Raw genomic sequence first — 128,483 nt, forward strand, 5'->3', positions numbered from 1 at the left:
TTTGATTAGTACATATAGTTGTGTGGAGGGATTTCTTAAATTTATTCCAGACCATTGGTTTCAAACCCAAGTAGGGTTGCCAGGTTCAATCCCTGAGACTGATCCTGTATCTTTAGGAGAAGAGAAAGTCAGCCAAGTGCAGGTGTTCTTGCAACACTGTAATGGGAAAAACCACAAGGTGGAATTCTCCCTTCCCCCTGCACAACTTTTAAAGATACAGAAGACCTCTTGGTTGCCAGGCCTGGCCTCCAAGAGGTCTTTTGTATCTTTAAAAGTTGTGGAGGTGGGAGGGAGAATTCCACCTTGTGGTTTTTCCCATTATAGGGTTGCAAGAAGACCTGCACTTGGCTGACTTTCTTTTCTCCTAAAGATACAGGATCAGTCTCAGGGTTTGAACCAGGCAACCCTAAACCCAAGGCACTGTTTAAAGGCCATGCATCCATTTTTGAGAACTGTAGATAATACAGTATATGAAAGCGGTTTCTTGCCCATTCAAATTTTATGTGCCTTTCTGGTGGTGTTAGGTTGCATTAACACTTTCCAAAAATCTAGGGTTGAATTCTGTCCACCGTAATAGTGGAGCCCCATGTCAGGGATTCCTGGGGTGGGGGTGGGGATATTGCCAATCAACATTTTGTCCTCAGATCTCTTCCTCATTCCCACTGGCCTGCGCTGCCGCTGACTCACTAGGTAAGCTGGAGCTTCAGCACAACAATTCAGTCTACAGTACCCTCTACTGCACTTGTACAATTCACCTCTTTTCCTAGATGTGGCTGGTGCCCATTGGGACTGTAAAGCAGAAGGCAGGGAGACCAACAGTAGGTGGAGTCAGAGCCAATGCCAGGAAGTGCCACTCCTTGACTGGTTGTAAGTAAGAAGGCAGGCAGGCTGAGGTTGGTGGGGTAGGGCCCCGTTTACCCTAATGAACCAACCCCCACTGCTTCCCAGATCAGTCCCTTCCTCAGGCCTAGCTGCTTTGGTAAACTTCTCTCAGCCTTTTTGTATCCTAATCTTCAAACACTTTTTGCTGTTACTTTTTACAAGCAGCCTGTGGAACCTGCCCCCCCACAAAGGTCCTGATGCTCATCAGATTCCGCCCTGCGTTCCCTCAACTCCATATCACATTCTAGGTCTTGTGCTTTTTTAAATGCGTAAATATACAGGACGCTATGAAAGGTATATATGACCAACAATTGCACCAAAGCGTATAGCCCTTGGATCATATCTGAATTGCCGATGTGTCTCTAGACATTGGGAGAGCTATTCTACTATTAAGAGTTGTGTAGAAGGGGAAATTGCACCAGGTGTGGGATTTCCTAGTCCTCTTTTGCACAACCTTCCTGCGGATCTGAATGTGGATGCTCAGCTGCCAGACAGAGGGAGGCCTGGTAGTTGGCATTTAAGTTCTGCCTCTGTCATAGGTTTTCTGGGTGATCTTGTGTAAAGCAGATTAGTTTATTCACACCTGAGCTTCCTGTCTGTAACTTGGGACCAGCAACCCATGTCATTTCAGTTGGCTACAATGGTCCAAACTTTCATTGTTCAGTATTAAAAGTGGATGCTGCCAGCGTTAACCTTAGCAATTCTCATCCAAGCAAAATGACTCCCAGCTATTGTCCATGTTCCAGCTGCCATGTGAAGTTCTGTATTTATCTGCTCTGTCAGTAGAACTTGAAGGCCACATGCAAATGTCTTTCCTACGTTTGTATTCCAAGATTTTTCTGATTGTGGAGAATTCAGGGACTAAATCTCAAACCCCAAGCATGTAAAACATATGCTGTACTACTGAGCTATGATGCCTCACCATTAGTGACCCTCCCAGGAATTGGGTGTATAATCTTCACAGTAAAACATAATAATTACAGAGCCTTCATTAAATGAATCTCAGTTGTACATAGTATGTACAAATACCTGGACCAAATTCTTGCCGATGTATCTAACACTAGCTTATTAGAGTGTTTGGTTAGCTAAATATTTCAGATGACCCATTCATTAAAAAGAGGCTGCATTCTAAATGCAGTGAATGCAGGAGCATTAGTTATTTATTACACTTTACTCTTCTTAGAAGGAACCCAGAGCAGCTTAGCTCTGGTTCCCCAGACAGTTTGATTTCTTATTCAGGCAGTTTACATGCTAGACTTGTCTAGCCTTGGCAGCAGAACTGCTTCATGTGCCTTCATACCATCACTGGGGCCCTTTACAGTTCTCTCAGTGCTTAGGAATAAGGCAACTGGAAACAGCTAGGCCACATCTGTCCCTCAGAAGGACCATCTGTACCCTGTAGTTACCAACCCAGAAACAAAAGAGAGGATGGAGGAATAGCATATGTAGAGACAGACTATGCTGCAGGCCATAGGAGGTATCATCATCAACATCATCATCCGTTACCTGCCCTTCACCCAAAGGTCCCAGGGCAGGTTACAACAATTTTAAAATATGACATAAAAAAACTATTTAAAAACAACCTAAAATCCCAAAATAGGGTGAGTCCTAAAAATACATGTCTCGGGTGTCAGATAGCCTGAGGCCTTGGTCTAACTTCCTTCTCTGCAGCGTTTTCTTGGCAAATAGTTGCTGACCAGAGAAGGTTAAATAATCCTTCTTGTTAGATACCCGCTCTCAGTCTTGTCAGCAAGGTGACAGGGCAGGATCTTGCTTCTTAATTTACACAGACATAATGAGATCCATTGTTGTTGCTTTAATCGTACACAAAATTACATTCTGAAAGATTTCTAAAACAACTTGCTTAAAAAGTACAAATTTCCCCAATACATCTCCATAAAACAACCAGAAGCAGTTAAAAAAGAAAAACATATAAAATCTAAAAAAGAGAATAATTTCAGCAGCCATTTTTTTGGTATAAGAATATATTATTTAGAAGATGACTTTAAAAAAAAATGTACAACAGTGGAGGCTCCTTATTGTTTGCATCCATAAGGATAAATACTAGTTTTTTGAAAAGTGCTTATATTAATATCAGCTGTTCAGTCTCATCCTCTGTCGATGCTGTGCAATCCAATGATGCTTAGCTAGACTTGGCAAACCTCTAAAGGATCTTTGTGTCCATTATTATGCTGAAATTAAAATACAAACATTGTTAGCCCCAGTGAATATGATGTCATCCATCCAACATTTTTGGCAGAACTCAGATGTGCTCATCCAGCACACCTGTAAGTCATACACATAGCAACTGTGCTAATCCCTATTAGTCTACCCAGCAGACCAGGGAAATGGTCAGACTGTAGCAGGTAGAAGCCCTGCAACCTTTTATTATTTATTTAAAATATTTCTATCCTGCCCTTCTACCCTATAATAGGGCACTCAGGGCGCCTTACAAAAATAAAATCACACACGTACATAATAAAATTGTTAACAGTAAAATCACAAAAACATTAACATAAATAAAAATACATAAAATACAATACACACACACACACACACACACACATATACACATATATATAGGGGGTGGTACTAAAAGGACTACAAAGGTAAAATTTAACATAGAAGGCATAAAATCAGTGTCAGGCTCTACCTCCCAAAGGCTGTCCGGAACGATATCGTTTTCAGATGTCTCCGGGAAACCAACAGGGAGGGAGCAGAGCAGACTTCTTGGGGTAGGGAATTTCACAGCTTGGGGGCCACAGCTGAAAAAGCTCTCTCCTGCGTGCCTGTCAGTCTAACATCTTTTATTCCAGGCACATAGAGGAGACCAGAGGCAGATGATCTTAAATCCCAGGCAGGTACATATGGGCATAAGCAGTCCCTCAGGTATACTGGTCCAAGGCCATTTAGGGCTTTAAAGGTCAGAACCAGCACTTTGAATTGGGCCCGGAAACAAATTGGGAGCCAGTGGAGTCGATAAAGCACAGGAGTGATATGCTCCCTGTGCCATGCTCCAGTTAACATTCTGGCTGCTGCATTTTGAACCAACTGCAATTTCCAAACCGTTTTCAAAGGCAACCCCACATAGAGTGCATTACAGTAATCAAGCCTCAATGTCACCAATGCATGTATCACTGTGGCCAAGTCAACTGCCTCCAGGAATGGACGCAGCTGGTAGACCAGTTTGAGTTGGCCAAAACACTCCTGGCTATCGCAGCCACCTGATATTCAAGCAGCAGGGCAGGATCCAGGAGGACTTCCAAACTGCGGACCTGCTCCTTCAAGTGGAGTACAACCCATCCCTGGTGCAGTTTTTCCCTTGACCAGTAGTACTTCCATCTTGTCTGGATTAAGTTTCAGTTTGTTAGCCCACATCCAGCCCTTCACAGCCTCCAGGCACCGGTTTAGGATAAGCACTCTCTCCCTGCAATCAGGTGGTAGGGAGAGATAGAGCTGAGTGTCATCAGCATATTGATGACATTCTACTCCAAATCTCCTGATGACCTCTCCCAGCAGTTTCATATAAATGTTAAAGGGCATGGGAGACAGAATGGAACCCTGCAGTACCCCATAGACCAACGGCCAGGGGGTTGAGCAGTAGTCTCCCAGCACCACTTTCTGGGTCCTGTCTGTCAGGTAGGACCGGAGCCACCGTAAAACAGTGCCTCCCAATCCCATCCCAGCTAGACAGCCCAGAAGGATACCATGGGCGATCGTATCGAAGGCTGCCAAGAGGTCCAGCAGCACCAAGAGGGATGCACTTCCCCGTGTCTGATGCCTGGTGTAGGTCATCAAGCAGGGCGACCAAGGCAGTCTCTGTCCCATGACCAGGCCTGAAGCCTGACTGAAAAGGATCTAGATAGTCTGATTCATCCAGGAAAACCTGGAGCTGAACAGCCACTACCCTCTCAATCACCTTGCCAGAAAGGGGAGATTGGAGACTGGGAGGAAGTTGTTAAGATCCGCAGGGTCTAACGAAGGCTTTTTTAAACAAAGGTCTTGTCACAGCCTCCTTCAACAATGTTGGCATAGAACCTTCCCTTAGGGAGGTGTTAATTAAATATGCCAACCAGTCAGCCACTCTCCCTCTGGCAGATTTGATTAACCAGGATGGGCAAGGGTCAAGGGAGCAAGTAGTGGCCCTCGATTCTCCTAGAATCCTGTCCACATCCTCAGGCTTTACAAGCTGAAAAGTATCCATAGAAAAATGACCAGAGGAAGCTTCGGTGACATATGGCACAACTGTAGTTAATGAGGAGTCCAAGTCAGTCCGAATGCAAGCAATTTTATCTGCAAAGTGCCTCGCAAACATGTCACAGCAAGCGACAGGGCCAGATGTAGGGCCAGAGCCCAAAAGGCCCCGGACCACCTGGAAAAGCATCGCTGGATGACACTGAGCAGACGCAGTGGTGGCAGAGAAGTGCACTTTCTTCACTGCCATCACCACCACATGATAGGCTCGAAAATGAGCTCTAGCCTGTGTTCGATCGGAAGCAGACTGAGTTTTTCTCCATCGTTGTTCTAGCCATCGTCCCTGCCGTTTCATCAGGCCCAAAAGGCAAAAGGATGCCTCTTTTCTCTGTACACATTTTATTTGTTTGGAATATTTATACACTGCTAAACATTACAAAATACTGTACTGATGAACAGTAACAATAAAAAGACAACAAATAAGTCATTCCAAGAAAAATCTGATTCTGTTTATGAGTTAATATTGTTGTGAGGACTTCTGCTTTAGCACTCTCCCACTCCACTGGTGTGGGAACTTCCTCCTGTGTGCACATGCTATGGAGGAAAGGTGATTCCTTTCATTAGAACAAATTAGGCTTGTTTTCTGCTTGGCAAAAAGGCTCTATTGAGCTTAGAACCCTGCACATGCTCGCCAGCACAACATGGCCTAACAAAAGGCATAAGTTAACAGGAAACGACACTTCTAGAAGTGGCCTCATTGAGATTTAGAACCTTATTATAGAGACTTTTTGTGACCCCTGAAGAAAAGTATTGTCTAGTCCTACTTAAACCTCACTGAAATCAATACAACTAAAGTGCATGACTAAATACTTACATCTCAGCAACTTCCATGGGACTTGGGGGTGCCTAACTTTAACTGAATTATGCTTTTATCACAAGAGAATGCCAGGCTTCTCCCATTCCTAAATAGTGTATGTTTCCACTTAATTTGTTGCTACTTTGCCCTTCCTTTCACATATTTACAAGCCAATGAAAAACCTTCTCTACTATTCATTATTGTTTTTGTACTCTATAAATAGGTGGTCACAATGCATTACAACTCTGTTTCAAATGAATTTATCATTTTTTGTTGCAGTCATCACATTCAATATACCATGAGGCTATTTTCTATCTAGTATTTTAAGTATGTGACTATCAAATATTTGTTGTTCACAGTGTTTCTTAATGTGAAAGTATCCTTTAAAAAGGAATAATTACCTTGATGTGCCTTATTTTTATTTGCTTTTCACTTCTCCTTGCTTCCAATTGCTAAACTTTCATTCTTCTTCTTCTGTAACTAGTTAAGAATAGAATGGAATAAATGACACTGGCAGATATGTGGCATCTGCTTTTTTTAATGTTGCAATCACTACAGATGGAAGGATCAGTCAATTTCGGTTCTCTCGGTTTCTCTTTTTTTCAATCTTCAATTCAGTTCGCCGCATTTCTGCAGCAATTTGCAAATTATTATTTTTTAAATCCTCATGAAAATTCTTCAGCATTTTAGTGCAAATTTCTCCTAATAACCACATTTTTATATGCAGTTTTGACTATTGTATACATTTCTGAAAGCAATTTCTAATATTATGCATTTTTGTACATTATTTTCACTAATATATTCATTTTTATGCACACTTTTCCCTAATATATGCATTTGTGTAATGGTCAATATAGGAATCAAATTGATTTTATAATTGGTAGCAGAAGATGGAGAAGTTCCATACTTTCTGTGAAAACAAGACCAGGAGCAGACTGCGGTACAGATCATGAACTGGTCATATCAAAAATCAGAATAAAGCTAAAGAAGAACAACAAAGCAATCTTTATTTATTTATTTATTTATTTATTATTTCATTTATATCCCACCAATCTTCCCAGCAGGAGCCCAGGGCGGCAAACAAAAGCACTAAAAACACTTTAAAACATCATAAAAATACATTAAAACAAAACTTTAAAAACATTTCTTAAAAAAGCTTTGAAAACATTTTAAAAAGGTTAAAAACATATTGTTTTTTTTTTTAAAAAAAAAAGGTTTAAAAGCATCTTAAAAAGCAACTCCAACACAGAAGCAGACTGGGATAGGTCTAAACTTAAAAGGCTTATTGAAAGAGGAAGGTCTTCAACAGGCGCTGAAAAGATAATAGAGATGGCGCCTTGCTAATATTTAAGTGTAGGGAGTTCCACAGAGCAGGTGGAGCCACACTAAAGATCCGTTTCGTATGTTGTGCAGAATGGACCTTCTGATAAGATGGTATCTGCAGGAGGCCCTCACCTGCAGAGCACAGTGATCGACTGGGTATATAAGGGATAAGACGATCTTTCAGGTATCCTGCTCCCAAGCTAGGGCTTTGTACACTAAAACGAATGCCAAAATACAATTTAAATAACATCCCAGAAGAATATAAAGATCAAATAAGGAACAGATTTGAGGCTTTAAACTTAGTTGACAGAGAATCAGAAGAACTATGGAATGAAGTCAGAAACATTATCAGGGAAGAATACGGAAAGACAATACCTCGTTAAAAAGAAAGAAAGACCTCAATGGATGACTAAAGAAACTCTTCAAATGGTTAAAGAGAGAAGGAAAGCGGACTTCCGGGAAGTGGTGCTGGCTGGTGGTTGTCTCTGAGGGAGCTCTGCCCCAGAGGAAGCTTTTTTCAGGTTAAAAGTCAGCCAAGAGGAATCTTGGACTGGCTTAAATGTTCTCCAAGGTACAGGAGAACCGATCAGATCTTCCACAAGACTTCGTTGAGCTGTCGGCGGCTGGAATTGATCAGGAAATTCCTGAGATAAGAAGGCAAGCCGATCGGCTGAAGACGGAGTCAGGATTTTCACGCAAGCTGGACTGGAATGAAGCGAAGCGTTTTTTCTTTTCTTAAAAAAAAAACGTTCTTAACCAGCGAGCCCACTTCTGCCTAAACCTTATCATTTGGCTTAAATTACTGCAATAAAAGGGATTTGTTTATGAATCAGCAATTGAGAAACCTGGGTGAGTCATACTTTTTCTCTTTTAAATATAATTAAGGAAGAAAGAAAATATAAACAACTTATTTACTTTTCTACGACAAAAAGCTGGCTTGAATTTGGACTTTTAAAGTTTAAAAACGGATGAGAGGTAATTATTATATTTTGGACTATTTTTCTCTTTGGACTATTTCTTGTTGGATGAATCCGCTGCTCGTATATGCTACTAATTGTTTAGTCTTGGCAACCAGAATTGTTTTGCATTCTTGGATGCAGATAAGGACTGTGTTGTGCTGGCTGGATTCCAATTACAGGCCTGGAATATTAACTCTTCTTTTTGGTGGAGGGAAAAAAAAGAAGAAATAGACTGCCCTTAGGTTCTGAAACAGTGATTAATTTTAGAAATTAAAGGCCTCTTTTTGAAAATGACAACTAAAAAAACAACTAAGGCCCAGGGGCGAAGAGGTTCTATTGATACACAGGAAGAGGATATACCCCCAGAAATGTTTCAAAAAATAATGGAAGGGATTAATGCTATAAAACAGGAAATTAAACAGGAAATGAAAATTGAATTGACAGATATAAAAGACTATATTAAAACACAAGTGGATGAGATTAAAGGGACAATTGGGCAAATAAAGGAGGATGCAAAAAATACTAAAGAAAAGGTACAAACCTTGGAGAATAGAACAGATATACTAAATCTGGAACTAGAAAAAAATTTGGACTATTTAGCTATGACTGAAATGAGAAATAAAGAGCATTGTTTGAGATTCCGTGCAATCCCTGAGGAAACAGGTGAAGGCATTAGAGACAAAATTGTTAATGCTTTAGTAAAATTTCTGGACTTGAATGAAGATAGGATGGAATTTGAAATAGACAAAGTTTATAGAATTAACTCCAGATATGCAACAATGAAAAAAATTCCAAGAGATGTGCTTGTTCACTTCGTAAAGAAAACGACCAGAGATATGGTTTTACAGCAACACTTTAAATATACCTTTAAAATTGATGGTAAGGAAATACTGGTGATGAAGGAAATTCCTATTAGACTTTTACGTAAGAGAAAAGAATATGCTTTCCTTACAGAAAAACTTAAGCAATGCAAAATTCAATTTAGGTGGGACGTTCCAGAAGGAGTGATTTTTACATTCAGACAACAGAAATATAGATTGAATACTGTTCAAAAAGCAAGGGACTTCTTGAGAAAAGCTTCAAAAGATATGGAAGAAGATAAACTCAAAGATATGGATACAGTTCCTGGGAAACAAAGTCAACAAGGATACGCAGAGGAGGGGAAGGAAGATGATGGATCAAAAGGAGCATCAGGCAAATTTTAAAATACACGCTTAACGATGGATTACAAATACCTAACTTGGAATATAAATGGAGCCAACACGGCGCAGAAGAGAAAGAAAGTGTTTCATTATTTGAAAAAATTAAAATTGGATATAATTTGTCTACAAGAAACTCATATTCAGAAGAAAGATTCTAAATATTTGATTTGTAAAAATTTGGGTGAAGAATTTATTTCAGCTGGACCAAAAAAAAAAAATGGAGTTGTTCTCTATATTAACCCACAATTGCTTCCTAAATTGGTATTATTGGACGATAGTGGTAGATTTGTGGGGGTTGAAATTACTTTACAAGGTACAAACATTTTGATAGTGGGTATTTATGCCCCCAATGAAGATAAAACAAGGTTTTATACAGGACTTATGGAAAAATTGTCAGAGTTTTCATATGAGCATTGGTGTGTCATGGGTGACTGGAATGGGGTAATCTCACCAAAAATTGATAGGCTTTCTGAAAAAAATATCAAAGAGACACAAGGTAAATTACCGAAGATTTGTTTTGAACTCATGGAACATCTAGAATTGGTGGATACCTGGAGATATATAAATGATAATGCAAAGGAATTTACTTATTTTTCAGAAAGACATAAAACATTTTCGAGGATTGATATGATTTGGATGTCAAAAATTTTAGCGAAGGATATTTTTAAAATGGATATATTACCAAAAACTTTTTCGGACCATAATCCTGTGATATTAACTTTAAAAAAAAAAAATCTTGGATTTAGATGGAGACTAAATGAATCTTTATTACAGAATGATAAAGTAGTACAAGAATGTAAGAAGAAATTAAAGGAGTTCTTTGAATATAATTTACATAAAGGAACAAGTGAAAATATTGTTTGGGATACAAGTAAGGCATTTATGAGGGGATACTTTATTAAATGTAATTCTGAATTAAAAAAAAAGAAACAACAGAAAATGCAATTAATTTTGGAAGAAATAAAACAAAAAGAGGAAGAATTGAAAAAGAATCCAGCTAAAGTTTCTATTGTAAATCAAATTAAAATGTTACAGAAGCAAGTATCAATGTTGACAGTTAGAGAAATTGAAAGGAAATTAAATTTTGCTAAACAAAGGACTTTTGAATTTGCAAATAAACCTGGGAAATGGTTAGCATATAAATTAAGAAAAGAACGTCAAAAAAATATTATTTTAAAGATACAAGAAGGAGATGAGACGCTGACAAACAATGTAAAAATTAAAAAGATTTTTCATCAATATTACTCAACATTGTATAAGTGTCAAGAAATTCCATCTGAAAAAATAGAAGAGTATTTGTTTAAACAGAATTTGCCTAAAATTACAGATTTTCAGAGACAAGTTATTAATGGCCCTATTACGTCAAGAGAGATATCTGAAGCCATAAATAAAATTAAATTAGGAAAGGCACCAGGACCAGATGGGCTATCTGCAATGTATTATAAATGTTTGGAGGAAGAACTCCTGCTACCTTTACAGTCTACAATGAATTCTATTTTGCAAGAGGGAAAGATACCGGATAGTTGGAAAAATGCTAATATAACATTAATACCTAAAGAGGACCAAGATTTAACTAAAACAAAAAATTATCGGCCAATATCTCTACTGAACAATGACTATAAAATTTTTACAATGATTTTGGCTGAAAGATTGAAAATAATATTGCAACAATTTATTCAGGAAGATCAATCAGGGTTTTTACCTAAAAGACAATTACGTGACAACGTCAGGAATGTTTTGAATATGTTGGAATATTTAGAACAACGAAATGATAAACAAGCAGCTCTGATTTTTTTAGATGCTGAAAAAGCATTTGATAATTTGAATTGGAAATTTATGTTCCAGGTTTTGGAGCAAATGGACTTTGGAGACAACTTTATAAAATGGATTAGATCGATTTATACATCACAGAAGGCCCAGATAATTGTTAATGGAGAATTAACGGACTCATGTGAAATACAAAAGGGTACAAGACAGGGATGTCCATTATCTCCCCTTTTATTTATTTTGGTTTTAGAAGTATTGCTTAGAGATATAAGGCAAGATAAAAGGATTTCGGGATTAAAAATAAAAAAAGAAGAATATAAATTGAGAGCATTTGCTGATGATTTGATAATTGTACTAGAAAACCCTTTGGAAGGAATTCATATACTGATGGACAAATTAAAAGAATTTGGACCTTTAGCAGGATTTAAGATCAACAATCAAAAAACAAAGATGTTGGTGAAAAATTTAACTTTAAGGGAACAGAAAGAGTTAATGGACAAGACAGATTTTACAATAGAAAAAAAGTTGAAATATCTAGGCATCATCATGACAAATAAAAACTCAAAGTTATTTCACAATAATTACGAAAAATTATGGACAGAGATTAAGAAAGACTTGCTAAGATGGGATAAACTACAACTGTCATTAATGGGTAGAATATCTGTGATAAAAATGAATGTATTACCGAGAATGATGTTTTTGTTTCAAACAATACCTGTAATATCCTCTGATTTACCTTTTAAACAATGGCAAAAAGATATTTCTAAATTTGTATGGCAAGGAAAAAAACCAAGAGTTAAATTTAAATTACTTCAAGACGCTAAAGAAAGAGGAGGACTGGGATTACCAAATTTGAGACTTTATTTTGCTGCCTGCTGTTTAGTCTGGATAAAGGAATGGATCTTATTGAGGAATAAAAGACTATTGGATTTGGAGGGCCACAATCTGAAGTGGGGATGGCATGGATATCTATGGTATGACAAAGTAAAAGTAAATGTAGACTTTAATAATCATTTTATAAGACGTCCTCTGTTGAAAATATGGAATAGATACAAACCAAGGTTTTATTCGAAAATACCATTATGTGTCTCAAGTCAAGAAGCTTTTTATAGAAGAGAAATGTCTGGAAAAGAGAAATGGTTAACTTATCAAGAACTATTAGAAAATGTACATGGAGAATACATATTGAAAGAGAGAGAACAATTGATAAAGGAAGGATATAGTTTTCATTGGTTTGCCTATTTACAATTGTTAGAAAGATATAAAATGGACAAGAAAATGTATGGGTTTGAAATAAATAAATCTGATTTTGAAATAGGTTTGTGTACAAATGATGAAAACATAATTGCAAAAATGTATAAACTTTTATTGAAAATGGATATGGAGGAAGAACAAGTAAAAGAGTGCATGGTAAAGTGGGCAAAAAATTTTGGTCATAACATACAAATGGATCAATGGGAAAATATGTGGAAAAAAGGCTTGAAATTTACATTATGCTATAATCTTAAAGAAAATTTTTATAAAATGATGTACCGTTGGTACATGACTCCAGAAAAGCTGTCAAAAATGTATAGTAATGTCTCTAATGTTTGTTGGAAATGTAAACAACAAGAAGGATCTTTTTATCATATGTGGTGGTCATGTAAAAAGGCGAAATTATTTTGGGCACAGATAGGTAGGAAGATGCAAAAAATTCTAAAGATAAATATTCGGTCAAAACCAGAATTTTTCTTATTGGGTTTTATGGATAAACAAATAGAAAAGAAATATGGAAGAATAATATTATATATGATTACGGCAGCAAGATTATTATATGCACAAAAGTGGAAAATGGAATCAACACCAACAATGGAAGAATGGTTATTGAAATTAATGGACTTAGTAGAAATGGATAAATTGACATGTTTACTTAGAGAAAAATCGACAGATACATTTCTTAAGGAATGGAAACCTCTCTTAGACTTTTTGTTGAAAGATCAAAATAAAATGATGATACTGGGATTTGACGATTAATTAAGACAGCCTATGGAGAAAAGGGACTCTGTATGTATACATTAAGGGACAGGTTTGATGTATATTATATACTTATAGCTGATCTGCGACAAATCGGAAGTCAACTATTTTATTTTCATTTTTTTGTTGATGTATTGCTATGTCTTTTTGACTTTGTTTTGTTTGTTTTTGGAAAAATTTGAATAAAAATTATTAAAAAAAAAAAAAAAGAGAGAAGGAAAGCAAAAGCAAAAGGAGATAGAAACAAGGCTAGTACCCTAAATGCAACAATACAGCCACTAGTACGTAGGGACAAAGAAAACTATTACAATATTACAATAGAAATGGAAGAGAACAACAAAAAGGGTAGAACAAGAGCCCTATTCCAAAAGATTAGAGAATTAAAGGGAAATTTAAACCAAGAGTAGGGATATTGAATAATCAACAGGGGAACACACTGACTGACGAAGATGAAATAAAAGGAAGATGGAAGCAATACAATGAAGAACTCTGTAAAAGAGATGCAAGGATGACAGATTCATTCACGGAGGAACTATATGATGAAGAACTAGAAATTTTAGAATGTGAGTTGAAAGCTGCTCTTAAAATACTTGGAAGAAACAAATCACCAGGAACAGATGGCATGCTACCTTGTAGAGTTACTACAAATTTCGACAAAAATTGGTCAACAAATATGGAAAACTAAACAATGGCCCACAGACTGGAAGCATTCCCAAAGAAAGGAGATCCCAGGGAATGCAGTAATTATCAAACTATTGCCTTAATATCCCAGGCAAGTAAAGTAATGCTCAAGATTCTACAACAAAGGCTCTTACCATATACGGAGCGAGAAATGCCAGATGTCCAAGCTGGATTCAGAAAGGGAAGAGGCACCAGAGACCATATTGCAAACATAGGTTGGATAATGGAACGGACCAAGGAATTTCAGAAGAAAATCACCCTGTGCTTTATAGATTACAGCAAAGCCTTTGTGTAGATCATGAGAAACTATGGAATGCTTTAAAAGAGAAGGGGGTGCCACAGCATCTGATTGTCCGGATGCACAACCTATACTCTGGACAAGAGGCTACTGTAAGGACAGAATATGGAGAAACTGATTGGTTCCCAATTGGAAAGGGGGTGAGACGGGTGTATTTTATCACCCTACTTGTTTAATCTATATGCAGAATATATCATACGGAAAGCGAGAAGGGACCAAGATGAAGAAGGTGTGAGAATTGGAGGGAGAAATATCAATAATTTAAGATATGCAGATGATACCATGCTACTAGCAGAAACCAGTAATGATTTGAAATGAATGCTGATGAAAGTTGAAGAGGAAAGCACAAAAGCAAGACTACAGCTGAACGTCAAGAAGACTAAAGTAATGACAACAGAAGATTTATGTAACTTTAAAGTTGACAATGAGGACATTGAACTTGTCAAGGATTATCAATACCTTGGCGCAGTCATTAATCAAAATGGAGACAATAGTCAAGAAATCAGAAGAAGGCTAGGACTGGGGAGGGCAGCTATGAGAGAAGTAGAAAAGGTCCTCAAATGCAAAGATGTATCACTGAACACTAAAGTCAGGATCATTCAGACCATGGCATTCCCAATCTCTATGTATCAACTCATTTGAAATGTGGTGTTGGAGGAGAGCTTTGTGGATATCATGGACTGCAAAAAAAGACAAGAAATTAAGCTCGAACTATCACTAGAACAGAAACTGAGGTTATCAAACTCTGGACACATCATGAGAAGACATGATTCACTAGAAAAGACAATAATGGTGGGAAAAACAGAAGGGAGTAGAAGTAGAGGAAGGCCAAAGAAGAGATGGATTGATTCCATAAAGGAAGCACAGACCTGAACTTACAAAATCTGAACAGGGTGGTTTATAACAGATGCTATTGGAAGTCGCTGATTCATAGGGTTGATATAAGTCGTGATTGACTTGAAGGCACATAACAGCAGCAACTCTGATTGTTGGGTTCTTCTAGGTACCAAATACATGAAGGCACCAATGAGAATGCATGTAAGTATTAACTATCTTGGGAGTAAGACAACTAGACATTATTTTAATTGATTAGATTAATCATAATAACTGTTAAACTGGGCAACATGGGAAATGTCAAGGATTCAAATAGGAAGACAAGAATTGAAAAAAATCTTGCGTAACTTTCCCCCCTAAATTTTGTAAATCTTGTCATGAGGAGAGGTTTCCAGTGATCCTTGGACACCCACAAATGGAAACAAAGGGAGGATTTGTGTTGGAAAAATACAGCTTGAAATGAAGTCAGATCCAAAAAGCTGAGAAGGTGAAAAGCCTAGAGTGAAAAGACCACCACAAGGTGCAACCTTGGGCATCTTTTTGGGCCAATGCTGAAAAATTAAAAGCAGGCATGACTGTCAATGTCTAGCATATCCTCTGTCATTGGTTCATCTTCATTTTTTGCTATTGGGATGAGAATATTGGACATTTGACCGTCTCAGAAGCCACACATGCTTTACACAGGAGAGGTATAATTTGCTGCTTGTGTGTTCTGCTTTGAATGTATTGTTTTCCTATTTGCTTGATTACCAAAAGTGCTGTGCTACTATTCTTAAATAAACCAATTGATTCATGGAACTTTAAACCATTGTTGTTCCTTGTTTCACTGGAATCTAAGAGAACCTGTGGTAGATGCCTTTCAGAGGGCATTACAGTTTTACACATAACAACCTCAACACAGAAATCACAAAACCTGTTTTATCAATCACAGTTCTAAGCATAGTTAACAAGCCTGCTCATGTAGTCTGTGGTGAATTCACAGCCAAAATCAGCTATAACCTTTGGTTCAAAAAATCCCCATTACAGTAGAGTTATTCCTGATTCCTTATTAAGGCTGTAATCCAACACATATTTACTTGGAAGTAAACCTCACTGAACACAGTAAGGCTTACTTCTGAATAAACACCAGGCTGTGCAGCTTCATTTGTCATCTCAGAAAATCTGGCTTTGGTCAGCTTTCCCATTGTTATGTTATTTCCATTTGAAACTTGACAAAGCTTAAACAGACGCTTACAATGATCTTTAACCTATTGGAAGGGAGGTTGGAGTATTCCCATAAGCTCTTCTTTCCATTTCCCAACATCAAACTCAGTTCTCAGGGATGCTAACTTTTCATTTAAAACATCCCCAAGGGCAGAAGGGCCACAGACCTTATTGATATTAATCACTGTCGCCCACGCATGTAAGTACACTGCAACAAACAGAATTCTTTCAGTGTGAGTAAATTGTATCTTACATGTGTATGGTTGGAAATATCAGATACCACACATTTTCTCTGCAGCAACCAGCTGATTGGAAAACAGTTCTATCAGTTTTTAAAAAATAAATATTTTAAAAAAAATATTAGAAGTTGTTGAAACATTGTAATTATTAAATGGAGCAGATTTATTTGGATTAAAGTGAATGGACCTGGACTGATAAAAAGTAACACCCTCCCTTTATTTCTCGATGCATTCTTTCAATTACCCTTAGAAATTACTTAGCCTTGTAATGTTGTGATCTGCAAACTATCTGCAGCTACAATGCATGATACTCTATACATCCGTGTTGTGTTTTCTTAGTGTTTGGGCTATTGCCTCATGTTAATTCCAGAAGCATCTCTGACTAACCCTGAAGCTATTTTATTGATCAGCTTTCATGGAGGCCTTGACAGTTGTTGGACAGGTCAGCAGCAGAAAGAATAAAGCAGAGATGGAGAACCTGTGGCCCTCCAGGTGTTGTTGGACTCCAGCTCCTATCAGCCCTTGTTAGCATGGATAAAGGTCAGGAAAGATGGGAGTTGTAGTCCAACAACACCTAAACAGCCAGTGTGGTGTAGTGGTTCAGGTGTTGGATAACGACCTGGGAGACCAGGGTTCGAATCCCCACATAGCCATGAAGCTCACTGGGTGACCTTGGGCCAGTCACTGCCTCTCAGCCTCATGAAAACCTATTCATAGGGTCACCATAAGTTGGAATCGACTTGAAGGCAGTACATTTACATTTTTTAACACCTAGGGGGCCACAGGTTCCCCATCCCTGATATAAAAGATTAAGAGTTTGAAAGCCAAACACATGTGACAGGACAGTCAACCTGATTATTAAAAACCTAAGCAACATTCAAAAGCCAATTCATGAAACAGGGATAACAGAAGGGTAGTAAGAGCTGAAGTAGGTTTTGAAAGTGCAGACAGGCTTGAGAAATCTAGTAGAAGACTAAGGAGGATATAATGAAGACAAGAGCCCTGTTCAGGTGTTTGGTACCCCTCGGTACCAAACACATAAAGGCATAAATAGGAATGCATGAGAACAGCCCCACTGTCTTGACACTGCCATACATAGCTGGCCATATATACTAGGTAATGCATGATCAATGACAGTCTAAAGGGGGTTGCTTCTATACATGTAAGGTTTCCTTCATGGTGACAGGAATCATGCACACATGTCAACTGGGGAACCTGGCTGGTGGGCTCAATGTAACATATCAAAATTTGGTATATCAAATTTTGTCCCAAGTATCAACATTTTGTCCCTATAGGTATGCCTAAGCCCACATGTCCTTCCTGGATTGGAGGAAGCTCCTCCCTCATCAAGTCCTCCCTTGATTCTATACACCAGAGGTGACTAGCCTATGCCCCTTTTGATGTTGCAGGACTACAACTTCCATCATCGCTGACCATTGGCCATGGTGGCTGGGGCTGACAAAAGCATAACTCCAACAACATCTGGAGAGCCACATAGTAACCAACACTGCTATGCAGAGTTAAACATGAATTTATTCCTGATGAAAATTTGTCACCTTCTGAACATCATGGGCAAACCTTGCTCCGTATAAATAAGTCTGAGATTGCCTCTTTAAGATTGCCTAGCATAGCTTAGAGAGTAAACAGTTTTGTTTCCTATTTATGCCATTTATCTGTTTTCCTCCTCACCCCTTACATTTCCATCCCCAATTTTGATAAAGCTTTACATTTACAATCTGGCATTTGTATCCTTTCACTAAACCAAGGACCTTTCCTTTGCATGCCGGATTGTGCTTTCATGCTGCATGCTTTGACCAAGGGAAGGTAAGGGGGGGAAAGGCTGAACTCATTCAGAGCAGTGACTGGGAAGTTAGCTGGTAGTTGTCACTTCCCAGGTTGAAATATAATCTGCAACCCTTGGAATGCCTCTCGTCTAGGGGCTAGCCTGAACTGAGAGGTGGTAGCTGATACAACTGGAGTGTTACAGGCAGCTGGGCATCTCCAGAGATGTCTCTCCAGGTAAGCCCTGTGGATCCCCAACAGACCATTGTTTGCAATCCAAGGCCTCCAAGATTACACATTTGTATGCAGAATATTTAAGAGAGAGAGAGAGAGAGAGAGAGAGAGAGAGAGAGAGAAGAAATCCTTTCCATACCTAAACGTCATTCTTGTTTTTCTTGCTCTTTTTAAAGTCTTTTAAAGAAACTTGAGCATAAAATTCCTGATTCATACATGGGAGTGGCCCTTTCAGTCCCTCCTATTGTCCTTTTTAATCCCATTAAGCAGCAGCTCATCTTACCTCTTTCATAGCATCATCTATTTGCTTCAGCTCCTCGTAGCGATCCCTGGATTCCCAAAGAGGTTGGAGCAGTACTTCTTCAACCTCTGGAAAAAGCTAAAATAAAGCAAGAAAAGTCAACTAAAATTCCTTTTCAATAGCTATTTGTCTCAAAATGATAAACATTAATCATGTTAGCACTGCATAAAACAGGTAGCTAAAATCTTGAAATGTTAATAAACGCACATGCACAAACTCCTCTTTTCTTGCCAGTGGGAAGATTTTCCTAATGCTAATTGCCAAAGGATTGTGGATTTTTACCAAGATTGCAGTGGGAAGGGAAGGCATAACCTTCCCTCCCAAAGTGCTGAGAAAATGCACTATAAAGTATGGGATTACAATTGTTTAATATGGCATTGTATAGCCTCCCCACAAACAAATCCAAATAACTGCTTAATAAACAGTCCACATCATATAACCTCCCTGCAAGCATTGTGAAAACAAATCAAGATGAATGCTCAATAAACAGGTTATCTAGAAGTGACCATTGTTAAAGTAATGTGCAGTTAGGCCCTAAGACAGTGATTGTACCATGTATTTTAAAAGTAATTAGATCAAAAATAACTTTTCAAAGTTTCTTGCTCAGTTAATTGTGGGCACCATGTTAGTTGATCAAAAGGTTTTTGATCAAATAACCTGTCTGACCTTACCTTAGTTACAGTTTCAAACATTGGAATAAGAACAAATTTCAGGAAGCCTATCTGTGCTGTAGGTTTGGTCACTTTGTCTCGGTCCATAAAAGGTGCCACTGGAAGGCCTTCAGATTTTTCCCGGTCACTCTAGGACAGAGTGAAGCAATAAATTAGATAAATTGAAATGATAATATTTATCTACTGCCTTTCAGTCCTCAAAAGGGCCCCCAACATTAAAAACAACCATACAACAAAACTATGATACCAGCAAGCAATTAAAATGACTAGCAAAGACAATGAACTTCCTAACAGTTGCTATTACATCTTGAGCATTCCAAACATTTCTCTCTCCCTCATGCATAGAGCAACAATAAGTGAAGGTCCTAGTGTGCCCCAAATGGAGGTTGGAAAGGCTGTGTCTAAGTTGGTCTTGGAGTGGGGGATGAGGAGAGAACAATTCTGCTCCAGTAAGTAATACAAATTCAGCAACAAGAAAAGCCTCATTTTGCAGCCTGTATACATTGCTTAAATTTGCCTTTTGCATAGTCTACTTCAGTTCATCCCAGGGCACTGCTGTCCAGCCCATTATTATTAGTTTTTATTTTAAAAATGTGCTCATGTTGGCCCTTGGGCCTGTTCGTGGAGCTTCATCTATGCTAGGAGGAGGTCAGGTGAGCACCACCGCCCCATCATGCTATCTGCTACTGCTACTGCTTCCCTCTTGCAATGTCTTCACCTCCTATTTCTATCACTTTCCAAACATCAGAAACACAACCTCTAGTAGTGTTGCCAACTGAAAATATTTCTCACATTAGGTGATCTCTAGCATTAGCCAACTAAGTCATACTTCGAGCAGATCCATGGAAAGTTGGACAAATCCATTTATTTTAGTGGTTCCCTACTCTATGACTTAGTTGGCTGTCACCCACAAGCTGTTTTCTTTAGAGGCTGACGTGATGGTGGGAACAGCAGTGTCATAACTGATTTTTGCCTAAGTTCACTCCTCTGAATTCTAATATAAGCAAACCCTGTCAACATACGCAGCCTGATTCTAACCATGCTCACTCGGAAGCATATCTGATGGACTTCAGTGGGACTTAGAGCCACACAACATGGCACACAATGCACACTTTAAAAAAAGGCACTGTTTCCTTTGTTCAAAGCAGTCGAGTAGGTTCTGATTATGACTTAGTTGGCTAATGCTTGTTGTTGTTGTTATGTGCCTTCAAGTTGATTACGACTTATGGCGACCCTATGAATCAGCGACCTCCAAGAGCATCTGTCATGAACCACCCTGTTCAGATCTTGTAAGTTCAGGTCTGTGGCTTCCTTTATGGAATCAATCCATCTCTTGTTTGGCCTTCCTCTTTTTCTACTCCCTGTTGTTTTTCCCAGCATTATTGTCTTTTCTAGTGAATCATATCTTCTCATGATGTGTCCAAAGTATGATAACCTCAGTTTCATCATTTTAGCTTCTAGTGACAGTTCTGGTTTAATTTGTTCTAACACCAAATTATTTGTCTTTTTCACAGTCCATGGTATGCGCAAAGCTCTCCTCCAACACCACATTTCAAAGGAGTTGATTTTTCTCTTATCCGCCTTTTTCACTGTCCAACTTTCACATCCATACATAATATACATAATAGCTAATGCTAGGGATCATCTAATATTTTCAGATTGGAACTATGGCACACAGGAAGGAGAGGTTTAACTCTTTACTTCTCATCGCATCTTCCCACTGGAAATTGCCTGCAGCCTGCTGTTTGCCCCCGAAGGGGCTGTTTACTGCAAATAGGGTTACCAACCGTACTTTTTTAAGAGTACGTGTACTCTTTTTGAGATGGTGCAACAGCATACTCTTACTTTTCACTTATCGAAGCCAAATGTACTCTTTTTGAAATGACAAAATGATGGTAACCTTAACTGCAAAGAGCACCTTTGGGAGGAAATGGCACCTGGAAGAATGATTTCCATTAGTTTTGCCTTGAGAAACACCACTATGCCATTTAAGGCAGCAATCCTACACACACTTATCTGGGAGCAAGACCCATCAAACACAGTGTAGGATTGCTCAGTAAATGAATGAAAGGCAAACTCAGCATTCTTTTATGTGCCGCTCTTTTGGCCTGCTTTTGTGCAATGGATCTATCTGATGTATTTTACACTTTATCTTATTGTTAGAGTGATTTTTCCAGCACTGGGAACACTGTTAAATCAAGAAATAATAGAACTGCTTTTTAATGTCTCCTATCACAATCAAGCCTTACTTGGTGAGGTGCCGACTTCCACAGCTTGTATACACATTTTGAAGGCAGATTTGGGAGGGTAAGTTGGCTTTTCCTTTTCCTTTTTTTTTTTTTTTTGCTTCCTTCTGGCATCTCCAATTTAAATTCAGTAAGAAATTATAACTATGGCACCACAAGGTAGGTTTTTCATTACTAATGAGATTGTCCTTTTGAAACGATCAAGCACTTTCTTTCCTTCCTTCTTTCTCTTTTTAAACACTATTTCAGTCCTTCTAATAGTCTTAGTCATGAATGTTTTGAAGTCAACTACACAGATACAGTATAAATAATTCAAACCTGACCCACTTAGCGCTGCTTGTTTAACTGACTTTTTCGACAAGGTTCTTGCCCCTCTTGGTTTCAAAACTGCTATATGCTGAGTTAACTTCCAAAACCAGTCCTATTAGGGAGAACAAGTGGCATTCTGATAACATTTGCATTTCTAGGCTGTGATTGTCTTTTTTAGGTTACAAATTACAGTCAATTACAGTCATTTTTATTCTGAACACGTCATCAGAATGGCACACTTTTCTGACCCTGCTGAGAAAGGGTTCTTTCATTTTGGTGGACATAGCATGTCAGACATTGTTACCATATACCTTTCAGCTCTGTGATATTGAAACATAAACTGTTATAGCAGTACCTCTGGATGTATTCTTACCTGCGTAAAATACTCCTCTAATAAGCAGTCTACCCATGGCTCTGCCACTTCCATTGGGCGAACTTCATTGGAGATATCACAACATTTGATCAGGACCATTTTCAACTGAAACCAGGAAAGGATTTTATACTGTGGTAAGAAATCTGCAGTTTGTCTGCACTTTTTACCAGGCCATTTTGCAGTGGGTTTTCAGCACTGGAAGCAAGGGTGTGTCCAGACTAGTGCTATGTTGTGGGTGTATGCAGCAACATGCCTTCAACCTAAAAATTGCATTTGTAATTGATTTGTACTGCACCGCCTGCTCCTCCTCTGACTATATAAAATAGTGTGATGCTTCCACATTATTGTCTCTGCCCTTGCATTGTTTGACTATGTCCAGGCCATTGTTCCTGTCCCCACTTCCTCCCTTTTTAACAGCAGTAGTTAGTTGCACTATGGCACCATGTTACCATGCCACCCTATGCCACCCATGCACTTGCACCTTCTCAAGAACAATGGAGCCCAGCACCATTATCAGTCTCATCAATCTCATAAGCTTCTACGTGCAGGTTTTTATTCTTGTTCTGGAATTGTCTATGCAGCAAATGAATGAGTATGTACAGAATCTTGTATACCACCTGTGGACGATAGAGGAGGATGGACCACTTTGATAGGTCTGTCCAAGATCACTACTCAAGCCTAAGGAGAATATGCAATTTCTACCACAGGAAGAGAGCCTGTCGTTTTGCAACTGTCCTTTCCCTATTAGCCATAGCTCCCAAGGGACAGGTGTGCATGGTATACCTTTAAAGCCAGCACATGTGTAAGGACTTTAAAGCCAGCTCATGTGGAAGGATGATGATAAACAGATAAAGCACTTCTGCATGTCCCGGGCCATCCTATTTGAAATTGCTGACATACCTCTACCAGTGATTGAAAGAGAGTACAGTGAAGTAGTAGCCAATCTCTGGGGGGGAAAGGGGCTTGCTGTCCCAGTATTCTTGCTCTCAAACCTCCAAAATTATAGGAAGGTTGGGCTACAGTTTGGAGCTGGGTGTTCATCCATGGAGAAATTGTGGTGGAAACATACCTGGCCATGTCCTCCTGTGGAAGACTGTGTACCTTGGTGACTACAGGGAGGTGAGTTCTAGCATGTTTAATATTCCCTCATGCACCAGGCACTTCAGTGCTTGCTCTGCCTAACAGGTGTGTGTGTACTTAAGGTGTCATTGTGCTAGGGCACCATGCCATACTGATTGCTACCAACATTTATGTACTTTGTCATGTGCTTTGGGCAGCCAGTGCACTGGGGCAGCATGCTATACTTCTCTTCTGCTATGTTGTGTAATGAAACATTGTAGCAAGCTTTCATGAGATCCTATTAGGTTTTTTGTGTAGTTCAAGGTTGCCATGCTGCCACATTGGCTGTTCATTTAAAAAATTATCATAAGGGCATTCCCATCTCTCCTCTATACAGATTATGTCTGGGTTTGGGGGGGAAAAGTGTTCCCTGCTGCATGACATGCATTGATGGGATGCACTTTCCAATTTTGGCCACCTGGCCAAATGGGGGAATTTGTGAACAAGAAGAGCTTCTTTTCAATCCTTTTGCAAAGAACTACAGACCACACTGTATGGTTGATAGATGCTTAGATGGGCTTGGAGTGATTGGAATCATGATGCATTTGTGTTCTGAAACCCAGCCCTTTACCAGGCAATGGACAATGGTGTTTTTGTGCTTGGAACCCAACAGTGACAACTGGTGATGTGCAGATACCACCACTAGTTCTAGCTGATGGAGCATACACCATGAGCTGCTGGCTTACGAAACCTTAAGGGGGTTACTTCAATCGGGAAAAGTCAATGTGCAATTGGGTGTTCAACAAATGCTATCAAATGAGCATTTGGCCAGTTGAAAATAAGTGGAGGTGCTTGACTGCAAGACTCCCAGCTGGGCTCATTTAAACAAAAACAGTATGAGTTTATTTTCTACATGCCCACTGAACAGACATGGCTTTTCCAGATCTAGATCACAACCTCCCTACTGGTTTTCAAATGCCACCTGTGCATGGAGAAATCTGTGTAGACTTAGTATTCTACCAAACAACTGTTTATTGTCTACCATTTTGAACATGTACAGGTAGGACCTCTCTGAAATTGCTACACCTCTGAGCTTCCACTGGCTACTTGCAGAAGGCAGGGTCAGAAGTTAAATGTAAATCAGAATTCCACTGCCAACTAAAGAGAAAAAAGACAGGGTGAGAGTTCAAGGGGGGACCATTCCTATAACTTCTTCCCACAGAATTTCTACTGATGATATTCTGAAAACAGGATAAAATTGTCTTACCCGGATTAAATGCTCCTCATTTGAATAGTCAAAGTTATCCAGTATTTCTTTGAAGGAATCCAGTATTTCAGCATGCCTTGCCATGTCTGTTGCTAGGATTAATGTAATTATCCCCTATGCAAAACAAACATCAAAAGACATTTATATTTCTTAAAGTAGAAATGGCATCACTCCCCCCAACAATGTACCCTTTTAACAGTTTTGCACCATATGCTCACACTTCTTTTTGCACTATGGGGAGATACTGGGAGGGTGAGAAAACTGAGATAAAGGCAAAACTACACATTTTATGTTAGAGCTTCATGGGGTTTTTTTTAGGGGAGAGACATGCTGGGAAGTTCAGATGCCCTGTGGAACTGCTATTAGCCACATAGTGGAAAACATATGGGCATCAATTTTTATGCATTTAAGTTTTCTCCCTCATAGCTAATAACAGCTCTGTGTGTGATCTGGATTTTCCAGGGGAAAGGGTTAGACACCCCCCCCCCCATGCCATGCCCCTAATTCAGAACTGGGAGTCCCAAGGTTGTTTTTTTTACAAAAAAGAAAACTATCTTTGGATCTTCAAACCTTGAGGTACAACATGGAATATAATTGAAAAAGGCACCAGTGATCTCAGCCAATCGGTTCAAGGCATATGTGTCTTCAGATTGGTCGGAAAAGAGATTTCTTTTATTTGATTTATACCCTGCCCTTCAACAGGTTCTCAGAAGTTTTACAAAAAGTTACAGTTACAACAAATCAAATCAAAACAAGAACATAGGAACACCCATAATATAAAAGAGTAGTGTTCTTGCATAATTTTGACCATAGTCTGTGAGATGCTTATTTCACCAGGTTTCTGATTTTATTCAACCACAACCAGTGCTTAATTTCTATAAAGCTGAAGTTTAAGTCTGCTTAACAAATCCCTTAGACCAGAAAGTTCTTCCTCATAATCACAAATTTTGAGGGCTGATTGTAGTTCTTCAATAGTGACAGACAACCACTCTGGATTACCTCATAGGTACTCTTTATTTTAACTATTGCTTCACATGTTCCAGGGCTGAGCCCTGATAAAGTCCAGTGCAAAGTAAGCCCTTGCAATAATGTACAGGGTCAGGAACTTTGCCACAGACTTGTAATCCATACCTGCCTAATCCGTTTGAACTGTTCCTTATCAACATTTGAGAAGATGTTGCATTCTGGCTGTGCAAGGATCTGGAAAGCCACTGCACAGTGATGGTTTTCTAGTGGGGAAATGTCATTGTAGCGCACAGCAAGCTCTGTCCGTGCATTAATCTGGTACCTAATGTGAAGGAAAGACATAAAAACAAATGTATATTAATTAAAAATGTATTTTTAATTTATAACTATAAATGTATAATCAAAATGAATATCTCTTTCTTCAGATTTGTTGATATATTAATCCCAAATATATCCCGTTTTCTAAACAGTCAGTGATCTGTAGTTCAGTATTGGTGCTGGTGCTGTCAAAGACTGTATTGGCTTCATCAAGTCGGAACATCATCATTCACATTTATTTTTTTTCTATTTTACATTAACTTTCACACCCATTATGAAAATATAATTGCCATCCTCTCTTATTTTTAAAGCCAATGTCTTTAAAGAATTCCTCTTGCATACTCTTTGTTAATCTAAACTCAGATGACATAGTTCCATTAATTAGGCATTTTTGCTCTAGAATCTGAATGTATGGCATGGAGCCATTTTCTGTTATCTCCTTCCAAAATTAAACGATTTAAGAGCATCAAATAGAAAAGGCCACTCCAAATTATCAAAAGCCTTCTCAGCATCTGAAAAAAGCAGTATTGGCTCATCTCTTATATTGGATGAATAATCTATGATACTTAACATTTTTCTGTATCATTTTTCATTTGTCAGTTCTAGAAAAATCCTGTCTGATCTTGTTGTATATATTTATGTAGTCCTTTTGCTAGTATGCTGATAAATATCTTATAGTAGGTGTTGCCAGTCTGGTGCCAATGAGGGCCTTGTTGCCAGAGACAGGGGCCCCTCACTCTGAGGTTTCATTTACAAAAAAAAAGTAAGTCTCTAGTCCTCTTAGAAATAAAGTTATGAAGCAAAATCTGCTGGTACCCTTCTAAGTGATTTCTGTGAAACTAGTCAGCCTGGCTGCTTTTGCCTCTCAGTGTTTTAGTCAATGAGCAAAGTCTGTGCTGTGATTGATAAGTGAGTTGTTTGGACACTAGCAATATGGATTCCTGGTGTTCTAAAGAGCTTCTGTTTCCCCTTCCACTTTAGTGCACTTTTCCTTCTTTGGTCTTAATTTCTAGTAGTCCTTAGAATCTCCGTAGTTTCCCTTCCCTTTTTCCTAGCCACCAGGCTGCATCTTTCCTTCAGTCGGTTCATCTGAGATCAGATACTCCCTAGAAGTTATTTTCTGCAGATACTACTAAGAGCAAGTGGATGTTAAAGAATTCTGTCCCCAAATGAAAAATGGGAAAACTTTGCAAAGAGGTTTAGGCATGTCTTCTGCAGGACCTAAAGCCAGGCACTCATTAAGTATTCACTGTATAGTTAACTTACAATACAATAGTATACATGTCTATTTCAGAAATATGTTTCTTTGTGTTTAATGAAGCTTACTCCCAGGTAAGTACAGTATAGGCTGCTCGGCTTTGGTTTAGGCTTTGCATTGGGGAAAAACAGGGTCATTGTGTCTTTAACAGCTGCAACTCAACAATAAGAAAAGCAGAATGTTGCTGACATCCCACAGTAAATATGAGGTTGGACCGGGGAGTGGGTGGGTGAGAAGCAGCAATGACTACTCTCTCTAATTTTGTGTTATTCTATGCCTCCCATGGTAGCCATTTTGTGTTATGCCATGCCCTCCATGGCAGCCATTTTGTGACTGGGGCCCTCACCAATCTGTCAAAATTTGAAATGTGCCCCCTGATCCAAAAAAGTTGGCAACCCCGTCTTATAGTCTACATTCACTAACAATATTGATCTATATGACAGTATCAAAGCAGGATCTCACCCTTCCGTGGGAATTACTACTATATTCGTCTGTTGCCATGATTCAGGTAAAATGTTGTTAATAAATAATAATTTTGGCCATTAGATCAAACAAAATGCCAAGTGGTGTGTCCCAGCAGCCTAAGACTCTGAGAAGAATTGAAGATTCACAGCAGACAGAAATTGGGATCTCCGCTTCCTAATCCTCACTGTCTGATGCACTTCCAGCAGCCTAAGATTCTGAGAGGATTTATAGATCCCACAGCAGATGTAAATTGGGCTCTCTGCTTCCTAATGCTCACTATCTGATGCACTTCATCTTTGTCCCTAGAGGGGTTGCTTGTCCTTTAAGCAAATGCCACTTTGCCCCCACCTTCTCATTGGTAGCCCTACTTCTACACCAACTGTGAGAGAAATAGAAATGTTTACAGCAGATTTTCAATCTTTCTCAATCTGTAGCAGAAAATAAACTGAAATGTGGATGCGTTCTATTTCAGCACTTTTTTACATCTCCATACTTCCATACACTGTTAGTAATACTACTATTCGTACAATTTTTTTACTGATATTAGTGACGTTTTCCTTGATTCTGTCAAGAATGTACTGCTAAATCTTTGTTTCCCCATGACGACAGGAGGAATTTTATTCTGAGTAAACATGCATAGGATTGCACAGTTTGATGTGCTGGATTGTAGACCGTTTTATTTATTCATTAAAACATTTCTGTCCCACCCCCCCTGTACAAAAGCACTACTCAGGACAACTTCCAACATTTAAAGTTCTAATTTCATAAAAACAAAAGCGTAAAACAAGAAGACAGGGACAGCAATGTTTATGTTTTGGTTTGCATTTGTCCAAATGTATGTTAATTTCCTTATCTTTTCCAAAGAGGATACGTACGTGTTGTTATATCCTGGGTGATCCAAATCATGGCACACTGATGCAGTCATTAGCATTAAGATATCCATTTGAGAAATTTTTACCTAAGCAGGAAGGAAAACAATGCAGCCTCATAATTTCATATAGCTTTTGTGATAAAGTAATACTATTTAAAGTTTCAAAATGTGTGGTTCAAATCAGCGTTCAGTGAACAGCTGTTAAATAACTGTGCATATGGAAGGCAAGTCTAAAGATGCCTTTTTTAAAAGAATAGCAGTAGCAAATTATTCAAATATGCCTATGATGTATAGTTAACAACAAGATGGAAAAGAGAAGTTGGAGTTCGCACAATAGTGGAGAATAGTGAATCAAACTGCCTTTAATTTAAAGGCAAAGATTTTTCAGCTTGTACGAAATTATGCCTAGATTTGCATTAATTAAGAAATGTTTATTTGGGTTTTTCATGCACTACTTGAGCTTGGAAGAAAAATGTGAAAAACAGTGCCTTGGAGTCTGCTGTTAGCTTGAGATAACAAACTAGGCCTACTCAAACAAAGAATGCCCGTGGTGTTTAGCCATTCACTAGGGATGGGATCCATTGGCCAGTGCCGGTTTGAAAGCATTCTGTCGACCTAAGAGGCTGGTGTCGGAGTTTGTTCTCTGTCCACAAGCTGCTGCTTTTACCAATCCGTATTCCCCCCCTGGAAAAATATTGATATTAATATTGATATTTTGAAAGTAAATACAAATATTTTGAAAGGAAATTGAAGGAAATTGAAGGAAATAGCAGTTAAAATATTGATATTAATATCAATATTATAGACACAGGTTTTGTTTTAAAATCCATTTCTGAATATAGCCTCAGAAAATCACTACATAAAAATCTGATCTGCAACGATAGCGAATAAGTAAATTAATGGAAAATCAGGCACCAAATCCAAATTGGGCAGAATTCTAGCACATTCCTACAATGCACCATCACTGAGTTTCTTGTCTTGGTTATAGGCCACTTAACCTGCCTATGAAATTTTGAGTTCCACCCATTAGAGATAACAACCCTGACACTGTTTAAATTAGCAATGGTCAACTTCCTAATATTGAGTATAATGGAGCAGGGCAGGGAACGACCACCCACAGCCAAGCTGTTCAGGATTGGATCATCACTGGTTAGACACACTATTGCCAGGCTCGCTCTCTCTGTGTGTATTTAATGTGTCAACTAGTTTGGCTCTGTATTTCATTCCTGGTGGGGGCATCAGTAAGGTGTGAGGTCCAAACAAAACAATGTTGTGGGCTTGCTACTTCTCATGGAGCATTCCTGGTTTACATCTTCAGGAGCTCTTGAATCTGCCAAGTTTGTTACCATGTTTCAGTTCATTCACGCTTTGGTTTTCTTCTCAAATCTAAGGAGATTGAAATGATTTCTGGGGCCGTGTTCTTGGCATAACTACATGGATAAAGGAAGACATGCTATACATTATTAACAAACACCACTGCTGGAAAAAAAATAATTGTAGACAGGAGACTATGCATTTCACGGTGCTAGGGAAAGTGGAGGGAGCCAAAGTGATCAGAAAAAGACACACACCTGGAGATTGCAGAGTGAGATCATGCTGTACATCATCTGAGTAACACAGAAGCAATGTCGAAAATTATGGAATGGATTGTTTCTGTAATTGTCATGAATACACAGCTATAAAAACAAAAAAAAGGAAAAATTGATCAGGAAAACAGGCCTTTAGCACTAAATCCCAAGCAACATTAATGCTATACTTCCTGCCGCTTGGAATCTGAGGTTTACAAGCTTATCAATGTTAATGAGATATCTGTGGATTGTAGAAAGAAGATGAAAGTTAAATCTTCCCGTTTTTTTCCTGTGCTGCTGCTGTTTGTTTTTCTCTGTGTTTTGGACACTTCCTACTCCCAATGGCAGTGTGATCTCAGGCACGTGCAAGACAGTTGCTTTACAAGCTTGAAAATAATGAATTGTGCATTCACTTCAGTGATGTTGGAAGAGGGAATATAAACATCTTGCTTCAGGGAGAGAGATGTGCAAATTCCCCCATATTTCATTTTGTTTCTACTGAGGTATATATGTAGAGAGATGTGCAAGTTTATGGTATCTGTTCTTATCTTTATAAAGCTGTTCATTAGGCTAGTACAACTGTCGCATGATTTTTCAGCTTCTTTGGATTGTGTTGTAGGCACAAGCTAAATTTAATTAATGGAGCCACCTCAAAGTAAAAATGATGCAACTTGATGTCAGACATGGAATGGCACATGAGGCAACTCAGGTAAATGAGCCTTAATTTTGATTATGATGATAGGTGCCGCTTGAACACCAGGTCTTGGAATTTGAATACACTAGCTTATTTGGTGGCTCATTTAAGTTATTTATTTATTTAAAAAAGGGACTTATAATCTGAGGTCAGTATTGGATAGCACCAACTTGGCAATTATTTTGTTCTAAGAATAATACATACAGTATACTTTGGGCATAGTGTTTTCACTATATTCTGCTAACATTTACCTTTAACTTTGAGTACTTACATTTACATTTTTGCCGGATTATGCATTTTTAAAAGCACAAATATCTTAAAACCTCATACAAAGTCCACTGTAAAACTTACCAGCCACCGTTTCAATGTGATAGGGTTGATGTTAAAGTCTTTCACTAATCCTAAATCATGATACATATGTTCTAAACAACTCAGCATCTAGGAAAAAGAAAAAAAATCAGATTATTACATTATTCTCACTACATTAAAAATACACCATACACTCTAACAGCACAATCCAACTTGCATTTACACTAGGCTGAGGGGAGTTGGATATGGCAGATCTCCAGAAGAGCCAGCTGGTTCCCGGCTCAGCCAGGCTACACCAGTGAAAGTCCCTCAGCCTGGCTCAGCTAGGGGCCAGCCCGGCTCAGCCAAGATCGGCACAAGTGGAGCCGGCGTAAGGCCTGAAAAGGGGGGTGTCGGGGGGCATCAGGGGAGGGGCCAAGATGAGAGGACTTAGGCTACATCCAAATCATGTTCGGAGAACTCCTGCAGGTCCCAATTCAGGCAAAAGTTATGCCAGGAAAAAGGTTGATCTAAGAAAATAATTGCAATAGAAGTGAATAGAGAGGGGTTCCTCCCCAGTAGGGGTATTTGGGAGAGCAGGCTTTTACTTTCTGGTCCCTGTGCACAGGTCTTGGCTGAGCCAGCATTTAGCCAATCCAGAGAATCCTGAATGGCAATTGGATGCAGCAGAACTTTACACTGGCTTCTCTTGCTCCATCACAACTTAAGGTGCTTCCCTCTAGTTGGATTGCTCTGTTAGTCTGTGGCACTATTGAATGCATCTAGAATGCTGAATTTGGGAGTGGGATACCTAAGGTTAAATATCTGCTAATACTAGAAATTCATTGGGTAGCCTAGAGCAAGTCATATCTCTGAGCCCAAAAACTGAGGTTTAAATGAGATAATGATACATTGTTCATCCTAAACCTTTAGGAATGGAATCTAATGATTACAAAGGATATAATCCAACACATATCGAAATCAGTGGCAAGCCTCTTATTGATTTTTAATGGAGCAGAACAGACATCAGAATCTCTCTTCTGTGGCCGGAGGACCAAGACTCACAAAAGTTTAGATTCCCAGCTCAATCACTGCACGCACAAAATAAAACCCTATAATTCATTTTACTAGTCTTATTAAAACTTTAAATCATGCTCTAAGTGTGCAGAAAAACAGCAGCAGAGGATAAAAGCAGCTTGCAACAAGTGCATTCTAAACCAAATCTTGCCTAACACTTGGATGTCTTCCTGTAATTATTTTGATTTTGCATTCTCCATGCAGCAAACAGAACTGTGTATCTGCATAGACCAGCAGTTAAAGCATACAGGGAAAGCATTATTTTAAGACCATAGCTCATGTATTTTTATTTTTCAGTGCTGAATGCTGAACAGTCAGCATTTGAGCTGAGAAAATAGCTTTCCCTCCAGTGCATCACAGGTAACACTCATATTTTTGTCCTTTAAAATGCCACATTATCAGGGTTAGAGGGAGAAAGAGTGAGATATGCTAATTCTTGAGACACTGAAGAAGGTAGTTGCATTATTGCTTTGCATTGTAATGATGCAACAGGGCTGTCATTTATAATCCTATTAAAAATACACCACACAAATCTAGGAAAGTGCTAACATAACTGAAACACTTCATATAAGCAATCAACAGGCTGAACCTATCCAGATGAGGCTGTGACACTGTGTTCACACTGGCTTATGTAATTGATTCTGAGTATAAAGACTACATATGTCATGTTACTAATCACTTGTATCTAATTATGTGATTGCTATCTGTACCATAAAAAGTTACTCTGTTGAAATATATTTTCCTATTTTTCTGCTTTCTATGTTTGAATTTAAAAATCCTATGTAATAGCCATCCACCAACTATTTTGGAAAACATGCCATTCTTTTTTTAAAAAGAGGCAGGCTGTAAACTAAGATTAGTTTAACTGTAATGTCACAGATGGACAAGTCTTTCATAGACTTTCATAACAAGCTTCAATAGTGAGAAGAGAGAGCCACTTTGGCATGAGCAAAACACAACCCTGTTCCTCAAATGTGGAGCCTCTGGTTTTTGCCAAAGCTGCAGCCACCCCATGCCGCGTGTTGGGTGACTCAGAGGGGTTCCTGCCCCTCAGGAACAGCTGTTGCAAGGGGCAGATGACTGCAGCAGGAAAGAAGATGCAAGAAAACTCTGTTGCACAAGTAAAACTCTGCTCATAGCTCTCTGGATCCCACCCAAAATATCCCACAAATTTGTTTTCTTCTGGGCTGGTCCTTAGAGATACATATACAGCCAATTTGCTCCTCTTGCAAATTCAGGACATGGACAAACAATATGAACTAACCACATCAGTCTTGCAGATCTTAATAATAAAATATTTTGTATAATTCTGTTTTCCATGAGTTGTTTGTATTATGAAGATCAGCCAGTATAACTCCTTTTGTAAATTCATCATAGCATCATTCTGGTTAGAAACACAACAAATGAACTGCATTAATCTAGCAGCCCTTAAAAATAAAATATAGTGAAAATAATAGGCAGACTTTTGTATAGTTATTGCACCCATACAATATGATTGCCTGAAATCAACATTTATGCAAATTAGTACAAATCATTTGAATATTGGGATTAATAGCAGGTAGAGTACAATAACGTGACTCAGCTGGAGAAGGGATATTTTGGATAAAAATCAAGTATACTTCAAAGTTGAAGTGAGAATTCACAAGTGGCAAAGGTTTCTGTTATAGAATTGTTAGATGAAGGCTTGAAGCACATTAAAGTATGAAACTGATTAGATTAGTAAACAGGTTTTTTGCTGATCTGTTGCCTAAGGAAACTCCTGCATTTCCTATTGTTTAGTTTGAGCATGGAACTGTTTTTGAGATACCATAGGTACCTTTCCACAGTATGGTTTGGCACTTTCAACATTTTCTGTTCTGATTGCTTCCAGTACATAGCATTTTTTGGGCTGCATTTATTTATAGAACAAGTCTTTCAGAGTTTTCCTTTATTTGAGATCATCTGTACATTTTCAGACCAGTTACTGTGACATCCATGTCTAGATTCCAGTTCTTTAATGCGCATAACAGACCCACAGAACAGCATATACAGAACAGGAGGCCAGGAATTTGTTTCATTATGAGAGCATTACCTCATTGGGCTCCCATAGCCAGACGTCAAAGGTTGGTTTCCTAAGAGCTTCTATTGTCTCCTGAGAAAGCATGTACTGCAGAAAAAATGAGCCATTGTTATGAAATACTGTTGTCAACAATTTCAGCTTCATCTTTTGTGTTTTAGACCCTATGTCTAATGACAGCTCACGTTCTCTGTCCAGGATATCATTTGAACCAGATCTAATTGAGAATCTATAAATTATAACAGTGTTTTCAAACTTCTGCAGAGTTTTCTTCCCCTCACCATTAAGAAATCATAAGGAGCACCAAAAATATATCATTAGGGCTAGCCAAACTATAAGTGATGCCACACCAGGGTTTTCCCCCTATATATGTATGTTTTCTATATGCATGTATGTATTTGTGTCACACTGCGATTCATAGCACCACCACAAATGGCACTTTGAATTGCAGCATGACTGAGTTGGGGAGTGGAAAACAGGAAGCTTTGGCAACCTGTGGGGAGGAGGGGGTGCTTTGGTGACCCGTGGGAAGGTGGGGGGAGATTTGGTGACCTGTGGGGGGAAGGGAGAGCTTTAAGGGGTAAAAGGGAGGGGGCTTAGTGAGATCTAAAGGGGGGAAAGGGAGGGGGCTTAAGCAAAGCTTACAAGAGGAAAAAGGAGGGGGCTTAACAACGTCTAAAGGGGGAAAGGGAAGGGGTTTAGTTGCAGGAAGTAAAAGGGGAGGATCTAAGGGGTTGCCATGGGGGAAATTGGGACTGGTGAGGGGTGAGTGGATGTTTGACCTTTTCCATTCCCACTGTAATCCTAGTGAAAATCCATCCTCCAGTGGCTATTATCACCTGAAGAGAAACTCCCATTGAGGCCAATGGGATCATTTAGCAGAGGTTGTCAAGATGATTAAGACAGTTTATTGACAGTTTAAATTTTCAGTATAGTATCAGCGTGTCCCATCTTGAGGAAAACCCTCTTTGATGTCAAATTAGGTGTCACAAAAGTGTGTTCATAATAATGGAATCATAGGACTCAAAGGGAACTGGATTATGCAATATAATGCAGGGACATCCATGTACATTCACATCAGACATCTCCCTAGTTAATCAGAGCAGCTCATCTACAATATGTTTACCTCAAATGCAGATTAGACTTTCACAAGGTGCCCCTGCCCTGTAAAAGGTGTGCTTCAGGATCTTTAGCCAAACTAACCAGGAGGAAAACAATCCTCAATAAATAACAAACTATAAGCATGAAGTAATTAATCTCTCATTTTCTTGGTCCTTAGACAAAACTTCAGTCCAACCACTATCCCATTCTTGATAATGTAATGTCTAATGCAGGAATAGCCAATGTGGACTACAACTTTCATCAACCCCAGCCAGCATGGTTAATGGTCAGGGATGATGGAAATTGTAATCCAACAACATCTTGAGGCTACCCCTGCTCTAGTGTCTGAGAAGAAAGGAAAGACAGACATTTACCTTGCAGAGGGAAATAAACCTTGTCCTAATGGGCTTATGCTATTAGACCTGAATAAAATTACAAAATATATTTACAAATTTACCTAGCTCAGTTTTGAAATTGGTGGCATAGAACTGTTTTTATGTTAAAACTGGTTGAAATTTTGTTGCAAAAGAAAACACTGAAGCAAACAGAATTTTTATAAAGGCTAATGTTGTATTGTGAGATTCTGTGATTTAGATTGCGTTATCTATTTTATTATAACAATGAATAACTGTATGAAGAACTGTCACTTCCTAGCATGATTAAATTTCTCATGTTGAGCATCTAACTCTATGATCCTAATAATATTACTTTGAACAGGAGTGCAATTAATTTTTTTAAAATCAGTGAAACTTATTTCACATAAATTTATTTATTTATTAAATTTATATCCTGCTCTTCCTTCCAGAAGGAGCCCAGGGCAGCAAACAAAACACTAAAAACATTTTAAAGCATCTTAACAACAGACTTTAGAATATATTAAAACAAAACATCTTTAAAAACATATTAAAACAACATCTTTAAAAACATTGTTTAAAATTTTTGACTTAGAACTGATCCCTCCTTTAGGATGCACACCTTAACGTGGTGAGGGGGTTTGAGAGTGTTGAAGAAACTGAGAGCAAAGCCGTCAGGAGTCTAGACCAAGAGGCTAGACTCCTAGTAGGGGCACCCAAGGTGGAATGGTCAAAGCTGAGACACCAGACTAAGATGCATCCAAACTCAGAGAAAGACAATGGTAAACCACCTCTGAATACCTCTTACCACAAAAAACCTAGAGAGTATCCAAAATGCAACACGAGATAGTGCTGGAAGATGAGACCCCCAGGTCAGAAGGCACTCATCGACCTACTGGGGAAGAACAAAGGACAAGTACGAGTAGCACTGTGACTAATGACGCAGCTGGGTCAAAGCCGAAAGGAAGCCCAGAGGCTGATGTGCACAGATGCGAAAGGAGAGTCCGGAGTTGTATGATGCACACAATACGAACATGGAACGTGAGAACCAGGGAAGGTTAGAAATGGTCAAGCAAGAAATGGAACTTATCAACATTATAATACTTGGTGTGAGTGAATTAAAATGGATGGGAATGGGACATTTTCAATTGGGCAACTACAAAATATTTTATGCAGGAAATGAAAAATCAAGAAGAAATGGGGTTGCTTTAATAGTGAGGTAGCAAAAGCAATTAGGAGCTACAACACAAGGTCTGAGCGAGTGATATCAATGAGAGTAAACGGGAAACCTATTAACATAACCATCATCCAAGTCTACGCTCCAACGGCAAATGCAGAAGAAGAATTGGAGAGATTTTACGCAGAAGTACAGGAGGAAGTTGATCACACACCAAAACAACATGTTCTGATAATCATGGGGGACTGGAATGCATAAGTAGGGAACAGAGCAGAACTAGGAATTGTGGGGAAATGGGGCTTAGGAGACAGAAATGAAGCAGGAGAAAGACTTATTGAATTCTGTGAAGCCAATAATTTGTTTCTTGCAAACACATTTTTTTGAGCAACCGAAAAGACGACTGTACACATGGACATCACCAGATGGTCAATATAGGAATCAAATTGATTATATAATTGGTAGCAGAAGATGGAGAAGTTCCATACTTTTGGCAAAAACAAGACCAGGAGCAGATTGCGGTACAGATCATGAACTGGTCGTATCGAGAATTAGAGTAAAGCTGTAGAACAGCCTTTCCCAACCAGTATGCCTCCAGATGTTGTTGGACCACAACTCCCATCAGCCTCAGCCAGCATTGCCAATGGTCAGGAAAGATGGGAATTGTGGTCCAACAACATCTGGAGGCACACTGGTTGGGAAATGCTGCTACAGAAGAACAAAGCAATCATAATCATAGAATCATAGAGTTGGAAGAGGCCTTGTAGGCCATCGAGTCCAACCCCCTGCTCACAGCAGGAAATCCACAGCTAGAGCATCTCCCGCAGATAGCTGTCCAGCCTCTGCTTGAGGACATCCAGCGAAGGGGATCCCACCACCTCCCTAGGCAGTTGGTTCCATTGCCGAACTGCCCTTACTGTCAAGAAGTTCCTTCTAATGTCCAATCTGAATCTATGCTCCTGCAACTTAAAACCATTAGACCTAGTCCTGCCCTCTGGGGCAGCAGAGAACAAATCTGTACCCTCCTCTATGTGACAGCCCTTCAGGTACTTAAAGAGTGCAATCATGCCAAAATACAATTTAAATAATCCCAGAATAATATGAAGATCAAATAAGGAACAGATTTGAGGCTTTAAACTTAGTTGACAGAGAACCAGAAGAACTATGGAGTGAAGCAAAAGACAAAAAGGGAAGAACAAGACCCCTATTCCAAAAGATTCGAGAAATGAAAGGGTAATTTAAACCACGAGTAGGGATGTTGAATAACGAACAGGGGAACACACTGACTGACTGAGATGAAATAAAAGGAAGATGTAAGCAATACACAGAAGAACTCTATACAACAGATGACAGGATGACAGATTCATTCAAGGAGGAATCATATGATGAAGAACCAGAAATTTTAGAATGTGAGGTAAAAGCTGCTCTTAAAATACTTGGAAGAAACAAATCACCAGGAACAGATGCCATACCAATAGAGTTGCTACAAGCTACTGAGACTGAATCTGTCCAAATTTTGACAAAAATGTGTCAACAAATATGGAAAACGAGACATTGGCCCACAGACTGGAAGCGTTCAATATATATCCCAATTCCAAAGAAAGGGGATCTCAGAGAATGCAGTAATTACCGAACTATTGCCTTAATATCCCAGGCAAGTAAAGTAATGCTCAAGATTCTACAACAAAGGCTCTTACCATATATGGAGTGAGAAATGCCAGACGTCCAAGCTGGATTTAGAAAGGGAAGAGGCACCAGAGATCATATCTTAAACATATGTTGGATAATGGAACGGACCAATGACTTTCAGAAGGGAATCACCTTGTGCTTTATAGATTACAGCAAAGCCTCTGACTGTGTAGATCATGAGAAACTATGGAATGCTTTAAAAGAAATGGGGGTGCCACAGCGTCTGATTGTCCTGATGTGCAACCTATACTCTGCACAAGAGGCTACTGTAAGGACAGAATATGGAGAAACTGATTGGTTCCCCATCGGAAAGGGTGTGAGACAGGGGTGTATTTTATCACCCTATTTGTTTAATCTGTACGCAGAACATATCATACGGAAAGCGGGATTGGACCAAGATGAAGTAGGTGTGAAAATTGGAGGGAGAAATATCAATAATTTAAGATATGAAGATGATACCATACTCTTAGCAGAAACCAGTAATGATTTGAAATGAATGCTGATGAAAGTTAAAGAGGAAAGCACAAAAGCAAGACTACAGCTGAACGTCAAGAAGACTAAAGCAATGAGAACAGAAGATTTATGTAACTTTACAGTTGACAATGACATTGAATTTGTCAAGGATTATCAATACCTTGGCACAATCATTAACCAAAATGGAGACAATAGTCAAGAAATCAGAAGAAGGCTAGGACTGGGGAGGGCAGCTATGAGAGAACTAGAAAACATCCTCAAATGCAAAGGTGTACCACTGAACACTAAAGTCAGGATCATTCAGACCATGGTATTCCCGATCTCTATGTATGGATGTGACAGTTGGACAGTGAAAAAAGCAGATAAGAGAAAAATCAACTCATTTGAAATGTGGTGTTTGAGGAGAGCTTTGCGCATACCATGCACTGTGAAAAAGACAAATAATTGGATGTTAGAACAAATTAAACCAGAACTATCACTAGAAGCTTAAATGATGAAACTTAGGTTATCATACTTTGGACACATCATGAGAAGACATGATTCACTAGAAAAGACAGTAATGCTGGGAAAAACAGAAGGGAGTAGAAAAAGAGGAAGACCAAACAAGAGATGGATTGATTCCATAAAGGAAGCCACAGACCTGAACTTACAAGATCTGAACAGGGTGGCTTATGACAGATGCTATTGGAGGTCACTGATTCATAGGGTCGCCATAAGTCGTAATCGATTTGAAGGCACATAACAACAACAACAGAACTGATTTGTCATTGTGAATATTTTATATAAGCAAAGTAATAAGTTTTATGTAGAAAATCTAGGTAGTGTTTAAGCAGAAAACATTTTGACAATAAATAAGGGATGGAAATGATATTTTTATGTGATGATCAGGAGACTAGAAACAAAGCCCTATGAGGATAGACTGAAAGAACTGGGCATGTTTAGCCTTAAGAAGAGAAGACTGAGGAGAGATACAATAGCACTCTTCAAGTACATGAAAGTTTGTCACACAGAGGAGGGCAGGGATCTTTTACTGATTATCCCGGAGCGTAGGACATGAAAGAATGGGCTCAACTTACAGGTAGCCAGATTTTGGCTGAACACCAGGAAAACCTAACTGTTAGAGAAGTACAACAATGGAACCAATTACTTAGGGAGGTGGTGGGCTCTCCAACACTGGAGACAGCTGTCAAGAGACAGCTGGACAGCCACCTGTCGGGGATGCGTTCAGCAGAATTACTGCATTGAGCAGGAGACTCGATGGGGAAGTCCCTCTACTATTCCATGTTTATATTATCTGCTTTGCAAAATTATAATTTGAATTATTATGTATCACATTGTACCTTGGGATAGGATGGTACATCTCTTCGAGGCATCAACTTCTTGTTTTCATCCAGAAAGCTATATTTACAGGGACAGCTGGTCCTGTGGGGGGGAAAAACTCCAAATTTCAGCCTTCTTTATTTATATAAAAATGATTTTTTTCAATTACATATGAATATATTAGTTCACTTGATATCTACAATGAAGTTAGACTGATTTTCAAGACCAACCAACAGAACCATTTTCACCACTGAAACCACAAAGCAAAACAAAAAATGCTTGCAGCTGTTCAAAATGTTATCACATTTGAAGCCACAGGACACAATCTAGAGAAAGTTGGCCATTTCCGAATATAACTTCAAACATTAAAGTAAACTCCCCCTCCCCTTAAACTCTGGATCAACCATGTTTTTTCGGTAATACAGTATTTGAAGGCACATCCATTAACAAGGGACTGAAGTTCTTGGAAATGTGTCTGCTAGGTATTTTCAGACATGAAAATACCCATTAAACATTACAGAAAAGACATGGTTAACCGATGCCAAAGAGGCAAAAACCCATTTTTAAAATGTGAAATGTGAAAAAACCCTAAATCAAGAGGCATATACTTTAACTTAAGCACAGGCAGCACAAACCTATTCACTTTTACTTGAAAGTAAGCTCCATCAAGTTCATGTTGGAATATGTGGTTCAACTCCAACTTGTGGGTTGAGGCTGCATGGGGTTAAAAAGGGTAGCTAGAGAGGAGACCTCCTGATTGCTAGGCTATACCTATCCTTTGATCTCCTGCTGTCTCTCCCTCCCTGCTAGACTGATATGCACAGGATGTTGACCACATCTCCTTCCTCCTTCTTTCTTCTTTCTCTTGAAAGGGAGAGCAGACATATTCTCTTTGGGCTGGTTCACATAATAGCAATCAATGTTTATTACAGCCAATGGCCAATGCAAAATCATACACTTAAAACCGTTTCTTTATACAAGTTAAAATCATTGTCAAAGTTCTTTTATGTGGACTTTTGACTTAACAATGTTCTACGGGTTATAATGGCCGTGGCACAAAATTTAGCAACTATGTATGTGATTTGTGGATGGAGATCCTGCAATAAATATCTTGTATAAAATAAAGAGTTACGACCAGGGATCGATTGGATAATAGGGATAATACTAAAAGTACGGATCTCTTGATAAAAGGTGGAATATAAAAGTACATGAGTTATTATCTCAATTTCTCCAATCCCACACGGACACAGCCTTTCTACGCGTGGAACTCCATGAAACCTACCCTCAAGGAGGGCTGACAGTATCACGTTGAATATCACCATGGTAAACACTTTTCTATATCTGGGACTAGAAAGGTTGCTGAGATATTGAGCAGGGGCAAAGCCCCTGGTGATAATGTCAAACTTGGTAGGTGGCACAGTTAAATGAGTTTGCAATTCTATGTCCATTATGCATTGGGAGAGGGCTGTTCATGCTTTAGAGTATCCTAACTTGGAGATAATAGGAGATGAAAAGCCGAGGGATGCCACTTTCTTCATCAAAGATTTGTGCCAAGATGATTGAAAGTTATCAGAAAGTACTAGTGGGGCCAGGCCTACAGGAAGAAATTGAAGTTTTAGCCATAACTTTATTTTAAGTTTCCAAATTCGTGCTTCAATAGAGGGAAGACCAGCTTCCAATCTTACAATGTTGTTTGAGACACATGATGGAATCCCGAAAACGGCCCTCAGAAATTTTGTCTGTATGGGTTCAAATGGAACTGTTTTCGGGAAAGTTAGCATCTGCGAGCCATATAGCATTTGTGATATGACTTTTGCCACAAACACTTGGATGGAAGAGGAGGTGTGTTGTCCACCCTTGTTGTAAAAGAATGATAGCAGTGCTTTACAGGTCCTCCGAGCAACCGAGATAGTATTCTTTACATGGAAACGCCATGAACCTGAGGCGTGAAAAGTCACCACCAGGTATCGAAAGGATGAGACCTGTTCAATTTTCAGACCATTTAGCTGCCAGCTGTGTCTCACCTTATTTTTAGTAAACACTAGTACTTTTGTTTTAGCATGATTGATAATTAGGTGGTCTTTGGCACAATGTTCCGCCAGTGCCCGCAGCAGGCGACGTAGTCTGCTGCAGGTCAGCGATAACAGAACTGCATCATCTCCGTAAAGTAATACCGATATCATTCTGTTGGTGAGAGTCGGTGGTTGTGATGCAGTCCGCGCCAGGGAGCCAACCAAGGTGTTTACGTAAAAATTGAATAAGGAGGGGCTAAAATCGCTTCTTGGCCTTTTGGCTAAGATCAAGTGTAGTTCACATAATAGCCAAGATCCACATTAAAAATGCTGCTTTTTCCATCGCGATTGATTTTGACACTTCACATACTTCTGCCGTCACTACAAATAAAGTGGCTGTTTTTCTTTTTAGCATTCACACGCGTGTGCGTTTATTGCTATTGGCGTTTCCTTGTTGCCGCGCCAACATATTAGCATGGTAACTGCAGAGGCTGGGAAGGGACAGTGTTTCCCTAAATGAAGGGAGGAATAGGAGCTTGAAAGAAAGGGAATCCACAGCTGCCCCCCTCCCCTGCGGTGCAGGCTTTCTCGCATCTCCCTTGCTCCCATCCGTGGCTGTTAGGCTGTCTCTGTGCGAGACTGGTGTTCCTTTGGCACCCTGGGACAAGCGTCAGCATGTGTTCTGGGACACATAAAAAAACCCCAAACAATTATCTTTAGAGAGACATTAAAAGCAGCTACTAAAGGAAGCATTGACTGTTCAATATTATCGCTCTCATGAGTGGAGCAGATGCTGGGATGAGACACCAAGGCAGCTCCCCTTTCCCCTGCGCTTTTGGGCGCTTATAAATTACCCCAGCGGCACCTTCGCCAGCCTCCTCTCGCTGTGGCTGCAAGCTCTCCAAGCCTGGGTGTAGCTCCAGCGAGAGTCGGCCAAGGTTCCCCAGGAAGGAATTTCCTGAGCTCCAGCTCTTCCCTGCTACCCTCGGGGAGTCGTTGGTGTCGCTGCAGAAGAGAGAGGGATGAATGTGATTTTGTTTAAAGGAGCGGGGGAGGAAATGTATTGGGGGGGGGAAGCGGGAGAAAGGAAGGCAAGAGCGACCAGAAGTTCCTTCGTCAACAGCAGGAAACAAAATGATGCCCAGAGACAGTTAAAGGGGTGGAGAAAAGGGAGGATCTAATGGCAAAGAAACTGTGCAGCCAAAAAAGGCGCTTAAAAGGTAATACACGGTAGAAGCGCACCCAAGCAGGTGCGGATTTTAATAGCAATTTCAGGTTTTTGTCACATCGATTTAATCCGGAGTTAAAGGCAAAAGCAGCTGAATGTAATCGTGTTGGCAAAAACTTCATGCAAATAGTCCAAATTCCTGGGCAAGGTCCTGGAACGAGTGGTTGTGGGCCAGCTCCAGACACTCTTGGATGAGACCGATTATCTGGATCCATTTCAGTCAGGTTTCAGGCCTGGTTTTGGCATGGAAACAGCCTTGGTCGCCCTGTATGATGACCTTTGTTGGGAGAGAGACAGGGGGAGTGTGATTGTTGATTCTCCTTGATCTCTCAGCGGCTTTCAATACCATCGACCCTGGTATCCTTCTGGGGAGATTGGCTGAGTTGGGAGTGGGAGGGACTGCATTGCAGTGGTTCTGCTCCTACTTGGCAGGTCGCCTCCAGAAGGTGGTGCTTGGGGAACATTGCTCGGCACCCTGGACTCTCCAGTATGGGGTTCTGCAGGGGTCAGTTCTGTCCCCCATGCTGTTCAGCATCTACATGAAACTGTTTGGTGCGGTCATCCGGAGCTTTGGAGTGCGTTGCCATCAGTATGCTGATGACACGCAGCTCTATTTCTCTTTTTCATCTTCTTCAGGTGAGGCTGTCAATGTGCTGAACCGGTGCCTGGCTGCGACAATGGACTGGATGAGGGCTAATAAACTGAGGCTCAATCCAGACAAGACTGAGATGCTGCTAGTGGGTGGTTCTTCTGACCAGATGGTGGATGTCCAACCTGTTCTGGATGGGGTTGCACTCCCCCTGAAGGAGCAGGTTTGTAGCCTGGGGGTTCCCCTAGAACCATCTCTGTCACTTGAGGCTCAGGTAGCCTCGGTGGCACGGAGTGCCTTCTACCAACTTCGGTTGGTGGCCCAACTACGTCCCTATCTGGACAGGGATAACCTGGCTTCAGTTGTCCATGCTCTGGTAACCTCCAAATTAGATTACTGCAATGTACTCTACGTGGGACTGCCTTTGAAGACGGTATGGAAACTGTAGCTTGTTCAAAATGCAGCGGCCAGATTGGTAACAGGGACTAGACGGTCCGAACATATAAAACCGATTCTGGCCCGCTTGCATTGTCTGCCTGTATGTTTCCGAGCTCGATTCAAGGTGCTGGTTTTGATCTATAAAGCCTTACACGGCTTAGGACCACAATACCTGATGGAACGTCTCTCCCGATACGAACCCACCCGTACACTACATTCAAGATCTAAGGCCCTCCTCTGGGTGCCTACTCCAAGGGAAGTTCGGAGGGTGGCAACAAGGGAGAGGGCCTTCTCAGTGGTGGCCCCCAAATTATGGAATGACCTCTTCGACGAGGTGCACCTGGCGCCAACACTGTTATCTTTTCGGCGCCAGGTCAAGACTTTCCTCTTCTCCCAGGCATTTTAGCATGTATTTTAAATTGTTTTTATATTGTTTTACATTTTAAAATTGTGTTTTAAATTGTTTTTAAAATATGTGTTTTAAATTGTCTATTTGTTTTAATGTTTTTGATTGCTGTAAACCGCCCAGAGAGCTTCGGCTATGGGGCGGTATACAAGTGCAATAAATAAATAAATAAATTAAAAGCATCTGCAAAAAGCCTCAGATCCAGATTATACTGGCATCTGAACAGGCCCTTTGTCTCTCCCTCTCCTCCAAGCATGAGGGCAAACACTAGGCTGAGTGTTTGTATCTTCAACTTAGCTAGTTAGCTAGATGTAGAACTCTTTCCTATCAAGTATGTACTTCCAGGATAAAGTAGTTATTTCTTATTTTAAAGTTTAAAGTCTCTGTCTGATTAATTTACAGGGAAGGTGTAATCTTTAGCAAAGATTCAAACACATAAAGTCTCACTCAGTCTCTCCATTCCCAATTGCGCCACTCTGCGACAGTTCAATGGGACTTACTCCCTAATACAACACTCAGGAACCTTGGGCCTAGGGGCCAGATGTGGCCCTCCAGGTCTCTGGCCCTTGAAACCTTCCCCAGGCACACTCCCTCACCCTAGGCCACCCACACCGCTCACAAGTCCTGCTCTGTGTCCCCCTTGTGCTTTTGCCTGGCTGGAATGTGTTCCTGAACTGTGATAACGCCTCTTGCATGTCTGAATAGAGGGTGGAGAGATGTGCATGGTGTGTGTGTAGTAACCTCTAACTTTTATGTAGCTGGAACATGGCATACTAGAGAAAAGTAAGAGTAGTATAATTTGTTCTGCCCACTTTTGTCTCTGGTATGTGGCTCCCAGAAGGTTTCCTACAAGTCAACACAACCCTTGGGCTGAAAAAAACTTACTTTCCTTAGTAAGTATGTTTACGATTGCAGCATTTTAACAACATTTGCTTCCTATTGCACCCATTGTGTACTATACAGCAACGTTAGATAACACATATGTCAACTCAGGACCAGTTCATGCATTCCAATCTGCAGAAAAATCTGCTCACCAAGTGGTCCTACTCATGTTAACAGAGTAACTTTGGAGGGAGGGACCTTGTGCATTGCCCTTTCATCTCCATTATTAGAAAATTTGTGTGCTATTTTTCTAATCACAGCAGAGGAGTTGCAATCTTGCAGAAGCCTCTCCTCCAATGTCACAATGTCACACAAGTAGACTACTGATGTGAGCAAGTTTTGCCCCCTATAAAATGTACCAATAGGTTCCCTTCTGTTTGTTTTTTTGCTATCATATATTTCAGATGTGAAAATGAAATGGTGTGGGGGTTCTGTTACAATTTTCAGAAGTCCTACAGTTTGCCTTCACATGAGAAAACAATTTCTAATCCACATTTGGCTGCGTAACCACACCCTTAATAGCCATTCTTGCCTGGATTTCCCTCTTCCCCTCTGAATTTCAGTGTGATTTCACACACAATTACCAGGTTTTGACTATGTGCGTGTCCTACATTGCTCTTTCTCAATGCACCTCAGCTTGCCACACCTTGTTAAGTCATGTGCTCACTAGGTACATTTTAAAAAATACTTCAGCTCCACTCTTCAGTTCAAATGAATACGCAAAGCAATTTACCAAAGAAACAGAAATACAATATACAATATTAAAATCACAAATTAATACAATAATAATTAAAAGTAATATAATACACTGATAGGGAGAATCAATCCATGATAGAGGATTGATAACAGGAATTAACAGGATTAACAATTGTTTATATCCATGCATAACTATAAGATCCATCATACTAACTGATCGCAAGTACCCATAATCAGTTGTAGCAGTTTCTCTTTTCCCTGGAAAAATAAAATAAAAAATCCTAATTCCTATTTATTTCCTTGTAATGTGAACATTTCCTCTTCTCCTTTTTTGTAGTTGTATGCATGCTTTGCAAAACCGCTTCCTTTCTGAGGGCACAAAAGTGGACAAAAAGCAACATGCCATAATTCAGGGATAGCCAATTTTTTGGACTACAGCTGCCATCCTCCCTGATCATTGACAATGCTGGCTAGGGCTGATGAGATCTGCAGTCAAAACATCTTTTGGTTTTCTACGAAACCATCAATTAACAACCAGTTAAGTGCAAGGTGCACTTAATCACTGTGATTTAAAGTTATCATCTTCAAGTCTTGATAACATGATATTTCCCCTTCCCTCTGTTGTCTACCACCAGCCACAAAGGTGTAACAGGATCTAAGTAAGTAGTTGGCTAGGGCACTGTTCTTCAACCTTGGGTCCCCAGATTATTGTCGGACTACAACTCCTATCAACCCCAGCCAGTTTAGTCAATGGCCAAAGATGATGGGAGTTGTAGTCCAACAACATCTGGGGATGCAAGGTTGAAGAACAATGGGCTGGGTATTCAGTTTCTTCCTAGGCAGAGTACCTGTCTACTGTGGGAAAGGGTGGCCCAGAATATATAGTGAAACATTCCCTTTCACATTTTGCCTGATCAACACCTTTCTCCTTCAATTAGTTCTTCCCCTTCTTCCCCTCCTCTTCCTCCGTTTCCCACCTCTTCTGGCAGGGTTCCTAACTTAATGCTGTATTAACAGACACTAGAAGGCACAGCTTTCCCAATCACTGCATCTCAAGACTGGGAAAAAAATCTACAGTTCAAATTTCTGCTTCTCATGCACCCACCCCTTAAAGCAACAGGAGCCCTGTTGGTCAGATCATAACACAGTAGATAGGAGACAACCCTGCCATCTTCTCTTGATTAGATCTAGGGATGGACAACTCTGTTGATTTCTGTTTCTCTCAGTTTCTCATTTCTCCATATTTCCACATCAGTTTGCAAATTTTTAAAAAACTCGTCATGAAAGCCGCAGCCTTTTAACGTGAATTTCTCCTATTATGTAATTTTTGCACAACAATGTCCCCTAATATACTGCATTTTGTATGCTATTTACACGAATATATGCATTTTTATGCCAACGTTACCCTAATATATGCATTTTTGTGCATATCTTTGGCTGGATAACTGCCTTGCAATCTTTGAAACAGAGCAAAGTTTGAAGGATGGCTGTGTTTTGGTTCACGTATTGTTTCAGAAAGTACGAATTAGGTTTGCCTTTAACTGTAAATTGAACAGAATGTCTCCTCCATCCCAGATGCGTTAAAGTATCCTGAGCTTTTTTCAGAGAGCTTTGAAACAAGAGAATGCAAAATAGCAAATTAATCCTCAGCATTGTGTCTGGAAGTCTTTCAGTCTACTTCTTGGTATGTGTATTTGCTTAGCAGCTCAAGGATCAAGACACTTTTTGCATTAAGTCAATACTGGTTTATGCCATCACTTGAAACTGCTAGTCTATGTTGCCTAGGAAACTCAAAGCTACTTGTAATTTTACTCACTAAATTCTATGGAGGTCTTTCTTCAGGACAAAGGCCACACACAGCACATTTTTTTCTTTTCATGTAAGGGAATAAATGACTCACAGCAATTTGGAGTATACTGACAAGGTTTGCTGTGAAGTCTCAGGCCCAGATGCTAATGCAAGAGCCATCTGTTTAGCTGGAGATGGCAGTGGGTGGGATATCATGAAAGTTTTAGAAGCTGTATTGTTTTAAGAATGTGGTTTTAGGATGAACTAACCAAGGAAGTGGAGAGGCGAGATTAGAATGCAGTTGATGCTTTACACTGGTCTTTGTGAAATGGAAAGAAAAGATGGAATGTGAATATGGGTCTAGAGATTGCAGTGAACGCCCTTCAAGGGACGTAGGTTTTGGCAGTCTCCCAGGAAACAAAATGAAAGCAAAATTGTAATCACAAAATAGGCAAATCATAACTGCTGTCAAATACAGCATTATTTGTGTGTGTTTTTAAAAAAACTATAGGCTCTGTGGATTATGTGTTCATAGGCATACTCGGGAGCCTTTACTTTTGGGGAGGTATTGTATGCTATATATCATCAGACCAGAAACCCAGGAAGTTTTCATTTAAACACCATGGAACCAGGCTCAAAATCTGGATTGTGGAAGCGGAAACAAGTTTTGTTGCTGTGACTGGAATCTACTGGTCAATCCAAAATTTACATTGGCCCATGCCATGCAATATATAGATTTCTATACTATTTTAATTGAGGAAGTGAAAATGCTGTAAGATGTATCTTTGCACTGGCTTATTCATCCTCTCAAAGATGTGAGATGGTTGGTGGAGTACACATGAAATAAGCAGACTTTGAATTGAAATGAAACTCCACTTAGAATCTTGACAGGTAATAATTAGGGAAGCATGCATGTCTTTGGAAAGAAAGGCTTCTAGCTACTTAGAATAACTAGCTAGATTTAACTTCTGGATGAAATGTCAAGTCTATGGCTTCTGAGTCAGTGTTTCATATAGAAAGGGAAAGGATGATCCTCACTTTTAGGCTAGCAAAAGATTCTTCTTCTGAACCACTCTAGCCTCCCCTGACTTGCTCCTGCAATAGAAGCTGTCTTGTTTTCTTGGCCACTTCTTAGTGTCACATTCTGACCTCTTTTGCCACCCATCTTATACCTCTAATACAAGTTGAAAGCCCTAGTCCATACCAGCACTCTTGCTCAGTGTGGGCTGCAGCCATCCAGAGGGAGAAGGCAAGACCAGAGGAGGCTCCTGTACTACTTCTGGTACAGTTCTGCTCACTGATCACTTGCTCAGAGAAGGCAGGTGAAAAGGCAAGGGCAGCAAGGAGGAGGAGGAGGGCAAGGGGCCCTGGGGTGAAGGCCTCAACAAATGCTCAATGATACTAACTCCTGAGATGGCCCAGTTCTTTTTTCATTTCACCTCACCTTTTTGCTGTCCAGCATCCTGGTACTAACCGTCAAGAGGCACACTGCCCGCACTCTTGTGCCTCTCAAACTTGCATGCTTGATTTTTAAATAAATGCTAACTATTCATGACTGAACTGTGTACTCCCTGGAAATTTTGATGCAATTAAAAGAAGTGGTGGGGGAAGAGAATGTAGGGTAGCCTTGAGATAGATTCATGAAGTAGCCAGGTTTTAGATTGGTGGAGCAGTTGATTTTAACATCTGCTAAAATGAATTAGTAGACAAAATTAACAATAGATACAACATCATCAACAGCAACAACTAAGGGTTTTGCCCATGTATGTTTTGCACACCAATCCCCCGTACACACCCAGGGACTCCCAAACACACACACACAGACTCCCACCCCCCCTAAGGATTCCCAAACACACACACACACACACACACACACACAGAATCTCAAACAGGTTGCCCCCCCAGTGAGTTGCCAAGCATCCTCTTTTACTTGCCCCCACAAGTCACCAAGCTTCCTCCTCTCCTCCCTTTTAGATCTTGTCCTGCAAGATGCAGGGATGTGGCCATCTGAGGTGAGTGACACAAGAACAGTGGGGAGTGGCTGGAGCACCACCTCAGCAACTGTTTTATTCACCCGCCACTTCCTTTCTCCATGCCTTCCACTGCTGAGGCTGTCAGTGAGGTGGGGAGGGCAGCAACAGCAGAACAGAATGGTCGATGAAGATCTACCTCAGGCAGTCCTGACTGTTCCTCTGTGGTTCACTTGGGCTGCCTCACTCTCCTACCTTGTTTGCTTGCCTGCCCGCCATGCTCACTTGCTCACCTGCCTGCCCGCCATCCTCGCTTTCCTCATGCCCTTGCCATGCCTCATGCCTGATGCCTCCCCCTCACCCCCATTGAATGCTGCCATCACCCTGCATGATGGTGTGATGCCTTACAAATATATATATATGCATAGAAAAAATACACAAAAAAAGGAAGAAAAAAATCCCAAAATGCTGAGAAGAAATTTATTTCTTAGGAAAGTCCAACATGTTTCAGCTTCTAGTATATTGGGCCTTTTTCAGGGGCTATAAAAAAGAAAATACACTACATTAATACATAAAAATGGACAGGAAAAAATGATATATCAAGTACCTGTATTTTAATCCTGCATCGTCTGTTGTGATTTATACTTGTCTATTTTTATGTAATAATGTATTGTCTTCTTTATAGCCCCTGATGAAGGCCCAAATTACTAGAAGCCGAAACATGTTGGGCTTTCCTAAGAAATGAATCTCTTCTCAGTATTTGGGGATTTCCCCCCCCCCTCTTTCTTTGTGGTTCTTTGGATGCTGCTCATTTTTTGTTTCTAGAAAAAACAACAGCAACAAATGACAATAAGGGAGAAGCAGGTGGGAAGAAACAGGCAGCATCCGAGAGGAGGAACAGCTGAAGAATTCTTCTGCAGATCAAATGCACAAATGTTGTAGGGATGGGAGAGAAATTAAATTTTGTTTGCATTTTAATGAGAAACTAACTAATTTGTACTTTTTGAATGAACACACAAACCAAAACACAATTGTCCTTCAGAATTTGCAAAATGCATGCATAAAAATGTGCATAAAAATGCATACTTCGGTGAGAATAACATACAAAAATGTATTATATTAGGGAACACTGCTTGCAAAAGATGTTTACACTGTATTAGTAAAAAAACCCTACATACAGAAATGTATATATTAGGAGAAATTTGCTCCAAAATGGTGACGGATTTTCGAGAGTAGTAAAAAAAAAAAGCCATTTGCTGCAGAAACGTGGAGAGCTGAATTTAAGACTGGAAAAATGAGAAACTGAGTGAAACTGAAATTGACAGTTTTATCCATCCCAATTCTTTAGTGAGATGCAAACTTTTGGCAAGAAACCTCAAATACTGAAGCACAAGCAATCAAATGCAGTGCAGACTATATCACATTATTTTCTGAAACCGATGACATGAAAAGCTCCTGATATGAAGTCATGACAGTGAAGTCAGTTAAGTTTGCGGTGTAGTCATACCTTCACCCAGCAATTCTGTATCAGGGTTCTGAACTGTTTTCTACTATCTTTTGTTATTAACAACTTTAATCATGTTTTAGCTGCTGACATACTTGTTCTAATGAGGAACATTATTGACAGGGAAGGTCTGATGTTCCACTTGATGCAGCCTACCATAGCAAGCTATGATTGCTTCTACTGCTGTTTTAATTACAACTCCAAACTTGGTAATATATCAGATTAGTAAATTAGCTGCTTCTGCAGAAAAGGAAATACCTTGTTTTTTGGTTAAAATATAACATGCACATTCTTGCATAGTACAAGACCATAATAAGAGGAGTTCCTGTGTGTATACTGTGATGTTTTCTCAGATTACTTGTCATATCTGAGTAGGTCCATTTAAACAAGAGTCTCTTACCAAACAAATGTTTTTCTTGGCAGAAGAATTTTTTGTTGTATGCATAAAACTAAGGCCAGAATTCATTATTACTGGATGGGTAAACATAGGGAAACCAAGATGTTAATCTTTCCCTATGAGAGTTATTTTTCCAGTCATCTGGACTGAGCTTCATTAACTATTAAGTTGCCATGTATTTTTAAATAAAACAAGCATGTCTTTTTTGATATTAATTCCAGCAGACAATACAGTCTTAAGAAAGAAAGAAAAACACAGGACACCATGTATTACCATGTATCAATTATTAGGCTGCAATTCTATGAATATTTACCTGGGAGAGTAAACCCCACTGAACTCTGTGGGATTTTCTTTCAAGTATGAAACACATACTTATAGCACTGTATAGCACAATGGGGAGGAGAGCCTGACTGGGAGTCCAGAGTCTGTGAGTTCAAATCCCCGCTCGTGTCTCCTAGGTGTCAAGGGCCAGCTAAAGATCAGCCCCACAGTGAGTGGCTCAGAGGTTACGTGCCCTACCACCTGTGCAGCCGTGGGCAAGCTGCATAGTCCCCAAGGAGCCCAGTTGCCCCCCAGCTGGCAGTTGCGGACAAGGAAGGAGGCTGGCTTGTGCAGCCGTGGCAAGCTGAGCCGGCCCTAGCCAGCTGGGGAGGACTAGCCGCAGAGGCAGGCAATGGTAAACCCCCTCTGAATACTGCTTACCGTGAAAACCCTATTCGTAGGGTCGCCATAAGTCGGGATCGACTTGAAGGCAGTCCATTTCATGAAACCTTAGGATTGCACTGAAAGTCTTAATGCAGAAATCTCTCTTGGAAGGCAACAAAAGCAGAACTTACCTGGTGCTTCTTGCTGCCATTTCATCCCTCATCTTTTTAATGTCACTCTTACACTTTTCAATCTCCACTACTTTCAGTCCTTCCACTGTCAACAAAGTGAAACAATAGGGGGGTTACCATGGAGAAGCCTGAAGGATCTTATTTCAGCAATTGTGCAGAATTTCAAAAGGCACTCAAGTTTGCCAGTGACTTAATGGTCCTTCTAATCTGAAACCTGTTCCTTTGCAGGCAGGTGCCACAAACATCAACAATAACTAAAAGCAACACTATTTTAGAAGATCACAAAAAACAGTTATGGTCCCTTTTTTTTTTTAGCAGCACACAGCAATATTTAGCCTTTCTGGTGTTTTTCAGAGCCTCCCTTAGAATATGAATAGATGGAATCACCAGACAAAACTATTGCAATAATATGTGAAGAATAAAAAGTGCTATAAGTGTATTGTGAATGACCAACCTGTTTTGCGGGGCTTAAAACACCTTTTTAAATGAAAAGGTGACATGAAAGAAGAAGCTGTGAAAAGCTTACCCTAGAAAATGAAAGAAAAAAAAATCCCAAACTGGGAACTGGAAAGTAATTTCAGTTCTCGTTAATCACTTCAAAATATGATATGGTTCTTTAAATGTCAAGCAATCAGGCTGGTTTTGAAAACAGCGCAGGAAATCCTGCTCTTGTATATGTATGGCACAAGGCAAAAAGTTTGATATGTTATGTGTCCAGGTGGCAAAAAATTACATTTCATGTTGCCTTGAAAGCTTAGTGCAGTTTGAATGCATGGGTGCCTTTTTTCAGCTATCTGCATGCTACAAGACTTAAGACAGTGCTGTTTTTTATGTGTACACCATTCCCAGTAGGATAATTTCACAGCCTACTTGTTTGCTGCACTCACTGCTTGTGCACACAAGCCGATGCTTAGGAAACGTAAAGGAACTTATTATTGTTTTATTGGTATTCATTTGCTCATAATATAATGGCCAATATCCTTCTCCTCCCATGTGGTGTGGAATGCAAGTCAAGCAGAACTGCTCCAGAGGCAGCATTAACCATATATATAAAAAGAAGCTACTGTAATATGTGTAGCTGCAATTCCTGCATTTGAATGAGTGGATGAAGAAAGGAAAGGAAAAACAGAAGATTGTAAAAAGGAAAAACAGAAGAGTGTAAACATGAAAATACATGTTTATGATTCAGGTTTGATTGAAAGACTGAGTGCTGCTATCATGTCAAGCTATTTTTGCCATTAGTGTGTCAATATTCATTCCTCACAAACCCTCTACTTTCAGGAGTCATTACCTTTTTAATGAAGTGCAAGTTCTCTCTCACACACACCCCACTCATTCATACCCTCCCTCCTAAAACGGAATGCTAAAGAAGAGCAAGTTGTGATAGACTGTGAGAGACATTGGCCCACTTTGTATGTAATGCTAAGCCAAACCATGGCTTGGTTCAATGCAGTGCGGCAGCAGAACGACCAGAGGAGGAGCCAATTGGCCACAGTCTCCCCGCAGGGAGCCCACACATTTGCTGGTTCATGCTAAGCCATGATTTGGCTTAGCATTGTGGGTGAACAAGGTCAGTGTGGTGTGGACTATGCCCCTCTTCATGTGATCATCAGTAGCAAATGATTGTATGCATGAAAAAAGAACCAGCTGGATGTACTATTAGGCTTGCACTGGAATGCCATACTGAAATGAACAGAGGTTATATATTAACCTATTCTTGGTACATTGTTCCCCACATCTATAGTAACTTTCATGTTATGTTCTCCACATAAAAAGGTACTGGAAATGCTTCTGCATTAACACCATAATGTCTGTAAGCTGCTCAGCAAGAGATTCTTAATGGGATTGAGGCAATCTTCAGAGGCACCACTCCTTCCTGGTGGCTGGCACCAAACAACTGGAGCAATCTTTCAGGTGTTACAGACTTCTGTCCATGGTGCATAAATTCATAAAGAGGCATAGAGGTAACAGAGATAGTGTTAGCAATTTCCAGTCTTCTGGGCTTAGTATATATGTGGAAACTTGAACAGCCTTTCCAAGCTAGGAAGGTACCTTTCATGGAAAAACTAATTACTACCCTGTAAAAAGGCAAGTGTACTGGTTAGCTTCTCTGATTTTTTTTAATTACTGAATTCTGATTTAAATGTTAAGTATTTCAAATGTATTTTCAATGTTAAGTATATTATAAACTGTTTATAAGCAAAATATTTCCAAAGGATTATATTGTAGATTGCCAAAGTGCTGAAAATATATTTTAACAATGATTTTTCCCTTTAGATTATTTTTTGTAATACACAACTGTTTTAATAATTATTTAATAATAATGTTACATTATGATGACCTTTGATTATTATACAATAATAAACAAATATTATTACTATAGCTTTTGGTTCATGATCAAAGTGAGGCTGTTAAACTGTGACACATATGTTGTCTTATTATTCCTTTAACTCCTAAAAGTATACTTTTCCATTTTCATCTCAGCTGCTTTAGAAAAGAACTTATTTCTCACATATGCCTATATTTTGTATGGTGGTGAAATTCAGTGGCCAAATGTGGCTGACATCCACAGTTTCCCTCCTTTTCAGCGTGAGTTTTTTACACTGTATTTTTCAAAGGTAACATTGCCATGATGTCATTCTAACAAAATGAGCTGTGTTCTATTATGGCAGAGTAATCATAAACAATAATTTTACTGTCATTTTTCTTCTGAGCAAATAAGGAAACGGGAACATTCAAGTTCTAATCCAAAATGAGGAAATATGGGGTAAGTGAAGACCCCACCCCCATCTATGTAGACAAACATCTCCCTGCACAATTTGCATAACTCTTACTACATCAACACAAACCACAAGAAGAAGGGTTGTATGAACATAGTGAACATTTCTGAAAGTGCGTGAGAAGCCAGTTTACATATGGAATTGCTCCACACAATTGTGTTTGAGATAAGTTTAAGATAAAAGAAAATTACAGAAGTCCTGGATATAGACAAGAATGAGAGACAGCATGGGTAGAGTGTTAGACCAAGAAAAGTCTTGAGTTTAGACCTTGATTTGCATTCCCATGCAGTCATGAAGCTCACTGGGTGATTTTGAGTTAGTCACTCCCTCTAACTCTAGCCTACTTCAGAGAATGGACATAAGGACAGAATGGAATAATCCCCATATATGATTCTCTGATTTCTTTGGAATAATAGTAGGATACAAATGTGATCAATACGTCTGGTTTCTCCTCTGAACAGATAGGCCACCTGCCCTAGATTCTAGACATGGTTTTATGTGATACAGTATCAACTGGAGTTCCATTCTGTACAACAGGAAATGCATCTTCAATGTTGTGACACCTAACCTTTGAATTTACTTCCCTTAAATATTAGACAGGTGCTATCTCTGTTGTCTTTTCAGTGCCTGTTGAAGACTTTCCTCTTTCAACAAACCTTTTAGGTAGAGATCTTATCCCAGTCTGCATCTGTGTTGGAATTTTAGGTGTTTTTAAAATATGTTTTAAAGATTTATTTTTAAAGATGATTTTAAGACGTGTTTAAGGGTGTTTTGTTTTTAAGGTGTTTTAAAGATTCTAGTGTTTTGTTTGCCACCCTGGGTGCCTTCTGGGGGGAGGGGTGGGATACAAATTAAATAAATAAATAAATCTTGGGTAAAATAATTTTGTCTATTACTTAGGGAACCAGAACATGATTAAGAACAAATGAAGAGCCCTGCTTGTTCAAACCAACAGTCTGTCTAGCCCAGCCTCCTGTTTCCTGCAGTGGCCAACCTGATGCCTCTGACTCTCTTACAAAAGGTTTATGAGTGCAATAGCCCTCTTTTTTGTTGCTGTCCAGCAACTGGTACTTAGGGCCCTTCCAGAAGTCATTTTTATTTATTTTACGTATTTAAAATATTTCTATCCCACCCTTCTAGGGCACTCAGTGCGTCTTACAAAACTAAAATCAAACACATACATAATAAAATTGTAAACAAGAAAATCACAAAAACATTAAAATAAATTAAAATACATAAAATACAATATATATATACACATATATATACGGAGTGGTACTAAAGGGGGCTACAAGGGTAAAATTTAACATAGAGGGCATAAAATCATAAAATCAGTGTCAGGCTCTACCTTCAGTCCCTCCCAAAGGCTCTCCAGAACAAGATCGTTTTCAGAAGTCTCCGGAAAACCATCAGGGAGGGAGCAGAGTGGACTTCTTGGGGTAGGGTGTTCCAAAGCTTGGTGGCCACAGCTGAAAAAGCTCTCTCCTGTGTGCCTGTCAGTCTAACGTCTTTCACTCCAGGCACGCAGAGGAGACCGGGGCAGATTATCTTAAATCCCGGGCAGGTACACATGCATTATGATTTGTGCTCTTGTCACTATCAGGACCGTCACACATGATCCCACTTTCAATACTGTGAAAGGTTTGGGGTGGTCACAATGCTTCATCAGTAGTCAGTGCATATTCTGTAATTTCCTGCTGAAATCCCAAAACATTTTACACAGCAAACATTCTAGTTTATTTTTTGTCCTTCTTCTGTTGCACTATAGCCCCTTTGGACAGCAATAATGTGGTAGCATTGGAGAAGCTCAGCGGTAGAGCATCTGCTTTGCATGCAGAAGGTCCCAAGTTCAATCCCCGGCATCTCCTGGGAAATGGCTGGGAGAGACTCTCTGCCTGGAGAGTTACTACTAGTCAGTGTAGACAGCACTGAGCTAGACGGACCAAGTATAAGGCAACTTTGCAAGGTCTATGTTTCTAATAAAACGACCACACACTAATGCACTATTTTTGTGTTAAGAACATGTTGCAAAATACATCTGCAATAAAACACCAGTCCGGAGGAACCCTTAGAAGCACACTTCCCTTTGTGTTTTTATTTTCTATCTGGGAAAGCAGCATTTATTTATTTTATTATTTATTTCATTTCATTTCTAGACCGCCCATAGCTAATAGCTCTCTGGGCGGTGTACAAGACGAGATTAAAATACAATATAGAATAAAATCAGTAACAGAAAGGAACACATTAAACTAAAACATTAAACATAAAACATTGAACATTAAAATGCCTGGGAGTACAGCCAGGTCTTAACCTGACGCCTAAAAGAAAGAACCGTAGGCGCCAGGTGTATTTCCTCCGGTAAGCTGTTCCATAATTCAGGGGCCACCACAGAAAAGGCCCTAGTTCTAGTAACAGTCCTCCGGGCATCCTGGTGAGTTGGTACCCGGAGGAGGGCCTTAGATGCTGAACGAAGTGAGCGGGTAGGTTCATAGCGGGAGAGGCGTTCCACAAGGTATTGCGGTCCCACACCGTGTAAGGCTTTATACACACTCTAATACAGATCTTCTCCCCCTCTCCACTCCCCAAATCTGCTCCAATGGGTTACAGGGAAAAAAACCAGAACAGATTTAGGAGGCACACAGGTGGGAGAGAGGAAGCATGAAGGTGAAGCCTGAAAGCATTACCTTCAGACGCACATGGGAGTTAGGTGATGGAGGAGGCAGACATCAAGGAGGAAGTGTGAATGTAGATTGAGGCCTTTGTCAAGGATACACAGGTGCCTAAACCTAGCTTTGGGACTTGAGAGTCTTTCCAGTTTGATGGATTGGATTAATTAATGAATAGCGTGCAATTAGAGGAGGTGAGTCTATACTTGATTCTTTTAGGATATTCTTTCTAACCACATAATGTAGAATGTAAAGAGAGAATTTTTCTTTCAAGAGTAATACTATATTGTAGATATTTTCTTCTCCCTCCCTAATCCAGATTTGTATCTCACAAAAAAATGAAGGCAGCAGAAATGCTCATAAAGAGATATATCTGTACTTGCAGGACACGCAGCCTTCTCATACTGACACAAAATAATTCCAGGTTTCAGTTGCGTATGTGAAAAAAGACACTCACATTCAACTCTTTTCTCCAGCATTGCCAAGTGATTAACTACTTCAGTTTTCAGCTCATCGATTTTAAATACCCTGGAAGAAGAAAAAATGTAAACAGGAATGCATGCACATATTTTTTTATAGTTGAACAATTAAGTAATTTTATGAAAAACCTGACTTCTGTTGATGGAAAAAATAATAATATAAAAAGTCAATCTTTGGGTACATTTAAAGATACCTTTTTAAAAAATTCAGTCAGGGCAGAAGCCAAGGTAATAAGCTACTGCCCCAGCTTAGCGATCAGCTACAGGAAATGGATTCCTAAGTACAAATAGCAGAACTGACAAGCATTCCCTATTCATTTCAATGGAGGGAAATCTTTGTCCATGTGGAGCTGCCTCCTTTAATGGGATGCAGTTTCCCTTCATGTAATAAATGGGGTAGTCCACTAGGGATATGCTAGAACTCTACCCAATTCAGATTTGGTACCAAATTTTCCATTAATGCACTCATTCTCTATTGTTGCAGATCAGATTTTTATGTAGCGCTCTTCTGCAGCTATTTTCAAAAAGGATTTTTTTAAGAAAATGTCTCTAAAATATCAATATTTAGAACAATAATTTTATGATATTTCCTTTCATTTATCAATATTTCAAAATATCAATAGTTCCTTTAAAATATTGATATTTCCTTGAAAATGATCAATATTAATATCAATATGTTTTGCAAGGGGAAAAAATGGATTGGTGAAAGCAGAGACTAGCAGATAAAGAGTGAACTTGAACTGATACTAGCCTGATAGGTTGACAGAATACTCTCAAATTGGCACCAGCCCACAGATCCCATTCTTATATCCCTCATGTTCTATTATTTGCTGGGCTGTACACATGGTGGTCTGCATTGGGATGTACACCTTTACAATTCTAAAAAGTCTGTAAGTGCACATCAATGTTTCCTTGCTTAGCATAATCACCTGCTCTTGATTCCAGCTACACTGATTATGCTTTCTCTGTGGTTTCATCTACGTTACTTTAAAGCAATTTCTTTTGCAATTATGTAAGTGACTCATTAAGGTGCTGGGGAGTGGAACATTCTTATTAAGATCAGGAAAATAGATATTTTGCATCTCTTCTGCAAAACGCAGATCCTTTCAGCATAGATGAATACTATTTCTTTTCAGTTACAAGAGGAAAAAAAAAGTCCAGTGAATGAGGTCCATGTTTACTCAGTGGAAAATTCCACTGGGTTCAGTGGGATTTTCTTCTAAGGAAGGGTGTGTAGGATTGCAGCCTTCAGTTAATTCATATTTCCCTTCTTGACCAGTCTGTATAAACTTTTAAATGTCTTATGCATTCCCTATTAAATATGCAGAACAGTGGGACAGAAACTGGTGTATTTATTCCAAAGTAAGCTGTTTGGGGACTGCAGTATAGAAATGAATACAAGAACAATTATTATACTAAAACTATTGTATAAAAATATTACCTGGAGAATTGCTCGATCACCTGCACCAGCAAATTCTGGAACAATTCCTCTTTTTCTATTAAAAATATAAAATAAAATAATGGAAAACTAATGGACTTCAGATGTAGGATACCAGAGCTGGATATTCCAAATTCCACACAAACAGCAGGAGTTTTAAAAAGAGCATTTCTAACAAAGAAGATAACCTTGGCCATCCTCATCTAATCAATACTTGCAAAGAGTCACCACTATAGAGAAGATAAAAGATTAGTTCAGTATCCCTTTTGTCCTTAACTATGGTGTTACTGTGGGTGTTGTGAACTACTTCAAAGAAAGGGGACATATATTTACTGATAAAGACAGTGCAATCTGTACATGTCTATTCAGAAGAAAGTTCCATTCATTTCAATTGGGCCTACTCTCAGGTAAGTAGGTATAGGATTGTAGCCTAAATTATGTTCTGAAGTATGAAGACTGAAAGCCTTTATAAATGGTATTCTCAGCAGTATAAACACAGGTGTTGTTTTTAATCTCATAGTAATCACCTTAGAATCACATTACTCCAGATTTTGTATTCTTAGAAAAGCTATGCTACTCTTTTTTAGCCCCTAAAAGAACAATTACATTGAAGCACCATCCCCAAACCTTCATCATGCTTCATCAATTTCCTGTTATTCTGAATTCAGCATAGATTACCTCTGTTCCCTCAAACTCTCTGTAATACAGCACTGAAGCTTATCCAAACTCCTGATTAGCCAAAAGCATATTGCTTATAGGTAAACAAAAGGGGGGCATTTCATCAGCATGCCATCAGGGCATTCTGGAAAGTAACAGCAATTTGTGATATGCAGTGGGGGGGAAGATCCATTTTGCTCTTATTTTCCAAAACATCCTCATAATGTTGCTTTTAAGCACTGTAGTTTAATAGTCAGTGAAATACACTTTCCATTCTCAAGCAAATATATGGCCCCTATTAATTAAGAACTATACATGCCTGGATTTTATAAAAGGGTGAAAGGAGCAAGAAAAAAGAAGAGGGGAAGTTCCCACAGATTGAAAATTCTAAAATAATGGATACATACGCACCTCTAGGAATAAAGGTATGTAGTACTAGCACGAGTGGGTACAAAACAATAATTTATCTTTCAAGAGAAGACAGCTGGTTTAGTAGAAAAAGGAAATGCCGGATATGTGCACAGGATTCAGTCAATACTGTACTGGATTGCAATTTGGGTTCAAATTATACCATAGCTATGAATATGCTGAGTGAATCTGGTACAGCCTATTTCAAATTATTGTTGTGAGGATGAATTAGATGCCTGTAGAGTTTAGTTATATTATGCTGTTGCTTCATTCATTTCAATAACTTATATCCCATCTAATTTCCCTAAGAAATTCAATGTGGCTAGCTAAATCAACAATATTCTCAACAACATTAAAACAGCACAAGTTCCTGGGTCCCCTCGAAACTGTCAGTATTTTCTAGAAGGGATTCAACCACATATTGGCAAATTTAGGTTTGTGCAATGAAAGAGGATTAAAGTCCTCTGGCGCTCTAATGTAGCAAACCCACTTAGAAAAAAACTAGACTTTTTATGGTAAGGAAAATGACAGGAAAATACACTAGAAAGTATGGAATAGCAATTGATTAATAGGAAGTCGTATAACTCCATGCAAACCGATCAGGATGAATGCTCAATAAACGGTAGCTACCATAAAACCTCTGTGCAAGCTTTGTGCAAACAAATCAGGATGAAGGTCCAATAAATAGGTTCTCTAGAGGTGCCTCTAGTTATGACCTTTACAGCTCTTCAGGACTTGGGACCAGGTACCCTAAGGTTCACCTGTCTCCATAGGCGCCTGCCTGTTCACTAAGGTCTTCAGCAGAGGCTCTTCTCTGGGTACCTCTGCTGTCTGAAGTAGTGCTATGCCACAACTTGCCCTCCAATTTCTCAAACATGAAATTCCCCTGAAAAAGAGAACTCCACTTTTCTGTCTCATTCTCAAGGCACCTGAGCATTTCTTTACAATTTTGGTGGTAGAGGGTTAAGCTTGCTTTATTGTTGCAAGGTTGCAGAGGAAGTGTGTGGGTTTTTTTCTGTTGTTTGCCAGTCTCCCCAGCTGCTTGCACTTTCTGATCTGAAAAAGCCCTCTGGTAGAAGGTACCTCAATGTCTTGACTTCCCCTGAGCATATATTGAAGCACTGGGAAGTTGGGGAGATTGGTTACCAAGTGCCTGAAGCTGGGGCACTCACTGACTTTGTCTTTAAGGATAGTCCTTCCTTTTATCTTTAAAAGTAAAAAGACTTCATTTAAACACACACACAAGAGCTGTCAGGTGCACAGAGGCAGTCTCTCCACCTTTCCATGCTTACAGGAAATCCCAGTTGAGGATGGTGTGGGATTTTCAGGAAACTCAGGTCAAGTACCTGAGCAGGATGCAGAGTGCAGATTTGTAGAAGTAAAGAAAAGATACTCACAAACTGCCCTTGGCTACCTTGAAAGTAAGGTATGTGTGACAAAAACCCTGCACCCCACCTTCCAAAATTTTGCCAAAATCTTCTGATAATTTTTGAGGGCAGTTTCTTTTCTTAGTAATTGAATGAGGATGGTTTAAAAAATTATCAACACAGCACTAGCCTGGAGTACAACAGAAGGCTACCAGGGGGTAAAAAAACCTCAATGGTGGCACCCTAGCTTTGGAATGATTTCCACAAAGAGACTTGCCTGGCACTTACTTTGGTGTGATTCTGGTGCCCTTTTTATTTTACCCAGACTTTTTGATTTGGTTAGTTTTCTCTACTGATGATGTTATGCTTATTTATGATCTATAGATTACGCTCCTTCTATTTTGCAGTTTATAGGATATTGTTTATTCATTTTAGTTGCTTTTGTATTTTTATTTTCTAGTGTATGCTTTCTTGGTGATTCGTTTTGAAGATAATTCATTTTGACGGGCAGGATAAAAATACCTAAAACAAATCACTGAACAAATCAAATAAAAAGTGCTTTGTACCCTGACAATACAATCCTATGCATGTTTACTCAGAGAGAAGTAAAGTCTATTGTGTTCAATGGTACTTACTCTACTGAGATTACGTTTACAGCACATTTAGGATTTCAGTTCCAAGCACTCTTTCTTCAAAGTAAGCTCCAGTGAAACAAGTGGGACTTGCTTCTGAATAAACCTACTTTTGATTGCACTGCTAGAGACCCATATATCTTATAACAGCCATTGAATTTATTGAAAAACATATTTCAAAATGAAAATGAATAGTGTTAAGAATAGAGCAGAAGGAGGTATTCACATAGAAACTTGACAGCTCTTTAGATGTTAAACAGGACTTTAGATGTTTATACAATACTGATGCAGAAAAGGGGGGGAGAGAGTGAGATAGAACAATCACTAAACCTACAGATTCTGCCCCCCTCCTCCAAACTAGGAGGAACTTCAAAAATGTCAGAGAATAGAATTGATATTGAAAAGCAGAGGTATAGAAGAAAGCAACATATAATGCCAACTCATCAAATGTATAACAACCAAGCAACTGCACTTTAGAGAATGACCTGGAGATTATTACAGGTAATAATTGAAAATATGTCAGCAGCAGTAGTGTGTTTATCAAGACAGGCTGATATTATACAAGGATGTTATGTTGTTTCAGACAAACTATGTAACAGCAGTGCTTGATGTAGAGAGGCAACCTGTTTAAACTATTAAGGGTTCCAGGGGTTACAACTGAAGGTGCTTTCATACCTGCAAGTTATTCTGTGGCTAATTCTCAAATGTTGTTTTATCTTTAGATGATTAATGTACCTAAATACATGGAAGGTTTTTTAAAACAGGTCATATGACAATTTGCAGGACTTCTGCACTTTTTGATTGAGGTTGGCTACCGTGCAATGATGATGGGCTCGTCCTGTCATCTGAATGGAGCAAGGACATCTATGAGTGATTTTGGCAAGCCTCCCTCAGCAGGCCTGGCATCAACAGATGGCCAGATTGGGTATGGGCCCACGGACCCCAAAGCCCAGAGGGGGCCCTCCTTAGTCTGGGGCTGGGAGGGTGGAGCTTCCATTCTATGATCCATGGCAGCATCGGATTGCAGACCGTGATTTGCGGCCAGGCTGATACTGCTGTAGATTGAGGATCCACCCTCCCAGGCAACAGCCCCCCCAAGCAGCTGGAACAGGTCTGGGAGCCCTACCTCCTGTGTTGCTGTGTCAGTGTGCTAGCACGCACATGTCTACCATTTCCCAAGCACATGTCTACCATCTCCCAAGATGTGGTGACATGGGAGGAGGAGCTGCTGAGCCTATTTAAGCCTGTGCCAGCTGCTTGGAGGGTGTTGGGGAGCACCACGATGACCTGGGCTCATGGCAGTCTGGTGCCCAAGGGCCCAGTAATACCTGGTGCTGACTCTGTCCCTCAGCATCTGTAACCTGTGGGTGCTCCAAGATGAAGCTTTGATACTCTGCGCTGGCCTAAGACATTTTACTTCCAGAAGCAGACTCCAGATGGTCCCCCCCCACATAGGGCCAACACTTAAAAAAAAATCTTGCTGCACATTTCAGCCACTCATTTCTACCTTCATCTATCTCCCTGCTCCCCTATCTTCATCCTGCAGGCTTGGCCTCCAGATCATCAATTTTCCCTGCACATTTTTTCTTTTAAAAAGTAATGGAAAAACTATGGTTTGCAGATACACAAATGCCTAATTGCTAAAAATTGTATTACAAATAAACATAGCAGCGAGCCTAATGCCTCAGAGTGGGATGCCATTGTGGGGCAGAATGCAGTTCCAGGCATGGGGAAAAATCTCTCTTCCCGGGTGGTCCTGCAAGAGCTACAGATGGGTGGGGACAAGCCCAGGCCTATAAGAGGGCTCTGCCTGCCAGCCTCTTTCTTCACGCGCCAGCTTTCCCACCCACTATCCCTCCGATATAGTGCTTACTGAGCTGTTTCTGACAGGGTCACTGGTTGACAAGGCCGAACAGGATTTTTTCCTCTCAATCAAATTGGCTTTTGGTTGAGTAGGTTTTTTCGCTTATCCCTCAGTGATTGCTGTGCAAGCTGTTCACATGCTTCTGTCATAACTTTGGAGGAAACTACTTTGGTCAGGATCAAACATAAGGGGGACTCCTATAAGGGGTCTAGTGAAGTACTTGGTGGCCAGTGGCAACAGCCCTAGCTCGAGAAAGGTATTGCCTCAGCCAGCTCACAACCTACCCCCAGTGGTTGACCAGCAGGATCTCAGGCACTTGGGCATGCACTTCACCTGGGTCTAATGCCAACTCCCAAGAGTGATTCCCAATTGCTTGTTGGGTGACTCAACATTCCCTTAGCAAGGGCTGCTGGAATGCCCTACTGCCATGCCAACTCTGCTTACTTGCTATAATCAATAAAAGTTGACCATAAACCATTGTTGGCTTTTTATTCTTGTGCGGGGGGGGGGATGCACCTTGCACCTGCCACACAGTGGTCTTCTAGAAAGATCTAGCTGTTGAAAGTGTTCATGTAAGTTTCTACAATGACAACTCCAAGCGTTTATTGCCCAGTGCTACCCAACCTTTCTTAAGCTGTTCATTCCCTGGTCATTACATCCAGCTGGAAAAACACTCTCAGCTACTTTGCCTACTGCAGGGGATTTGGAAACAAGAACTGCTGCTGCTTAGGTTCTCTCACTTATACTGCAGCTAGCAATGCTGAAAGCTGATGTTGATGTTCTGTTTTCAAATCCTGTTGCCTGAAAGTTGTCTGTTAGATCTCTTCCCATGCTGCATGAAGAGATTGCATGCAAGCTTCAAAGCTTATTCTTAAGTGCATTTTCACCACTGTATTTGCAAAGCCAGCAATGTTTAGAGGTACATTGCATTTGCTTATATGAATCTTCTATTGCAAGCATGTAGGTAGGATTTGTTATTTTAAACTCCATCGTCGGACAGCACCTAGCTTTTGAGGTCCCTCAGGGGCCACTGAGTTTTTCTTTTATCTTGTTCTATCATGTGCCATGTAGGAGCAGGGCACACCCTTGATTTGTTATTTGCTCCAAGTGGGGAGGAGGTGATCTGGAAGTAGGACAGGTAGATTCTGCCCAGTTGTTATTGTCAGACCACTTCCTGTGGACATTTGGTCTTACAGCTACTAGTCCCACCTGCACAGGTAGGGGACTAATTAGGATGACCCACCTTCAGAGGCTGATGAATTCTACTAGATTTCTGATTGCTCTGGAGTTTTTCCAGTGGCTAGGTAAAGTGATCCTGTCAATGCTTTTGTTTCACTGTGGAAGTATGAGATGGGTAGGGCCATCAATATGATCACCCACAAGGGTCCTCTCTGGTGCCATGGAGATTGCATAGTATTCTAAGGTGCTGCAGTTGATGAAGTGGGCTGGATTATGACTGGAGCACAAATGGTGGAAATCCTGCTCTGAAGCTGATCAAACTCATATGTTAGGACACATTGTGCCTACCTTGCATCGGTAGCAATCTCAGTAAGGGGTCGGGATTGCAGTTCGAGATTGATAAGGAGATAGTCAGGAAATACCTAGTTAACCTAAATGAGTTCAAATCTCCAGGGCTTGATGAACTGCATCCCAGAGTATTGAAGGAACTTGCGGATGTACTCTCGGAACCTCTTGTCATCATCTTTGAGAAATCCTGGAGAACGGGAGAGGTGCCGGAGGATTGGAGACGGGCAAACGTCGTCCTGCTCTTTAAAAAGGGTAAAAAAGAAGATCCAGGGAATTACAGGCTGGTCAGTCTGACTTCAATACCGGGGAAGATATTAGAACGGATAATAAAAGAGTCCATTGGCAACTATCTAGATGACAATGCTGTGATTAGTAGGAGCCAGCATGGGTTTGTCAAGAAAAAGTCCTGTCAAACTAATCTCATCTCTTTTTTTGATCGGGTCACTAGCCTAATAGACGGTGGAAATGCTATAGATGTCATCTATCTAGATTTCAGCAAAGTGTTTGACAAAGTCCCCCACGACCTTTTGATTAGCACACTGGTCAAATGCGGACTACATGGAAATACTGTCAGGTGGATTCACAACTGGTTGGAAAGCCGTACTCAAAGAGTGGTCGTCGGTGGCTCTGCTTCGGACTGGAAGGAGGTTTTGAGTGGAGTGCCACAGGGTTCTGTCCTGGGGCTGATACTCTTCAACATTTTTATCAATGACTTAGATGATGGGGTGGAGGGAAGCCTTATGAAGTTTGCGGATGATATGAAACTGGGAGGGATAGCTAACACAATGGAAGACAGGAATAAAATCCAAAGGGACCTGGATAGACTAGAAAATTGGGCTGAAATTAATAAAATGACATTCAATAAAGACAAATGCAGGATTCTGCATTTAGGCCACAAAAACAAAATGCACGGGTACAGGATGGGAAATACCCGGCTTAGCAGTAGTGCGTGTGAGAAGGACCTTGGAATTGTAGTGGATCGCAAGTTGAACATGACCCAGCAGTGTGATGCTGCAGCAAAAAAGGCAAACGTGGTTTTGGGATGCATAAACAGAGCTATAGTTTCCAGGTCGAGGGAAGTAATAGTCCCACTATATTCTGCATTAGTCAGGCCTCATCTGGAATACTGCGTTCAGTTCTGGGCGCCTCATTTTAAGAAAGATATAGACAAATTAGAGTGGGTTCAGAAGAGGGCGACGAGGATGATAGCCGGTATGGAGAACAAGTCTTATGAGGAAAGGTTGAAGGAACTTGGCATGTTCAGTCTAGTGAAGAGAAGGCTGAGGGGCGACATGATTACACTCTTTAATTACCTGAAGGGCTGTCACATAGAGGAGGGTACAGATTTGTTCACTGCTGCCCCAGAGGGTAGGACTAGGTCTAATGGTTTTAAGTTGCAGGAGCGTAGATTCAGATTGGACATTAGAAGGAACTTCTTGACAGTAAGGGCAGTTCGGCAATGGAACCGACTGCCTAGGGAGGTGGTGGGATCCCCTTCGCTGGATGTCTTCAAGCAGAGGCTGGACAGCTATCTGCGGGAGATGCTCTAGCTGTGGATTTCCTGCTGTGAGCAGGGGGTTGGACTCGATGGCCTACAAGGCCCCTTCCAACTCTATGATTCTATGATTCTACCATGGAGCAGTGAAAGCAGCAAGTAAGTCATACCCCGCTGTGTCCATCACATCTTTGTGGAGTTGGCCAGGAAAGTTGTTCTGTGTGGTCCGGAGATTAGTTACCCCAGCCTTGGGAGGCAGATCCCTGGAACAAATGGTGGCTACTTGTGAGTGGTTTGCAAGACATTTGGAGAATAAAGTCGCTTGACTCCGTAGCTAGTTGGATGCCACTACTGCAGATGATCTGGTCTGGGTGTCCAATGTTACATATGATTTAGTATTATGGAATCATTTCAGGTTCATGTTGCCTGATGATGTGGACAGGATACTTGCATCTGAGGCCACATGCCTTCTGGATCCCTTCCCTTCCTGGCTGGTTAAAGATAGCCAGAACAGGGTGGCAAGATGGGGCCAAATTATTGTGAATGCAATGATGGAGCCGTGCCCACTGCCCATAGAGAAGCTGTGGTGCATCCACTCCTTAAAAAGCCTACCCTCGAATAATGGTTTACAGCAACTACTGGTCAGTTACAAATACATTTTGGGGGCATGTGGTACAGACGGTTGTGGCAGAACTGCAAGTGTTCCTGGATTATACTGATTATCTAGATCCATTGCAATCTGGGTTCAGGCCTGGTTTGGCAACTGAATTAGACTTGGTCACTCTGATGGATGATCTTTATTGGGAAAGGTACAAGGGGAGTACCATCCTGTTACTCAGTGGCTTCACAGCCTTTGATACCATTGACCATGGTATCCTTCTGGACTGATTGCTCAGGATTGGTATCAGAGGAACTGTGGTTCTATTCCTACCTGCACAGTTGTGTCCAGAGAGCAGTATTGGGAGAGTGCTCTTTGGCCCCCTGGCACTTATTTACTTCATTTGTCTATTCCATTTATATTTATTTGTTCAATTTATACATTTGTTCAATGAATACATTGGGAGCGGCAATTAGAAATTTTGGAGCACACTGTCATAATTATGCTGATGACACAGAGCTCTATTTCTCCACAACATCTGAATCAAGAGTGACTGTGCAAGCCCTGGACCAGTGCCTGAATGCAGTGATGGACTGGATGAGGGTCAATAAACTGTGTTTGAACCTGGGGAAGATGGTAGCTATGTAGGTAAGCAAGCAGTTCTCATATCCAGAAGTTTCTTGTTTTGTACAGAGTTGCACTCCCTCTAAATGAGTAGGTACCTCTGGTACTCCTAGAAACATCTTTGTCATTAGAGGCCCAATTGACCTCTGTGGTTAGGAGCATCTTTTACCAGCATCATCTGGTACACCAGCTGCAACCATATCTGGACTGCTGACAGGCCTATGCAGCTGTTTAAACTTTCTTGATTAGCCCATCATTTTAATTATTATTCTGAATTGTTTGTATGCTTTTATGTTTTATTGTACTTGTATATATTGAATACTGCCTTGATAGTTTATATGAGGTATATATAATGTATATTCCATAGCAAAGTTGTCCAGAATTTCCATGAGTGGCCCCTACTGTGTGATTTACGTTATATAATACTACATGTTTTGCTCTTTACATGGTGCTATAATCACCACTGGAAGCCATAACATTTCCATGATCGACATAGTTTTTTCTGATTTAGCATTTTGCTGGTTTATAGTATTTATCTATTTGCAGGGAGGACTACTCAGCCCAATACAAGCCTTTGTTTTCATAGGATGCCTTTTGGAATTATTAGGGTGTGCACAAGGTTGCAGTTGTGCAACATTATTAACAGCTTAGGTGATTTCTGAGTGCTTGGGAACTACTGCAAGTTGATCATGTATTTGGAAAAGATGTACCACCAAGTGCTTCAGAATAATTTGTCTGTCTCCATACAGTTAATGTTTGACAAAACAAGCACAGACCACAGATTAAAAAAGAAATAAATGTCTACGCTGAATCAGACCAAAGTTGTGTATAATCCATCTCCAAACGCAGCCAACTCTGGGAAGCTCAGTGACTCCAGAAGATGGTAATCAGAGGTATAGAATATATCTTCTGACTATCCACCACACACAGATTATTACAACTGCTTGTTTTAGAAATGTGACACGCAATGCAAAATTGCTTATTTAAAATTGCTTTTAAAAGTTAGGAGTCAGATCACAGTGTTCTATGTAAAGGCAAAATTAACAGCCCAATTCCCAGTGTGGTTTAAAAAAATGGATTTTAGCCAATTTGGAGTCATTGAAAGCACTAATATAAAAGGTGTATCTCATCTTCATCGTAACAGAATTATAGATCAGCCAGCATAGTTTGTCATGATTTGAACAACACACTTTTTTTCCCCATAACAAACCATTTCCTAAAACTTAACTATATTTCAAATGCAGTTTCCTGTATTTTTTCTATCTAGTCTTAATGGAAGAAACAATACGAAGATGATATTCATGAGATTAATACACAGTTGAATGCCCCTGTGTCTGAGAAATTAATGTCTTCAATATTTAAAATATATTCCAGATGGATATAGCTCTCTTTAAAGCATGTCTTTCCTTAAAACCGGTTGTCCTGATGTACACAAAAAGACACTACTTTTTAAAAAACTTTTTTTTTGCAAGGATTTGACTTTAATTATTATAAACCTCAAAAGTAGAATAATCAAGAAAAGCTTCAGAAGGACAGGACCAAAGTAGATTCATCCAATAAAATATCTTTGCTTTTCTACTTTGTTTCATTTTTGTTAAGCGACTCACAAATGCAGCAAGCAGAACAGTAAATAGAAAGAGTAGTTCTAGTCAAGTAAATAGCTTTCACTTTTTAAAAAAAGTTTAAACTTCTGCTGGAAATCAAAGAGCTGACCCCAAAGAAATAATGTTTTTAATTAACAATAGCATAAAATATTTGTTTCTGCTTACCGTACAACAAGCAACGGAATATTACACAAGGCCAAAGAAAGAATAAACTCTCAACCCCGTGTATCCCAGATTCATTGCCTCTCTGAACTTTTGTAGTGGCTGAAGCTTACACGAGAGTGACAAGGTCCTATAAAAACAATCCACTAAAAAGGGGGAAAAAACAATCCCTAGATCTTCTACTTTCCCTCCCTCTCACTGTCAAAACTCACTTAAAGTACGAGGACATTCTAATCCAGAGAACAGTCAACTGCAGCCTGATGTTTATAGATGTAATAAAAGAACAAAGACGCATGTTTTTATAACCCCGCAACACAGTAAAGATATATAGCTAGCAGTTCCTCTTGTCTTAAAGAGACAAAGGTCCCCTTTTCCTGCTTTACATTAACTGTTTGTTTAATTCTTAGATCCCATATCACTGTCTGTGAAATGGGAACAATCTTCTAATGATTGCAGCTGTTTAGTTAAAATATTATTTTCAATGTGCAAAATGCTGTACACTTTTACTGGCCTCACTCTCAAGCTTCTCAGGGAAGTATAGGGGTTGCCAAATTTTATTTTATTTCCTTGGCAGGTTTCCTCTTGTGTCTTTAAGAACAATGTGCAAAGAAGTGGGAATTCAGTAAGTGAAGCTTTCCCTGCATCTGCATGCTGGGGAAAGTGTTGCCATTTGAACTTCTGCTTCTTCTCATACAGCTGTTAAAGGCACAGGAGCCAGGCCAGAAAAAGTTGACAACTTTAATAAGTGAGGTCACTATTTTTTCCATATTATAAAGCTGGGAAATGCACTCTGATTTCTCCAAAGAGCCATGATGGCATGACTCTAAAAGCCAAGTCCAGATCTTTGTGTCTTTGTCCACCCTCCTCCTTTTTTCCTTTTCTTTAATTCTTCTTTGTACATTACTCACACCAATCCTGTTCATGGGGTCACCAACCTTTTTGGACCAGTGGGCACATTTCAAATGTTGAGAGTGCTGTGGGCACCAGTCACAAAATGACTGCTGTGGGGGGCATGTCACAACACAAACTTAGAGAGAATACTATCATGGTGAAGCTTTCCCCGTGGCTATTTCCATATAGGGTTGCCAGGTTCAGGGCCTGAGACTGATCCTGTATCTTTAGGAGAAGAGAAAGTCAGCCAAGTGCAGGTGTTCTTGCAACCCTGTAATGAGAAAAACCACAAGGTGGAATTCTCCCTTCCCCCTGCACAACTTTTAAAGATACAAAAGACCTCTTGGTTGCCAGGCCTGGCCTCCAAGAGGTCTTCTGTATCTTTAAAAGTTGTGCAGGGGGAAGGGAGAATTCCACCTTGTGGTTTTTCCCATTACAGAGTTGCAAGAACACCTGCACTTGGCTGACTTTCTCTTCTCCTAAAGATACAGGATCAGTCTCAGGCCCTGAGCTTGGCAACCTTATTTCCATGCTAGAAAAGGCTTAACGTTGAATAGCTGCTTGCCATACAGCTGTTAAAGGCACAAGAACTCTTCTTTTCTCCAGCACCAACCCTAAACCAAAGCCTAGACTGCCATCCTATACCCACTTACCTAGAAGTAAGACCCATTAAACACAATGATACTTCCTTCTGAGTGGACACGTATACCATTGTACTGTAAGGTAACTAGGCAGTGAATTCTTAATGAGTGCCTGGATATCACCTCCTGCAGAGCATGATGATGACGATAATTTTTTTACCCACCCTTCACCAGTAGGTCCCAGGGTGAATCACAAAAATATAAAATAGTTAAAAATGCCTAAGACATGCCTCAGCCTCTTTGGAAATTCTCACATATGTCTTTTGGGGGGAGAAGGATTCTTTAACACCCACCCACACTTATTGTGTAGTAGTATTTGCAGAAAATAACGTCTAGGGACTACTTGATATCAGATGAACCCATCACATGAAAGATGCATCCTGTTTGCTAGGGAAAAATGAATGGCAAACTATGGAGATCCCAAGGAGTAAAAAATAAGACAGAAACAGGGAAAGTGCACTAAAGGAGAGGGGGAAACAACAGCTCTTTAGGACCCCAGAGATGTTTATTGCCTGGTGTCCAAACAACTCATTTATTAATCACAGCTCTATATTAGCGGAAAACACTGACACTGACAGGTGGCTCATTTTAAAAAAATTGCTTAGAAGAGTACCTGCACATTTTGCTTTATAACATTCTTTCTAAGGGGCCTAGAGGCTTAGGTTTTTGTTTTTTTAAAATGAAAGCTCAGAATCTGGGCCCCTGCCTATGGGCACCAATGAAGGCCTTTGTGGCATCATGGTGCCCGTGGGTGCTGGGTAGGCAACCCATGACGTATAGCATATGGAGGGCAGGGGCTTAGGACTGTATTTGCTGGCCATACCCTACCTTCTGTGTATCCATTGAAACTTGTGCTCAGAGCATCCATGTGTACTGACTGTAGGCATGTATGGTCTATGCACAATATTTACTTATTTTATTTATTGTAAGGTTTTTTAGTTTGCCTTTTAGGAGAAGGTGGCTTTCAGCCATTACAATAAATCACAAATGACAAGTGAATAATAAAATTAAAACTTATCTCAAAAAGAGAGCTATCAGGAACAATACTCTCTTAACATACCCTTTAAACCAGCCCAACATAAAAAAATTACTATCAAAGTATAAGCCAACAACCAGAAAACCTTAAAACAATCATGTAAAAGCCTGCAGCATTCATTCTTAATAAAACTGCTAATGAAATGGGTCTTCAAAAGCCATAATTGATGGTCCCAAACACACATCACTTAGCCACAATTGAAATCAGGAGCTACCTGAAAAGGTCCTGTTTCTAATACTCCCCAATCTAACTTGGCCAATGATCAGGGCCTCTGATGCTGGTCTTAGGCCATGGGCAGGTTCATACAAGTATAGGTGGTCCTTCACACAACCCAAAAATTAGGGCACTGATTGTGTCGCCAGAGCCTAAGCACATATGGCGTTTATATGCAAATGATCTCTTAGAAGTTCCAATAAATGCATTGAGAATGGGGCAGGGCCAACAGGTATAATATCAAGCCCCCACCCCTCCTGTGTATTGTACATGCTACATCGCATGAAAAGGACTATCCAGCTCTAACTGAAGTCAGGTTACTGTCCCACTGATGGCAGTAGCTTCTAAAACAGAGCATGCTAATATTTCCAGTTGTCACCATCAAGGAGCAGCTGAAGAGGGTCTCTGTTTAACATCAGGCTCCTGCTAGCAAAGGCAAGCCTGGGACACATGTTGGTATATATCCTTTGCACAATAAGAGTGTACCTTCATACACCTCTGAAAAGAAAGATACATTGTAGCAAATAGCACCAGCTAATAGCTCAACAAATTTGTGTTTTTTTTAAATTGGATTTTCTGCGGTTAAGAAAAGTGACGGACAGCTACACTGAAAGTGCAGGATAACAACCCCATGTCAGTTACATCATATAACTTCTGTGCAAATTTTGTGAAAACAAATCAGGACAATTGCTCAGTGTACGGTTCCTCTGGAAACCATCCTGGTCTGTGCAAGGCACAGTTGTTATGAGGGATGAGATAGGAATCCACCAATCCTGGATTCCAAAGATGACTCACCTGATTAAATTTGAGCAGATCGTCACCCCAATTGGATCACGGATCCACTTCAGAACATGCAATCCTGCAGATCTTCTTATGAGGCTGACTGAGGGTTGCTGTGCTAACTCTGTAGACAGTACTTATTGCCTTGTTAAAAGTCCAGCCATTCACAGCCTGGAACGGCTAATGTGTGGGGCTGAGGCTCTTTACCACCATGCCCTCTGAATACAATACAGGAAATCCCCCTGGGAGTAATGGATTTGATGACATTCAGTTGCTCTTGGGGAATTGTATACGGAGAAAAACATGGTTGCTCCCCATGTCATCAATTCCATTGTTACCATGTAAAGCATGGAATTGGGATGGGGGGGGGGAGAAGATAAAATGTTAAGTGTTTGCTTCACAGCTGAAGTAATATACTAAAGCCCAACCCCCAACCATTAAGAGCATTACCAGACTGTTGCTGTTTGCTGGTGGAATTCAATCACATACCAGCAAATTCAGGCTGTGCAATTATAGTTGATTGGGAGGACTTACAAAACCAACTCACTTATGCAAAATATCAGTTTTTTTATGATAAGGAAAGTAACAGGAAAATTCACTGGAAAGTGTGGGATAATACTCTGACACAACGTCATCCAACTTCCCCCAAAATTCAGAATGAGTGCTCATTAAATAGCCAACATCATCAAATCTTCCTGTAAACAAATCTGGATGAATGGTCAATAAACAGGTTGTCTGGAAGCACCCTCAGTCCAGGCTGTAAAAGTACCTAGGTACCTCACTGCGTAGGGGAGCAGCACAATCTGCGGCAGGAGACACTGTGTAGGAGATCTGTTCCCGCTCCTTACATGGGGAGGACATCTCAAAGGAGTCTGTGACAGGATCTAACTACATGTTACATTAATGATGTGACAAGCAACCATACTGCATTTTTTTTAAATCAAAGGTTTGTGGGAGTAGAAGTGTGTGTGTGTGTGTGGGGGGGTGAATAGTCATTGGGACTCTAGTCTGGACAGGGATGTGAGGTTTAAGACTTCCCTTTGCAGCTGTGGCCTTGATAAAAATCCTTCCCCCCAGAAATTATCATGGGGGGGTAGTCTGGTGTAACCACAGAGAAGGCCCTGTCTTGCATCCCAGCCAATTGTACCTCAGATGTTGGTGGAACCAAAGGAGAGCATCCCCTGTTGATCTTAATAAATGAGTAGGCTTATGTGAGAGGAGCTGGTCCTTTAGGTGTCCAGGTCTTTAAAGGGAATAACCAACACTTTGAAATGGAGCTGTAAATAGACAGGAGGCCAGTGAAGCTGCTGCAAAAGGGAAGTCTTATGCTCCTGTCTGCTATGTTCTGAAGCAGCTCATGTTTCTGCATAGTTATCTATGGCGGCCTCACATAGAGTGCATTGCAGTAATCCACTCTTGATGCAACTAAGGCATCCTTGCTCAACATTGTGGTGGAAATTATTATGGAAAAATACTATCCTTTGCAACAGTCTGTGATAGTTCATAGTGCAACAATCCACTCACAGCAAGCAGTAATTTTCCAGCATACAGTTTTAGCAGTTGGTATCATCACCATCTGTAGCCCAGTAAGGCGGAAGATGGATGTTTTTATAACCGCAGAGTTCAGTAAAGATTTATGACCAACAAAGATAATGTTCAAAGCACTACTCTGGAGGATAGGAAGTGATGCTATTAGGTGATTCCTTGGGCACATATGTCATGCAGTACAGAAGTATTTTGTTACACAATGACACCTCAGGACAATACAGTGATTTATAAGACCACTGCTGTAATATACCCTGGGACCTTTTGGCACAGGGTAGGTAAGAAATTGAAATAACAACAACAACAACAATAAATAGCTGTCCTCAAAAGAAGAACAATTAAGAATAATATATGACTTGCAGTTAAAATATTCCTACTTCAGCTCACTTAGATGATGTACCTAAAATTTATTTCACCACTTTTTTGGACCACAGTTGTACATTTTCCTTCCTCCAAAAGATCCTAGATAGACATATGGAATATTTTCAGAAGCACTTTTTTTTGCAAACTCAAAAGTTTTAAGGGAAAAATCCCCCTTCATGATTCCCCCCCACACACAATATTTTTGAGAGAAATGCAGAACATTTTCAGGACTACTTCCTAATAGATTACAGCTGCAGGGTAAAACTTAGCATTTCCATGTGGGTCTCTTTTGCATAGTCATGCCTTATTTTGTGTGTAGTACTCTCAGCAAGGTCTCTAGACTGACGTCAATGGGAGCTCTTCCCAGAATGAGTGCATAATACTCAACAGAGGCTCATGCTGTGGATGCAACACCTGCAGTGTGGGAACAAAGCATATTATCTGACCTCCTTCTCTAAAGGACAACTTAAGTCAGCCTTTGGGTTTGGCCAGCAAACAGATATATATAGAGGAAACTTTGCTCATAATAAATACGTACTCCTCTGTGTGTGTGTGTGTGTGTGCGTGTGTGCGTGCGTGCGTGCGTGTGTGGAGCAGGGAGGAGGATGGGGCGGAGGATGGGGCCAAAACTAGAATGAGTTGGTTCTGCCTGTCATTGGCTCTGGCTCTGGCTCTGCCTCCTGTAGGTCTCCCTCCCTTCCACCCTATCAGTCCCAATGGGCACCAGCCACCACTGGCAGCTTCCTATGTTCCTTTCTACACACACACACACTTTAGTAGTTCTACGCAGGTATTTATTTACATACAGTGCAATGTAGCACATCTCTTAAATGCTCTTACAGGTCTTTCCTAGGTACCTTTGCAAAGAACCACTTGAAAAAGTTGTGTAGGGAACAGAACAGACTGTAGTCTCAATGGGTGTGATTAAGGAACTGTGCAGAATTGCACTGTGCAAGAATACCAGACAAAGGAATATTACTCATGGGCAAATTAGTATCCCTCCTTCTTACATTATCTATCCCATGCAGATGGTATAGTAGCAATGGCTTGTGCCTAAGGTAACCAGATGGAGAAACATATGCAGAGTCAGACCATTGGTCCATCTAGGTCACTGTTGTTTACACTGACTGGCAGCAGCTGTCTATGATTTCAGACAGGGTTCTCTCCCAGTCCTCCTTGGAGATGACAGGGATTGAACCTGGGACCTTCTGCATGCAGGGCAGATGCTCTGCCACTGACCTATGGCCCTTCCCCATGTAAAAGAAGACAAAGTTTTCTACCTTTGTAGAAAGTGAGAATTTCAGTCCTGCTGAAATGGCTTCTTTTGCACAATCTCTTAAAGGCACCAGAATCCTTTGCATCTGGCCACCCTAATATTTGCTTACAATAAGTGTACATTTTGTTTTATTTATTATTTTAATATATACTTCCATCAAACAAGAGAGCCAGCATGGTGTAATGATTAAGGTGTTGGACTATGACCTGGGAGACCAGGGTTTGAATCCCCACACAGCCATGAAGGTCCCTGGGTGACCTTGGGCCAGTCACTGCCTCTCAGCCTCAGAGGAAGGCAATGGTAAATCACCTCTGAATATAGCTTACCATGAAAACCCTATTCATAGGGTCGCCATAAGTCGGGATTGACTTGAAGGCAGTCCGTTTCCATTTTTCCATCAAACATGGCTATAAAAAGCTGGATGATCCAGATTCTCAGCTCCTTGTCAGTGATTGCAAAATTCTCAGTGTGCAAGGAACAATATTTGGCTAAATCTGTCTTAAGTAGTGATGGACAAATTTCTCCTGACTCAATTTAGAATTGGTTTAGCATTTACTATCTTTGTTGAAGAATATAGGGAAAAGTCCATCTGTTTCCTGAGAGCTCTCCCAGTGTGTGATGTTGGCATACATATGCTGATAGTGCATACATACACATTTCTTTTAATCAATCAATCAATCAGTTTATACATAGATTACAAATCTTGAAGCAGTTTACAATATAGCTGGCATGATGACTAGGTTCTACCTCCACTATTGGAGGCAGTAAGCCTCTGAATACCAGTTGTTGGGATTCACATGCTGCTTTTGTGCTTCTCAGAAGTATCTGGTTTGCCACTGTGAGAACACAATGCTGGACTAGATGGACCATTGGCCTGATCCAGCAAGTTCCTCTTGCGTTCTCACAAGAAAAATATCAAAACTTTAAAACATACATTACAACAAAATACATCCACAAATATCTAAAATATCAAATTACTGAGCAGTATAATCCAGAATTAACAGCCTAGAAATGCACAAACAAAAACAGAAGTTTTCAACAAGCATCTAACATCACATTACAGTTGATATCTTCCAGTTAATGGGTGGGGAGTATTCCAAAGGGTAGGTGCCACCACAGAGAAGGCCCATTTCCATTTGCCACTAGATGACACTTTGCAGGTCACAAGAAGACCAAAAAGGCCTCCTCTTGCAGAATAACTTGCACTTGGAAATTCAACAATCTACAGTCCCCACAAAATGCCACTGATAACAAGAAGGTTTTTGATCTGGATTTGTTTTGGGGGCAGATACCACATAAAATGTTTGCAAGAAACAATTGGGAGAATGACTTAGATAGAGACATCAATCGCCATAACGCTGCTTGGTTTGGCCATACAGTTCACAAAAATCCATCAGAGTTTCATCAGTATTAAAGGGCTAACATTAACAAATGTCTACATATGTGCCTACAATACAGCTGGCTTTGTAGTTTACATAGATTCACAGTGATCAATATGAGCCTCATCAAAATTAAGGGCCTAAAACAAGAACATTTATGCACATACCTACAAAGCAGCCTGGTCAACTTGTGCAGGCACTTAAACTTGTTCTACATTTCAAGCCACATGATAACTTTTTGGGGAAACCATGTTTGATCTCTGATACAGCTGAGCATTACCAGCTGGACAAATTCATATTACAAACCAGGTGAATATGAACTTTCTTTGGTGTCATTATCAAAAGAGAATCTTTCCTATAGACATGAGCATGCTAATCCAGATGCCAATGGCCAGTGGACCAAGCACATGGCACAACATGGCCCTTACTCTGTATTGTTAACATCTAACCCTTATCTTCTGGTTTTTCATTATCACTGCTCCCTGTGGATAATTCGCATGGTTGGGTTGAAATTGAAAAAGTGGAAATGGACTGCCTTCAAGTCGATCCCAATGATAAGTGGTATTCAGAGGGGGTTTACCATTGCCTTCCTCTGAGGCTGAGAGGCAGTGACTGGCCCAAGGTCACCCAGTGAGTTTCATGGCTATGTAGGGATTTGAACCCTGGTCTCCCAGGTTGCAATCCCACACTCTAACCACTACACCACATTGGATCTCTCAAAAGAGCAATCAGGAGAGAGGCCAATGAAAGTGTTGCTTAGAATTCCAGGCCCCCGCCGGCATAGCTGTAAGAAATCTCAAATCTTCTAAGCCAATACAAGGAGTAGATACATTTTTTGTAGAGACAAATTGCCAGCAAAACATCCCTGCTTAATCCAAATGTGTCATGTCTTGACATAATTAGACAATTTAGTCTTGGTGTCAGATTGCAAAATTGGCACAAGAGTGATAAGGCATATCTTTAATTATTAAACAAACTCTGTGGTGTCTCCTTGAAGCTCTGTTTTACGATAAACACAATAAATTAGCTCATCTATCAGGAGCCACATTCCCAGTGTCTTACACAAGCCTTCTACCAGGACAGCTGTATAAATCTCTACTGATCCAATATTCCTAATCATATTGGTGTCCCTTGAGACCGACTGTTGTCTTTTTTGTTTTCTGTTAATGATTTGGTAACTTTACATGCTAATCGGAAGAAGACCTGACAACTGATAGCTAGAGACAAGGATGCTTCCAAGTAAGATGAAGAGACTATGAAATAAGTTGGCAACATTACAGGAAGCCAACGCTTCACAGAACAGCAGTGATCAATGCTTCAGTCTCTTCCATTCCCACTATGGAACACAAAAGGTATAGGTATTTCTTATTGTTAGGTGCTGTTTCTTAAGGATCTTTCCAAACAATCAGGGCTGGGGTCAAGGTAATGTTGGGCACCTGCTGAAGCCCACAGACCTGTAGGAGGCACACTACTGACCCCCAAAGCCCCTTGCCCTTGCTGGTCTTTCATGCTGCTGCCTACTCATCACCTACCATCTCTGAACATGCAAGCAGTGCCAAGGGTGAGAAGATGGACCAATGTTCATCACTTGCCTTACCCTGTCCCTATAGACAGTTGTGCGGATTGGAACCAGACGGAGAGAACAAGCACATGAATAGATGTGGGAGTGGCAAGCATGAGATGGCCCTGTCCTGAGTCAGGGTCAAGGAACAGGTGTTTCCAGTGAGATCTTACTCAAACTGCTCAGGCCACTAACCTGAAGCCACTGTGCACAATGAGCTACAATTCACCCCAATCACATTTCCAATCACATTTTAGGCATGGTGAGATGCTACCACCAGTTCTTTTTCAATACAGGGCCTCCATTTCAAGTTCTACAGTGTGGGGAGCATGAAAGTTTCACAAATATCAAACCCTCCTACTCTCGAACACAGTCAAGCGCTTTCATCTCTGTACCTGAAAGCCCGTTCCCTACATTGCATTAAGCTCTCTCAGCATTCTGACATACTCTAGCACCTCCCATCATCCCTGCCCATGTGCCATGCTTGCTAGGGATGATGGGAATTGTAGTTCAGCAACATCTGGAGTGCCAAGGTTCGCCACCCCTGCTCTAGCATGTCCAAGACACAGAATCGCAGATAGGCAATAGAAGCAGATAGGAGTGAGCTTGGCAGATTTAGACCCTGTCTGTTCATACTGATACTTGCAGGCCGAATGAGAGTTAAATGCAAAACCTGCCCACCATTCCTGAGATTGAGCAGCCAGGCCCTCACTGACAGGAATCTTGCAGCAGACAAACTCTGCAAAGATCATTGCAATAAACAGACCTTCTCTTTGCACACAACAACTGAAAATGAGTGGTACCCACAACAAAATGTTGCAATGTGGTGTGAGTGCTTCTTCTCAGGGTTCCAGCCAGCCAGCCATGCCCTTTCCCAGGATACTCCACTCTAATCTTCCATTCCCCTACATTTTGCGCTTCTCAGAATTTTTTGATGCAGTTCTCTGCTAAAATAAACTAAAATACTAAAATGCATAAAATGCATATACAATTTCTATTTCAGTATAATTCACATTTAAAAATATGTAATTTTGTGAGAAAATAGGTATTTAAATAGGTTTTTTGTAGAAATTCCCACCCACCCACCGCAAAGTTTAATGCAGAAACAGAATAAAACAGATTTATGAATGACCACATGTGAAACTGACATGAACTTTAAATTAGGGACAGACAGGCCCATGATCCATAGCAGGGAGCAGCTGTTTTTTTTTCCTGTACAATTCCTCTAGGAATGACAGAGTGTCATTAAGGATGCATTCAGACATGGGGTTTATGGCATTAATTTTACTCATTAAATGGTAGCACTTCTGTCCAAATTTCTAACATTCCTTTCACACTGTAGTACCTGGTGCATTATGGAACTATGGCTTTTTTTGAACAATGTACCACCATGCAGCGCTAAATTTAATTCACAGCAGTGGGTGTGATGTGACACAATGAGCATCACTGAACATGTTGCTACTCCCCCACCCTTTCCACACATGAACACTTCTGTTCCCCCATGATTCTCCCATGAAAACAGTGAAAAAGAACTGTACAGTAGGGCCCCGCTTATACGGCGGGTTAGGGACCAGGCCTCTGCCGTAAAGCAGAACCCATTGACTATAATGGGTTGTGTCGCGTGAAAATGCCGAAAAACAGCAAAATCGGCTTTAAAACGGGGAATTTCCCCTAACTGAAAGCCGCCGCATCAGCGGAATGCCGTAAAGCAGGGCCCTACTGTATATCGGTATACCGGCCCAAATTTTGTCACTTTACTCCTGCGATTTTCTGTGTTAATGATGTTGCAAATGGATTATTTCTGGAAATGAGTGCTAAATTTCCACTTTATTCTGCTAGATTTCCAGAAGTGGCTTTTATGTTTTGTGAAAGATCAAATAAAATGTGGAAATTATTAGGTAAGGAAATGTCGGGGAAATGGAATAAACTGCTATCTGAATGCAATCCAAATTCTGTTGCTGAATTTGCACTCAGAGTGCATGGCAGCAAGGAGCTCTATGTGCTAATCTCTCCAGGCTGTGGCTAACTGGATGTCACATTTTGAAAACTTTAGAAGAGGGAAACATTTTTAGAGCAAAGGAGGCATCATACAAGTCTTGGACCACTTGAAAAGGAATCTGCAGGACTGTGGATTATAATAATAACAATAACAATAATAATAACGATAATAATAACGATAATGATAATAAATCGCCCAGACATTTAATTTAAATGATTTAAATATGTGTGTGCCATTCACAAATGATGCTATTGCACACTTTTTTTCCCATTTGAACTTGGGCATTTTTGTACTCAAGTTCAAAATAGAAATGTTCCAATCTAGAGTAATTTAGGTCATCTCAGATGAACTGTTTATTGATTTGTTTGCAGAGGTTTCCAGGAACAATATACAAAGCTGGCTTTTAATGAGCATTCATTCTGATTTGTTTATGGGGAGGTAATCTGATGTCACATCAAGTAATTGTTATCCCACACTTTCCATTGTTTTCTTCATTTTCTAAACTGTAAAAAGTGTGATATGTGGAGGAAGTGGGTTTATTGTGCAAGAAAACCAATCCACTTTAATTGTGCAATCTGAATTTGTTAGTATATGATTGAATCCCATCTGCAAGACAATAACAGCCAACATTAACTTCAATGGAACTTAAGTGCCTTTTACAAGTTCCATCAGTGCTGCTGTAAGAGTCCCTTTATGGATCATAATCAGCTGGGGCTGCTTCAGAATCTGAGTTCAGCAGGTTCCTGCCCCATCTACAATAGAAATATACTGAATATACTGAACTATTCATCCCTAGGTCCCCTGCCCCTTTAGGATTTTTTCCCTAAACATTGTTGTGCTTCTGCAAACGAAGCCTGCTGATGCCTCCCCTTTGTGCGTGGGTGCAGCCATTTTGGCTACATAAGAAGCCACACTTGGAGAATGAGTTTTCTATTATATAGGATGTAGTCATGCTGCCCTCCCCCACTAGTCTTAACTCTGACTAGATGTGGTCTCCCATCCAGAAAGGGGGAAAGAATGAATGAAAATATAAATAAATCAATAGTTACAAGCACTAAAAAGAAAAAAACAAAAGGCCCATATATAAAAACTCCACAGGCACTTCTGTGTTAGTGTTGCCTCCGTTTTAATTCAACGTTATTAGTCATTTCCCATTGCATATGCAGTTCTGTGGAAAGCACTGGTGCAGTAACTGCCTCTGAAATGATAATTCTGCTTATGAAACACTACCTCTTTTGCCTTCCCCTTTCTCATCCGTTTTCTTTCTAAGCTTGCTCCATGCCTGCCACCTTTTGTGATTTTGTTACGAGCCTTGGGAGTGTGGGCTTCATTCGCCTTCTCAGCTGAAAGCCCCAGAATCTCAAGCTTTCTTTTTCAGCCTTTAGGTTTGAAAGCAGAAGTGGCAGCAATCTACACCTCTGTAGATGCAAAAGTAAAATATAATAACCCTCATCCACAGTTATGATACTCCCATGAAGTTTTGGGGACTTATCCGAATTGTGACTAATTTTCTCTGTATTGGGGCCAATGTAATGTAAAACATATTTTTTCTTATCAAAAATACCCCTCAAATGTCTTATTTCATGATTGTCAAATGCCATTCTAGAATGTTATTGTTTCAATCTATTACCCTACCCTTCACCGTAAGGTCTAAGAACAGGTTACAACAATTTGAAATACAATATTAAAAACAGTTTAAAACAAATGACAGTCACAAAAATAGGGTGGGTCCACCTATTCTTTGTCACCCTCTGAATGCCATTTTCTCTTCTACACTTGGGTGTTTTATTTTTGAAGTTTCTGATATGCACCAGTTAGGAACATCTAAGCGTTGATCCACACTTTACATTTTGAACTGATGCAGGCCCAGTATCCATGTTTAAATGGGGAAAAAGTGTGGTACTATGAATTCTGAATGGCACATGACTGTTTAAATGGCTGTGTTCCAATGCAATAAACACAATTGTGGCCATGAGGAAAGGATTGGGCTAGACTTCTGGGCTTCTTGCTTGGCCACAGTACTCCATGCACTGGTAACTTCCAGAGTGGATTACTGTGATGTGCTCTACGTGGGGTTGCTGTAGTGTATTGGTGCAAAATGTGGCGGTGAGTTTACTGGCTGGGGTTGCTTTTAGAACTCATATAACCCATATTCTAAAACAGTTGCACTGGTGCCAGCTTGTTTCTGATTCTAATTTAAGATGCTCATGCTAGTGTTGAAAGCTGTAAACGACTTAGGCCCCAAATATATGAGACCATGTCCTTCCTACAGACCCTCTTGGGTGCTATGATCAGCAGAGGGGGCCCTTTGGGTAGTTTTGCCACCCTCGGAAGCTTGAGGGATGGCGGTCCGGGAGAGGGCATTCTCTGTGGCACCCCACAGAGGTGCGCCTGGCACCTTTGCTGTACAGTTTTCAGTGAATACTAAAGTGGCACCTCTTTACCCTGGCCTTTGACACCTGAGATGTATGTCATCCTATTCCTGTGATAGTAATTTGTTTTAACTGTTTGTTAATGATGAATTTTAAACTGTTGTAACCTGCCCTGGGACCCTTTGATGAAGGGCGGGTAGTAGTAGTGGTAGTAGTAGCAGTAACAATAATAATAATTTAAAAACCCAGATATTTAATTTAAATTATTTAAATAAGTGTGTGCCATTCACAAATGATGCTATTGCATGCTTTTTTCCCCATTTGAACTTGGGCATTTTTGCACTCAAGTTCAAAATAGAAACGTTCCAGTCTAGAGTAATTTAGGTCCCCCTTTAGGATGCACACCTTAATGTTGTGAGGGGGTTTGAGAGTGTTGAAGAAGCTGAGAGCAAAGCTGTCAGGAGTCTAGACCAAAAGGCTAGACTCCTAGCAGGGGCACCCAAGGCGGAATGGTCAAAGCTGAGACACCAGACTGAGATGCATCCAAACTCAGAGGAAGGCAATAGTAAACCACCTCTGAATACCACTTACCAAGAAAACCCTATGAACAGAGTATCCAAAATGCAACACAAGATAGTGCTGGAAGATGAGACCCCCAGGTCAGAAGGCACTCAGTGAGCTACTGGGGAAGAACAAAGGACAAGTACGAGTAGCGCTGTGACTAATGACGCAGCTGGGTCAAAGCCGAAAGGAAGTCCAGAGGCTGATGCGCACAGATATGAAAGGAGAGTCCAGAGTTGTACAATGCACACAATAGGAACATGGAATGTGAGAAGCATGAACCAGGGAAAGTTAGAAATTGTCAAGCAAGAAATGGAACTTATCAACATTACAATACTTGGTGTGAGTGAATTAAAATGGATGGGAATGGGACATTTTCTTTCTTTCTTTCTTTCTTTTTTCTCCCTTCCCCACCTTCCTACCTGGGAATGGGACATTTTCAATTGGGCAACTACAAAATATTTTATGCAGAAATGAGAAATTAAGAAGAAACGGGATTGCTGTAATAGTGAGAAGTGATGTAGCAAAAGCAATTACGAGCTACAACACAAGGTCTGAGCGAGTTATATCAATGAGATTAAACGGGGAAACCTATTAACATAACCACCATCCAAGTCTATGCTCCAACGGCAAATGCAGAAGAAGAATTGGAGAGATTTTACACAGAAGTACAGGACGAAAATGATCATACACCAAAACAAGATGTTCTGATAATCATGAGGGACTGGAATGCATAAGTAGGGAACACAGAAGAACTAGGAATTGTGGGGAAATTGGGCTTAGGAGACAGAAATTAAGCAGGAGAAAGACTTATTGACTTCTGTGAAGCAAATAATTTGTTTCTTGCAAACACACTTTTTGAGCAACCGAAAAGATGACTGTACACATCATCACCAGATGGTCAATATAGGAATCAAATTGATTATATAATTGGTAACAGAAGATGGAGAAGTTCCATACTTTCTGCAAAAACAAGACCAGGAGCAGACTGCGGTACAGATCATGAACTGATAATATCGAAAATCAGAGTAAAGCTAAAGAAGAACAACAAAGCAATCATAATGCCAAAATACAATTTAAATAACATCTCAGAAGAATATAAAGATCAGATAAGGAACAGATTTGAGGCTTTAAACTTAGTTGACAGAGAACCAGAAGAACTATGGAGTGAAGCAAGAGATATTATCAGGGAAGAATGCAAAAAGACAATACCTCTAGTTAAATAGAGAGAAAGACCTCAATGGATGACTGAAGAAACTGTTAAAATGGTTAAAGAGAGAAGGAAAGCAAAAGCAAAAGGAGATAGAAATATGGTCAGAACCCTAAATGCAACAATACAGGGACTAGTACATAGGGACAAAGAGAACTATTACAATAGTTACTGTATAGAAATAGAAGAGGGCAACAAAAAGGGAAGAACAAGAGCCCTGTTCCAAAAGATTAGAGAAATGAAAGGGAAATTTAAACCAAGAGTAGGGATGTTGAATAATCCACAGGGGAACACACTGACTGACCGAGATGAAATGAAAGGAAGATGGAAGCAATACACTGAAGAAGTCTATAAAAGAGGTGACAGATTCATTCACAGAGGAACCATATGATGAAGAACCAGAAATTTTAGAATGTGAGGTAAAAGCTGCTCTTACAATACTTGGAAGAAACAAATAATCAAGAATAGATGGCATACCAATAGAGTTGCTACAAACTACTGAGACTGAACCTGTGTTTGACAAAAAATTATTAAGAAATATGGAAAACTAAACAATGGCCCACAGACTGGAAGTGTTCAATATATATCCCAATTCCAAAGAAAGGGGATCCCAAGGAATGCACTAATTATTGAACGATTGCCTTAATATCCCATGCAAGTAAAATAATGCTCAAGATTCTACAACAAAGGCTCTTACCATATATGGAGCGAGAAATGCCAGATGTCCAAGCTGGATTTAGAAAGGGAAGAGGCACAAGAGATCATATCGCAAACATACGTTGGATAAAGGAACAGACCAATGAATTTCAGAAGAAAATCAGCCTGTGCTTTACAGTGCAAACATTGTAGATCATGAAAACTATGGAATGCTTTAAAAGAAATGAGGGTGCCACAGCATCTGATTGTCCTGATGCACAATCTATACTCTGCACAAGAGGCTACCGTAAGGACAGAATATGGAGAAACAGATTGGTTCCCCATTGGAGGAGAGCTTTGCGGATACCATGGACTGCGAAAAAGACAAATAATTGAGTGTTAGAACAAATTAAACCAGAACTGTCACTAGAAGCTAAAATGATGAAACTGAGGTTATCATACTTTGGACACATAATGAGAAGACATGATTAATTAGAAAAGATAATAATGCTGGGAAAAACAGAAGGGAGTAGAAAAAGAGGAAGGCCAAACAAGAGATGGATTGATTCCGTAAAGGAAGCCACAGACCTGAACTTACAAAATCTGATCAGGGCAGTTCACAACAGACGCTCTTGGAGGTCACTGATTCATAGGGTTGCCATAAGTCGTAATCAACTTGAAGGCACATAACAACAACAACAAAGGTCATCTCAGATGACCTGTTTATTGATTTGTTTGCAGAGGTTTCCAGGAATGATATACAAAGCTGGCTTTTATTGAGCATTCATTCTGATTTGTTTACGGGGAGGTAATCTGATGTCACATCAAGTAATTGTTATCCCACACTTTCCATTGTTTTCTTCATTTTCTAAACTGTAAAAAATGTGGTATGTGGAGGAAGTGGGTTTGTTGTGCAAGAGAACCAATCCACTTTAATTGTGCAACCTGAATTTGCTAGTATATGATTGAATCCCATCTGCAAGACAATAACAGCCAATATTAACTTCAATGGAACTTAAGTGCCTTTTACAAGTTCCATCAGTGCTGCTGTAAGATTCTCTTTACTATGGGTTCATTCCATGGCAGCACCCACAACACAAATATGTGTAAGGGCAGTTCATTCTCACTAAAATCAAGGAGATTTAAATATATAATAAAGTCTTCAGTTCTACTGATTTAAAGGTACCTACCCTCTTCTAGATTAAATCTGCTATAGGTGAAAATTTATTCAATAATCCATTTAAATGCAGATTTACAAATTTGAGAAATGTGCTAAAGTTAATTCTGGACATAATAAACTTTACCTGTTTGTTGCCTGGTGGCCACAGGTCTTACTTTGTATGGAGTCCTTTAAGAGACAAAAGGACAGTTATAGCATGTATGTTAAAATGATGCAAGCATCATGAAACTTGGGGGAACTGCTTGTGGAACTGGTTATGCTCAAAATTTAGACAGAGAAAGAACATGCATTTTCTGCAAATACCTCCCCCACCCCCAGACACCCAGACGGTCTTGTTGGCTACGTTCAAGCAGTGCTGACAACATATGTAATCCCACAGACCTTAACTGAGCACTGTAGCACATTCCCTGTTTGAGACCCCGAGGACTAGGCTAGGAAGAAAGCAGTGAAGAAAACTAAGACTTGCAGTATAAACAGCTGCAGTGGGGGGGAAAGAGCACTTTCACATTAACTACTTCTTGCAGCATTTTTTCCACATATAAACTATGCATGCTGTAATCATACAATTTTAGAGAAAAATTAAAGGGACCTTACAGGTGCAATAGTCTGAGGCTGCTTCCAGATGACCCGATATTAAAGGATGAGCATTCATCCTCATTTGTGTACAAGGACTTTGCAGGGAGGATTTGTTTGCAGTTAGGATATCCCACATTTTCCGGTGTATTTTCCTGTTAATGTCTATATTCAAAAAATCCAATTTTGGGGGGAAATAGATTTATTCCACATAAGTGCCAAACCAAAATTACACAACCTGAATTTGTCAACATGTGATTGAATCCCATTCCAAAACAGTGACAATCTGGAAGCACTCTTAGTATTTTTTGTTGTTTCGCACTTAGGGATGGGTGAGAAATTCTATCAGTTTGCATTTAAAGCCGAATTTATCAAATTTGCACTTTCCAAAATAATATGAGAACCGAAACACAGCCATCCATCAAACATTCAAATTTATCTGAATACTGTGATGCAGTTCTCCAACCAAGCAATGTTTACAAACATGCATATATTAGGCAGAAACATGCACAAAATGGTGAAAATATACAAAATTATTATGATACATTGCTTGCAAAAATGTGATTAATCAAAGTTGCATACAAAAATGTATTTATTAGGAGAAATTCATAATAAATGCTGAATAATTTTCATGAAAAAAACGCAAATTGATGCAGAAATGTGGAGAACCGTATTTAAGATTAGAAAAATGAGAAACAGAGAACTGAAATTGACAGATCGTTCCATCCCTACTGCCTGTTCTCTATGCCCGACATGCAAGCAAGCAAACAAACTGGTAAGTAATATCACTATTCTTCTGGGCTTGCTTTAGTTAAGAAAACATACCTACCTTTTTGAGTTTGCTGGCATGGTAGGATCAATGGAAACCATGCAGTCATCTGCTGTGAAAAGTGAAATGGTTGTATTCCTGGAAGAAAATGTTTAAAACTATGCTTATTTAATCAGTTCAGGCTATGATCCCAGGCTCTTGAGCTACCTCATACACTTGATAGCAAGTTACTATGTTTGTTGGACAAATCAAAGCAAAAGTTTCAACCTGGGGGAGCAAAAAACGGAAATGACTGAGATTGTTCAAAAGATTAAAAATTAGATTGGGAGTGCTCAAATAAATACTGCTGAAACATATCAGATACAAACTGAATGACTGAAAAAGTATCAGTCTGAACAACTGAGGAGGTATATAACTGGCAAGGAAGCAATAGGGATATTCAGGCAAATGCCCAGGTCTACAAGCTGCCTCCTATTGGTAATAACATACAGAGGTACAAACACAGGCCTCATGTACCCAAACAAGAGTCCTGACCAATCAGAGTTCTTGACTTTGGGTAAGAAGCATATGCATTCATATCTATATACATATAGGCCCCCTTCTGTACTATTGCTGAATGCATGGCAGCTGGGGAAGTGACCAACAGATGCATTATCAGCTGGGTGCATGGCTTGCAGATGTGTTCCTGCTACCACCTCATGAATTCATTGAAAGTATGGGGGTTCATTTGACTGGCGCTACTGATATAGATGAATGTGAGAAATTGGAAATAATATATTGTTAGACAATATATTCAACATTCAACCCCTACCTGTGAATTATATCAAAAAGATAGTCCAGTTCATTACATGGAACATTTCTGCTATAAAATTTGGAAGCAGAATTTTATAAGTATCCCTTCAATACTTATAAAAATAGCATAATTTTTCTCACTGTTTTGGCACTATTAGCTCTCTCATGATACAAGAAGTGGTGAAAGAGGAAAGGCAGGTGACTTTAATTTCCTTTTTTCACACTTCCCTGTAATGAATAAGCCTGGAACGGCTTCTGTCTTTGCTTCCTATAACAGGCAAAACAGCTCTTGTATACACTGTGTTTGAAGGACAGGCATCTAACAAAGACTCAAAGTCACCTAGGGTAATCTCAGCTGGCATAGAGCATAGCTCCACTCCTTTATAGGGATGGTGAATAATTCTGCTGTTTTCAGATGTAATTTGATCATTTGTGCTGTGTGAGGATCAGATGTTGATATTGGGGCTAGTAGTGGCTTTTATGGATACCAGCTTTTAATATATATATTATGTGCAACTACAAGGCACAGCTATGGGACTTGCATGGCTTCATCATGTGCGAATCTATTTATGGGTAAACTGGAACAGGCGATCCTCAAAAAGGCCATTAACAAACCACTTATATGGTGGCAATACATTGATGACATCTTTATGATATGGACAAATGGTAAAGAGAGTTAAAACATCAACTCTATCTGTCCAGCTATTAAGTTTACATTTAATAGTACAAATGATAATCCACACATCCCTTTTCTTGATGTCCTTTTCATCACCATTGAAAACAACAAAATAGCCACTGATCTCTATAGCAAACTCACTGATGCCCAGACCTATCTAAACTGGAAATTCTGCCATCCTAAGCATATAAAGAAAAACATTGTGTATAGCTTAGCTCTGAGAATAATACTTATTTGCAGCAATGAGGATAAATACCAGAGAAGGATCAGTGAACTTAAAGAACACCTTCTTCTGAGAAGATATCCCCCACATATATTGATTGCAACATCCACCAAGCCTCCATTCTGTCCAGAGAAAACCTTCTCCATCATAAGGTGTCAAAGAACAAAGAACAATGGATTCCATTTGTGGTAGATTTCCACCCAGCATCTCCTATCACCAAGCAATCAGGGAGAACTACCCATTGCTAGCAAACTCTGAACATCTTGCTAGAGCCAAAAACAAGCCTCCTGTTGCAGCACTCCTAATTTACGCATACTGTTAGTGACAGCTGTACTGAAGCCATCTATCAGCAATCCTGGGTCTCATCCTTGTCACTCCAAACGCTGTATCACCTGTGTGTACCTCAGGGAGACAGCTAGTTTCAAAAGCACGAGAACAGGCAGAACATATTACATCAAACAGAACATCAGCTGCAGGTCCTGCAATATAATTTATTTCATCGAATGCAAAAAACCAGGATGTCATATCCAATACATAGGAAAAACTACAACTGACCTACGCACAAGTTTCAGAAAGCAAAAATCGGCAATCTTGACCAAAAAAGTGGGGCAACCAGTTTCAAAAAATTTCAACACTGAGGGCCACAGCCTGTTGGACTTTTCTACAACAGCTATAGAGACGCCAACAGATCCAGCAGCAGAGGGAGAACCTTTGGATATATTCTCTGGACACATGGCCTTAACCTGGAAGACAGTCCAAGCATTACTTAGCTTCTGCAAATGAAGCCCCTCTGAGCATTCCATCCTCAAAAGCTCAGTAACTGCCACCTTGGAAACAGCATTTGTATGGCAGAACAATAAAAACCTCTGTTTTGTTAATCACAATTACGTGCATATCCTGGTGAACTCATTCTAGTAATGTTAATTTCTATGTTTTGCTCATCCAGTCAATGAAGTGGCTCATGCATTTACTTCACAATCAAAGCTGTTTAGAAGTCTCTTGCCTGAAGCAAAAAGTCTGAGCACACTGAGGTGAGGCACAGAAGGGGTTAGGAAATGGAAGCAAAAAAGTAAAAGAAATGCATCCAGCATTATCACTTTTGGTTTTTCCTTTTTTAAAACAAACACCTGCTTTACCCATAATAACCAGTGTTTGGCAAAGAGTAGGTCCTTTGATGCAGAGCAGAAGCACACATGCCACCATAATGCTCATACATCATTGTGTTCAGTTTCCAGCATCATTTGTTGTTATGTACCTTCAAGTCAATTTTGACTTACGGGGACCCTATGAATGAGTGACCTCCAAGAGCATGTGTTATAAACCACCCTGTTCAGATCTTGTAAGTTCAGGTCTGTGGCTTCCTTTATGGAATCTATCCATCTCTTGTTTGGCCTTCCTCTTTTTCTACTCCCTTCTGTTTTTCCCAGCGTTATTTCTAGTATCATATGACAGCAAAATACTAAAACAGAATTCTGTTCAAGCCTCATTTATTTGTGCATATGCACGTGTGGGGAACCCTGTCCTGTCCTTTCATCATTCATGCCCTGCACAGAAAATAACCCTCAGGGCAAATGGCTACTTATTGGGCAATTACCTGGCTCATTAACTATATAAACAATCTTAAAATGCGTGGAGATAACATAAAGAGTACTGTTACAGGAGACAAAATCAGTTATGTTTGGGTTTTTTTGTAACTATAGTGGATTGTGTCAAAAGAAAACTAATTTATCAAACCGCCATGGACCAGGACATAGTAATGGTCCAATGAACCACATGCAGCATGAAATACTGCCATGAAACACATCCCTACTCATTTATTATGAAACCTAGTTGCTTTCTCCTATGCACATTGCTATTACTCCTGAACAAGGACAAAGCACTCTTGAACATCTTCAGTGCATTGGCTATTCACGTGTAAGCCTGCTTCTACAGGCAAAACTTCAATTCTGGAACTTATAAATTCTGCAATTTGATTTAGTATCTCCCAAGTAGAAGGATAATTTTCCAGTCCCTGCCAGTGCCTTTTCTAGAACATTGCAGAATGTTCATCATTATATATTTATTTACAAAATGCCAAATGTATGCATGACATTGCAGACAAGCTCTGGTTCCTATTTGACATGTAAATACAGGAAAAGGTAGCATAAAAATGGGACGTGGCTACTTGAGAATATTTTGTTCTCCGATTCATACAACATGAGTTTTCTTATATCAGCCTCTCACTGTTGTGCCACTTGGCTTTCCATAGAATTATTTTTTTAAAAAAATATTCTGGAACATAGGTATACTATGGTATAGAACTGATTCCACTTACCCTTCCTACTGGTTTTCATGTGGGGAGGGTGTCACAGCATACCAGTCAAACCTCTTTCACAGCTAGAACAATAGAGTGAGCTGCTGTACTTTCAGCTGGGGATTGATGGCATTATAACTCCTGTACTGTCTTTTGCACTTGCAAAATCTCTAGAGAGGAGTGACTTTGAGCTCATATTAAGTATCTGCCTCTTGCTCTATCCAGCACACACACACACCCCTAGGCCAGGGGTAAAATCTTTTCTGGGTCAAATAATGTTCATAGTTGTCAAGTAGGTTAAGCTTGGCACTTCTGAGTTGACAAATTAAGCAATAAAGGTTTGAATCCATGTCTGTGAGAAAACTGAATTGCTTTCAGCAGTTTGCGGCTGGCTCAGAAGGTTAAATAAAACCTCTAGGGCAACATAGGCTACAATAGCGCAGGATGGTGATGTTAATTAATGGAAGGTAACAGCAGGCACAAAAAGCATCAACAGCAAAGTACATTTGACTTGATTGTATTGTAGACTTGCTGAGCTGTATAGGTGACACTTTATGAAGAGTTAATGAGATGATTGCTTGTTACAAATGTGAACAGCACATGTCGTAAGATTACTATAAGGACATTAGGAAAGCACCAACAATCCACTCATCTTCTTGATTTGGTAACAATATTATTAGTCATTTATAAAACTGTAAGTTACCTATTAACATTTTACATAATGTTTAAAAATAAATCTTTTAGATCAAGCATGACTCATTTACAACTGGATAAGCCAACCCTCAAAATATTCCATCAGTGCTAGTTCTGTTGAAGTGACTATGGCTTCTGTCACTATACTACAGGGATGGGAGCCATACAACCAACATTAATGCCCAAAGAACAAGATGGTTCCCATAAATGATACCTAGTGTTATTGGTGTTTTCCATACTGCCCAATCTCATCTGATCTTGGAAGCTAAGCAGGGTCAGGCCTGGTTAGTACTTGGATGGGAGACCACCTGGGAATACCGGGTGCCGTAGGCTTAGAGGAAGGCAATGGTAAACCACCTCTGAATACCTCTTACCATGAAAACCCTACGAATATATCCAAAAGATTCATAGGGTCGCCATAAGTCGTGGCCAACTTGAAGGCATATAACAACAATCACATGTGAATGAAGTCAATGGCAGAATCCTACTGATGTTAATAGAGCTAGATTGCACCCCTGCACACATTGTTGAGAGGATTTAGAGATGTTTGGGAGCCAACAGAAATAAGAGACTTATGTGGTGGTGATAAACTTGCTGCATCCCTGATATCCATAGTGGGACACAAAGGTCCTGGCTCAGTTCTCATTTCAGAAGATGAAGATAACAGTACTGTTGTGACAGAAGAGTAAATGGAGGAATGACTGACAGTAGGGAGTGGATGTGCATGGAGTTAAGGTGAGTGACTGGTAGAGATCTTCAGTCTACAGACAGCTGAAAGGATAGACAAACAGAAGAAGGGACTGATATGAAACAGATAATGAAAGCATACCTAAAAGGGTTAGCACAGCTGCTAAGGAGAACATTTAGTTATGTCAGGATAGGATATTAGAATCATGAGTACTTTGTATAAAATGACTAATTGTTCTGGATATTATGTTTCTTCAGTAAATATAACTGTCTGTGGTTTAGTCTGGATGTATTCCAAGGTAAATGTATCTCACCCTATTTGTACTCAAGTAAGAATATAAAGGGAGTGTCCTACTGCTCTCTCTAGGTCAGTAGGCGGTGGCAGCAGGTATCTTTAGGGAAGTCTGCACTCAGTGGAGTAGCTGAGGGACTGACTCACCACCTGGGGACAGAACCTTGTTGGCAGTAGCCGTTAGTGAGGCTGCACTGCTCTCCCAGCTTCCCAACACCTCACGTTGCTGCCAGTTACTGGGGGGGGGCAGGGAGTGGGAAGCTCAGCATGGTGCAGTCACCCCCTTGGGAGCATCAGATTGCCTCCACCGCTGCACTGCACAGTAACCACCAGCAACGCACAGTGTTGGGAAGTCAGGAGAGCAATGCAATGCCACCCATGCAGCCCCACTGACTGTTACCGCTTGCAGGGGAACCTGGGAACATCACAGTTGCAAACAAGCTTTGAAAAAACATGCATCATGACATTACTACACTACATATATTTATAAAGTATATAAACATAAACAAAGTGCTGGTTGTTACCTTAAAAGCTGTAATTTGACAGGGATGCGTGCACATAGCACGCATGCGTGCCATCAACCAAGATGGCGGCAGAGGCTTCAGCCACTTAGGGAAACCTCGGCCGCCATCTTGGTTAAGGGTAGCACTGCATGCGCAGCTGGAAAACACAGCTGAGAAAGGTAGGTTGATCAAGGGAATGGAGGGGGCTCCGACGCCCCCGCCCTGCGATCTGCGGCAGCGATAGTGCCGTGAATCGCTGAAGGGTAACAGAGGGGCCCCTGTAGCCCCAGGGGCCCTCAGCCAGGGTCCTACCGGGCCACCCTTTGGAGCCAGCCCTGGAGTGTTTGCAAATCAAATATACCCACATAATATTTTCCATGTTTCATCGTGAGATTTCTATTTTCTCTATAACATAGGGTTATATCCAAACAAGTCATACATAGAGTAGACCTTGAAGTATTCTATGATTTAGGTGGTCATCACCCCTAGCTTTCTGGAAACAATATCATCGGTAGCATACATAAAGAACACAACTGAATTGGAGAAGATACTTACCTTGGTAAGCCAGTTGCAATACAGAAGAGGTCCATAATATCTCTTGAATTACAGTATTTACTGAAGGCCACCTTCAAAAGGAAACAGAAGCAATGAAGGCAAATTAAAGAAAAACATCCTCCAATGGCAATTTTAATCTATAACCTGTAGATAGAACATTATCTTACATGACCTTTTTTAGTTATTTAAGTATATTTGATTTTTCAAAAGACTGAATATAATGTTTGCCATTCTTTACTTTTTAAAGCCCTTTAAGTTTTTTTTATTATATTTTATATTTGAGAACAAAAAATAAAAGAGGAATTTGAAAATCCAAGCCAAACAATAGAAATAACATTAACAGGAAAGCAAAGTTGATCAATATTCACTTGCTATATCTCAGCCCTACAAATCTAGGTAGCATATGCACACATTCAGAAACTGAACATGGTAAATTACTAGAGGTCACAGAGGCAATTTGTGCTATTTTTACACTGTGTTTTATCTCTGCAACAAATAAATCATACATACCAGTACAGAGTATGGCAAAGTCTTTATGAGATAGATTAGCAACACCAGAAACATCAGGGCACTATTCCAGCATCCCGTTCTCACAGTGGTCAACCAGATGCCTATGGGAAGCCAGCAAGCAGAACCTGAGTGAAACAGCCCCCCACCCCCTCCTGTGACTCCCAACTACTGGCATTCAGAGGCTTACTACCTCTGACAATGGAGAAAGTCATTTGGTACACCAATCGTTAAAGATTTGAAACAAAAAGGTTGGTGGTTGTATGTGTGTCCTTCAGTTGGCAACCTGCCAAGAAACAACAGCACCGATAAGGTTTCTATGAAAAAGGAAGTACCTGGAGCCTTGAAGGATTTCAAGTCATTGTGACATTATAATGCTCCCATACCAAACCGGTGCCTCAAAAGTCTGTGTGTGGGGACGGGGGAAGGGAAGTCACTGACAGGTTCAGGAGTGGACATTATAGCTACCGTCATTTATCTTTAATTATATAGGCCAACTGTAATCACTCTGACGAAGGCTAACTTGTGACTGGATGGAGGGAATAAAAGGCAGAGTCTTGTCAGCAGTGAGCAAGGGTGAGACTTTTGTCTTAGGACCAGTGGCAGATTGGGAAGGAAGGCAGATCTTTGTCCCCCACAGCTGCTGCCACCACCATTTCATTCACTGTTGCCCATTGATTTCACCAGTATGCCCCCCCTTGCTACTGCCATTTTACCCATCTCTCTTTTACTGGGTCTGTGATCATTATAATAAAATGTGTTGTGGTACCCACCTATCCATCAGCTTTTGCCGCTGGCTACCTTTCCTCCAACTAGGGAACTTTGGTTCTTCCAGTTTCTCACTTTTCCAGTCTTAAATTCAGTTCTCCACATTTCTGAAGCAATTTGTGATTCTTTATTTTTTTTAACCATCATGAAAATTCTTCAGCATTTTAGTGTGTGTTTCTCCTAAGAAACACATTTTTGTATGCGGTTTTGGTTAATGCACACATTTTTGTAAGCAAGTTCTCCTAATATGTATATTATTTTTGTATGTTTTTTTCATGAATTTATTTATTATTAATTTATTTCATTTATACCCCGCCTTTCTTTTCCTGAGAGAAACCCAAGGCAGCTTACATATTTTAAAGCACATTTTTCTCTAAAATATGCATTTTTGTAAACGTTATTTGGTTGGAGAACTACATTGTAAAATTCAGACAAGTACAAATTTACTTAATACCATCAAAGGATGACTGTGTTTCAATTCTCATAGTGTTTCAGAAAGTGTGTTTAGTGTTTAAATGCAAACTGATTCAAATGTCTCCTCCATCCCTCCTCCAGCTACTATTCCCTTTCCCCAGGCTGCCTGCAGTGTTACTGCCACCAGCCCACAAAAAAAAAGCTGTGTGTCTTCTGGATCTGATTTTGGAGCAGTCATTGGCTGGATTTGCCTCCAGGTACCGCGCAGCTGTGGCAAAAGAAAAACAATGCTGATGGACTACAACAGCAGCCACTGGAATCGGCCATGGATGTGCTTCAATCCAACTTGAAGTGTGGCCCAACTGGGTTGTAGCAGGAACCTCCATCACCATTGTTTGGTGTTGCTGCAATGCCTTCACCTAGGAGGGAGCAGAGCAAGGGGCAGCGCCCTGTCTACGCCTCCTCCCTTTCACATCATAGAGAAAGAGCACTCACAGAACTTGGTGCTACTGGCTTGTGGAGAACCCTTTAGGGACGGGGAGGAATTCATTCTGTTTGCATTTTAATGTGTCAGCCTACCTAATTCACTCTTCAGGGTCTCAGGCAGGGGCCTTTCCCAGCCCTGTCTAGAGATGTGAAAGCCTGGGGAAAAATCTGGGGAATATGGATTCCCCCCCTTTCCCCTCTGTTTATTCCCCCCCCCCATTTTTCCAAGGGGAAAAACAGGAGAAAATTTAAAAACAAACAGGAAAAACCTGTCTCTCCCCCTGTCTCATTTTCCATTTTTTTCCCTCTGGGCCTTCACATATCTAGCCCTACCTAGAGATGCCAGGGACTGAACCTGGGCCCTTTTGCATGGAAAGCAGGTGCACTACAGGACCTTTGCAATTACAAGACAAGCTTTAATTATTGAGCTCAACACTTTTAAACTATATTCCTCTTCTCTCCTCTTCTTTTCTCTACCTGGGGTCATTTATGTGGGTTTTTATTGCTATTATTATTGTGAGGCTTTTGAGGGGTATGGACACATATACACAATTAAACTGCTGTTGTGTATATGAGTGCCTGAGATAGGAGAGGATATTCAAAATTAATAAACTGGCAACTGATTTTGTGTGTCATGAAAGGACAGCAAACAGTTACTTCATTTATTTGTATTACATTTTTTACTCTCAGGGAAAAGGATTTTTTGCCTCAGGTATAACTGAGGCCAACCTTGGCACCTCCTATGCACCTATTTTTAGTACTTTGTCCTCTGTGTGTGTGTGTCCAGTACATTGCACACAATCAGTGCACAAGCAGCACACATTTTATTGATTGATTGATTGCATTTATATACTGCCTCATAGCCAAAGCTCTCTGGGCAGTTTACAACAATTGAAAACATTAAAAACAAGTATACAAATTTAAAACCATACCAAATTAAAACCCATAAAAACCGATAGGCAAGTTAAAAACTTGCTATTCAAATGCTGTTAAAAAATGCCTGGGAGAAGAGGAAAGTCTTGACCAGAGCTTGGAAGTAATTCATTGCAAGTAATGAATTACTTGTAATTCATTGCAAGTAATGAATTACTTGTAATTCATTACTTTTTTGAGGAACGAGTGGGTAATTCCTTTACATTTTTATTGTAATAGAACTAGGAGTACTTTTATTACTTTTGTGGAGTAATTGTAATGTTTCCAGCATTACTTTTGGGTGTTACTTGGGGGGGAAGTAGGGGAAGTCTTCTGTCCCTCTGATTTGTGGATGAAAATCATGTGCCCCAAATTGGGCTTCTGTGCAGCATCTCTCTTTCCTCATGCTCTGTGGGTGGGTAGGAGGCAATGAGGGAGGAGGTGGAGAGTGAGACAAGGGTGGAGTGGAGAAAACAATGGATGGTGGTGGAGAAGAATGGAGTGGAGGGAGAAAGGAGCTGGAGGGCAAGAACATGGATAAAGGAGGAGAAGAAGGCAGCAGCAGAATGGAGATAAAGAACTGTGGAGGTGAAAGATGACAACATGTGTGTGTGTGTGTGTGTTTGCACTTGGCACACAAAGTGACCCCTGCCCTCTCTGGCTACTGTGCTGCATTTGCAGTATTTTAACTTTTTTGCATCTCAGGTTGAAAATGTTTGCTTGGGCGAGTGTACCTTAGTTGGTAGCAGGGCAGGGTCCGGGAGGGGTTAAGTGAGAGAGATTATGCTCGCTGGCTGGTGTGTGTGTGTGTTGCACTTGGTTTGACGTGCAAAGAACTGAGTAGTGGCCTCTGCCTCCCTCCCCACCTCCCTTACCAGCGGAGAGACCACCACTGCTATCTTATGGATAAAAATAATTATTCTACTACCTCTGTATGTGTGTGTTTATTTTTAATGTTGTTTTAGGCTACTTAGATGTGCAGTAGCCAAGGCCAGCACCTTGTAGGCGTTTTTTAAAAAAAGTAACTGAAATGTAATTGTAGTAATTACTTTTGAGAAAAAGTTAAGTAACCAGTTACTTTCAGAGCAACTGTAAGTGTAACAGTAATTACTACTTTTTGGGCCATGTAATTGTAACTGTAATTTATTACCTTTTAAAAGTAATCTTCCAAGCTCTGGTCTTGACCTGGCACCAAAAAGATAAGTGTTGGTGCCAGGTGCACCTTGTTAAGGAGATCATTCCATGATTTGGGGGCCACCACTGAGAAGGTCCTCTCCCTTGTTGCCATCCTCCGAGCTTCCCTCGAAGTAGGCACCCAGAGGAGGAGCTTTGATGTTGAACGTAGTGTACAGGTGGGTTCATGTTGGGAGAGACGTTCCATATACAGTACAATATTACATACATTAGTGCAGTACTGTCTTTTTTAAAAAAATAGAAAAAGCAAATTTAAAGGTGGCTAGTGCGAGTGCACATGCGCATGCACGCAGACAAACACACACACACACACAAACCCTGCAACTACCTATCTGAAATATGTCAGAGTAAATCCCCTCTTGAGGGGATAATGTGTCTTCAAATTTCATGCACCTATATTTATTTATTTATTATTTTATTTATACCCCGCCCTTCCATCCAGCAGGAGCCCAGGACAGCAAACAGAACACTAAAAACACTTTAAAACATCATAAAAAGACCTTAAAATACATTAAAACAAAACAATGTTAAAAACATTTAAAAAAGCTTTAAAAACATATATTTTTAAAAAAGGTTAAAGTCATATTAAAAAACATATTAAAGGCAATTCTAACAGACGCAGACTGGGATCGGTCTCAACTTAAAAGGCTTGTTGGAAGAGGAAAGTCTTCAAAAGGCGCTGAAAAGATAGCAGAGATGGCGCCTGCCTAATATTTAAGGGGAGAGAATTCCACAGGGTAGGTGCCGCCACAATAAAGGTCCGTTTCCTATATTGTAGAGAACGAACCTCCTGATAAGATGGTATCTGCAGGAGGCCCTCACCTGCAGAGTGCAGTGATTGGCTGGGTATATAAGGGATAAGGCGGTCTTTCAGGTAACCTGGTCCCGAGCTGTATAGGGCTTTGTACACCAAAACAAGAACCTTGAACTTGGCCCAGTAGCAAATGGGCAGCCAGTGCAGTTCTTTCAGCAGCGGGGTGAAATGTTGGTGATATCTGGCCCCAGTGAGCAGTCTTGCCGCTGCATTTTGCACCAGCTGCAGCTTCTGGACCAACCTCAAGGGCAGCCCCACATAGAGCGCATTATCAGCCAAAGCTGGTAAAAGGCACTCCTAGCCACAGAGGTCACCTGGGCCTCTAGCAACAAAGATGGATCCAGAAGCACCCCCAGACTATGGACCTGCTCTTTCAGGGGGAGTACGACCCCATCCAAAGCAGGCAACTGACCAATTATCCGAACACAGGAACCACCAGCCCACAGTGCCTCTGTCTTGCTAGGATTCAGACTCAGTTTATTGGCCCTCATCCCGCCCACCACTGAGTCCAGGCAGTGGTCCAGGGCTTGCACGGCCTCTCCCAATTCAGATGTTACAGAGAAATAGAGCTGGGTATCGTCAGCATACTGCTGACACCTCACCCCAAATCTCCTGATGACTGCTCCCAAGGGCTTCATATAGATGTTAAACAGCATGGGGGACCAGATGGTACCCTGCGGTACCCCACAGCACAACTGCCAGGGGGCCAAAAGACAGTCAACCAATGCTATTCTCTGAGAGCGACCTTGGAGATAGGATCAGAACCACTGTAAAACAGTGCCTCCAATACCCATCTCACCGAGTTGGCCCAGAAGGATACCATGGTTAATGGTATGAAAAGCCGCTGAGAGATCAATTAAGAATAACAGGGTCGCACTCCCCCTGTCCTTCTCCCGATAAAGGTCATCCATCAGGGCAACCAAGGCCGATTCAGTCCCATAACCAGGCCTGAACCCAGACTGGGATGGGTCAAGATAATCTGTTTCATCCAAGAGTACTTGCAGTTGCTGTGCCACAACCCTCTCAATCACCTTCCCTAAAAAGGGGGTATTTGCAACCGGCTGGTAGTTGTCATAAACCAATGGGTCCAACGTGGGCTTTTTCAGGAGTGGTCGGATCACCGCCTCTTTCAAGGCGGCTGGAACCACTCCCTCCCACAATGATGCATTGACCACATTCTGGATCCACTCGGTCAAACCCTCTTGGCAAGCTTTAATAAGCCAAGAAGGGCAAGCGTCGAGAGGACACGTTGCTGGCCACATCATCGCAAGGACCTTGTCTACATCATCAGGCCGCATCAACTGAAACCGTTCCCAAGAAGTTGCAGCAGACTTTGCACTGGACACCTCATTGGGGACTACAGTAGATGTGGAGGGGGCATCTAGACTGCTACGGAGGTGCACAACTTTACCCTCAAAGTGCCTTGCAAACAATTCACAGTGGGCCTCCGAAGGGTCTAAAACTCCATTTCCTGGAGTTGATGTCAACAGATTCCTGACAATACGGAAAAGCTCCACTGGACAGCTACTTGAGGATGCGATGGAGGCAGAGAAGTGGGCCTTCTTCACCGCCCTCACCACCACACAGTAGGCACGGTTATGATGTTTTACTCATGCCCGATCAGCCTCACAGCACGTCTTTCGCCACTTGCATTCTAGCCGTCCAGCCTGTTTCATTGCCCATAGCTCACTGGTGTACCAAGGTGCAGACTGGGCTCCACAATGCTGGAGAGGGCGCTCGGGGGCAACTGTGTCAAGAGCCCGACGCCTCACTGTTCCACAGTGTGACAAGAGCTTCCACAGGGTCACCTGCTCTATCTACTGGGAACTCCCCCAGGGCATTCAGGAATCTAGTGGATTCCATTAGGCTCCGGGGGCAGACCATCTTAATCTGTCCACCACCCCCTCCAGGGAAGGATCGGAGCCATAAGTCTGAACTTCACCAGGAAGTGAACTGACCATGACAATGGGGTGACATCCACCACCCCCCATCTCCAGACCACCCCTTCCTCCATCTGGAGCAAAAACCAAGTCGAGGGTATGTGAAAAAGGGAGGCAATTGTAACCCCCCTCTGAATACCGCTTACCATGAAAACCTTATTCATAAGGTAGCCATAAGTCGGGATCGACTTGAAGGCAGTCCATTTCATTTTTTCATATATGAAAAAACAAAAAAGCAATAGCCATCTTGGTTCTCCAGCGCCAGTGAATCCGCCACCCCTTTTCCCGATGTAGCAGCTGATGGGACACAGGGCTGCAGGACCAAGCTGAAAGGGCTCAAGATGCAGCAGAAGTCCCCGTTCTCTTAGTTCTGCCCCCAACACACCCCTGGAACACCCCTTGGGGGGGGGCTTCCACTGGCTCCACTTGTGCTGGTCCCGGGGGGCAGCAGAGCTCCCCTGCTGTGCCCAGGGGGGACTTCTGCTGGCACAGCCTGGTGGCACTGACACCCTTCCTCCTCCACTGCAGCTCTGCCACATCCTGAAGCCCCTCGGCCTGGTAGATCTACCAGGTGGATTGTGCCTTTAGTCCAGTGCCACCTTACGATGAAAAATGGCACTACCTACACATTCCTTTTATGCCTATTTTAAAAAAAATCTAATGTAAAAATACCATTTTGGTCACTTGGGCTTCATTTTTGAATAATTTAATCAGGAGGGTTCATCTTTCTGAGACATAACTTTCTCAACAGAAGGTGAGTTTTAAAGAGCAACGACCCATTTTAGACAAAGGGGCTGTTCTGAAAATCACAGAAGTAGATTTTGATATTTCTATCTAGTTATACAGTCATAGAAATAAAACAGCATTTTAGTTTTCTTTAAATGCACCCAATTCAGATCTGCCTGCAATCTTAGCAGAAGAAAACATCACAGTAGATTGTGGTGTGGGGGATTGTCAGAGCAAATGATTAGGCAGTCCGAATGTTACCAATCTGTTAATGGCTGATGAATGCAATAATTAGGGATCTGATGTTATTGAGGCTGAATTTAGGATGAACTTCTGAAAGGTGCTGGGCCACTGAGCCTTTAAATCAATTATCATTGAACAAAATGAATGCAAGATAAATGGGATATGGTAATATAATTGGGAACAAATGAAAGTGAGACAGTTAACCTGGTTAATTAAGACCCAAACTGGGAGACATAATAAACTTAGCAGATGTCTCTCTTTTTCCAAGCAATCAGAGGGGAGAGCTAAGCAAAATCAAGGCACATAGTAAAGATATTACTTGGTTGACATACATAAGTTGTTGCTACATTGCAGTTTAATAAAAGTTTGTTTGTCTTCTCGAACCCTGGGGTTTTGCAAATGGACTAGGTAAGCAGCATGATTCATAAAGCATTTTGATAAGCATCTCAGGATATGAACTGCAGGATTATTTTTAAACACCTATAATAATCTGCTATAAAGGGACTATTCTATTTCAAAAAGGAAGCATCCACCTGGAAAACACTGGTGTGCCAGTTTCAGCACATATTTGACCCCAAAGAAAAATATAGTGTTGCAACTGCTTTTCAGAGGGAGCATCTACACTACAGACTTAATCTGCTTTAGTAACCATTTCCATTCTCCAGGAACTGTGAACCACAATTCTGTGAGGAGATCTAGGGATCTCTAAGGGAGAAATTATGGCACTTTTATTAAACTGCTGTTCCCAGGATCTGTGAAAGAAAGCCAAGCCAGTAAAAGTGGTGTATAAAATCAGCATAAGACCTGGCAGTCATACAGATTACATCAATTGGTTCCTTTACACTTGATTTCTGTATACTTGATGGCTGGCAGTTCATTGTGTGAACTGACTCCACTGAATACTACTGCATTTGAGGTGCTGTTCTGTCTGTGGTGACCCATTCACATGTTGCATTCATACCTGTGTGAACCAGGCTGAGATTTGCAGGGAAGATATGCTTGGAATGTGTTTACAGAACTTTGGGAAGCATAAAATGTCAAGGACAATCTGAGTTGAATAGATGATGTAATTTCCCTTCAGATGTTACACGCATGGGGTTGCATTCAACATAGTGCTAACGCAATTGATCCATCAGCACAAGGATTTCTTCTTGTGTGATGGAACAATCTCCCTCTCTCCTTCCCTTAACCCTCCAGAGAAGATTTGGGGGCAATGTGGGGCACATGTAGGGGGAGGACAGGTGGGAGAAATCCCGTTGTGCTAATACAAAGTCTAGTGCTAGCACAAACAACTCCTTGAATACTAAGGAGTATCAAATGGTGACTGGGGTCACACCATTGGCCCCGCCCACAGTGTCATGCAGCTGGGCTACCCTCCCCATGCCTGCACATTGAGTGTGGCTATGTGAAGTGGAGTCCCCATGCATGAGTAGTTGTTCATGTGCATAAGTGCTCCATACAGTCAGGACTCAATGGCACAGGTATCTTGGCCACACATCTGTGCTCAATGCAGTGGTGGTCCAGATGTGCAACACTGGGAGCAGGGCAACCGACATGATCCTGCTCCTTGTTTATTGCGTGGACCCCCTTTTTGCATTTAACTCATGAAGAGATGTAATAGGATGAAGGGAATCTCAGAAATCCACTCCACTGCTCCCTCATATTCCACATAGCTTCCCACTTAGAAACAGGAGACATGGGGCATCTTCACATTTTACACAGGCAAAGGAGAAAGAGGCATATGTTGTTGGGGTTTTTCCTTCTTTTTTTGCATTCTGGTTTAACATGTAAATGGGAGACTCTTGCATCTCACATTTGCATCTGGAGTCCATATATGTTCTTGAAGAAACAACCCTTTTGCATGTCCTTTCCCCACTGCATCTTTGCAATGTGCCAATTACTCATAAAATAAAATAGGTTTATTATAAAATACACTAATTGCTTCCTTAGGCTTGCAAATAGGCTAGAAATGGGGAGGTATCATGCTACACATCTCTATGGGGGATTTGAGAGCATTTTATCTGCTTGGAAAGGCAATAAACTCTTGACTGGTTAAGGTCACCCACATGCTGGGCCCAGGAAACATTGCCTTCAATGGAACTCGGCTAGATGTGCCTTAAGTTATGTCATTGCATAGCCTATGTAGTCCCTGATTGATTGAGATAACTCTGGACAGATCAGAAGGGAAAGAACTGCTCTGAACAAGCATCCTGAGGAAATAAGAGCTATGAACAGCACTGAAAAAAGTAAATGGGGAAAAGTTTTAACCCCCATGAACATACCACATTCGCCCAAAATGTTTACAAGCAGACATTTTTCTTAGCTCTAGTAACATAGGATTGCACTGCACAAAAAGTACAATAAACCATCACCCCACCACATGTTAATAAGGACAATATAATACACCTGACAAAAGTACCCTGAATAAAAAAGAGGAAAGGGAAAAACAAAATGGATCATCAATTTCAAATCATTATTTATTTATTTCAAAACTGGCCTCAGGCATTACTATTTTTGAACTACAATCTTGTCCTTTGTGTATCTCCCTTTTCCCTGTCTGGCTGCATTCAGTACTGAAAATAGCCTTTTGAACTAAGTAGCCATCATTAGCTTTGTTGTTATGCTTGTACACATCAATACCAAAAGCATCACATTGTAATTCAGACTTAATCACACTGAAATGATGTCTTTGAGGGCAATGCTGCTGACCTTTTAGGGACTAGTTAAATTTGTGGATCCTACCACAGACCCTTTGATCTCTCACTTTGGATAATCACTGCATGAATGCATGTCTGTATTTTAAATTTTACTCCTGGTATTTACATTCTCTTTTGAGTAGCTATATAGGGCAATTTAGCCCACTGTTCTTCAACCTTGGGTCCCCAGATGTTGTTGGACTACAACTCCCATCAACCCAGCCAGCTTAGCCAATGGCCAAGGATGATGGGAGTTGTAGTCCAAAAACATCTGGGGACCCAAGATTGAAGAATAGTGATAGCCACGTATTCCACTCCTTCCCCCAGTCTTGCCAACTTATTTGTAATTTACCTATTTTGCTCTGCTAATGGAAGAAGGCAGGCAATTGTTCTGCTTATTTGCTTATTTATGCTGACCTGCTTTAAAACAACTACTCATTCTGTAGGCTTCCCCAGCCAACACCCAACCCAAATTCTCCTATTGGTAGGGCAGAAGAAGATTCTCCTTCTTTCTCTTTGCCCCACACATTGGTAGGAGGCAGATGCCATTAGTCTGGTCAGGTCTCGAAGATGCATCACTGGAGATCCTCCAGAGACATCCTTCAAGAATCAGCCAATACACTCAGTTACGTTCTTATCTTCTAATCTCATCTTTCCTAAAAACTCAGTTCCTTAGATAATAACCCCAAATTTCCAATCCACTCATTTATTTCATTTTTTTAAAAAAAGAAGACTAGATTTGGGGCAAACAAGCAACCCCTTCTGATGGAAAAAGGTGACACATTAACTCCTACTCCTATTAGAAGGTCACATTCCCTTTGTAATGTAATATGTAATTTAATGACACAATTTTAATTGGTCAGTGAGTAACCCTCTAACTGGATCCTTGCATTCATACTGGTTTGACTCATTTGTAACTCTCACACATGCTTCAGTGCCTATGCTTATTGTAAGGCATTGAAGTGCTTTGACTTGGAGTGTGGAATGAAATCCTTTTATATGTATGGGGCGATGGTGTGAAGAGGATTTTGCCTCACTGTGGGGTCAAGTCAAATGATAGCTTAGAACTTATTTAATGAGCTCTTACCAGCAACCACATTCTTTGAAAGAGCAAGGTTCAAGTTTTTTTTAATTATATCTTTATGTACGGAGAAAAATAATCTCCTGCATTAACTCTAACTGAACCCTGACTAAATGAGAATCTGTCTCCTCTCCTTGATTTCCCAGATTCCAACCCTGCCCCCAAAGCATCATACAGATATAATTTCACCATGAATGAAATGGGCAACATCTGTACAGCAAGTCCTTGTATTAGAATTTCAGTATAGATAGATAGATAGATAGATAGATAGATAGATAGATAGATAGACAGACAGACAGACAGACAGACAGACAGACAGACAGACAGACAGACAGACAGGGATTATATATATAATATTGGGAGAGTGTGTGTGTGTGTGTGTGTGTGTGTGAAAGGTTTTTCAAACTGTATGACATTTTGTACATGACAGGAGGTATAGAATCAAGATTCTGGACTAAGTCTGCAACGAGTCTAGTGATAAGGTGCTGATAATCACAGAAAAAACACCATAGATACAAAGACTAAACATTAGCTGACATGTTGCTTTTTGGAAACCTTGTATATCTCAGTCAAAAGTAGCAAGACATTTATGTACATCACACCTCTATCCATTCTTCTAAATGGGAAGGGGGTCAAAATGTTTTGGTCCAGGTGCTTGGGGGCTGGAGAATGAATGAATGAATGAATGAATATTGCTATTGTTTATTGGATTTTTTACCTGCTCTTCACCATATGGGTGGGTTATAAAAATGCAATATTAAAATCAGTTAAAACACAATATAAAACACAATATAATTAGGGTGCATCCTAAAATATCTCAGGTGTCAAGGGCCAGAATAAATAAGTGCATCTTCAGCGTATGATCAAAGCTATACAATGAAGGTGTCATATGCACCTCTGTAAGGAGGAATTCCACAGCTTTGGGGTTTCCAGAGTGAATGCCTGTTCCTGACCCACTACCCCCTGAACTTACCCAACAATGACAACATTTTAGGCTCAGACTAGAGAAGACAACATGGAACTGGAGTTGTCTTGAGTTCCTCTTCTGACCACATTAATGAGGCCAGAAATGTTGAGCTTGACTATCTTATATGAGCTCAGAATGCAGGATGATCTGAGAGCAAATGTCAAGTTGATAGAAAATGACACTTTTGCCCTCACGTAGACCTGGCTATGGGTTGCAGTGGCCAGACAAAATCAAGTTGACGATCTCCAATATTTTTTTTTGGTACTTAGGGGACAATATCAGAGTGGCCCCATAGGAAATCTGATGGGATGCTTAAAATGTATTGATAATAGCAGCTAGGGCCAAATCAGGTGACCACTAGGCCAATAACTGGGCACTTCAGTTGCTATGTAGATCCAAATCTGCTTGAGGCAAATGGGCCATCTCAATTCTTTCCCCTGAGCAGCAACTGCAATTTTGTATCCTCTCAACCTGCTTTAGAAGATTTCAATGAGCACACAAAATAGTGGAAGGCATCATGCTTCTGAATACCAGTTGCTGGAAATGTAGGAGGGGAGAATGTTCTTTGCTCTCAGGTCCTGCTTGCGGGCTTCCCATGGGCATCTGGTTGGTCACTGTGGTGAACAGGATGCTGGACTAGATAGGCCAGTGGCCTGATCCAGCAGGCTCTTCTTATATTCTTATGTTCTGCTCCTGCCTCTGACAGAACTGGTCAGGTAATAATTCTGAGGTGGGGTGAAACCATCTCCAGTCCCCAGCAAAGACACAGATACCATCCTGGAAGATGTGGCATGGGAGGAACCATCCAGCTGCTGCAGCCCAGCTGAACAGGAAGGAAGCAGCACTTTCACTGTACAGTGGAGGCTGGTGGCTCTGATGTCAGTGGGGCAGTGAATCTGCTTCAGGCTTTAGTCCAAGCTGTCCAAGATGCTGAAAGTTCAGACTAAACCTGGAGTGGATTCAATGCTCCATTGACATTGGAGCCACCAGCCTCCAGCTGGATATAGACCCAAGGAGCCAGCAGGTCAGACCATACCAGTAGGCATCTGGAGTCCCCTGATTATTCACCTGACCAGCAGCCCAGGACCTCAGACTCCTCCTTGCCTGAAAAGCCACAGGGTCTCCAAGAAACCATAGGGCACTGAAAGAGTCTATGCTCCAGGCCAGAACACATCTTATTTAAGGACTTACTCCTTATGAAGGAGTGGTGGAGCTTGATTTTGACACCAAAGTCTGTGCCTATATATAAGGGCCCTGTTCACCTCTAGCACTTGCGGGAATGTGTTGTCTGCTTTGGAGCTGTCCATGGAACAACAAACCTTAGCTACTCTACTTAGTTGCCCTTCACCAGATTCCCTGTACAGCCATCTGCTTGCTGGTTTCTGCTGTCTGCTGCTTTCTGCCTGTCTTTACAGCACCAACCTACCCCCAGATAACTTCATTCTGCCTCTGCAGGCCTCAAACAGCCAAGACAAGTCACAGACAAATGATCAAGACAACCCATTACTCTTAGGGTCTTTCCAGACTGCTTCCCCCCTTCATCTTAGAAATATACATCACAAAATGCATTGTGGGGAATCCAGATGACAGATCCTATTTGTGGGAAATCTCCTTTCCCCTGCAGTCAAAACGGTCATGTTAAGTTGCTGGAAAAATGTAGTTTCCCTGCCATTACAGTTATTGCAATATTTAGTGTTTATACTTATTAATTAAAAGATTTCTCTCCTGTCTTTTGGCACAAAGAGGTTCACAAAAATCAGAAGAATAAAGGAAAACAATGTAACAATAAATAACAACAACAAGAAATCAGCAATCACTCATCACCATAAAACCATGGGGGTGGAGTAGCACAATGAGGCAAACATATATTTAATGATATGCTAACATATCAATGGAGAGCAGGCCAACTGGGCATCCCGGGGAAAGACGTTCAACAACCTGGGCAGCACAACTGACAAGGCCCTGTCCTGCATCCACACAAACTGAACCTTTGGTGGTGATGGACTAAGGAGGAGGGCCTCTGCAGATGACTGCAGTAGGTAGGCAGGATCATGTGGGGAAAGGTAGTCCTTTAAATGTCCTGGTACCACACCACTTATGGCTTTAAAGATCATTATCAGTATTTCTCAAGCTTGGAAACAGACTGGAAGCCAATGAAAATCAGAGTCACTTTCTGTAGATAGGACGCATCTAAAACTCTGTTGTTATTATTATTATTATTATTTATTTATTTATTTATTTATTTATTTATTTAATTTATATCCTGCCCTTCCTCCCAGCAGGAGCCCAGGGCGGCAAACAAGGCACTAAAAACACTTTAAAACATCATAAAAACAAATCTTAAAATACATTGACAAAACAGTTTTAAAAACATTTTAAAAACCTTTTTAAAAGGGTTAGGAACATTATTAAAAAACATATTAAGCAATTCTGACACAGACACAGACTGGGATAACTCTCAACTTAAAAGGCTTGTTGAAAAAGAAAAGTCTTCAAAAGGAGCCGAAAAGATAGCAGAGATGGTGCCTGCCTAATATTCAAAGGGAGGGAATTCCACAGGGTAGGTGCTGCCACACTAAAGGTCCGTTTCCTATATTGTGCAGAATGAACCTTCTGATAAGATGGTATCTGCAGGAGGCCCTCACCTGCAGAGCGCAGTGATCAACTGGGTATATAAGGGGTAAGACGGTCTTTCAGGTATCCTGGTCCTGAGCTGTATAGGGCTTTGTACGCCAAAACTAAAACCTTGAACTTGGCCCAGTAGCAAATGGGCAGCCAGTGCAATTCTTTCAGTAGCGGGGTGACATGTTGGCGATACCCTGATCCAGTGCTCTCACTGCTGCATTTTGCACCAGCTGCAGCTTCTGGACCAACCTCAAGGGCAGCCCCACATAGAGCACATTACAGTAATCCAGCCTGGAGATTACCAGTGCGTGGACAACAGTGGTCAGGCTACATGTTGTATTCTGCACCAGCTGAAGTCTCCAAACACATTTCAGAATATGGATCATCATGGTGGTGCTAGTATCATGTGCATCAAACTTCTGACATCATAACAACTTATTCTTACTAAATGCTTGAAAACTATGAATATTCACTACATCACTGCCAGGGTTGCCAACAGTCCCTCCTCCCCCTACCTTCACAATTTTAAAGGGCAAGGCATTCATTTTTTTTGCTTTTGTTATTTTTTTTCTATGATCCCCTGCTGCTCACAGGAATCTTTGCACACCTGATCTTCCACCCCCTTCCACCCCCCCAGTGGAAAGGCTTTCTCTTGAGAGCAAAGCTACCCCAAACTGGTTCCATCACATGGCAATAGAGGTATAACACCACTGATACTAGACAAGGCAGGATATGACAGACAAAACTGCATCTGGAAAGCCCCTTAGTGAGACACAGTTGTGGATTATATTAAGGCAGGACAGGAGAGAAGAAGTTTATCCTAAAATTTTAGCTATTATTTGTTTGTTTATTTATTGCATTTATATCCTGCCCTTCCTCTCTGAAGGAGCCCGGGGCAGCATACAAAAATACTAAAAGCACTCTAAAACATCTTAAAAACAAAAGACTTCAAAAGGTCTTAAAACAAAAAGTATTTTTTTTAAAAAAACAGCTTTAAGCACATTTTAAAAGCAATCCAACACAGACAGGGATATGGTCTCTACTTAAAAGGCTTGTTGAAAGAGGCTTGTTGCTTCAGTAGGCACCAAAAAGATAATAGAGATGGTGTCTGTCTAATATTTAAAAGGGAGGGAATTCCAAAGGGCAGATGTCACAACACTAAAGGTCTGTATCCTATGTTGTGTGGAATGGACCTGCTGATAACATGATATCTGTAGGAAGCCCTCACCTGCAGGGCGCAGTGATTGACTGCGTATATAAGGGATAAGATGACCTTTCAGGTAAAATTAGTCCTGAAGAGTAATTTAACATCCAGAGGAAAGAGATGAACGATCAATTTGCAGTTCCCTCTTTCTGTTTGGATTGATATTTTTAATTTTTTAAATGCTTTTACTGATTTTATTATAAATTTTGTAGGCTGTATACCACCTTGATATTCTTTTTATGAAAGTGCGGTTTATAAATAATTCAAAATGCTTTTGTTCAAGTTATTATTTATTATAAAGGCAGACCATGAGCTTGGGCAGAATATTTATTTATTAATTAAATTTGTTAGCCACTTTTCTTCACAAGAGTGAATCCAAAGTGATGTATAATAATAAAAAAATTAAAACCAGTATAAAAACTTGAAAACGGAAATGGACTGCCTTCAAGTCGATTCCGACTCATGGCGACCCTATGAATAGGGTTTTCATGGTAAGTGGTATTCAGAGGGGGTTTACCATTGCCTTCCTCTGAGGCTGAGAGGCAGTGACTGGCCCAAGGCAGTGAGCTTCATGGCTGTGTGGGGATTTGAACCTTGGTCTCCCAGGTTGTAGTCCAGCACCTTAACCACTATACCACATTGGCTCTCTATAAAAACATAAAACAAAATAAAAAGTTTAAAAACATGTAAGTATAACAGTGGTGGTATAAAAGATATCAAGAGTCCCCAAAGCCCTCCAAAATTAGGAGCCAAATGCCTGGGAATATCTGTAAATATTTGTAATTCTTCCCCATTTATGTTGCAGGTTCATCTCTTGTGTCAACATCTACACACTGCTGAGAGCACCTACAGTAAAACAATATTTGAAGTTATGACCGAAGTTTAATGCTGAGTGTGTATGAATATGTATACAACTCACCTTGAAAATATTAGTGGGCCTGAAAAACAGGCACCATTGGAAAGCATTCAATATAAATATACTTTTCTCTCCCCCAAACTACTTAAATCATCCTAATACCTGGATCTTTGAAAATCTGTAACGTTTGTATTTACATTGTGAACTGCTCACGCAAAAGCTGGCATTGAATCACCAAACTCCTCCTTAACCTTGCATTCGCATCTATAGTACAGCACACACATATTCTACAAGGTAAAAAGTAAGAATCCACACATGCCTTCCAAATCTTTGCTACCCTGAGGCCAGGTGCCTGCTCTCAGAGTTCGCTTGCCATTTACCATAATCATTTACAAAATAGGAAGATTGTGCAGGAACGAAATCATTCATATTGCAAGACTGCTTCACAAAAGACAGATTTGTAGCTGAATGAGGATGCAATTGCAGCTCACAACACAGAAAAGAAAAAAGCTGCACAGTGGATCCAGTTTAATGCAAATATGATCAGATAAAGACACTAGCTATGAAGAAACAATGAGAGAAAAGTACCTTCTGAATCCTTCCATCAATATCCAGGTATACACACTTGGGGCGATATGTCGATGAACTGGATCCCATCTTTTTGAAGACTTGCTACAGTCAGACTTTTCCTGTAGTTTTGTTAGATTAACTCTGCAGCAGGAATAAGGTCCAGCCAACCTAAGCAGACCCTCCACTGCCAGATGCATTAGTGTCTTTGCTCTTCTGAAGCTACCACAGTCCCTCCTCTTAGCATGCATGCATTTCCTTGTGCCTCTCTGCCACCTCCTCTTTTTTTCTTTCTTTCTTCATTCCTGTGACTCCAACAGCCAGGGACGGGGAGAGAGCCAAGCCCCAGATCCTGTCTCCAAGTGTCCTCTTGATTCCCATAGCAACTCTCTTTGGCTTCGGAGCTGGAAGCCTCCGGGCAATCAATGTGTAATGCTGTACTGGCAAAGTAGGCTTTGATTAGCTCTTTTCGACACAGAAGACAAAACATCACTTCGGACTGGGGAAATTACCTACATTTCTCCCACACTTAGCAGTCATTTTCATTGCAAAATTTCAACAGCCATCCTTTTAGCAACCTGGGTCTACACATTTTTCAATATATGACAAGCTCCCACCTGCATTAGTTGTTCAAATGGCTTTTTTAAAAAAAGGACACAGTGCAGCAGGTGCTAGCATTACCCTTCCTCAAATTAAAGCTGTTCCTTTCATTCATGCTTCTGTTTAAATAGTAACATCCTAAGATCCCCCCACCCCCCGCAAAACAAGGACGAAAACAAGAGTAAGAAAAGGTTGCAGTACTAAAACATGCGTCCACAGTTTTTAGGAAAGGGCTTTCAGAAACACAGTTTCTCTACACTTGCTGCACTTCTGTGTCCTAAAAGCATTCTGCTTACTGGGGGTAGGGAGGAATGAATGATGCATTGATATCCAAGTATATTATCCTTAACATCTAGGTTGGATGGAATACTGCATCTACCCTTCTATTTCACATTAATTTCAAGTGCCAGTTGCTGAATGTCACAAATTATCTCAATTACAGTGTGTGGGGGCTATAAGATGTTCAGCCATAGGACAAACAGCAGACTAGTTTTCCTGGCTTCTAAAAAAACAAAACAATGCACCCCAATCAGGCCAGCTTGAAACAAGGACTTGGGAAATCAGTGCATTAATTGACTTTCAGATCCCAAAGTCTAGCTGAAATGATAGATTCCAATATAACAGCAGTCTTCCTCAGCCTGGTATCCTCCAGGCTACAACTCGCCTAAGTCCTAGCCAGCACAGCCATGATGGCTGGGACTGATGGGCATTGTCCGAGAACACTAGTTTGGGGAAAGCACTTCTACAGTTTTAAATTACAGCAGCAGGGAGCAGTTAACACTGACCGTTCAGAGTAGTTGCTACGCTGAGGGCCTGATCCTGTGAGTCATAAGGCTTATTTTCAGAATCACTGCTTACAAACAGTAAACAACCCTATAACATTCTTTACCCTTGGATTTGTGAGCGTGGACTAAATCTAGGAAATGACAACATCTGGGGAAAGATTTCTTGAGTAATGAGGGCTCTTTTCACTTTCCTTTCACCTTAAAGAATTATGTAAGCCATCACATAGCTAATCCTTTAGGGAGGCAAAAATTTAATGGAGTCCATGATTCATAACAATTTGTACAGTGATACAGCTGTTGGTTTTTATTTATATTTATCTGATTCTTTTCCAAGGGCTCAGAGTAGCACCATATTTAAAACAGACGACTGTATAGAAGACACAAATATAAAATTGTAGTATGTGGTTGCTCTTCTTGATGATCTTTACTGAGAAAGGGACAGGGGAAGTGCTACCATGTTGACTCTCCTCACCCTCTCAGTGAACCACAGTATCCTCCTGGAATGACTCTGTGGGTTGGGGGCACTGTGGTGCAGTGATTGCACTCCAACTTACAGGGTTGCTGCCAGACAGTAGCATTGAGAGACTCTGGCTTGATGTCACGGCAATTCTGCTGTGGGGTTCCACAGGGTTCCACTCTGGTCTCCCATGTTATTTGATGCTTCTGGGAGGAGTATGCTGATGACACCCAGCTGTATCTCCATTCCATCTGAATCAGGAGAGGTGGCAGATATACTGGACCAATGCTTGGAAATGGTGATGGACTGGATAAGGGCCAACAAACGTATGATTTCATCCCAATAAGATGGAGGCAGGGCCGGCAAAATACCGATTGGACTCAATCAGGCCCTGCGCTTAGGGCCCCCGTGCTCGTGGGGGAATTGCGCCTTTTTTAACCCTCAAGCGGCAGCACTTGTTTCCTTTTCCGCTGCTTCGCGGAAATGGCACCTGCCATAAGGTTCCCAATCGGGCCCGGTGTTTGCCCTCAAGTGGCAGCGCTTAAGAACATAAGAACATAAGAACATAAGAAGAGCCTGCTGGATCAGGCCAGTGGCCCATCTAGTCCAGCATCCTGTTCTCACAGTGGCCAACCAGGTGCCTGGGGGAAGCCCGCAAGCAGGACCCGAGTGCAAGAACACTCTCCCCTCCTGAGGCTTCCGGCAACTAGTTTTCAGAAGCATGCTGCCTCTGACTAGGGTGGCAGAGCACAGCCATCATGGCTAGTAGCCATTGATAGCCCTGTCCTCCATGAATTTGTCTAATCTTCTTTTAAAGCCATCCAAGCTGGTGGCCATTACTGCATCTTGTGGGAGCAAATTCCATAGTTTAACTATGCGCTGAGTAAAGAAGTACTTCCTTTTGTCTGTCCTGAATCTTCTAACATTCAGCTTCTTTGAATGTCCACGAGTTCTAGTATTATGAGAGAGGGAGAAGAACTTTTCTCTATCCACTTTCTCAATGCCATGCATAATTTTATACACTTCTATCATGTCTCCTCTGACCCGCCTTTTCTCTAAACTAAAAAGCCCCAAATGCTGCAACCTTTCCTCGTAAGGGAGTCGCTCCATCCCCTTGATCATTCTGGTTGCCCTCTTCTGAACCTTTTCCAACTCTATAATATCCTTTTTGAGATGAGGCGACCAGAACTGTACACAGTATTCCAAATGCGGCCGCACCATAGATTTATACAACGGCATTATGATATAGGCTGTTTTATTTTCAATACCTTTCCTAATTATCGCTAGCATGGAATTTGCCTTTTTCACAGCTGCCGCACACTGGGTCAACATTTTCAGCCATAAGGTTCCCAATCGGGCCCCGCATTTGCAAACGCCGGCCCTGGATGGTGGTATGGTGGATAAGCAGTTCTTCAGTCTTCAGTCTAGGAATTGAGAAGACAGCTGATGATGCTGGAGGCGCTCCTTTAGATAGACTGGGCCGAAACCATATAGGGATTTAAAGGTCAAAACCAACACCTTGAATTGGGCCTGGTAAGCAACTGGTAACCAGTGCAACTCTTTTAGCACTGGAGTGATATGATCTTGCCGGCGGCTGCCTTTAATCAGGTGCACCGCCGTGTTCTGTACCAGTTGCAGCTTCCAGACCGTTTTCAAGGGTAGCCCCACGTAGAGCACATTACAGTTGTCTAGGTGAGAGGAGACCAGGGCATGTACCACCGATGGGAGCAGATAATTGGGAAGGTAGGGGCGCAGCCTCCGTATCAAATGGAGTTGATACGGCGCTGCCTGGCTCACAGCCGAAACCTGAGCTTCCATGGACAGTTGGGAGTCAAGAATGACCCCCAGGCTACCGACCTGGTCTTTCAGGGGTAATTGTACCACATTGAGCACCAGGTCCAAATCCCCTAACCTTCCCTTGTCTCCCACGAACAGTACCTCAGTTTTGTCAGGGTTCAGCTTCAGCTTATTCCTTCCCATCCAGCCACTCACTGATTCTAGGCACTTGGACAGGGTTTCTACAGCCAACCTTGGTGAAGATTTAAATGAGAGATAGAGCTGCATGTCATCTGCATATTGGTGACACTGCAGCCCAAATCTCCTGATGATAGTCCCCAGCGGCTTTATATAGATGTTAAATAGCATCGGGGAAAGGATGGAGCCCTGTGGCACCCCACAAGTGAGAGGCCAAGGGTCCGAAACCTCATCCCCCAATGCTACTCTTTGGTGCCTATCAGAGAGGAAGGAATGCCTAACCCCTCTAGGCAATCCAGAAGGATACTGTGGTCAATGGTATCAAAAGCCGCTGAGAGGTCCAGGAGGATGAGGAAGGTGCACTCACCCCTATCCAACGCTCTCCTCATATCATCCACCAAGACGACCAAGGCTGTTTCAGTCCCATGTCCAGGCCTGAAGCCCGACTGAAATGGATCCAGATAATCCGCTTCCTCCAATTGCACTTGCAACTGCTTCGCCACCACCCGCTCAACCGCCTTGCCCAGGAATGGTAAGTTTGAGATTGGGCGAAAGTTGTTCAAATCTTGGGGATCCAAGGAGGGCTTCTTTAAAATTGGTTTTATTACTGCCTCCTTGAGGGCTGATGGCATTACGCCCTCTTCCAAGGACGTGTTTACCACCGCCTTGATCCCCTTGCCCAGACTGTCCTTGCAGCTCATAATGAGCCACGACTGGCAAGGGTCAAGCAGGTGGTTGGCCTTAAGGTTGAAAGCACCTTGTCCACTTCATCAGAAGGAAGAAGCTGGAACCGATCCCACACCACCGGAGAACCACTGGCCGACTCTGGCTCGCTCCCTGTATCCATAGCATGTGGAATTACACTCTTTAGACGATCGATTGTATCTGCAAAGTGCTTTGCAAACTCATCACAGGAGATCTTAGAATGTTCCATAGGTTCCGAAGCAACTGGACCGACCAGGCTTCGGACCACTTGGAACAGTCTCCTGGGACAGCACTCTGCGGACGCAATAGAGGCAGCATAAAAATCCTTTTTTGCTGCCCTTATCGCCACATGGTAGGCTGCTGTAGCCATTCTAACCCGTGTCTGATCGTCGTCAGAGCGAGATTTCCACCACCAGTGCTCTAGCCATCTCACCTCCTGCCTCAGAGTTCGCAACCGTGGAGTATACCACGGTGCTGTCTGAGCTCTATTCAGGGGGAGAGGGCGTTTCGGAGCCACCCGGTCTAATGCGCCGGTGATCGCCTTATTCCACTCCTCCACCAGGGTCTTGACTGAGTGCGCGTCTGCAGGCTCCATAAAGTCCCCAAGCGCATTCAGGAATCCATCAGGATCCATCAAGCGCCTGGGGCGCACCATCCTAATGGGTCCTTTACCCCCGCGGAGGGTGTGTGGCATCAAAAGGTCTACTGTCACTAAGTAGTGATCTGACCATGACAAGGGGGTAAGAGATATAGCCCCCATTTTCAGATCACTCCCCTCTTCTCCAGAGACAAATACAAGGTCAAGTGCATGACCAGCTACATGGGTGGGCCTCGTGGGAATAAGGTGCAGCTTCCAGGAAGCCATGGTTTCCATGAAATCCCGAGGTGCCCCTGTGAGGATGGCCTCAGCATGTATGTTGAAATCCCCCAGCACCAGCAAGTTTGGGGATTGCACCCACACAGCTGAGATCACCTCCAGCACATCAGCCAGGGAGTCCGTCGTGCAGAGGGGTGGGCAGTACACGAGCAGAAGTCCTAAGCTGCCCTTTGGGCCCAACCTCCAGTACATGCAATCAACAACCTTGGTCTCATGGTGAGGAGGTCTGGTGAGAACCAGGGACCCCCGATAGATGACCGCCACTCCTCCTCCCCGACTTCCAACCCTCGGCTGCTGCGCATATAGGAACCCAGCTGGACACATGGCCTCGAGGATGGGAGCTGCGGCCTCATCCAGCCAGGTTTCTGTAATGCATGCCAGGTCCGCGCCCTCATCCAATATCACGTCATGGATGAGAGATTTTTTTGGGCACCTGGCATTGGACAGCAGCAACCAAAGTTTAGAACATGGAGTCCCGCATCCCCCAGCTATCTTTCGGTTTTGGGCAGGCCCGGAGCAAGGGACAGATATTACGTATCTCTCCCTAGTTCCTCTTACCTGACGTAAGTTATTACTGGGGAACAAAATGAGACAGAATAGCATGAAAGAAGTCTCACATCTTTTATTTATTTGATTTATACAAATAAAATATTCAGGGTTTGCTATCATCATAGGTTCCTTTGGGACCATCATGATTGGGAGTAACACAAAGCTTCACAATCCTCAACTTGGGGAAATAAAAAAGAAATTCACTGATGAAGCAATTAAACTGTGTATATACCAAAACTGAATCATAAAGATCAATGAAGGGCCCCAGAGATGCTACTCAACAACAGGTTCAGGCCCATCATAAGTACTTCATTGGAAGATATTGCATGCTGTACCTCTACCATTTCTGAAAATAAATACATTTATGAATAAAGTGTTCAATTTATACAAATAGAAACGGGTATTTTCTTAGCAACTTTATGGATCAAGCATTTTGGATCATTTGGGGACAACCCCCTAGGAATAAAATGCAAGAACAAGAGAACTTTAAAAAGTGATGTAGTTGTTTACATGCTGTATCAATACACTTCACTTTCAAAGTGTGTAGATGCAGATGCAGGGATGCTGGAAGAGAAGAGGCAAAGTTCCCAAATATCCAGTTCTATCTGCACATGACACAAAAAATAAAAAACCTAGAGATGCCCATGAAGCTTGCTGACCTTGGGCTCAGATACAAAGAAGAGGCAAACATTAGAAGCCATAAAATTCTTCTCTGGCTCAGATTAAATCCCAGCCAGAGAAGAATTCCTTGTTTATCCCCCCTCTACACCTGCTTCACACCCCCTAACCAGTCCCTCCAAAAACTGAGGAGCTACATGGCCTTTTATCCTGGTGTAAAGAGAAGCAAGGGAGGGAGAAAAACAATTTTCCTCCTCCTCTCTTTTTTATCATGGTTGGAACACTGATGTTGTTGCTTTCACTGACACACTATCTGGCAGAGGTGATGTGAACAGGGAGGGTTTTTTACAATCAAAGGCTAGCAAAGAGGGCATTTTGGGGATCCGGCTTGAGGGAAGGGAAAGGGATGGGTGACTTCTGGAATCAGAGTTTACTTTTTAGCAAATAGCTCAGCCTCCTTCTGAGCCAATCCAATTCAGACTGGAGGAGCTCACGTATCTCTACTTCATTATTCAACCAACTTCATTATTTTCCTCCATAAACATAAGTTTGGATTTGCAGTGCTGGCTGGCTCTCCCCTTGTTATTTTGTACTTGAGCATTTGGCCCTCTCCTGTGTTCTTTTCTTTTATTTCTTTTTCAATGAAAAGCCACATGTCAGCTGTGACATTAAAGTGCTGTTCCATACTTCTTTGCTAAACTACGATTTGTTAATTTTTGCTCCTTAAAGCTCAATGTCTCAGGAATGTTTCAAGTGAAGTCAATTGGAGTTTTGGCAGAGAATATGAAGTGGAAAGCTCACTGTAATTTCAAGACTATACCGGAGCTACAGGGTTCAGGTATAAGCCAAACACCAAAAAGAAATGAAATGTAAAAATACATGCCTATTTCAGAAAGACGAAGGACTTAGCATCCTTTGAGGACATGATTCCAGGAAGCTCAGGTCTGACTCACCCTCTGGCTAAAGTATACACTAAATTATAAAATATAAATCAAACCCATTTTCTCCCTGCCCAAATGGTGTGTTTGTCTCTCATTGAACTTCCTATGTTTCATGAAAAAGAAAGGCAGGATATAAATGTAATAAATAAATAAATGTCCCTTCCAGTTCTCCTTTCCTTGTTTCCTTTTCCCATTATATGTCTCTTTCCTGACTTTCTTTTGCCAGTCTCTGCTCAGGGCCTGGTCTGACTGCTTTAGCACCTTCTGCTACTTTGGCTATTCCTTATTTAAACTCAAGCCTTGTTTGCCTTTATTTTTTTTGTTCCTCTTGCTTAAATGAAACTCTTTCAAACTATTGTCAAAACAGTTTTTGTCTGAGACAATATCCAGGTTACAGCACACTTTTTGCTCACTCTTTCCACTGAAAAAAAGAGAATTCTGTTTAGCTGCAGAAGTTAAAGCCATGTTATTTTAGGGCTCAGCAATGGTCAGGGTTAAGATGATGATTTTGATTTCCAGTCTTTACAAAATGTAAAGCAATTTGAGAGGGCAAAACTACTTCTTATCAGACCTAATTTCTTTCTGTAGATAATTTCTTACATAATCCCTGTCTGATCAATAACACCATCTGGTGGCAGCAATAACTGTTGCAGGCTGACTTCTGCCCTCCATCTTTGCTGGTTGTGCTATTATTTTGTTTTAGCTACAGCAACCACCCGCTTTCATTGCACACCTTCAGTTGCTCATCATTCCTTCAACTGCTTCCTGTGGTGTCTGGTTGCTTTTAGATTAGTACCATTCTCTGGAATTGCCATCCTTTTGGTCACTCACTTTTTATGGAGAACCCAGATAGTGTTGTTGCACTGTAATGTTTTTGAGCTGATTCACGCAACACAGTAAGCCAAACTGTAGTTTAGTGAGACCACATGAAAGTGCAATCTGCTGGAGAAGAGCTTGCAGCTGATTTGCTCTCCTTTGGTTATTTTTAATGCCATGCCATCCTAAAACAAGATTTGGCTTATTATACCATCCAGATTAGGGTTGTCAGGTTCTTGGCCTGAGACTGATTCTGTATCTTTAGGAGAAGAGAAAGTCAGCCAAGTGCAGGTGTTCTTGCAACCCTGTAATGAGAAAAAAGTGGAATTGTTTCTCCCCCCTGAACAACTTTTAAAGATACAGAAGACCTCTTGGTTGCCAGGCCCAGCCTCCAAGAGGTCTTCTGTATCTCTAAAAGTTGTGCAGGCAGGCAGAAGGAAGAATTTCACCTTGTGGTTTTTCTCATTACAGGGTTGCAAGAACACCTGCACTTGGCTGACTTTCTCTTCTCCTAAAGATACAGGATCAGTCTCAGGCCAAGAACCTGGCAACCCTAATCCAGATGTATTCAAGTAACTTTTGCTCAGAGTAGACCCATTGAAATTAATAGACCTAAGTTAGTTGAGGTCATTAATTTCAATGGGTGCACTCTGAGTAAAAGTTATTTGAATACAACCCTGGGGCTATGGTTAAGGTTTCTCCTGACTGACCATGAACTATGGCCAAGAAGTGGCAGCCACCACAATTTCTTTTTTAAGGTGGAGAATGTTTGGAGAAAATTCTGTAAAATAGCATTCTTTTTCTAGAGAGGAGAAGAAAAGCCTCAGAAATTTTCTCAGGAAAAAAATATTTTCTGAGAAATTTTGGGCTCACCTCCAACAGAAACAATCCCTGAGACTGATCCTGTATCTTTAGGAGAGGAGAAAGTCAGCCAAGTGCAAGTGTTCTTGCAACCCTGTAATAGGAAAAACCACAAGGTGGAATTCTCTCTTCTCCCTCCACAACTTTTAAAGATATAGAAGACCTCTTGGTTGCCAGGTCCATCCATTTTGCGCAGTTGGTATTGGCATGTAACAAGGTGGTGGTGTTTCAGTGGCGTTTCCTCATTTGTGGAATTCCCTCCCTGTGAGGTCTATCTGTCTCCCCCATTATCAATTTCCAGGAGGAATTTAAAAACACTCGTAGAAAGCAACCATTCCTGGCAACCCCAAAATCACTGAGTTTAACTTTTAGAATTTTTTGTTTTATCATTGATGTGTTTGCTGCACTGGGCTCCTTCTGAAGGAAGGGCAGGATATACACTGAATTATTAATAATAATCATGCTGCATTGCAACCCCCAATAGTCATTCTAGCAGCAACCGTTCCATCAGGCTATTGCAGAGAGAAAGACTGCTTTCTCCAGCAGCTCAGCAACTGACTTTTGGCTCCTCCTCTTCTTGAAATCTCTCAATTCTAGCTGGTCATTACATGAACCCTTAGTTATAATCAGTACCTGAGTTTGCTGTTTTCCTCCTCTGTTCAAATCCTTTTTCCTTTTGTCTTGTGTTTTTATAAGGCTTGCTTATTACTAATCTTTGTAAACTACTCTGGGAGCCCTTTTTTTTGGCTGAAGAGCCAAAGAATATTTTAAGTAAATAAACCAATTTTTGGATATGAATACATAGTGACCTTTTTGCAACATAGATCAGACATATTTGAAGTGAAAGAAAGACATCCTAACTAGCTCTAGGAACACGGTTAGGATTTTGGCATGCTAATCTTATGTTTCTGGAAAATCCCAACTATAAAGATTGTCTGGACTTATTTTATGAAAGCAGTGGAAGAATTAACAGACAATTGGAACTTCCTACAGGCTGCTGGCAGGCAAAAGCCTATGCTGAACCCTGTGAAGAGGCTGCTGGGTCACTCAGAGATGACAGCCAAGAAATGGAGAAAGTCAAGTTCCTCCATTAACCAAAGGTTGATTGACCCTGCTGGCAGAAAACCTGGAACTGATGGCGACAATTTGTACTTTAAAAAAGGAGACTGGTTTTCTTGTTGAGTATGTTCTTCTGTGCTCCAGGAAAATGAGGTAATTTCATATCAAAATGCAAGGTAACATTTCAGAATAACAGTTATTTCTTTCCATGTGGTTGTCAAGGATGATGATGATAAGATTCTATTTGAAAAAAATCCTGGAAAGCTAGAGGGGAAAAAACACCCACTTCCATAAAAAAAAACAGACCAACAGGTCCAATATTGATACTTCATTGACACAGTATTAACCTAGGGAAAATACTAGATTGGAAAACTACTGTGCAGTTAGCAACTCCTTTCCCATAGCTAGGAAAATAAAGAATCAGAGGCTTTTTAAAAACAATTTGAAGCTCTGGGTGGTTGAGTCACTTCTATGGGTCTCATCCCTGCCCATGACTATTAGAAGGAGAATAAATCATGCTTGCATTGCATAATTTATACAGTTCACTGAAATGAGTTCTTCTTGGTACAGAAGTCTGGATTACTTTAGGGCAGAGCAACATGTTATGTATACTGCAACTTACCCAGTGTCCTCCTGACATCACTAAGCCAAACATTACCCCACCCTCTTCACTGTAAGCCAGTAATGTGGAGCTGGGGTAGGGACGCACACAGCAAAATGTCAGGAGGACACAAGGCATGTTGCACTTATGAAGGGCGGTTTCCACTTCTGTCAAAGTACACACAGCCTAGCTGTAGATGAGATGCTCACAGATTTCTTCAGGACTACACATATGGAAGTGAACCAAAAGTTTATTTATTTATTTATTATTTTATTTATATCCTGCCCTTCCTCCCAGCAGGAGCCCAGGGCGGCACACAAAAGCACTAAAAACACTTTAAAACATCATAAAAACAGACTTTAAAATACATTAAAACAAAACAACTTTAAAAACATTTTAAAAAGCTTTGAAGACATCTTAAAAAAAGGTTAAAAACATATTAAAGAGCAATTCCAACACAGAAGCAGACTGGGATAGAGTCTCAACTTAAAAGGCTTGTTGAAAGAGGTCTTCAATAGGCGTCAAAAAGATAACAGAGATGGCACCTGTCTAATATTTAAGAGCAGGGAGTTCCACAGGGTAGGTGCCACCACACTAAAGGTCCGTTTCCTATATTGTGCAGAACAGATCTGATAAGATGCTATGTGTAGGAGGCCCTCACCTGCAGAGTGCAGTGATCAACTGGGTATATAAGGGATAAGATAGTCTTTAAGGTATCCTGGTCTCAAGCTGTATAGGGCTTTGTACACCAAAACTAGAACCCTGAACTTGGCCCAGTAGCAAATGGGCAGCCAGTGCAATTCTTTCAGCAGCACGGTAACATGTTGGCAGTACCCTGCCCCAGTGGGCAGTCTTGCTGCCACATTTTGCGCCAGCTGAAGCTTCTGGACCAACCTCAAGGGAAGCCCCACATAGAGCACATTACAGTAATCCAGCCTGGAGATTACCAGTTCATGGACAACAGTAGTCAGGCTCTCCCAGTCCAGGAACGGCCGCAGCTGTCTTACCAGCTGAAGCTGGTAAAAGGCGCTCCTAGCCGCTGAGGTCACCTGGGCCTCTAGTGACAAAGATGGAACTAGGAGCACCCCCAGACTACAGACCTCCTCTTTCAGAGGGAGTATGACCCCATCCAAAGCAGGCAACTGACCAATTATCCGAACACAGGAACCACCAACCCACAGCACCTCTGTCTTGCTAGGATTCAGACTCAGTTATTGGCCCTCATCTAGCCCACCACCGAGTCCAGGCAGTGGTCCAGGGCTTGCACGGCCTCTCCTGATTCAGATGTTACAGAGAAATAGAGCTGGGTATCATCAGCGTATTGCTGACACCTCGCCCCAAATCTTCTGATGACTGCTCCCAAAGGCTTCATATAGATGTTAAACAGCATGGGGGGCAAGATGGTACCCTGGGGCACCCCACAGCACAAATGCCAGGGGGCTGACAGACAATCACCCAATGATATTTTCTGAAAATAACCCTGGAGATAGGATCAGAACCATTCTAAAACAGTGCCTCCAATACCCATCTCACCAACTTGGCCCAGAAGGATACCATGGTCAATAGTATCAAAAGCCGCTGAGACATCAAGTAAGAGTAACAGGATCGCACTCCCCCTGTCCTCCCAATCAAGATCATCCATCAGGATGACCAAGAACCCAGACTGGAATGGGTCAAGATAATCTGTTTCATTCAAGAGTACTTGCAATTGCTGCGCCACAACCCTCTCAATCACCTTCCCTAAAAAGTGAGTATCTGTGACCAGCCATGAAGTCCCAAGCCAGAACACTAGAGGCAGCCTCAGCATAGACATTGAAATCACCCAGCGCTGTCGTTCTGGGCTCCTCCAATACCACAGCCAAGATGGCCTCCACCAGCTCAGTCAGAGAAGCTGCCGGGCAGTAGGGTAGACGGTACACCAACAGGAACCCTAGTTTCCTGTCTGCTTGGCTGGACACCAGGTGCAGGCCCTCACAGCCAGCTCTAAGACAGAGTGGTTTCCTGGTGACAGAGATGGAAGTTCTGTAGACCACAGCAACTCCTCCCCTTTGTCCCTGCAGCCTGTGTTGGTATTGCACCGAGTATCCAGGTGGGCAAAGCTGGGTCAGATCAACTCCTCCCAGCTCACCCATCCACAGCAGGGTCGGGAGCAGACGCTGCCATGGATCGTAGAACAGGAGCACTACCCTCCTACCTTAAGGAGAGACCCTTCAGGGGCCCCTCTGGGCTGCAGGGGCCCTCAGCCAGGGCCTGACCTGGCTGCCCTCTGGCACCGGCCCTGTTTAAAGGTGACCTTTTAAGGCCAAGAAATATTTTGACTGAAAGCCCCACATGTGGAAGGGATCAGAGTGGAACCAATCCCAATGGAGTTGGCATTCCAAGAGCACTTTAAAGCTCCAGAATGTTCCTTTGCAGCTGTGTCTTTATATGCCCCACATTTATATGAGGTTAGGTGTGGGGCAAGTGGGTGTGGCTTGGGGCAAGTAGCTTTGTGGGCTAAATTAGAGCCCTCGCTAGGCCTAATTTGGT

The 128,483-nt window shown here is 41.0% G+C and overlaps 1 protein-coding gene across 4 annotated transcripts; it reads right to left on the reverse strand.

The window, feature by feature from the left end:
* Window positions 1-373: 373 nt before the first annotated feature.
* PDE9A (phosphodiesterase 9A) lies at window positions 374-115,679 on the reverse strand. 4 transcript variants are annotated; one of them, XM_061627561.1, is made up of 20 exons: window positions 115,133-115,679; window positions 97,112-97,182; window positions 90,458-90,535; window positions 89,180-89,223; window positions 60,478-60,532; window positions 59,015-59,085; window positions 53,112-53,196; window positions 40,386-40,467; window positions 34,270-34,344; window positions 33,463-33,582; window positions 31,185-31,271; window positions 30,143-30,247; window positions 28,576-28,658; window positions 25,825-25,981; window positions 24,694-24,807; window positions 22,368-22,472; window positions 19,440-19,568; window positions 18,751-18,846; window positions 6,334-6,412; window positions 374-3,074 (listed from the first exon to the last, which is right to left on the reverse strand). In XM_061627561.1, the coding sequence occupies exons 1-19, from the start codon at window positions 115,199-115,201 to the stop codon at window positions 6,362-6,364; spliced, it is 1,677 nt and encodes a 558-aa protein (XP_061483545.1). In that variant the 5' UTR covers window positions 115,202-115,679; the 3' UTR covers window positions 374-3,074; window positions 6,334-6,361. The 4 variants fall into 4 exon arrangements, with proteins under 4 accessions (XP_061483545.1, XP_061483546.1, XP_061483548.1 ...); XM_061627562.1 differs by lacking the exon at window positions 33,463-33,582 and having other exon boundaries at window positions 115,133-115,670; XM_061627564.1 differs by lacking the exons at window positions 89,180-89,223; window positions 90,458-90,535; window positions 97,112-97,182; window positions 115,133-115,679 and adding an exon at window positions 71,625-71,702.
* Window positions 115,680-128,483: the final 12,804 nt, after the last annotated feature.

This window comes from Rhineura floridana, chromosome 5, assembly GCF_030035675.1.
Source record: "Rhineura floridana isolate rRhiFlo1 chromosome 5, rRhiFlo1.hap2, whole genome shotgun sequence".
Taxonomy (NCBI): Eukaryota; Metazoa; Chordata; class Lepidosauria; order Squamata; family Rhineuridae; genus Rhineura; species Rhineura floridana.

Bases quoted from the DNA above. Each gene is read 5' to 3' on its own strand.
- PDE9A (XM_061627561.1), bottom strand. From the start codon at position 115,201: ATGGGATCCAGTTCATCGACATATCGCCCCAAGTGTGTATACCTGGAT. The intron at 33,583-34,269 runs GTAATGCTCTCA...GTTTCTAACCAG, and splicing joins GGCTATGGGAGCCCAATGAG to AATGATGCTATGATGAATTT. The intron at 25,982-28,575 runs GTACGTATCCTC...CCTTCACATTAG, and splicing joins CACCCAGGATATAACAACAC to GTACCAGATTAATGCACGGA.